The following is a 117,389-nucleotide window of genomic DNA, read 5'->3' as shown; positions in this document are numbered from 1 at the left end:
GTTTTTAACTTAGTTTCCCAAATGAGATTCTGAATTTTTAGATTCCAGAATTAATTTTGTACTATAATATTTTGTGTCTTTATAATGTGTTATATCCAGTCACTCCAAACACCTTCAAAAACATGAAGAACACAGCTTTAAATCTCCGTGAAGTAAGGAATTACCCTTATTCTGGTACAGATGAAAATGAGATCTTGCAAAAATTGCTACACAGGTGCTGCAAAATTCTGTTTTCTTATCTACCTGAGAGTATTGGTCCTATTTTTTTTATTTATGTATTTTACATAGACAAAATAGGATATTTAAAAGTTTTTACATAATTGTGTTCTCTGACGGATTTTCTTCTGCCTAGATTAGTAAATTGCAACCATAATTTCATCAGGCTGAGCCAGATGGGTTGCCACCAGATACACTAGGAAACCTACTCTGGTTCTCCTGCACTATCCATCAGGCACAGTGTGAATGTTAATGTCAGGTCTGCAGTAAAACAGCATTAGTGCTTTTAGCTCAATCCCATTATGAATTAAGCTCACATCATATATATCCACGACTCCTTATAAATCAGTTGAAGCGTCCCGGGTCTCATCATCTTCAAGATGACAAAGGATCTTGCTGTGTGCAAGGTAGCAGTGCCAGCCTCAGGGTTTGCTGAGAAGTAGGGCAGTAGTCCCCTTCCCACTGGACTGTGATATGAAATCCTACATTTCAAGCCATCCTTTATGAATACAGGCTGGTAAGCTATTAAAGAAAGGAGCGATGGTAAATTCTGGAAAATGAAAAGGTTATAATAAAATGAACGGGCTACAATAAATTGCTGGGAACTGCTACATGACTCTCTCTTTTGGGCATCAGAGGAATTAAGGCTGATTGGCAGCACTGTAGTATAGGTGATTTATCTGCTTTTCCAGCCCATAATACAGCTGAAGAACACTTTGATGGGAGCGGGTTCTCTCAGAAAGGACACAGAGATGCACTTCTGCTCCAGCTGGATCAGAAACACCTTTCACACAGAGCTGCAACTTTTGAACAGTCCAGACACAAGCAAGAGTTTTTATTTATTTATTTTAAATAGAATTACTGCTGCATGCTCGCACCAGCTGAGCAAAGGGCAGAAAGCAAAGCCTGTATTCTGCTGCATGTACCATCACCAGAACAGTTAACAAAAAGTTCTGCCCCCCGCAGCTTCCAGGTGACCCTGAGGAAAACCAGGGTGTTTCAGAGTGGGGTAGCACAGGGCAGCACCTGCAGCCAGCTTTGCTATATTTCACCCCTACAGCTCTCACCAAGGTAGGGAAGTATCGGCTGAAACCACCCAAAAAGTCTCTGGAAGAACAGAAAATTACATCTATGCCTCTTACCCTTGATTGGGACTCTTACCTAGTCGTTCTTTCCGTCTCCACAAAGGCAATAGATTAGTGCATAGCTTTTTTATCCCCCTTTTGGCACTGTCCCTTCACAGCAGACATGTAAAGGATTAAGCAGGCAGTGATAATCTTCAAGAGAAGGATGAAGGCATTCATTCATTGCAAGGATGGCTCTTCCCACAGTACTTTCTTTCACAAAGGGATACCAGGCTCCAAAAAAGAGCCTAACATACCTTAGTGGGAGGGAAATGGGAAACGCCAGTTACAAAGACTGCTGTCTTTCATGTAGAATGAGCTTTATATCTTCCAGGTACTGAAAATCCTCCTGAGACACTGCCTATCTGAATACATCACTTAATCTTGTAGAAAGCCCCAGGACTGAGGGGTTCGCACAGTTAGAAATTGCATCAAGTAACCTTATTGAAGACAAATGGCTTTGAACTTTCATGGCAACAATGATGAACTGCTTTAACGTCCATGTCGTGCAGGCTGGAAAAATCAGGGCTTTTAGACAAAGAAATAAACTTATTCAAAGGAAAACGTGAGATGTGGGGCAGAGTCTTAAAAGCACTTTCCTTATTGCCACAGACTGGATGTCTGCTTAGTGAGAGTCATTTCACTGCCAGTCAAGTCCCACTGGCCTGAATTCAAGAGAAACGCAGATATTCTTGCTTTCTCGATTAAGGGAGACCACTTTAAAAAGTCAGCAAATACTGCTAGGCATGAAACAACACTGGAGAGGATCTTGTTTTTCAGACTGGACTGCCTGGCCAGTGGACTGTGGGGACAGTGTTGCATTTCCTACTCATTCAGGATGAAGCCCCAATCTCATTTGGCCTGATACAGAGCTGCAGGCACAACCAATGTAGACATTTCCCTCATGTTATCATCCCTACTTCACCTATAGGAGATAACATCCGTCAGGCAGCTGGCTCGAAGCCTTAGATGATTTTAAGACTGCTCCCTAAAAACCTACTAATATTGACTGAGATGGTTTTAGGGCTTGAGACACCAAGGCTCCACTGAGGCTCTGCTAGACTCATCAGTGTGTGTGCGTGAGAGGGATGCCTCTGCCTTTCATAGCAGGAACACTAAATATAACCACAGGGATCTGTTCGGTTCTCTTCTAATAAACCTTGGCAAAAAGCTGGACCACAGGACTGGATGACACCAGTTTTAGAGATGCTCAGCCCAACAACAGATGAAATCAACGATAGTCCCTCCCTTAGCTTTGAGAATTAAATAGGATCTTGCACAAAAACATTAGGCTGATTCAGATCTCCATGAGAGGGCTCCTATTTTGGGATACAGGTTCCTCTCTGGCTTCCGACAATGACAGCAGGCTACAAAACACGGGAGGTCATACTGTGTCTTCCACAGTGGGGTCCTGATCCTCAGAAAGGTCTCTGGGAACTACAGTAATATAAATAAATAGCAGTATAATACCGCAGCATAAAATAATAATACAGTGAGACCTTTCATGGTTGATAACATCTTTAAAAATAGCAACTGATTCTGAAAGGGATCATTACTCAAAATGAGCTCCAGGTGATGGCTGTGCTTTTGCTTTATTGAGATGTGGAAGAAGATATCCTGAAGAGTGACAGTCTCAGGGCTACCCTGATTACTCAGTGAAATGCTGAAATGAAAAAAAATGAGCTAAGAGAGTCCTGAGTGAAGCAGAAATATAGCGTTGTTGCCTCTGGGCAGTGGTTTCTTGTGACGTGTCCTTGGGAAAGGATTTCCAGCTGCCAGAGAGGGCTGAACTTTGGCTCATGATAGCCCCTGCTCAGCCACTTCTGGAGTATTTTCAAAGAAATATTTAACTGGGACTGCAAAGAGGATAAATATCCACCGAAAGGTGTGACCAATGTGAGAGCTGCCAAGGAGATTTATTCAGCCTCCTTTGGGTAAGCCTCCAAGCGGCCACTCTGCTGGATTGGCAGAAGGCAGGGACAGCCCCGGGTCCGAGGAGGGCTGGCTGGATTCCTGACAGCCTGTAAATTGTGGCTGTTGTACTGCAACTCTGTGTGATACCTCCAGCACTGAAAAACAGTGGGGACGGAGCCTGGGCCCTCCAGCGGTGTGCATTTGTACCAGCTGGTGCTGGCGGGCCACGCTGTGGGTTACAGCAAACTCACCAGCTCTATAGTGTTATGTAGGAGGACCGACACATGTTCATTATTAATTGTGCATACAAGGGGAAATAATGTTAAAAACACATTTCTGCATTTGATCTGTCCTGAGAGTCCTGGGGGTGAGAACTGAGAACTTAACCATGCTGTCTGTGCTGGGCTGCATCACACCCACGTCTCCTGATCGCTCTTCCTCCATCAGCTGAAAACCTGGAGGAACCAGAGCCAAGTCACCACAAGCATCAGAAACCATCCTGCCATTACAGTCCCACCACTTTACTAGGCTATGCCACTTGTTCAGCCCATAGTGGTTCAGCTGTCCATCCTGGAGTTAAGCTAACTCTACAGATCACAGCCATCCGCAAGGCTGATATACTGTCTAGTGTGATAAACCCCATTTTCCTTTCCTGATTGCCTTAAGCAGACACAACAGACACATCTAGAAACAGGTCTGAACCTTCGTGGCCAGGGTAGGAGCTACACTGAAGGTGAACGTTGACAGTGGGACAAAACATCACCCAAAGTCTTGCTCAACTACAAGAAGAGATGGAGTTAATCCACGGCTGAAAACGAGAAGAAATGGGAGAATGTGGATAAGGACAATTATAGCAAAGTGTCTGAAAGCAAACATGAGAAGAAAATACACTCCCAATGCTAAAGGTCAGCATTTTTTTCTGGATCACCCTTTGGTTTTGGTCATAATGCCCTGGCAGAAAGCAGACACAGCTTGGCTTTCGGACCTCTTTGGCTGGGCAGCAGCCAAGAGCAGCATTTACTCATTACATGTAAACTGAGCAAATTGCCTGGGGAAGAGAGGAGTCAATAAACATGGAGCCTCACGGCACCGTTTGCACAGAGTGACCTTTCAAAGTATAATTGTATGTTAAAAGACTCGATGGCAGTCATCTCCTATCAGAGAAGTGCTAATTGAGCTGGCTTGGGCTCTTATTTGTCACGAAACAGGAGTGTGTTGGGACAGAGCTGTGTAGACAGAGGCTGCTTTTGGCCCCCACATGAAGTGCCACGGAGGGCCTGTGGTTCAGGAGAGGCCCTCCTGACTCAGCTACACCAGTGCTTGGTCTCATGTCCTCTGGGGAAAGGCAGAAAAAAGAGTGGTGATGGCGGGAAACATTTTCATTGTCACTAAAATGCCTGTTGCTTACTGCTCTCTGCTCATTTGCATCAGTTCATCCAGGGGGGGGTTTGATTTTGGTCACAGTGATGTGTGATCCTGAGCATGGCCATCGGTCCCTCACACTGCAGCCTTCAGATTAAGCTCTATCTCAAACTGGTGGGTAGGGGGTCACCATCCCTGAGGCAGAAGAGCTGGTCGTCCCCTCATCTTCCCAGCAGGAGGTGGGAGAAAACCACTCAGACGTCAGATCCCATCCCCTGCTCCCCTACTGCTGATGTTGAAGGCTGAGCCCTCTTGCTGGCGCTGCAATCCGACGACCTAAGTCCCACTCACAACACTGGATCCAGTGGTTCCCAGTGGCTGACACTGGAGCTTCAAAGGTGCCTTTCTAGCACTGGAGTCTGAGCCACCTGAACTAGCCCCCTGTGACCATCTCCAGTCCTGAGGCTCCTGAATACCCTGTCATCAGCATCTACTCTGAAGAGCCTTCTTCTAACGCCTTGGGTGCCAAAGATATCCAGTGTACCCACAGCCCTAGAGCAGTCTCCTTCCCTGGCCAGCTGCCTTGCCTCCAGAACAAACACCCAGCCTACAAAAATCTCCTTATTCCTCCACAGACAGCAGCTCTGTCCCCTTGCAGGGCTCAAAGGCACTCAGTTCAGTTCTTTACCGGGTCTTCCTGGATGAGAAAACCTCAAAAGGCTCCTGTCCCCACTGGGACATTAGCCTTAATTAACACAATGTGTATGCTAAGCATGTGTTGTCACTCACTGCAGACAGTGATCGAGGCAATTTCGAGTCACTCGTGGTTAACCCTGGTTTTCGCTGTTGAGACAGAGCCTGTCCGTGCTGGTTTGCAATACTGCACTACTGCAGGTGTGCAGAAAGTCTCAGCAGCTCGGGGCAATATTAAACTGCAGGACAGCTTCCCTCATTTGTCCCTAATGAAACCAGAGCCTGTTCTAGGCTTTTTTATTCATGTGATGCTTTTAGCCCCTGCTCTGCTCTGTGAGGCACTTTTTTTTTTTTTTTTTTTTTTTTAGGGAAAGGTTGCATTTGTCACCATAATTGCACAAGACTTCATACTCCCAAAGGGTTAGGAGATCCTGGCTATCTCTTCAGCCTTGTGCTAGATGCCACATCTCATAACACAATGTCATTTCCCAGGACAGACACATTTAACCCTAAGGCAAACTAGCGCAAGGCATTGCAAAATATGCAGCAGGCAGAAAAACAGCAAGAGAATGTGAGACAGGCTTCCAGTTTCAGTTAGGAAGAAGCATCAAGGACTGTGCAAGGAGTGCTCGGATCTGAGCTCCAACAGGAAAAATGGGCAATCCTGAAGCACACAGAGAAGAGGGGGAGATCTGGAACATGAGGACTCCATGATTTAATTACAGTCCAGGCCAACTAATCCAAATGCTTAATTAACCTCTGAGATGCTGAGGTGTGCCCATCTGTGAGCATCAAAGACTACCTTCAAAAGCACAATTTTTTCCTTTCAAAATTCAAACAGCGTCATCGCCCTGCTAATGTTAATTAGCAAAATTAATCTTCTGAGAAACTGAATCTGCTTCTTTTTTGCATGGGCAGTATATGGCTATGCCACTTGAGAACCTTGTGATGGCAAAACCCCTACGCAGCTGCTTGCTTTAAGGACCAATGCATAGCAGCTCTTTCACAGGACTTCAGCTAGGAGACCCATGCATTATGCTTAAACATTTCAATGAACAGGGAAGGACTAAGCACAGAGCTAGGTATGAGTAACCTGCCTGAGCCCAGGTGAGTTATGCTAGATTGGAATTTAAGTAAAGAAACTGACATAGCAATGGGTAAGGAATTTACTGTACAAATCCTAAGTGATGTTTTCTTCCACACATTTCTGATATATACTTGTATTTGTTGGAGTCCGTATTCCACTGTCCACCCTCAAATTTTTGCCATTGACCTAATATATTGCATTGTATGAAGTGCTTTGCTTTAACATGCAATAAAACCTCAGAAAGAATTGCTTAATCTGTACCGACATACATAATTTTCTATAAATTCTTATGATGATGTACTACATGAAAGAGCAGCAATAAACCCTTCTATTGGTATCTGTAAAACATTTGACAATGTCTGCCACAGAAAAACACCATTAAATCCTAGTTGGTATTCTCAGCTTGTATCACCTACTTGCATTGGAGGGCTACTTTTATGAGGAGGGTAGTGCATCATGAGAGGGTAGAAATGAAATATTAGGAAGAAAAGAACACTGCCTGCAAGAGCCTGCTTTGCAATTTGTTATTGCCTACCTTTAATCTTCTACAGTTGTAAAAAGTTTGAAAAGAAAAGTGTCACCATCACCACTATAGATGATAAAGGTAAAGCCCAGTTTGGGCTGCTCCAGTTGCTCTTGTGAGCTGGATTCAGCACCCTCAGCATTCGGCGTCAGCAGCTTGAAAACCCACACGGAAATCTGAGCTTTGCAGTCTGCTTCTGTGTCTAGCCCAAAGCTGGTCATGGGAGGGAAACAAAGAAAGGGGTTCTTGGCATTTTTTTATCTTCCCGTTGTTTGACTAAATAGAAACAACACCAGGCTGCTCCTCATGGCTTGCAGGCTTTGGGAGCTGTGTTTTATTTGTTCGTTTATTTGTGTGTGTGTGTATTCTTCTGGCACGATTGACAAGGAATAAGTTGTCAAGGACCTTCAGAGACCAACTCTTTAATTTCAGGTTGGCTATCCTCAAGATCAGAATTGGGAAAGATCTCTAACCCTATTGCCTGTCAATTCCTTTTAACATCAATCTTCTTCTTTGCTCTCTTATTGCCAAAACCTGTTTCAGGCTCTCATGAAGCCTGATAGAAATTGCCTTGAAAAGAGCTGAGTGATCAGAACTGACCAGATGTGCAAGATGAATATTCATGGTTTATTGGAACTACCCCCACCCTCTTCCCAGAGTAGGGTACCTCCAGCTGACCTGTTGACTCTCATACAAATTACAGCCTCATTACCATTCATTCCTCCTGGAGCCTGGCTGCAAGGGACATTGAGCTCGTGTTAAATAATTCAGCAAAACAGTAAAAGCAAACTGTACCTGATTCAGACCAGACCCACTTGAAATTTTCTGCCATATGTGCAAATGAAAGGGGACTTGAAAGAACTACAAGAACCAACTTCTGCCCTTGGACATGAAGTGTGGATGTCATCTCCCTTGGTTGTAGACATCTGGAAGGTGAGTGCCTGCATCTGCATGGGTCACCCTTAGTTTTCTTTATAGGGAGTGAGGGGAGGCAAGGAATAAAGTCATTGTATTGCTCACAAAAGAAGATGAGCTGATGGTGGAGGAGGAAGATCGGTCAGGTTTCCTCTACACAAATGGTAGCAGAGCAGTCGCTAGTTTGCAGAGAGGGATGCCGTGCCTTCAAAATTGAAGCAGAAAGGGTCAGAGGGCTTTGGCTTTCTGTGGACTGAGATGATGCTTGGGGAAGGCAGCGTGTCACCTCCTTTAATACAGCCAAACATCACGCGCAGCAAGAAGAGGGGCTAAAAATAGCCTGGGATGCTAATGAGGGCCTGGCACACACCACACGTACAACCAGATTATGATTCTTTTTGAAAATGTAATAATTTAAGGGGTTATTTCATTTTGTTTCTTTCTGCTGCGGCAAAGTGTTCAGAAACATGAGGCTGTTCAGGCCTTGAATTTTTTCCTCCTTAATCTTAGGAAAATGAAATGTTAATGGACGAAGGGGAAAATGACTAGAAGCAGGAGTTGCTTTATTTTTCCTGAAGCTGCACGCACGTGATCAGCAAACAAAGTGGGTCAGAGAGCGCTTTCATAACATTTCAGATGGCTTTCCACACGCTCCCAGATGGGGGACTGAGATATTTCATACGCGGAAGAACTTTGATCTTCCCCAATTTGTAAGTGCTAAGGGCTGAAGCATCTACACCTTTATTCCAGCCCAAAACTTAGGCAAGTGGCTTGTCTGCAGCTTCTCAGCACCCACTTTTCCAAACTCTCCAGCGTCCCCCAGGAGCACACATGATGCATCTTGCCCTCTGTTGCAGACATTGCAGGGAGCTCCATCCCCAGCTTTGTTACCCATTCGCCTGAAGCCCTCCAGATTAACCCAGGACACCCATTTTTATGGGACACCCAATTGCCCAGCTGCCCACGCAGGTCACACGTGGGCTTTCCCTGGAGATAGGGCATTGCATAGCATGGGGCTGCATGAACCACAGCTCAGAGGAAACCAGGCTGAAAATCAGAGCAGAAAGTGTTTATGAAACATATCTTTTTTGCCTGTCAGAGGCAGCCAACTACCTGCCTGTTAGCAGCCTACATCGGTGAACCATAAAACATACAGCAGATCGGGAGCTGTTTTCTGGCACACACACGCTCGTCTCCTATAAATACTACTCCAGGAGGGAGCAAAACAGGTATTGTCTCTTAATGTTCCCATTAAACACAGCCACACAGATGGTAATTAATGCATCATGACATGCCTAAATTGTAAGAAGAAATTGCTGCAAGAAGAAGTCACCGCAAGAACAGCAGGATTCGGATGAGTGTTCATTTTGAGACCAACTCTTTTTTTCCTTTGCTCAAAGAGCTAAGGACCAGCTATTCCACATTATGAAAGATTTATTCATCTGCTTTCCTGAGTTTCAGGTCATAATGGAGCTTTGTTATCTTTAATAGATTCATGTACTCCTTCCCTGGTGCTTTGTCAAATAATAATACTTACAAGGCAATAAAAGCAAAAAGAAAACACAGAAGGAAGAACCACTCCCTGTGCCATAAGTCTGGGGCAGGTGAATACGTGTGTGCATTTTTGTGGGCATGTGTATGGGAGAGGGGTTGTTTATTGCACCAGCCAGTGCAGAATGAAATAATTTATGTACCATCTACATGCAAATGAATCTTTCATTTAGGTAATAAACTGCAGCCTTGTATAATTTAGCCAAACAATGGAGCTGCGAGGACACCGCTACTAATCTTCAGAAATCAACTGTGCCTTTTCAGAAAGGATTTTTGTCTTTCTACGAATTGATCAAACTTGACAAGTAATTTCAACCTAATGTTCACGGCTATCCTCCTCTCTCCTCACCATCTGTAGGTGAGAAATCCTATTTTCTGGAAGTGACAGGGTAATGCAGCAGGCTGCAGACATCTGTAAGAAAAGAAGTGGTTTTCCCAGGGCTACAGGCAAAATGAGGGTGAATTCAGGAAGAATATGAGTAGGGTTTCTTTTCAAACAAATGATAAGTTCTTCATGCCTGAAACTGTCCATATGGAGATAGGATTTTTAAGACACTAAGTTTAATGAGAGCAACAGAGAAATTAAAGCATCTCTGTATTTAAAATACTATGGTAGAAATGCTCCGGTGGAATAGCCTTGTTCTTGTTAACAAACGTAATAAAGACTCTCAGAAGAAATTTGTTCTGCAAACTTATTGCATCAATGAAAACTGCATAATAGACAGAGACTGAACGTAAACTCAATTTGCTTCCAGATCTATTTATAAAAAAAAAAAATCAGCTTTGACTGAAAGCTGCTCAGTCTTACATCAAACAATGCGGAGAAATTAGAAAAAAGCTGGTTATCATCCAGCCAGAATCACTCACATGACTGAGATTAATCCAAAACAATTTGTACAGCTGCAAAAGAGCCTTGTGCAAATTACATTTTTCTTGTAGGAAGTATGATGCCAGCCTCTTTGGACCCTTTTGACTGTATCAGGACACTTCAGGGAATGCAGATCAGCCCCTGTGCACCAATGGATGGAGGTCCTGGTGTCCAAAAGCTTGAGTATCCAACCCTAAACATAAACGCAGCTGTGTGCAATCAACATAAATATCTCAAAAGCTGAGGGAGTCGTTTTTCTATTTTTTTTACTCAGAAAACTTCCTATTCAAGTGCTTTCTCCCTCTTTGGATCACTGCTGCTCTTGAGAAATCACTTGGGGCTATTTCCCTAGCAGACAGGAGGTCCTCATGTGGGACACCAGGTGCCATCACAGCCCCCCCAGGGTAAAATTGTGGTGGTTTCACCACACATACACCTAGATAACTGGACCCAGATCCTGGATCCCACTGCACATCCATGTGCCCTGCCTTAAGGAACCCCAACCAGGCTCTTTTCCCAACCACACACTCTACTTCCCACCAGAGGAAGCCCCTAACTCCTCCGTTCAGCCCTTTTTTGGGGCTGCTTGTTGTCACCTTTGGGACAGACCTGCTACACATAAGCTGAAGTACTCATCCCATGGTGAAGTAAGGTAAGGCTGGGAGGGATAAGTGGAGGGTGGAGGGTGGCGGTTCACTTCGGTGTCACAAGAACCAGAACTCCTGAAATCTACTTTAATTTTCCCACTAGAGGAAATCCCAAAGCTTCTGAAGGTTTTCACTGCAGGGGATTATGTCAAAATGGATTGAAAAGGTCCCTTGGAAGATTGAAAAGGTCAGGTCTTTCTGGTCTTTCCATATTTCTCCCCCTTTGTTTCCCTCCCTCAAATATATAGCCAGACAGTCCACCTCAAATTTCACTAAAGCATAGTGGGAAAATGCAATCAAAACCAATATATGACCGCAAAATATCTTCTTCAAGGGTTCAGAGTCCAACACCAATGAAACCTTCATTTTACTTTGAGAAAAAAAGTAGCAGCCTAAATAACTGCTAATTTCCATGAAGCCATCAAAGCTCGGCAGTGTTGGTAAGATAGGAACCAGTCCATGGATCCTCATTATTCAGAGGGATGGGCAGATACAGAGTCACCAGAGTGACCTGGAGCAGGCAATGAAAGTTGTTGAGGCTCTGCTGATTAAACCTGCAAATCCTACAACCCTGACCCTAATCCCCTGCTGCAGAAAGGGGAGATTAGCTTGGGTCCTGGAAAAGATAACTCTATCTACTGCTCAAGTTACGTGTTAAAATTCAATCTCCTCCCAGGAGACAGCGTGCGTGGATATTGCTTTTTTCTCTCACCCTAATTAGCAAAGTACAAGAAAGTAAACACCGCTGATTGCCTGGTAGCAGGAACAGCAGAGCAGGCTGTCCTTGTGCTTGCTGATTGCTTTATTAGCACGCCCAGCTCACCAGCGTGCCCAAGGAGGCTGAACGAAAGAAGCCTGCTCAAGCCCTTGGGGGTCATGGTGCTTGTCAGGATGCTGAAGCAATCTGTCAGCCCCTCCTCCCGTTCACACCAGTGCAAATCCACAGGGAGATGGTTCGTCTCCTCCCTGCGGAGGTCTCACGCCCTCCTCCCACTGTCTCTCTGGTCATTAGGAGCAAATTTTTAGAATGGGGTTGTTTTGGGCAATGGTTTCGTTGCCCAGCAAGGCACAGACTTGGCAGATTTGGCTCACTTGACTTTTCGAGCCACCGGGTGCAGGAAGGAGGCTCAGGGTGATGTCTGCATAAAGACCTACTGGAGTTCAGCAGGAAAAGGCAAGTTTCAGAGGGTGAGATGGAGAAGAGAAACCTTCCTGATGAAGCAGAACTTCACGGAGGAGCTCCCGAAAGAGGAGCCAGGAGAAGATGACAGAGAAGCAGCTTGCATTAATGTGACACTTCTCTTTTGTCAGCTGGGATCTGTGCTTTGATGGAGACAGTAATAACTTTGTGTCATATTTTTTCCCAAACTAAACATGGGCGAGACCTTTGCAATCAGCTGGAAACCCTGCTGACGTCTTTAAAACACTTCCATGGGAGGAATGCGAAGCATTAGCCATAATATTTGTACGGTGTGGCATAACTGTCTTTTGGGAAGGGGATGCCGTGCTCATTAGCAGCACAAATGTACCAACATGTGTTTTCAAGCTATTAATATGGTGGCTAATGTTGATGAAAACGTAATGGAACGAGATGACTTTAAAAGTGTGGGATTTAGCACAGCCAGAGGAAAAAAAAATTGAAGGAAAAAAAAATTAATGAAAGTTTAATGAGAAAATCAGCTTGCAGTAATTTTACAAGTAATGATTATTTCCTTGATTAGACTAGCCCAAATAGCTTTGTCTTTGGTGGGATGTGCTTGGGAGATGCATGCACTTGAGGACACTGAACTTGAGGCCACATCTGTGCCTGTCCTGGAAAAGAAACACAGTTTGGGGTTTTACCATCTGCCTGGATGAGAAGCAAGAGCCTGACTACCTTCTTTCTGCTGAAGAGAGGGGAAGGCTCTCAGATTTGCTTTGGCCACTGGCTGCTAGTTGCTCATCATCTCACATCTCTCTTGATCTGTCCTTGGAGTCACCCACCCTCCTCCTTTGGAGCTGGACTTAGAGCACCTCGTCCTCCAGAAGCACAGGCACCTAATTAGATCCTCAGTGTAAACTCAGTTATTCATGGGATCTTATTACTGTTCACACATATATACTCATGCACATCTTTTAGACTTTTCCTCTTTGCTAGAAAGCCAAAGCACTCAGCTCCTTTTGTAAGCAGAAATGGCATTTAACATGAGTTCTTTTAGACCTCCGCACTAGGTGATGCCCTGCTCCTCGAAGGTGCCTACTTACCTTCACTGAAGATAAGGTTGACCATGTGGGGAATTGAGACCTACCCTGCAAACATGCTATGTGAGCCCAAACAGACATGGTCAGTCCTCCTAAAATTCTCCTGGGGAAAAATTGGGTGTATCTACCCACATCACGCTTCTCCGCTGATGACATTAGTAAAGCCCAGGGACTCATGTAAAGAGCAAGAAAGCTGCAGTTTTAGGGATGAGTTGGGGTGATTTCCGTACGATACACTGCAGATGAGGCCCTATGAGGCAAGAAGATATCTCCCTAATCCAACAGAGGTATTATCAGTGTGGTCTTCTGCTTGGATCACATCTCCCAAAATCCCACATAAATCTCTGTTTCAGAAGCTGTATCCATGTAGCATAGTGAAATCTGCATGCATCTGAAGGGACATGGCCCCAAAAGTGGCAGTTCTTGCTGTTCCTGAAGTCTGACACCCAGCGTATCTTCTCGCCCTCTCCCAGTCCTGTAACTGGTGTAAAGAGACATCTTCCGATGTTCTCAAATAGTCTCTGGGCCCCCAGAAAAGGCTGGATCGTGGCAGTAAGCCAGCAGAAAAATCCCCCGTGGCAAAGACTTTCTCCCGGATAAAGCTCCTGGTGCCAGCCACTGCTGGTAAAAGAGTCATACATTTTGGGGCCAGAAGTGAGCTAATTGTCTAGTCTGAGCTCCTTGACGGAGTGCAGGGACATTTCATTTCATACACCGAGCTCAGAGCTCCTTGCTGAGCTGGCACATACATTTTGGGAGGACGTCCAAGTGCATTTCTGAGGTCGTCAGTGAGAAAACAAGGGACGTGAGAGTATTCAGGAGCAGTGCTGCTGTGGTGTCCTTTTTTTTAGTACCGGTCACGCTTTGCAGCAAAAGTAAACTTAAGCCCTGTCAGACTTAAATGATTTGTTAATTTTATGTGCTCTCTCCCCCCTCTTTCTGCTCGCTCAGACCAATGGTGAATGAGCCCCAACGTGGGCTGTGTGCTTTGGCAGGCTAAAGCCCAAAGGCATGCCATCACCAGCTCTTTTCTTTTATGATTTTTTTTTTTCCATTCTGGATTGAAAATAAAAATGTTAGAGTGAAAACTGGAAGCCAAACCTTCATGCCCGAACTGCAGTGATTGTAATACACTGAGATAGCTCTGACCAACTGTAATGCCCATGAAATCAAATGGACACCTCCAACATTTGGAAGTCACTGGAGTGACCCTCCATCATTGTGTTTTCCCCAGCAGATTTATTCTCTCATTTGCTTTTGTTTATTTTCTTTCCGGCGTACTATGAAATTTAAAATTAAAGCTCCGCTCTGAGGGGAAAGGAGTGCAGGAGATGTTAAAAATGATCTTCACTGCTAAAGCAGAAGGGGAAAAATGCAGTGAAGATATTGTTTGTCACCTGCCCTTTAAGCTAGAGTATATTACCCTGCGAGGTACACCACCCTGCAAGGAACCTTTATTGCCATTCGCAGTATTGCTTCAAGCTTGGTTGCTTGCAACTTAATTTCTCCAGCAGTGCCTACTTAACAGCAAATTGCATATTAGGAGATAACACGGCAAGCGTGGATCACACAGAAAAACCTTCCTGCGTCAGCAGTAGCATCAGTCACAGAGCCGTACAGAAGTGATGGGCCTTTGCAGGGCTCTTGTTTCCCGACGTAGACATAGCCAAAAGTGATCAAAAAACGTGTCACCGACTCGCCACAGTTCTTTTGTTACCCCTCTTGTAAATTTTATTTCAGTGAAAGGTAATCCCACAGGATTTCATCTTAGTCATTGTCACAGGCAAGGTAAACATGGATAAGTTACTTTGTCTTTTTCCTTTCGTTTCACCAGCTGAATTTTCTATGAACTTGTTTGCTTTAGGTTCTGATTCAGCAGAGTGCTTAAACACGCATTTAATACCCAGTGGGTTATTAGTGTAGATTATTATTAGATTGTAAACATTTTCAGGACAGAAACATATGGCTGATCTAGAGCCCTCTCTTTCTACAGCACTGGGAAACAAGTGGAAACGCGGAACCTCTTCAATTTTTTTTTTTCTGTTGATGCTTTTCTTAAGCAGAAAGTTGGACTTTGAAGCTGCAAATCTTGTCTTTGAGAGGTCTCTCAGACAACTTCATAGTTTACAATGCAAGTGTTTACATCTAAGCCAATTACTGTGGTTTTTGCTACAGCTAAGGAGGAGACCCCCTGCACCCACACCCACGTGGGGACCATGCAGCCCCCATGCTAGAGACCTGTACAGCGGCCACAATGAGTCCCCACATCCTTCAGCAAGGGTGAAAATTATCTCTTCCATAAAACCTGGGGGGAAAAAAAAGCAAACAAATACCCACAAGTTCTCAGCTTTGAGCTCAAGCCATTGATTTCTTTCCTTAGCGAACAGCTGAAGTGGTTTGCTGATAAGGGCAGCGTTTCCTCCTTTGCAATCCGTTTGAAAGAGGCAGGTAGCACTACCAAGTTGTTTTGCTCACATGATTTATTTGTATTTTCAGCACATTACGAAGCTTCAAAGTGCTGTGTAAGTATTATTGGGACTGCGTTCTCAAGACTGCCCATTGCCAGCCGCATGGCTGTATACTTGAGGATATTGCTGTCCTCTGTAAACATCCATGAAATTCATCTTGTGAGGGGTCATTACACAGATACCTTTAAAAGAGCTGGAAAAAATTAGCCAGTGTGTGAGGATTAGCTGCGGGTGAGGGTGCAGTGTGGCATCCCAAGTCCTGGGACCCATTTCTTTAAGGTTGAGCAGACCACATCCTTAAGTCGTTTTCTGAAGACTGTGAAGTTGTCAAGGACCCACATCTCCTGACCATCTCCCAGGGCATGGTGAGCCCTCAGGTAAGACACACCACAGTTAACACACCTGTCACCTTCAGGAGGAAAGACTTTGTAACCCATATGGGATCTCAGTGTACCGATGTTCCTATCACAGACATCGCCCTTTTTAATGGAGAACACAGCTGGGTACAGGCAGCCACAGGGGACTTCAGGCAGACCTGGCTGGGGATGGAAAGCAGCTCTCATAAACATCTGTCCAAAGAAATTGGTGCCGCTCCAGGTCCGAGCGAGTCTGCCTTTCTGAGACATTAAAAAGCAGGTTTAGAAGAAGGCAGGTCCAACTAGCACAGCACAGCCCCTGCCGCCCTGAACCACAGCTACATCGCATCCCACCACTGCAGTGACAGACTTGTGGCAGCACCCAACCCTGTAAATTGACTCCCAGATGCAGAAAACATTTCAAACAAGGTGAGGCTTGGTCCTCCCATTTTCCCAATTACATTTTTCACCTGTGAACTTTGCAACTCTGTGCTTGAGCTTGCAAAACGCTTCTCGGTAGACGTGCACCTTTCCCCATCCTCCTGTACCCCAGCGAAGTGCTGGAGGTGGCATCTTTTTTTTTTTTCTGAGCTTGCATTTTGATCCCAGGTGGAAAGAGCGTGTAAAATGCAACTCTGACCTTCTGGAAATGAGGCCAGGAATTACTCGTCTCCTGCATTTAACTTCTGATTCACCATACGGTAGGAAGATAAATTAGATAGGTTAATTAGGAGGCCCTGGAATTCTGTTCATCACTGCGCCATGCAATCAGGGATACATCTCGCCTTTAGGAATATGCTGACACGCCGTCTTTGCTGCGTGCCAGAGCCTAACGGCATCTCCATCACAATGAGGGAGCGGGAGGGGGAGATGGTTAGAGTAGCCAAGCAAATCAGGAAAAACAACCAGCTAAATTGAGTGCTTTCTAATCTAATGCATTTAAGTCATACTCAATAAAGCTTGCCAGCAATTCCTGGCCTCTCTGCTGCAAAGATCACAGAGGCATCTGATTAGAATAATGCATGTCTTCTAGCAATCCTCTTTTAAAAGGATTTTCATTCAGGATGGGCAACACATAAGCGTTCAGAACCAGCCCTTTGTGAGTGTGGGGTGAAGGGGACAGCCTCACCCTGCCCCAGGAGTCCTACTGCTTTCTCCCTGCCACAAGACAGAAAACCCACCAGCTATGGCAAGTCTTTTCTTCCCGGGCAAAAGTAAGTGAAACAGAAACAGCTCTGATCAGACCTGCATTCAAGTCATTTTCTGAAGCTAGTTTTGGGCTCTGAAATCCAAGCCCAGGTTGTTTGGTGTTTGTTTTTGTTGTTGTTGTTGTCGTTGTTGTTTGCTGAAAATTGTGAAATCCAAGCCCAGTTTTAGATTCTACCAAAAGTGGTGATACATCAAAGGGTCCCCAGGAACCTCATCCATCAGCGAAGCATGGATTTCGTATGTACGTTTTGTGATCCACAATAACTTGTCCCAAATAAGGCTTTTGGAGGCTGGGAGGTGAGAGTGGGCAAGGATTTGAGGAGAGATTAGGCACTTGATGAGGAAATGGGTAAGCGTGGTGTCACATCATGTGCAGAGGGTCAGAGCAAGTGTGTGAGATGGTCTGTCAAGAGGAGAGAGGCATTTTTTTAAAGAGTAATTTAAGTATTGTATCTGACTCTTGTGAAAGCCAGGCCAGATGAAACCTTGGTCACACGTTGTAAGAGACTACAGATCATGCAACATGTGCTTTGTTTGTGGTTGTTTGCTTGCTTGCAGAAGAACAATTCCACAGACTGTGTGCATCCACGATGTGTTTATTCCTAGGAGTCTGAGTTTTCCACTTACAGAATAGCTGGTGTCCATGCCAGAAAACTATTTTCTTGGTCAGTTTTGGTCAGACTAATGCTCCAGCACTGGAAATGTTCTCTATAATGGTGTGAATGAGGGACCTACTCATGCTTTCTTTGGAAAACTGGACAGGAATCAAAATGTAACTTGTCATATTTAATACCTGGAGAACCAGTGGGTTATCTCAGATTTGCAAACAGATTTGAATTGAGCAAAATAAAATAAATAATTTAAAAAAAAAATAAATCTTGAAACTTGGTGCCAGATTCTGCTTTATTTTGTTCTGGAATAAAGGTTTCAGTGCTGCATTAATGCTCACTGGTATTACTGGGAATTAGACTGTCAACTTTAGTGTCCCATATGGTATTTTGTTGTACCAACAATTGGGTATTCACAGACATGCAATTTTATGCCTAAGGCTAGCTTCCGCCAACCAGTAGGCATTTGCACATATGGTGCAGACTGCCTGTAAACAAGGTGCTTGGATGGAATAGCAGAGAACTGGAAGGTACCTTGCAGAACTGCATTTTTGCCCTTGTTTGTTCCACCTCGGAGCCATACAACCATGCATTGCCTCTAACCATTACCTGCAGCATGTCCCACAGCAAATGATTTTTACATCCTGTTTACAGAATTCAATTACTGCACAATTCCTCCTTTAGGATGTTAAAGAATATATAAGGAACCTGTTTCTGATCTCCACCTGACGCAGACACTCAGTCTTATATTTCCAGTATAAATGAAATCTGCTGCACATCCCTAGCTGCTTCTTTGTCAAGTGCTCTTTTGCAGTGTCCGTGAAGACTCTGATTATTTAAAATAGTTAAAAATAGCTGTTGGTTAAGAGCACTTGAATCTTTCATACTCTTAAAATAGTAATGCAGAATACCTGAGGTTCATCATTCTGTTCCTGATCAGTGTAATCTTTTACACTGTTGATGTACCAGCTAGACCCAGGGAAGATGACTACTCACAAGTAAGCTGTTGAAATAAAAAGCCATTAAGAAAAAGGTTTAGGCATCATTCAGTAATGACCTTCATTGGCTGAATTTTTTTATATTTTAAGTGAATTAATGAGTTATAATTATTAGTGATCTCCAAGACAGTGATTAGAGAATGCACTTTGCGTGATGCAAGCAGTACAAACACAAAAGAAGGCACTGAATGTCTCAGGCAATCAGGCAATGTCCTTTTCATTATAATTAAATGTTATCACCTACCTTGCTTCTTAAAACGTGCTTCACACTTCAGACTTTGATGTCCACATGCCACCACCCTGCCACTATTTATGGCACAGTCACATCTGCCATAGCAGTGGTGGTTTCGAAAATGTTTTACCTGACTTTTAGCAGATGGATGTTAATGGGATATTTATTTACAGAATAAAATTAAATCGAAGCTGAATCTTAATGCACAATTTACATAATCAGCTTTGTTCTGAGCTGTTGAGCTGTTTTCTTCAGCACTTGGGACCCTTCAGTCACAGCTGCATCAAAGAAACAGCCACTGAGAATGGATATTAAACAATTTCCTAAAGCTAGAAGTCTTGATGAGAATCTATTATTCCATATTAGAATCCCATAATTTCTCCAGACACTGCCATAACATCAAAGATGTATGTTAGAGCTTCGGCATAGCCCACAATCAAAAGAGAGATGTTCAATTTGTATTTAGAAAATATTTTTGCCAATTACACTTTTCTAAAAATTGAAAGTTCTGTGAGTTTACCTTTCCTAAACAACAATGAAATCCATTAACCCAGAGGCACAGAAAGATTGAAAAAAGCTAAGCTGGGAATATTTCAATGAGTTTGGAGAAATCACCTCAGGTGGCCATGGTCCTAAATTAGTGCTTTCACTTAGGAGCCTCCATTTCAGTGGGATGATACCGCCTTGGAAAATGTGGCACTGTTTTAAAGCCACCTGCCTTAACACCAATGAACTGCCTCTGTAGGTAACAATTCCTTCACGCAGCTCGTCCAAAGAGTTGCTCCCCTGTCCTTTGTATCTCAGTCCATGAATACTGTGAGCAGTCGGCTCAAATTTGAATGTCATAAAAAGATGACTAGCCCCATTTCAGCACAAAGGCTTGAAAAGTATGGCCATGGCTAATTCTGTCAACTGGGACCTCCATTGGGAAGATCACACCAGGATGCTGAGAACCCGGACGGCCTCCAACACCACAGAGCATGGGCTTTGGCAAGTGCCACAGCTTCTGGAGGACATCCCTGACCATGAATTCACAAACAAAACTCTGGGAAACCTGTCTTCAGTGGTAAGCCAGAGCTCAAAAAAAAAAAAAAAAACTCAAAACTCTTTAGACTACCTAAGAAGAATCAAGAACAGAAAAGTCAGCACTTGCACAGAGCCCAGCTACAGGCTATAATCCAATTTACAGGAAAGCAAGAGGCTGATGGTGACCTTGCAAAAAAAAAAAAAAAAAAAGAACAGTTTTCCAAAAATAGTCCTGACAAATGACTAGTGTAAAAATAAGGAGATAATCAGCAACAGTAAGGAGAGAGGGACGGAAAGTTTGTCTCTCTGCAAAAGGTAAATTATGCAGCATTAGAATGACATCCATCCATATCAAACCAGAATAGCTACCAGTTTCCAGAAACACGCAAATCAACCAAAAGGCAAGGAAAAAAAAAAAAGGGGGGGGGGGGGGGAAGAAGAAGCCTACCCCATTTTTTTCCAACTCTGCCTAAATGTTATGATAATCAGCAAGTTGTCCCTGTAAACACCTACTGCTGCATTTTCCCTCCATATTTACCTTAAATAAGCTGCAGGAGCACTGTGCACAGCCCACCTCACCAGCACCCGCCCTGAAAGGCGAGGCAGGACGGAGACCTGTGGGACACTGCGGTAAGGAAAAGTGTTTAATGTTTAAAAGTGTTTAATAAGGAAAAATGTTTAATCTCCTGGGGTGTGGAGCAAAGCAGAGAGTGGGGAGCACTTAGGGCTGTCCCCAAGCAGTCCTGTGACACTCCACAGGCAACCTGGCCAAGTCTCACCATCCGTGCTCTTGACATTGAGCAACTCGCATAGAACAAGCAATACTTAGGGTCATCTGCTTTCTCCCATCGGCTAGAAGCGATCCGCCACAGCTGCCGCCAACTCATTCCAGTCTGTAAGCAAACAAATGCAGAGTAGAGATGTGGCGCATTGTGGGATTGTGAGAGTTTGCTTATCGCAGACCTATACAAAGTTAGGTGCTGTAATTACTGCCCAGCACAGGCGCTGTTACCTCAGCGCACGACAGACTTGAGAAACTTTTAGTCGACGAATCGAAGCAGAAACGGCCAGCTGGCGACCCGGCCCATCCTAAAGCTGACATATAGGAGAGGTGAGGTGAATCACGTTCTGAAGGCGCATGTTTCATCCTACAGACTAGAAAGGGAGCCCAGAGTGGCGAGGTGAGATCTGGACGTCCTGTCCTGGACACCCCGTGTCAGCGGAGATGTCTCCTCCCAGCCAGCCGGTGGAGAGCTGCAGTTTGTGCGTCCTTCCTGCCCACCTACAGGGACACGGCATGAGTCAGTGCCCCGATCACTGCCAAAGGGGAACTGTATTTCCAAGGGGACACAAATCACTTTGTTAAAATACTAAAATACAACCGAAGCTTGCCACTACCCCTACTCCCCACTTGAGCTCAGCTTTAGGGTCCCTGTAGACCGCCCCCCCCCACCTCTTTTAACAGATATTACGTCCAAACAGTGAGGGATACAGCTAGGAGGAAAGATGAAGGCACAGAAGCACGAGCGTATTCCCCACCATGGGACTGGGGCATTTATCTATATATATTTATAACCCTGTCTTTAAGCAGGAGGAATTTTTCTTCTACACATCCTCCCGCTAATGGCCATCCTTCCAGGTCCTCTTCGTCTCGCCTGGTTCCTACACACAGCCCTCCTGCCCCCTGCATCACTGAGAGCCAGCCCTTCCCCTTTTTACTCTGAGAGATTTGCCTCAGCATCTTGAAATCCTGACAGCAGAAGAAAATGCTCTGCGCTTTAAGCCTCTGAAATAAACAGTCATTACTGGTATTTGGCCTGGTGTTGTCTGAGTGAAATACAAGGTGAAAGATAATTCATCCTTTAAGTAATTTGGTGCCAAATCACTTAGAGACCTATAAACTGTAGTGACAAGATGTTTCTTGGGTCCTGTTGCGAAAGGTAAACCTCACCATAACCTTTCCTTTGCTTTGAAATAACGCTTGCACAATTACACTGCAGAGGTCTCCTTGTGCCTGTCTCGTTCGATTACCCAAAGACTCCGGTGTTCTGCCTGAAAGATTGAGACAATTTGCACTGTATCAGGGATGTCCAAAACAGAGAGAAAAATGCATTTCCAGATGCACTGGCCACACAATTGAGTCTAGACTCGATTTTTAAACATGAGAATATCGATAGGCTCTCTGTCTCCTTGTGACAGGGGATCACTCTTCATTGTGTGAGCGTATACACGTCCAAGTACCAACCTAAGCCACGGAACAGCCTCCAAAAGGCTGAATTTGACAACATACTTGTCTGTTATGGACCAGCTGAAAACCTGCCTCATTTGGCCATTCAAGAAATTAAGAGAGACCTCACCGCGCTGTGCAGGAGAGGTGGTCCTGCTGCCTGCTCCATCCACTCCTGTGACTCCACCATGACGTCTGGAGGAGGGATTCTCCTTCATTCACCAGCACTTTGTAATCGAGTATGCCCTTGGGATGCACTTTTCTTGCTGTGATTTTCTTGCCCCCCCTCCCAGGCTACAATTGTATACAACAGTTCAGCAGTTCACACCAGAAGTGGAGTCCCCCACAGCCTGAGCCCCCCCACATGAGGGGGGCACCTCTTTCCTTTCTCTCTCCTCCCACCACAGGTAAGCTATCCATCAATGGGCCAGTTCTGCTGAAAGTAGCTAATGATTAGTAGCAAGATTTCTGAACGACAGCTCAGGCTCACATTTCCCAGGGGCTTCTGTTGCACGGGGGCAGAGCATTGCCCTTTCCCTTGCCCTGTGATACCACTAAAAATATCAGTGCTCTTCCAGGCTTGAATGCTGTTAGCTCCATAACTACGCATGATTATTTACAAAGACATGCTTAATTCCTGGCCTCAAAGAAGAGGCTGTTCCAGACCACCACCAAAGTCTACAGGAATTTTCCTTTTTAGTAGCAAGCTGTAAATAAGACAAAAAACAGCCCTTCCTATATACCCTGCAACCTAAAAGTGCCATTTATCAGCAAATAATAATCTCACTTGAAATCAGTAGGATTATTCAAGTGTACCAAAACAAGGCCGTTTGAGAAGAATTAAGCCTAATTAAGGTACAAAATGATGAAAGCAATTTACAAATAACTGAGGCGGAAGGGGACATGCTGTTCTGGTGGGTGATGTTTGCTTTATGGTCCTGTTACGCTCTGAGGCAAGAGATGGATTCTTTCCTGAGGAAGAGCTTTAAACAAGGGAAAATGACAACAAAATAAGTGGGGACGTGGTACTGGGAAAAGGCAACAAGAAGAATATGGTAAGGGCCAATTTTAATGGAGATAGGTATCTACTTTCCATTATCCATTATCTATTTATCTGTCTGTCTGTCTATTTATTTATCCACAAGAAGTGCAGAAGACAGATCTGTCTTAGCTGGTATCTACAGAACGGGTAATATTTCCATTCTAAAAAAAAAAAAAAAAAGGGAAGTTTTTAGACAAAACCCTAATGTCATGTAGTTGCGCTATTTCCCCTTAAAGAAAATATAAAGTATTTACCATGGTTGCACTAGCATACAGTGCCTCACGGGACATAGAGTTCATTTTTCTGTGTTCCATTGTCTTTCATGGTCCTGTCTCTTCCTGGAGGCTATATTTTCCCTGAAAGAGGGAAGGTTGGTGCATGACAGAAGACACAGTTCAGCCATTGAACGTGGCCAACCATAACAGCAGGGACCACTGGGAACCCAAACTCAACTCCCACCTGGGTTCCTTGTTTTAGGGAAGTGCTCACCCTTTGTGGTGGTCTGAAAAGTATGGCTAACCTAAGGTACCTCACGTGAAGTGTGAAAAGCATGAATTATGTTTTTACTTTGTAGGCCTTATTATCAAAAACTTTGGAAAAAAAACGCTGAAAAACTTGTTTTCCTAACACTAGGCAAATTCATAAGTCACCCACACCATGTTACCAGAAGGTGAAATATACCTAAATAATATAAGAAAATTTCAGAATAAAAAAATAACACAATGTTCCCCAGATTTTTTTTTTTTTGCTTTTTCCCTCAGGCTGTACTGAGATTTTATTAAGTTCCCTGAAACGAGGAGAGATCTTTTCCAGGAAACTGAACCAGCAGGTTGGTCACCAAGCTTCACATGTCTCCAAGCTGACACTTATTTGCCAGGTTCTGTCCTGCTTCTTCGTACATTGGGAAAGTGAAGGCAATGAGCTCTTTTTCCAGCATTTCCATTTGAGCCGTAATGTCTGACACGGTGTTTTTCACAGCATTCAGCTGTAGTTTCAATTTCTTGTACTCTTCCTGGTAGAATCTCCCCTCGTCGTGGAGAGGATGAGGTCTCTCTCTGTCCCCAGGGAGGCGGTTCTCTCTCAGGAAGACCTGGAGGATCTGGTGTAGGTTGTGGAGAGCCTGGAGGATCTCATGGTCATCCTGCGTGCTCAGGGCAGCCTTGCTCTCACTCTGGGTTGAAGTGATGCTCTCTGCTTTAGCTTCGTGTTCCCGCTGGGGCGCTGGGCCAAGGTTGCCTTCTTCTACAGCGTCTTTCCGAGCTGAGCTGGCATCTTTGCTCTCTTCATGAACCACAATGACTTTTTGGTCTTTCCAGATGCTGGGAAGAGTTTTATTCTCCTGCTGGAAAACCTCTAAGACTCTGTTCTTTTCCCTGACCACCTGTAGAGCTTTGCTGCTCGGGCTAACCTGGAAGCCTAAGTTCCTCTCCTGAAAGAACGGGAAGAGCTTCTCCTTCTGGAGGCTTTGCTGGATGGTATCATTGTAAATAACCTGGACAGTTTTGTTCTGGGACTGGAGACATTGTAGAGCCTGGTTCTCTTCCCAGAGCATCCTGTTCTCGATCCGGAGGACTTGGTTTTCCTCCCAGAGTGCTCTGTTCTCCTCCCAGATGCTCCACTCATTCTGTGCCTTCTTGCCAAAGAGTTTCTGATGGGGAGCAAAAGGTGGCTGGCAGTACGTCTCGTTCACCCACTTACCATCGATAAAGACAAACGTCTCATCCCTCAGCTTCATCCGTGGGATGGCATAATCCGCCTCAGGCCTTGTACACTGCATGCTCTGGTTTGTCAGATCGAAAGCAGACATGGCCTCCCTTTAGTAAGCTGAGGAAGACTGAAAAGGTTTCTCCCAGGACTTCTGCAAGAGGCCACAGATCGCTAGCGAGGAGCAGATGACAGAAGCTGGAGATGACACAGAAGCTGGAGAAGCTTGATTGGGACTGAAAGAACAGGGAACATAAATAAATGCACAGAATTACGTCACAAACTGGGATCAGAATTAAATTACATTACATGACAGGAACAAACAAATAACTCTGTTCCCACAGCTGGATGTGTTGGCTTTTGACACTGGAAAGTAAGGAATACACCAGAAATGGTGTCTCAGTGAAAAAAAAAAACAACTTTGAAACTGTCCCTAACAGCATCTTTTTCTCGTTGGTGCTCAGTAGCCTTTGTTAACAGGATACCACAAAATCATGGCAGCATTTGTGCTCTTTAATCTTAAAATCTACAGAACTATGAACAGGGAGAGCACCGAGTGATACAAAATGCACAAATAATTAAAAATCCAAACCAAAGCACCAGGACCAGGAGAGCTTTATTGCTCTCCACATGTTTTTTTCTGACAAGTTCCCATCATCGTGTTCTAAAAACTGTCACAACCCATAGATAAGTCTCCATCTTTCTTCTCCTTTCTCCCCAGTAACTCTGTTTTCGATATCCTCTGATAGCTCTATTATTTTTCTTGCTCTCTAGACTTGCAACAGTGCTTGCTCATCTTTTTCCTACAGTCCTTCTGCCTCTTCTTCACATCGCCAGAAAGCCCTCTCTTTAAAATCCATACTGCTGGGTCATACTGCCAGTGCTTCATATCCCAGCCCCAGAAACCTTAGACTCATCTGCTCGGCACACGTCCTTCCTTCTGCCCAAAATGTTGCTGCTTAAATCACCTTCTGGTCATAAGCGAGCCTGAGCAAATGAAGGATTTCAGTCTTCTGGCATGAATTAAAAAGGAACATTTTGTGCCAGAAAGGTCTTATTTTCTGCAGTACTTACAAAAATTACATCAGTTCGATTTTCACAATGAAGTCATACGAAACAAGGTTGAACTATTTGTCATACGAAACAAGGTTGAACTATTTTTTAAAACCAAATTGTTGGTACTCTTGAAGTTTCCGTTGTCAGCCCCAGGATGGGGAGCTAAATCAGCCACAGGGGGATCTAATTCCTAAACATCCAGATGAGAGGAGGAAAATAACCAGTATCATACGCCAAGCCCTACCTGTCACTGAGTTTCGTGGGGGAGGAAGCAAGATTTGCTAAAGCCACTTATATTTAATGTGTTTATATGGCATGTTTTCAGGATAAACAGAGAGTGTATAATATATATATATCATCGAAGGATGTTCTCCTGGGGACAATTGAACTTGACAGCATCTCTGTCAGCTCTTTTTTGCACTGCAGGGGAGATGTCAACCCAGGCTTCCATGGTGGCAGGGGAGCGTTTCAAGTTCTGCCACCTCCCTCACCCTATTCCCAAATTAAAAACACCTGCAAAAGGATGGGGAAGTGGGATGTGCAGGCAGGGCTGGGGGAAGCCACGCGGAATCAAGTAGAACAGGGTATTTTGGCAGCACCCCATCACGTACCTGCACGCGCTCACCTGCTGGTTGGAGGCGATGACCTTCCCGCTCCCCTGCCAGGCAGCCTGGTCCCCACTTGGTTTTTCAGCCTGAGATCGTGCTCCGGGACAAGCAGGCGGCCAGCTGGGGCATCCTGGGGACACTGTGGTGACAGGGAACAAAGGGAACCGACTGTGATGCGAGCACCGCGCCCCAGAGCCAGCCCCCACCCCAGCTGGGGCCGGCCGCTCCCTACAGACATCGCGCTTTTCCCAAGGGTCGCCTTTGATTTTTCCCAGTGTTGTGCTTTTGGGTCATTTCTCATGGAAATGACCTTTCTGGTAGCTCAGCTCTCATGCCCTTTCTTGAACCCAAAGGCTTCCCTCTGCCTTTGATGCTCATAACTTGAGAGCAGCTGAGATGGCTTCTCTCTCCGTCACACTCTTCTAAAACAGATTTTATTTTTACTCTGAACCTTCAAATTAAGTCACTTGCTGAGCTGATGCTGATACAGTCAAAAATCACTTCCTCATATGCTCTATGACAGCAGACGTTATTTTCCAAGGACATTGTAGCTTTGGAGTTTGTCTATAAGTTAAGGGACAGACTATCACTGAACCTTATTAAGAAGAAAACAGAATATGCAAGGCATCCATGCATTATGATATTTAGATATTATTTGAAGCAGCTATTCCCACTTCCATATCTTTATGTTTCTAATAATCTTATTCTGTTTCTTATTTGCTGCATCTTAGATGTGGATTTTTTTAATTAGGGTTCCTGAATAATAAATACAGCAATTAATTTCCTTTCCAGTGAAAATTACCAGCTTGACATCAGCCCCAAGGTGACTGTTATTGCTTTAGGAAGCTGAAGGTATAGTTCAGTTTTGGTGTTAGGCAAAGTTAATAAACTCAGGTATAAAGTTCTTCTCTGTAATTTCTTCCTTGTTTCTATTTCATCTGAGACAACAACAAAAAATAAATTTAAAAAAAAACATCAGGGGTTACTATGGCAACTCCCCAGGGAGCAGCATCCTCCTTTGTTCGAGTTCCAGGATCCTGCAAAGGAAAGCAGGAAAATATCCCCTAAAGAGAAAGGAAAAGACGACATCCTGGGGTACTCGTGCTTGGCCTTCTATCAGACAGTAATTTCAGGATGTTCTCCAGGTGCAGCAGCTCCCAGGAGAGGTGCTGAACTTTTGAAGACCTGAGGCTTTGGACCACTGAAGCAGACCTTAGATGAAAAGTTTTAAGGTCCAAGAGCTGGCTGGAAACTGAGTTAGCAGAGACAAGCGCAGCATAGGACTGGTCAGCAGGTAAAGCCTGCTTAATCCAGAGGTATTGAGAGCTAAGTTAGCAGTGTACCTTCACCTTTTCTTGTTTTCCTGAAAGCTGGACAAAGTGCTTCTGGCAAGTCATTTCTTTGCTGAAAACCATGGCTTCAAATACTAGTAAATTGGGATCAAAATTAGTGAGTATCATCAGATGTGCATACACGTATGTGGAGACATACATCAGAATTGGAAAAGCTGCAACAGTTCACAGCAGAATTTTTCATAGCAGCTACACTGATTTCTGAGCTGGACTCTCCAAAGGACACAGATGTCATTCGCTAAACTGCAAGGGCAGAAATAATGCTGAGTGTGTTCCCCTCCCTGCCAAGAGATGAGTAACCCCTGCTCTGTAGGAAGGGTTTGAACCAACTTCCCAGCTGAGTGCTTTTTCCACTCCTTCAGACTATTTGTTTCCTCCAGGTGAAGCTGTTTCATAATACAAAGAACCCAAAATCAATTGGAAACGAAGGCATATTCCCCTTCTCTCCTGCACACCCTACACCAGGCTTCTTCTCAGAGCTCACCCAGTTCTGGAAATGATCCAGTGGGAGCATGTGGATGATCACCCCACACACGCATACACATAATACTCTCCAGTTTGGAAACCCAGCTCCACGCTGGGCTGTAAGAGATCACCAGCAGGCGCTGGGCTGGAAAAGGAGGGAGGTGGAGGTCTAAACTGATGCTGTGAAGATTTAGCAGGAAGGACCCTGGAGACCCCATCTCACCCCCTTCCCATTGAGAATAGTGGCATGTACCTAAAGCAAAGTTCAGATCTTGCTTTCCTTTGCTTTAGGGCTTAAAAACCCTGCTAAAGTGCCTGTAATCAAAACAATCTGCTTTTTAATAAAAGCATAATGTTTCTATTCTCTTCTTCTTTTTTTTTTTTTAATAAATGTTTTAAAATCCTAAAACTTTGTTTAATAAAGCCAAAGGAATCTGCTTGCACTTTTTATCACCCCAAACACATTTGTGCTTCTGAAATTCCTGCCTCAGTTCATGTCAGCACAGGCTGCTGACCCCACGCTGATCCCCTGTCCTCCGGGGCATTATGCCTTCATGCAGATCCCACCGAGTCACTAAAAAGATTCTTGCATATTTGAGTGATCTCGAATCCTCTCCTGACCTGAATAACTGGGTAGGGAGTAAAAATGATGTTTTGTCAGCTTTCGCGGTAGTGATGTGCCTGGAGTGATGTGTCAGCGCTGTATTCTGCCTGGGATGAGCTGAGTGCACTTGGTCAGCAGTGTGAAATCAGTAATGAAAGCCTCCAGAGCAGGGTTTTTTTTCACACTGATAAATGGCTCGAGGGGCGCACCTATGTCATGATGTATTCGGACTAATTGCCCTTCCAGGGACTGCACCACAGCACTGCTGTCAGTGTGCCTAAGTAACCCTCAAACGTACAATGTCCTGCAAAAAAAATCTCTGCGTGCCCATGCCAGCACTGTCCAGGATAGCTAGGTCAGCTGAGAGCTGGGTCCTTCTATACCTTGCCTCTCTACAAAGAATATATAAAAGAAAGAAAAAGTTTCTTTTGGGACATTGAGCAAGCCATCTGTTTCCTTAGCCCTGTTTCCTCAAGCATGCAGTGAGTTTGGGATGCTGACTTTTTGATGTACGCTGTCAAGAGAAGTTAATTCTTGTTTGTACAGCGCTTTGAGCGTGAAGAGCACTTTGGTGAAGCAGCCCCATGCACCAGCCTTGTTTATCTCCATGACTCTAATACACACGGTGTTTACAAGTTGAAAAAAAAATAAAATAAAATTGATGTTTGCCAGTAAGTGGCATCTTACGGAGATGTCAGGCTTTGAGTTGTTCCATCACAGATCTCATTCCCACTTTGCCTTTCAGCCTCTTTCAGCTGTGAATATTTCCTGTGCGCAGTCTGTTGGTCAACTCTAAGCCATTGCTTGTCAGTGCTACTCCTTTGCACTCTGTCTCTGTGGTATATGACTCGTGATCCTTGCCAACAAAATGCTCGCAGCCCAAAAGTCGGCGGCTCCATTTTTGATTGACAGCGAGAAAATTGAGGATTCAGGCTTATTAAGAAAGCGCTAATAGTGATTTATGGGGTCCTGTACATTTTAATCTAGAAAAAAAAAATGAAAATCATCTAATTAGCTAAGTGTGTAATCCTGTATATTAATTGTCTATTAGCCACTTCTTAATTATAATGGAATGCTTATCAAATAACATGTGATGGCCACGTAGTACCAATTTAAGTCATTATCAGGCTAGCTCCTGCTTTAATAAGGAGCTGGTTTATAGAAATCCAACCACTGCATCTTGTTTTAAAAGCTGTAAGGAAGAGGGGGTTAAGATCTTTAAAAATTAGTATCCCACTAGGATTTACCAGACAGTATACTATAAACAATGCTACACGAGGAATGATGAAAGCCACATAAAAAATCCGTTCAGATGCTAACCCAGATGATTAAACAGCAGAGCATGGTGGGAACCTACAAGGGAAGAAAGATGTCCCTCATTTAGAAACACTGCCAATCTCAGGCATTTCCTGCCTCTTGACTCTTTGACTTTACAGCCTTAATGCTCAGCTGACCTGTGTTTGTGCATGGGCAATTTCTGACACTGTTAATTAGAAGAATGGAGAAAAATTGATTTGATACAACAGTGTTGCTATTCACACCTCACCTGCAGGATGTTAGCATCTCCACAATTTGAGATAAGCAGGGTGTATTTCTGCAAGAGTAATAATAATAGCTATTATTTTATACATCAAGCTATGCTACGTGGCACATATGCACCTGTACACCACAAGGTCACGTCTATGGGTTTCATGGGTACATACTGATGCCCAAGAAACCTGAAGACCCCCAAATTCCAGTTTTGGATCATGGTTTCCTAGCGTTTCGCCACAGCCCAGCTCCATCAGCTACTTTGCACCTCTTCTTGTGTGTCTTCCCATCACTGCTGCCCCAGGTTTCTTTCTCCTTTTCCTGTATAGCTCATCCTACAGATGCCATTGTCAAAGAGGATGAATACATAGGGTGCCAGTCTGCCTCCTCTGATTTTAGAAAGCCTCTTCCCTCCCTGCCTCATGAACCAGCTTGTTCTGCTCTTAACTCCATGTGCCACCCCTTGCTGCTTGTCTCCCTCAAATTTCATACAACAGATAACCTCCGTTCATCCTTCAAGAAATCACAAAAGTGCTTACTTTGAGTTACACTCATGTTCTAATGAGCAAACGCTCTTCTGTACAACTCGCCTGCTGTTTACAGGCATTCAAGATTTGTTCTCTCTTTTTTTTTTCACCAGGTCTTTAGGGGCACAGGAACTGTTTGGTAATCTCACTACAATCAAAACCACTCTCTACCCAGCAGGTTTCTGTAGCGGTAGCTTCATCGCCTGAATTTAGCAAGGAGCTCAGCACCCAGCTCCAAGGACTGTCCTTCCACAACATTTTTTTTTTTGCCTATGATTGCACCCAGGTTTTGACAAGCATCTTACTAATAATATAAATAATAATAATAATAATAATACAAAAGCTTGAAGGGTCTTTCAAGCTGACTGCTGAACAGAGTAGGCTTACCAAAAATATGTAAAAAGCATAGGAAAAAAAAAGAAAAAAGAATGCAGGATTATAATAAAACTTCTGACATGGAGTGGTGCTGAAATTAGACAGTTTCAAGCTCTTTGGAGCCACTGGTTTAGCTGTCTAGCATGTATCATGTTTTGATGGGCCACAGCACACTTTTCTCAGAGGAATGTGATTTTAACACCTGTTCATCTCAGGGTTTAAATTGCTGCTGGAGTACCTTTTTAATGGTTTGCCAGAAGTAGAGAGATCTCAGCAATAAAAGAAGAGAATAAACAGTTAGATCTCAGGTACTATTGTTAAATACACCTAGGAACAGTTAAAATGCAATTTTAGAAATGTTACGTAACCCCTTGGAAGGATTTTATGCCAGAGAAACAGCCCTTTTTATCCATTTCCCTCTACTTTCAATCTGCCAAGTTTTTCCCAGGGTGATTGGAGGTCGCAAAAGTTGCCTGTTGTTATAAAGCTACCTGCACGCATCTGTGCAAATCTGGGGTCACTGTCTGTCCACGCCCTCTGTGGTGACACTGGGAAAATAACCAGAGCCAGAACACGCACCCAGTCAGAGAAATGCAATGAGAAAGAAATAGGTTAAACTGTCTTCATACGTGTCCGGAGGATATCGTTAACATTAATGTAGTCATAAAGCAGCACCTGCTGGCTCGACGCAGCAAATCTTTGCCTACTCCCAATTAACTCTTCAAAAAATAATAGAGAACGGTTTTCCCCCATCTGGCCCCAAGCACAATAAGTTGTTTCCTGCTAAGCATTATTAATTATGATGTCCCGGTTTCTTTGCCTCGCTCAAATGAGCAGTCCCATCAGTGACATCAGCTTCATAGTAAGGTGTAGCTCAGCAGGAGCTCTCATCCATCGCTGTCTTCTACTACATAAAGCATCAGGGCCAAAGTTGTTGCCTGGTCCCAGCTGCCAGCCACCTCAGACACCAGCAGGCATCGCTCCTGGCCTGAAGAGCACTGGCTGTGCAAGAAGTGAGCCTCTTCTGCTTGAGGAAAAGACAGTTTTTCTCTTTTTCTGTAAGCATGGAAAAGATGGCAGAAATACACAAGATCCATGCAAATATTTTGCGTGGTAATTCTTAACATTTAACGTGGGAACGTGGGCATTGGCGTAGAAATTATCAGCCACCTGGACTTTTAGCACAAGGTGCACAGACTGTGTGTGGCAGTCGCCCCATTAACTGAAACTCCATTTTGCATAAGACAAACATTGAGGTTACACAGCATGCTGACGGTACACCTCCCATCTCATCAAAGTTGCCTTCTGCATAGACAGAATCAGGATAAAATCAGAAATATGATTTACTGCGTATATTTGTTAATGTTTTCCAACTTATTATGGACCAAGTACACTGGTGCCTCACTGCTGAATAGACGAACACACAAGACACCGCCTCTCATAGCAGAAAGACAGTAATAGGACAATAGATCCCATCTAAAGTCATCCTGACATTAGTTTGTAGCTCGTGGAAAGCTGCACAACTGCTCCTGTAAACGTGTGCCAGCTTGCATGTTTATTCACAGGTTTGAACTGCATGCGAAAGAACAGTTGTCCTGGCTCGAAAATCTCTACAAAACCTTTTTTTTATACATTTTTTTTTATTATTATTATTTTTTATGAGATTGTAAAGTCCTTCCTGAGCCGTAAAATGTTTTGTATTATTTGCTGCTGTGATTGTCACATCTTCTCTATCTAACAAGGCACCTGGAGACCGTCCTCCTATCTCTAGCTAAGATTTCTACCTGACACTAATAAGAAGCGAGCGGCTCGACACCACCTTTTTGAGGCAGAAAGGGGCACTCAGGTGACCTGGGAAGCCTCATCTGAATGACTGAACCAAAGCCTGTCAGAAGCTCACAGACAAGGTACATGTCATCAGCCCGTATCTCCCTCACCTTCCACCCCAATGCTGATTAATTTCTACAAGTCTCATCGCAAGAACTGATGAATGACAGAAAGGAAAGATATTTCTGTGGCTCTTGGACCAATTTTTTTGCGGCACATCTTTATCTTCTTTGCCTGATTGATCAAAGATGCTGTTATCTGCTGGACTTTACAGTCTCATTGACTAGGCTTTCCCTTGCAAACCCCAAGCCTTCAAAAATGATAAAACTGGCTAAAAACAGAGACTGATTAAAAAAATGAGAAAGTGGGGTCTTTTTGCTTGACATCTGGATTCTGGATCTTTTTAGAGGTTAAATTTCCCTTGCACCCCAGGGAGTCAGAAGGTCATTTTCTCTCTTTTCTTTCTTGCTACAACCCCATTGATGGAGCTGAGCTTGGAAGGGACGTGCCAGCTGCTGGGAGGCCCATGGTGAGCCGTGAGGCTGTAATGGAAGCACCCATCCAGCGAGGGGAATTTATGATTTCTGTGCTAAACGATGAGTCAACTGTCTAATCATTTGTCTTCGCTTTATCATATCCTCTTTTGCTCCGCAATTTTCTTCCCAGAATGTGCTTTCTTGTCACAGGCAGGCTGAAAGACCACACTATGAGCATCTATGTCGTTCAGCTCTGCCTCGGAAGAGAAAGACAGATAAATGACTAGCCAATGCAACTGTTAGCAGCCTTTACAGTCTTATAATTTCTGTTACCTGCCACTATCTGTGTCCTTCTTTTTGCACCAGCTCCACCCCACCAAACGACGAGCCCTTAGAAACCATCTCCAGCCATCTCCACTTACACCTACATGTAACCCTCATGTTTCCCTTTCTGAGGAAGCCCCAGGCGGTTCTGTTCAGAGGCAAAAATTTGCATGCAAGAAACATGCTTGAGCAAATGAGACCAGAAATTGCTTTTCCTGTCACTGCAATGTGCCAATTCTGATGTGCAACTGCCACCAAAGCATACCTATGGGTGATGGTTAGGGCTGAGCTGCAGATCTCTGGGGAGGCCTCCTAAAGAAACTGCTTCTGAGATATAGCTGAATGTCAATATTGAGTGAAATTGTCTCTTTCTGTACGATATCTTACTTTTTTTTTTCCATACAACAGAATCACTGAGAAACTTCCTAAGTGAAAAAAAAAGATGCGGTAATAAGAACTGAACTAAAATCTGGTCTCAACATGAAGTTTACTAAAAAGATACTTGTTTTAAATGCCTTGTCACTTGCATGTGCATTTAAAATAAATTATAGAGATAGTTCCTCTTCATTACGCTGACATCTCCTTGTAGTGTGTCTTAGAAAACAACAGGTACAAGATCACACACATGTCACTGGGCAGAGTGCTTGTGGTAATCATTTTCATGTGGAAAAATAAGCCCTTGCAGGATCGTATATTTGATGTCATAACTTCTGTTAATGCCCACATCAATCAGAATGTCAAAGCTGTTTACAGCCCATGCCTGGATATTTCCAGCTTTTGACATGTTATGTCAAGGAGAACCAGAATCCTTGAAACATAATTTTGTCACTCTCTCTCTCTACTTACTGGTTTGGGGGGTTGGTTTTTGTTTTGTGGGTTATTTTTGTTGTGGTTTCTTGTTTGTTTGGTGGTTTTTTTTTTTGTAAACTCTTCATCTCTTTACTACATTTTCAGCTGCTTCAGGGTCCCACAGGCATCTGCTCATTAGTAACGTCAAGATCACATTGTTCCTTTTCTGAGAGAGTGCTCCGCATTTCCCATAAAACTTACCATACTTCTTCCTTCTTTTTCTTCATTTTTTCCCTTTCGCATTTAACACCTCTATGAGCAAGTAGTCATTTGCCAATTATGATTTGTGCCTCTTTGGGGTTTTGGCCAAAGTTTAGGACTAACTTAAGATATAATAGTCCAGGAGGAGGGTGTGAGAAGGAGGAAGGGCTGCAGGATCTATAAGTCTGGAATTATAAATGACCCTTTCTTCTATATTTTTGCCCAGAATAAAATCATGGCCAAATCCAAAGATTTATCCCCATGCATACCAGGTACCACATAACAGGGACTCTGGAGTCAGGTATTTCAGCCTACAAAGACATGGCTCTCATTAAGCGAGTAAGTACCAGCACAGAAAATTTCTAGGAGCATCTACTGAGAAGAGACAAGCCCAGATGCGCTTTACAGCATCACCAAATGAGGTTAACTCAGCCTGACGGAATGGCCTTAGGAGAACTGACAAGGATCCTGTGAAAAATGAATAGGTGCACTTCTATTCAAAGGACAGAATATCTCAGAAACGGGCAGGGGAGGAGGGAGGAAAGTACAGGAGGGTATGAGAGGGGTCAAAAGCAGTCCAAAACTTGTGCAGACAGCCAAAGCGTTAAAAACAAACCAGTACTACTCCGAGACCTTGGTCATAAAGTTTAATGGCTTGTTATCTTTACGAAGCCTTCAGCAATGTAGAAAGAAGTGTCTGTTTCCCCTCACTTTACATCTTTACTGATGGACACTTTCTTTTCTCTCTCTCTTTCTCTCTCTCTGTTTTAGTCTAAACAATATATCTGGTGTGAATGTGACCATAAAGCAGACTGCTAACAGGAACAGAGGTGTGTGCTGACTGGAAACAGCCCAGCTCCCGTCCCTTCCCAAGGTCATTCCTCTTTAGCCACATCTGAGGACACCGAGCCCAGTGGGAAACCTCAGACAAGGACAGAAAAGGGACGATGCGACCCAGAAATTTGCTGTGATGCGTGCCTGAGTACAGCGAGATCCCAGGCCTTTCAGGTGTTGTCAAACACTGTCTTCCTTCACAAAGTCCGGGGCCAGGCCAGGGGCAGTGGGCACCAAGGGGCAGGCAGGAGGCTCCCTCTGAGCACCAGGCAGCACTTGTGTGCTGGGCGGGCGGCTGAGCGCTGGCCCAGGCTGCCCAGAGAGGCTGCGGGGTCTCCTCCTGGGAGAGCGGCACGAGTGAAACACTGGATTTTAAAATCTCCTGATACTTTTGCATGAAGGGCACTGTGAGCCTGACTGACAGACTGACGGGATAAAGACATCAGGAAAACATCGAAAATTTAGTTTCACTAAAAGTCAAGAGAAAGAACTGCAAAGCCCTCCAAATCTTGCTGCAGGTAGGCTTTCCCACGGATTTAATGGAGGGAAAATGTGCAAATTCCAATAGATCCAATTTTAAGTCACATTAGAGATTTGAGATGCTTCATCATTCTTTATACCATATGAGCTGCAGACTTTTTATTTCCCAGAATCTACTAATAGCAAGCCCTATAATTAGGTATCTGTCCTTCGCAATCAGCACTACAGCTTTCTGTTCATAGGAGAAAAATTATAGGGTGGCAGAACCACTCAAGAGCATAGGAAAAAGCTGTCACTGGTGTAGTGTGGCTGGTTAATGGTTTCAAAAACGTCATTAGGAGAGAACAGTTCCCTACTTTTGTGATGGAGCACGCTAATAAGTACGCTCTTGTTCATTTGTCTGTCTGATTGAACCCGACTCAGGTTTGGGGTTCAAACTCGTTCTCTCAGCCTGCAGTAGTTGAAGAACACATTTCTTCTGATTTCTTCCTCTTCCATATCCATGAGCCAAATGACTGGCCACGGACACTTCCTACTCATTAGCACTGGTCAAGATTGGCTTTTGAAGTCTGATAGAGCAATGTGGCACAGAAAGACAAGCAGGAGAGATGCTGCCCAGGTTTCTACCCCTCTATTTTGCCCCAGTTTAGGAGTGAGAATCAGGCCGATATACATACAGTTTGCTGGCTTCTGTTCTTTGATTTGCAATTGGAGAGCCCAATTGTCAGCAGGTGAGAGCCAGGCTGTCATCTGAGCATCTTGGAAAGCTCTGCGTAACAGCAGGAGGAGGCTTCAGCGTAAAATGTTGGCCCATTGAAGTCACAACGTCATCAACAAAATCAGGGATTTTACATTCAAAGGCAGACACATTTTGCCAGTTTTATTAAAGCTATGAGAAGCAACAGAGTAAAAAATAATCTGATTACATTGCCCCCCTCCCAGGCAAAAGTCTGCTCTTTGCTACACTGTGCTGTGAGCCCAAACAACCCCGTGAACCATTCTGCTGGGGTTCCTCCAGACCATCTTTTGAGGCTTGAAAAGTAAATTTCCCCACCAAGCTGAATTGGACTGCATTTTTAAAATTAATTTCATGCCAGCACAGCATCCTGTTCTTCCCTCCAGGAAAACTGCCTCCGGAGTAAGGAAGGAGACAGCTCTCGGAGATAATCTTCTGCCCAGCATTTACCCAATAGTCTTTTCATCTCCGAGGTTTCCAGAGCCAGGAGGGTTATTTTCAGGGCCACACATATTCAAATTAATGCTAAATCAAAAGGACTGCCTGCTGCGGAGCTTGATTAGATTTGGACAAAGAATATCGCTTTCTGAAGTCAGCACCAGTGTAGAGCTTTTTTTTTTTCCACCACCTAATCACGACGGTGAGGACGTAAATCACGCAAATTGCCACGAGAGGGATTGATGAATGTGCACTGCAGGAACTCCAGCTTCAATCCACCTCGAGGTCACCACTGAAGAAGGTCCCTTCCTAGGGCTGGTATCCTACTGCCTGACACATCCAGTCCTTAACCACACTTTTTTGGGTGAGATGAGGCATATACCACCTTTCCTTCTGTTTTGTCTGTGACCTATCCTGTTAACTGCAAAACGAAGCCTGCTAAGTGTCTTTGCTTTAGAGCCTTCCTGTGATTTTTTTTTTTTATTCACTTACAACCATGCGCTCAATAATTGGATGTAAAGCAAAATTCTCAGGAGCACCAGCAAAGTCTGCAAGTGCATGGGAATTCAGCCCTCTCAATATTTATGTTTAGCATTAAATACTTCATGCAAAAATAATGACTTTGACTCCCGAGGCCTTCCCTCTCTTATCTCAGAAATTGTTCGTACACATGCTCCGGGATCTCTATGCAAATTTTAAAAAGGGATTAAGTTGTATGCGTAGTAAATCCTGCTTTTATATTAAATGGGTAAGGACTAGCGGAGGACCTTTGGATTAAAAACAGGTCCCTGTTTGCTGAGCAGACTAAAGTGCTCAGTCCTCTGGATACCGTGCCATGCAGAACCGACTTTTTCCTTGCAAAATCTGAGTCAGTTATAAAATCTATAGTATATCAGAGGTATATACTATACAATATATGATTTTGCTGTAAATTTCTGTATTTCGGGGAACCCCACCTACCCCACAGAACCACTCCCCAGACCCCATTAGCAGCTCCATTGCATGCAACTGGTTCTTCCATCTGGGTGCCCTGAGGGCACCTCATTTTGGGGACACAAGGTGAAATTCTCAATCACATCTGCCTAGCAGAGGGGAGGAGCAGTGCCCCTGGCCACAGACATGAAGAAAAGCTCCTCCAGCCTCCCCTTATCCATTTTATCTTCTTAGACTGCATGCAAAGGTCAAACCCACTGACATTTCAGTGCAGTTTTTACCGCTGTCCCACCAAAGAGGAAGACCAGGCTGTGCCGTCAAGCTGAAGGGCACGTAAAGCTCCACAGGCAGCCTGCCTTCATGGTCACTGACCTTGTCACATTTTGTTTGGTTTCACCTGTTGTCATTTTTTTTTCCCGGAAAACAAAATTGGCTGCAAAGAACAAAACACAGCAGAGACACGGCTACACACATCACGTTGTGAGATGGCACATCGCACAGCTGGATTTCAGCAAGCCCTCCCTCACCACGCGGCTTTCCTTCCAAGGAACCTCTGAATGAAATGAAGAAGCAATTTGTGCCTGAGTCATTGACCTTTGCGGCTTCATGAGGACACCAAGCCCTTTCAGCTCAGACACTCGGCTGCCAGAAGAATAAGTAACCTTACTTCACCCCCAGCCCTGCTGAAATATCTGGGGCGGGTTGCAAGCTGGCAGGATCCACCATACCCTCACCTACTGGGATGTACTGGGCTAGCAATGGAGGGGTGTCCAGCAAGGGGGGAGCATCGTTGCTATGGCCCCAAGGGACCATGACGGAACAAGGGGACAATCGGACAAGGAGACAACAAGAGGCCGAAGACCACAAACCCTCAGGGCCACCAGGGGCCAGAAGGGTGTCCTGGACATCTCCCCACCGCTGGGTCTCTGCCTGCCCCTGGTTGGCCTGGAGCGGGGTGGTTTCCACTCCTGCTCTCCTGGATGCTCCTGCCCAGAGAGGTAAACCCGTCCCCTGGGGTTTTACTTGGGGGGAAATTTTACAGCTTGCCCAGCCGTGACTGTCAGATGCTGCTTTACAGCTTCTTACCTGTTTCCTTGTTGATCCTGTTTTTCTTGCTCTTCCCCCGTTTTCCCTTTCCCATAGGTGATGAGAACTAAACCCCTGCAGGCAGGTTTGGAGGTGGGATGGGAGAGGGGAGATGTACAGAGCCAACCATCCTCTCTGGAATCAGAGTTGAAATTAGGAACAACTGTGGGCCAGACCCTACTATAACGTACCTTAAAAGCAAACAAACCCCCAAAAATCCCTGTCTTCCACCCAGATCTGGACCTGGTGAGAGCTGGAGGCAAGTAAGACCCAGGGGCTGGCAGACCCTAAAAACAGCTCATGGGGACATCACAGTCTTGCAGGTGGCCTTTTCCCAAGGCATCTGCTGGTAGCGTGCAGGCTGTTTAGAACAGTGGGTGGATTTTAGGGGATTTGGTATGACTGTCCCAGATGGGTCAAGAAGCTCCTGGCTTCTTTCTGATTCTCTGCTATCTCTACATAAACAAGTTTCTCATTCATTTGTCGCTTTCCCTTTGTAGGTTTGTTTTTGTTTTTGTTTTTGTTTTTAGGTTATGCTTTCATAAATTTCTGCTTCAGAACTTGTAAAATAAATAGTCAGTTTTGTGAATATATGTGTTTTTTTCCTGAGATTCACCATAGCATTTGTATTTCCTGATGCATACTTTGGGGGCCACAGCATAAAAAAGAGGCTCAGTTGAATAGCATAAGTATAGTTTATTCTGTCAGGGGAGGGAGGAGGCATCAGATAGCTTCTTAGCTCTTTCACAGCATGACTGCCTGCGTATCTGTGATTTATTCTGCTCTAAACCTGGAGTAACTTCAGCTATTCAATATTGCTGCAAATTTACACCATTGGCGTTTCACTGGCTGTGTCATGACTACAACCTCTAGCTTGATGCTTAGCGACCAATGGATTAATTATGTATGATTTGGCACCTGTAAGAAGTGTGTTGTGATCTCTCCTAAAATACTTGGCTTCTGCCAAGGGCAGGGCAACAGGCAGTGCTGCTTGGGCTTCCCTCTCGCATTGCTCAGTGTGAAGCAGGCGGGACTCTGCTAAAACCACCACCAGCAGAAGACCTTCGTGTGGATGAGAGGGTCAGGTCCTGCGTGCAGAAACCAGCACAAAACATCTCTGCCCGCAACTTGCTGCAGTGCTAGAAATCAAAACTGCAGATAGCAGTAACTTCAGCTCCACGCTGCCTCGAGCCCAGCACAGCAAATCTCCCGTGGCACTGTCGGACAAGTCCTTGCCCTTGGAGAGAAGCATTATTGAAGGATTTCTGTGCATTCACTCTCATTTCAGCTGGCTTCTTGCATCGCTTGTGACACAGACCCCAGAATACACACTAATGACCACGATTTACGACACGAGCCGTTACGTTTTACTGTGTCGTGTAATTGCTATCCCATTGAAGAGGGATGCTTGCTGAAAAATATTCATGAGCTGTAGCTCCTCAGCTGTACAGCAGGTGCCCTATCTGTTCCGTGGCCCAGATGATGGGATCTGATAAAATCAGATTTATTTCAAAATACCAGTAGTTGATAGCCTGATTCTGCATGTCCCTCCTAAGCAGGGTTGCTGTTTGCACCTAGAGATTACAAATGAAAAGGAAGAGAAGTTTCTTTTCCAGTTTACCAGAATAAATGACTTTAACTCTTAATTTGCAGGTGGTGAGTGCTGGTCAACTGGTTCTCATCTGTGCTCCTGCAGAAGTAGTCTAGTCTTTATAACCTTGGGGCTGAGAGACCGGAGGGCACTGCTGTGATGAGCACGGCCGGCTCTGCACCACTGGCACTCCTGGATGTATAGGGTGCCATAGGTGCCAGGGCTGCACAACAGGATCCCACTCCAGATTTTTCTCTGTGATTTACAGCAAACGATTACTCTCCAAGTGTCTTTGAAAGTGCAAGATGGAGTTATTTTAGGAGATTGTTTTCTCTGCAAGGGTAGTGGTTATAACATGGAATTTGGAGATCTAGTCTGGACACAACTGCAGTGGCAGAAATGCATTCTGCTTTCTTTTCATGGGCTTATTCTCTAATTAAAGCCTATGAATACTTAAATATATATGTGTGTATCTTTTAAATGTGTGTTTATATTATGCACTGTATTAGGAAAGTAGTCAGGAAGATTCCCTCTGCAAGCACAAACACCCTGAGATACCGAAGAAAGCAGAGGCTGACCAAGCTCATATGTACACAGTATTCTCTCCAGACCCACTGCAGAGTGGAAATCCCCCCGTAACGTTTGTGCATGAAAGTCTCTCTGGCCTTGTGTACATAGCAGCCCTTTTGGGACATGCACTGGGAGCTTACGACTGAAATTAATTTAGTTGACATTTCTTGGTACGGCACTGAGTTTAATCCTCATTTGATGGCATTGTGCTCTGTGCTTTCTGCAGCTGTCTGGGGAGCTACAGCAGTACAAATAATACCTTTTCCCTAGGGATGGTCTGGTGGGGAAGGCATCATCTCTGACCACGTGTTTGCAGCACCTGGCCAGGGATGCTGGGTCTCATCAAGAAAATTGCTGGGCAATGTTTTCCTGGTCCTTGCACTCAAACCCAGGAGGACCATGACCCAACGGCCATGGTCACAGGGCTGTGGTTGAGGTGGGGCACGAAAGCAAGAGCGAATTAAATATGGGGGCAACTGTGCCAGCAAGGCAATTTGGCTTTTATTAACAGGAACAAAATCATCACTCTCCCTTTGTCTCCTGATGAATCGGAGGAAATTGCCTCCCAAGCCCTTAGCCTTCCAGCTACTTCAGCTGTGTTTTGTTTCTCCAAGATTCAAATATTCTGACTAGATTTCAGCATATTATTATGAGAACAGAAGAGATATACAGAAAGTGAGGCTTCAGAGAGGAAATAGCCAATAAATGTGGCTTTAAATTCACTTGCTTTTTATGGAGAGCTCTGATGTCATGGACAGATACGGCTTTGGAGGAGATGCATTGCTCTGCTGCAGATGTGTTTGTGAATGCTTACTGGACGATCTCCTGTGGCATTGTAATGGGCAGCTTACCGTTATCTATTAGATTTTAAGCCTGTCATTCTGATGTGACTGATTTTTCTATTTAATACATGAACTCTGAGCTTACAGAAGCAAGAGCACTCTTCTTTGTGTGGTGGTAGTATTTGGTCAGACTGGGGAAATGTTTATTTGCATTTTGCAAAAAAAAAAAGGCTAGGTTTTGTAAGGAAAGCACGTATCAGGTCAAGTGAAAAATTTGATGGCTTAATATCAAAATCCCAGAATGGTTCATGATAGAGAGAGGGAGGCAAAGTTCCAAAGCAGAAATTTTTAATTTTGGCACTCTCAAAATATGGCATGTCATCCCTCTAATTTGCCATGGGCTTTTTGTTTCGAACATTTCTTTTGATGAAAGCAAGCATGCACACATGCACAAAAAACAACCCTCTTTAGAATTCAATAAAATGCTTCATTTGATCCTCTTCAATTTCCTGGAAAAGTTCAACATGAGCATTACAAGTACCGCATTTCTACCAATGGTGGTGAAACTGCTGATCCATTAGCTACAAAGCTTTGATGAGCCAAAAATGAGGAGAGGGTCTTCTAGAAACTACTGTAATGCATATTACTCAGCAGGACCATCCCAAGCAGAGTGAAAGCTCAGCCTAGTAGGTACGGCATGAGCACAGAGACAGAGGTTGTCTGGTCTGAAGGTTTAGATATAAGATTATCAAAGGGTTAGCTGTCTAGTTTAGTGCAGAGCAACACAGGGAGAAAAAGTCCATTTCAATGGACACGGGGCGATCACTCAACAATTATCACAGGCAAAACAGACTCAGCACAGGGAGATTAATAAAATGTATCACCTATTACTAACAACCTAGAACAGTGAGAAACACACACACAAAATAAATAAATAAATAAATAAATAAATAAACAAAAACACCTTTCCCCCATCCACCCTCTTCTACGCCCTCCCTCCCCGGGGCCTGCTCCTGGGCCACAGCCTCCTCCAGGCCACCTCCACCTGCTCCACCGGGGGCTCCTCCACGGGCTGCAGCGTGGAGATCTGCTCCGTGTGGGACCCGTGGGCTGCAGGGGGACAGCCTGCTCCACCAGGGGCCTCTCCACAGGCCGCAGGGGAACTGCTGCTGTGTGCCTGGGGCACCTCCTGCCCTCCTGCTGCACTGACCTGGGGGCTGCAGGTCTGGTTCCCACTCCTTGCTCTCCCAGCTCCTGTTGTGCAGCAGATTTTTTTGTTTCCCCCTTTCTTTAATCTGCTCTCATAGTGGCACAAACAACATTGCTTTTTGGCTTGGCTCTGACCAGTGGCAGGTCCCTTTGGAGCCGGCTGAAACTGGCTCTGATCTGACATGGGGCAGCTTCTGGATTCTTCTCACAAAGGCCACCCCTGCAGGCTGCCACTACCAAACCCTTGCCACGTAAACCCAATACAAGGTCTCTGCTTGAGCAGGGCTTGGGGCAGGTGACCTCCAGAGCGCCCTTCCAGCCTCAGCCACATGCTGTGATCCTGTGACTTGACTTCCAAACTCCAGGTGGAGGGATATTATTATCATCACTGTTTGCTTGGCACTGGTGGGGCACATCTGGAGTGCTGTGTCCAGTTCTGGGCTCCCCAGTACAAGAGACATGGGCATACTGGAGAAAGTGCAGCAAAGAGCCACCAAGACATGTTAGGTACTGCAGTCAGAAAGGCTGTAGGATCCCCGTCTTAGGAGATATTCACGATTTGACTGAGAAAGTCCCCGAGCCTCCTGATCTAGTGGACTTGCTTTGAGGAGGGGTCTGGACCACACCATTTCCAGAGGCACCTTCCAACCTGACTTGTTCTGTGAGTTTATGATCATGAAAACTTGACAAAAGAAGGAAAAGGACAGTAGTACAATGATCAGTAGTGTTACAGACATCAGAAATGCTTTAAAGTATGGTTAAGAAGCAAAGGAATATAAAAACTTTCTTACAAGAGAAATATATAGTATTATATATATAATATATAATGATATTTAATATATAATATATGCATGATAGTATTGGTCATAAAATGCAGAAATAACAGACTTTTCCAAAAAGCTGGTTCTCTGAGAAGTTGAAAATCAAGCAGTGTAATTAGACAGTATGATAATATTTCCTGTCCCAGCAATGAAGGATAAAGTGTTAGTCTGCCACTAATAAAGCTAGATGCTTTAAAATCAGCAGATGTAGACAGGCAGTCCGGATCAAATAGTACTAAAAGAAAAACCTGGGTGGTCTCCCTGCACCACTGGTATTGCTTTTCAGATGTCCTTTATTGGAAGGAAGGTTCTAGACAACTGATAAAATATATCCTGAGAGAAGGATAAGTGGAGAATTAAGAAAAAAAAAAAACCTTAATGTGAACCAATACACAGTTAGAGAATATATCTTTTGTCCAACCAGCTCATTGATTTCTTCTATTGATACTTTATATGTGTGCCTCTTTATAGTATTTGACTTGATTCTGCTAGGAACTTTAATAAAAAAAACTGAACTAGGTCAGCCCTGTGGATTGAGACCTACTAACCAACACGTCTCAGTCTTTAGTACTTGATAAATCCTATCGTCAACAGAGTAGAATCATAGAATCACAGAATGGTTTGGTATGGAAGGGACCTTAAAGATCACAGAATCACAGAATCGTCTAGGTTGGAAGAGACCTCCAAGATCATCTAGTCCAACCTCTGTCCTAACACTAACAAGTCCTACACTAAACCATATCACTAAGGGCTACATCTAAATGTCTTTTAAAGACCTCCAGGGATGGCGACTCAACCACCTCCCTGGGCAGTCCATTCCAATGCCTAACAACCCTTTCAATAAAGAAGTTCTTCCTAACATCCAACCTAAACCTCCCCTGGCGCAACTTTAGCCCATTCCCCCTCGTCCTGTCACCAGGCACGTGGGAGAATAGACCAACCCCCACCTCTTTACAGCCTCCTTTAAGGTACCTATAGAGAGCAAAGAAGTCTTCCCTGAGCCTCCTCTTCTCGAGGCTAAACAACCCCAGCTCCCTCAGCCGCTCCTCGTAAGACTTGTTCTCCAGACCCCTCACCAGCTTCATTGCCTGGACTCTCTCAAGCACCTCCATGTCCCTCTTGTAGCGAGGGGCCCAAAACTGAACTCAGTACTCGAGGTGCGGCCTCACCAGAGCCGAGTACAGGGGGACAATCACCTCCCTAGACCTGCTGGCCGCACTGCTTCTTATGCAAGCCAGGATGCTGTTGGCCTTCTTGGCCACCTGGGCACACTGCTGGCTCATATTCAGCTGCCTATCACCCAGTTCCAACCCCCTGCCATGGGCAGGGACACCTCCCACCAGACCAGGTTGCCCAAAGCCCCATCCAGCCTGGCCTTGAACACCTCCAGGGATGGGGCAGCCACAGCTTCTCTGGGCAGCCTGTGCCAGGGCCTCACCACCCTCACAGTGAAGAATTTCTTCTCAAAAACAGAGCTGACTGTGACCCTGCCTCATCAATGTCTGCACTGTGGATGGTGCTGTACTGTTTTCCTTGGCATTTGTCTAGTGTCTTCTCAGAAATTTCCAATAACACAGACTCCCCAGCCTTCCCAGACAGGCACCCCTCCACGTGGTGCTGCTCTTTGAAAGGCAAATGCAGAGGACTCGAGTTAGTGATCTTCACCAGGTGCCCACATAGTGAGATGTACCTCCTGGTGTGACTCCCACCAGAGAAGCCCAGCCAAGGGGCAAGATTCTGGTCCAACTGAAGGGTCCCCTGACCACTCTTCCCACATGGATGTAGAGGGCTGCATAGTCTGGAGTTGACCCAGATGGGAGCCCCAAAGCTGACACCCAGGCCACAGGAAGGCTGTGGGCCTCCTGCATCTGTAAAACAGCTGGAAACAGCTGTCTTAGTTTGCAGTCATTGCGAGCAGAGGAGCATCATGCCCAACGGGAAATGGAAGGGAGAAGTGGGCAGGGGAAGGGGAGGTTGAGAAGCACTAGTGCCGCCAAACTAACCTTATTATTTTTCCCTCCTTTCTCTTTTGACATTAAACAGGCCGAGTGGATGAAGGGAAGATGCAGACACAATTAACCAGATATTGCGAACAGCAGGGCTAGTCGCTTTTTATAACTAGTTTATGTCTCAGACACACACAACTATACAGAATAATGCAATAACAAAAATCATGTGGCATTTACCCTGGGTTTATTCACTGCAAGTCCTTTGAGAGTTGCTCTTGTTTGCCTTTATTTAATTGGCATGGTCAGATGGCCACCAGCAGGTCCAAATAAACAGATTCAATAGATTCCATTGTATGTTTTTGTTTGTGTTTGTTTTGTTTTGTTTTTTGTTTGTTTTCTTCATCAGTGTGTAGCGTAAAATATCCAAAACAATTTGTCTGATAACAGGTAATGAGTATTAAATGTGCTCCATTCCAGCCTGCCTACGGTAAGTTTCAGCCATAGAGCATTTTACAGGCAAAGCAAACTGGGTTAATAACAAAATCACTGATGCAATCTTTAGTGCAGCCTTAGTGGGGACGAGGGTACCACTGAGTGTTACGACACAAGGTGTCTGGTTGCTCACCGTTGGGTCTCTCTGAGCAGAGGCAGGCATTCTGGTCTGTTTAGGCTTTTTAAAGTGTCTTAAGTTTCGGTGTTTAAGTGGTATGTGGAATCTGTTTAACAAAATTCCACCAATGGGACTTCAGCCTGCCCTTAATACCAGGTATTCGCTTAAGTGCTTTGTTGAATTGTAGCCTAGTAGATCCTCTTGAAAAGAAAGTGATTTTCAATCTAATAAGGTTATCTTAGTGTGAACATTTTAACTACATCAATCAATACGCCCGTCAGGAGTAAATGACTAATGGGATTTCTCTCTTCTTTCTTTCTTTGTTACCAGAATGATGAATTGACTTTGCCTGTTGCTGAAGAGTCTCATCTCCTTAATGCATTGCAGATATGTCTAATGGACGCAAGCTGTCACGGCCTGGCAGTAACCAGTCCCCACCAAAAATATTTCCCCCTGGGACCATTTCATCAGATTCCAGCTCTGCTCTCACAGTGGAAAATGTAAAAAGGCTGGAAAAGGAGTATGCAACTTCTAAAGAAGCCTTCAATAACAAGAAAATACGAGATTATATTAAGCAGAGTAATCTTGCTCTCTCCAGCGAAGAGAAAAGTAGGAAAACCAGCACAGATCTTGTCTGGGAAGAAGAGCCTGAAGGAGCCTCATCATCCTTTCCAGAAAAATGGAGAGAAAATAACAAAGATGTTTGCTGGAAGACTTCTGCAGTAATTTCAAAGAAAGGTAAACTGTTAACAGGTATTGTTAAAAGCAGCCTGTTAGAAGGAAGGCAGCTGTCCTTGATCTTTTCTCAGTTTCTGTTTATATATGGTAAATGTGAGTGCCACGCAGGGGCTGGTTTGTCTGGGGCAATGGCAGTGAGCTGTGAGGGCAAGGCAAGGAGCACAGCACCCAGCCCTGAGCCCCAGCGACAGAGCCTTGGGACAGCTCATCACAAATGGAAAACACTGGTCTAGGTGCAACTGAAAAACCCACACATCCATTTTAGTAAACAATGTGTTCAGAGTGTCTGAGGTGTTCAAAACACCATGGTTTAGGCTTGCCTGGAGCAGTCACGGTTGCTGTGTTGCATGCATATGCCAGCAAATGTGTATTAGACAACTGTCTCTCACTAGATATTTCAAGCTATGTTTACAGTTTGTTGGTTTTTTTTCCATACGCCATGCCTTTAATAATATTTTACAGCTCATTAAGTAATCTAACTAGTGTTTGGAGGCAGATAAGAGAGACGGAAATGTGGTTAATCCATGGAAAGGAAAAAAAAAAAAAAAACCCTTAAATTATAGGGAAAAAAAAAGATTGTTTAAGGATGGGAAGAATTTGTCCTATTTTGACTGCAATGACACAGCCCATCTCTGCTTGCAAGCCAGGAGGTGTCTTGTGGCTGTGTGCAGGACAGGGTCACAGCTGTCCCCAGGGAGTGGGTGAGCAAGGGACGCGTGACAAAGACAGACCCAGTGGGGAGGGACCCACAGCATCCGTGGGGAACGGCAACTGCTTCCTTACTTAGGGCAAGTCCGGCTTTCTGAGAGAGAGTGGGTGCCAAAATGTGGACCCAAGCCAGGCAGCTTGGCCTCATCCTAAGCAAGGTTATTAGAGGAAAGGTTGGCCTTTTTCCCATATTTCCCATGGTCATTTCTATGACCATGCATTCCGCCTACTTGTGGGACAGCGCCTCGCACAGCCAGAAATGCACAGCTGGCATGAAAGAGCCGGGCTAACCCTTCATGTAAAGGGTCAGCAGTTTCCTAGAGAATTCACGCATCGTTCCTCCTTGGGGGTTGGCCAACGGAAATGTTTTCTGCTCACTTCTGCATATTTTTTTTTTCAATGCAAATTTTCCTGCCCCCGAGAATGAGAACAACTGACTGCTTGCACACGTAAGGTTTATTTCTTTTGAAGAGCTTTCCGCACGGAAACCAAGTGTTCTTAGCGGGCATGCACGTGAGCAGCATCCTGGAGGGTAAACCTGCTCCTGCAAAAGTCAAAGGATCTGAAATAGCAGCCACGAGCGACCGGTAGGGGATAGGTGCAGAAACTTCTCTCGGGGCTCTCCCAGGAAACCTCTTGTTGGATTTCCACAGTTTTTAAATGTGGAATTTAAAATTCAGGTGAAATAGGATGTTTCTCTCAGCCTGTTTTGGTAAAGGACCACTATTTAGAAATGCATACCAAGGAAAACCCAATGTAGCTGGGAATGCCTTAATAGGGATGTAGAATGAACAGTTAATTTGTCTTCAAGAATTTGTGTACTGCAGCAATTCAGAGGCTTCTTTGGCCCTTTTCAATCCCTTTTCATTGTTTTTCATCTTTCATAAGAATAGCTTATCTAGTCCTAGCAGTGCAGCCTCATTTTGATGCTTTTTCTGGCTCCCTGTCACAGCCATGCCTCTCTTTTTCCCACATCCTTTATTTCTCCACATTTTCTTCTCCACCACCTCTTCTGCCACCCCACTGCACAGCATCGATACCTCTCACCCTCCCCAAATGCCTCCATGTCCATGTCCTTTCCCCAACCTCCATATGCCAAAGGGGGGGTTCTCTTCCCCCACCACCTTCTGCAAATGCCTGCCCCAAATCTCTCCCTCAGGCCTTCCTGATTTTTTGGAAATAATGCCACTTGGGGTTTTGGCACTGAGGTTGCATGCAGTTGTTTGCAGGATGAAACCTGCAGGGGAAGGTGAAGTGAATTAGCTTGTAACTCTTGCCTCTTCCTCTGCAAAGCCTGCCCTCAGTCGCCAGCCACTTTTTAAGGCTCATTCTTCGGGAGCTTTTTCTTGGCTCGCCTGCAATTTATTATACCACTAAAAGCAATAGGGAAAAAATGTTCCTCGTTAAGGTGGGGGAGGTTTTATCTGAAATACAAAATAATGAAATGGCAAGAAATCTCAAGAAAAAAAAAAAAGAAAGGAAAAAAAAAAAAGAAAGAAAATCCCTGCTGTTCTACACAAAAAGATGATTTCTTTTTAAGATAAACCATTTTCTCTCCCCTCCAGCACCGGCGACAGATTCCCCGTCAGCTCGTCTCACTGGCTCTAAGCCAAGGGAATCCAAGTAAGGAGAGTAATTGGTAGCAATTTTTCTGTATCGCGCAGCCAGGTGAGGCTGTATTTATGCTGTACGTGGGCTGGCAGCAGGAGCACCAAACAGCTGGAGATTTACAGGATGCCTGAGACACCCACAGCCCTGCAGCCGCTGCTCTGCCTCTGCTGTTAATAAACTGGAAGCGATGCCTGTCCTGGTGGCTGTCTGTGGGCCCGTCAGTGTCTGGTGTATTCAAAGGGACGCTGATGGCATCTCTGGAGTTTTTGGTAATGTTACCAATGAACTGGGTGCCATTGATAATGTTATTTTTATTACTATTTGATGTTTTGGCTTTTTTCCTTAATGACATTACCACATGTGCTTGGCACTATGGGAAAAGGGATATAAGCGGCTGTCTAAGGGAAGGCTTGTCATATTGCTGCATGAGCACACAGCTAGGTTTTGTCATTACAAGGTCATAAATTCCCCACTGCAACATGAAGGAGAATCAGTCCCAAGGTTTCCAAGACTGCCAGTGGCCCTCTGCCCCTCGCATGTAAGGAGGAAGTGAGGGCACTTCAGGGAGGGGACAGTGATGGAAGCACCAGAGCATTGCTGCTCTCCCAAAAACCCTCAGGTTTTCACCCACAGATGTTGTGCCCAAAAACCTTTAAAATATGTAGGTCATTAATAAAAAAAGCAGCAGTCTTTACTGGCTTCCTTGAGTTACTAATGCAGGTAAACAAAATTATCAAAAGCCCTTCCCTCCTTCCCTGATTCAGTCTGAGTCAGGCCCCAATCACAGGTTGTTCAGCATCCTTTATTTTTTCCCATGCTTTTTTTTTCCATTTTTTGAGGCCACAGGCATCTTTGAATTAGTAGATCAGAGGCAATCACAAAATTCTCCCTGCATTGGACAGACACCTTGATAGCTCTTTGTCATAAGCTCAGACTGGTTTCATGCAGGCATTTCTGGCATTTTCATGCCAGACAACTTCAGGAAAAAGAAAAAAAAAAAAAAAAAAAAAAAAAGAGGGAGTGGGAAGGTTTCTGGAAAGCACCATTTGTGCTGGACGTGCTGTGACAGGGGAGAAGTCCTGCTTCCCATGCCCCAGGTGGCCCAAAAACCATGCTGCACGGTGGACCATGCCAGCCTAATGCTGTTTGCAGAGCCGTGCAAGGCAAAATGAGCAAAGCAGGGGCTCCAGGACTGGTGTTACATGATGCCACCGTGAGTCACTGCTGGGAAACCTTGCCTAAACCCCAAAGCCCTCTTCCCCTGTGGCCATGAACTGCCCACAAGCATCCCACACGGTGTCACCTCTTTGCAGGGGCGATAGCAGAAGGCACGAGATGGAGGACGAGATGACCCAGACGGAGTGGAGCTACTCAGATGAGCCGCTGGCTGCCGGGGAGGACAGTGAGTTCGTTTGAAGTGACCCTGCCCAACATCCCGAGTACTCAAGAACTGTGGGTTTGCTTTGGAAAGCAGCTTTTTGGCATCAGCTTACTTTAAAAACAATATTATTCAGAAATAAGTTTTGTTCAGCGGAAATTCTGATGCAGTTGGAGCACTTTGACAAGGATAAATGCCTCTCATTACCGATATCCTAAGTTCTGCTCCCTTCCTGTCATTAAGGCTCAAAATGCCCTGCGGCATTTTTCCTTAGATCCAGCTTTGCTTGGCTTTCCACATTATTAGGGGTTTCACGTAGACACCAGTGAGCACCCAGCGGTAAACCACACTCAGCACCTCAGCTGGTGGCACCGCGGCTGATGAGCATCAGCAAGAGCGCGCTGAGCCCCTCCATCCCCATCCCACTCTGCCGAGGCACAGGGAAAAGCTGGCGTGGTGGTGAGCTGAGGAAATCCCCCAAAGGAGATGGTGCTGGTGCTAAGGTCTGGGACGGCCCTGATGCTGGGTTTGTCCTCTGTCACCACCACAAGCTGGAGCTGAAGGGTGCTGATGTGGGAGGACACCCAGGGGTGCTCAGCTTCTCCAGCCCATGCTGTGCCCACGTAAGTTGGTTAAGTCGACAGGGATATTCCTGACCCAGAATGGGGCAATATTCCAGTTTTCAGCCTCTTGTTCCTCACAGACCTCCTCAGGCTGATGAATCAATCCTCTCTCTTTGCCCCAAGAAAGGGGTTGAACTGAGCTTCGCTTGAAGTGAAGCTGAGAGGTTGCTGCCGTTGTGGGCTAAAGCAGCAAAAGCCGTCCCTCTCGTCCATGCCTTCTGCAGCCAGAGGTTGCTCGTACCCTGCTCACCACCAGCCGTACACCTTCTCCAGCAGCCCAAGGTCACTTTTCAAAGGCAGCATCCCCTTTTGGGCTAATGCAACTCCTCCATCTCCAGCCATCCGAATTCAGAAGGATGCTCAAGAGCTGAGGTTGCTTCAATTTCCAGGGTCACGCCAGGCACCTAAATGTTTCAGGGGCTCCTCGTTTAAGTGCTTATCCATGAGAGAAGCCCTGCATTGTCACCAGGCTGCCTCAGCCCGTGAGGGCTTGTTAATGCTTAGCTAGCAAAACAAAAGGCATTCGCTTCTTGGCTACAGCTTGCTGCCAAGAGATAGGCAGGTCGTGCTTCAATGCAGATGTCTCAGGGAAAAAAAAAAAATGTGCAGTGCATTAGAGAGCTGTGACTCATAGAATAATTATCCTCATTTCTCATAGTTTATTAATAATTTAAACCCAATCTTGGTGTTATTGATCTATCATTGAATCGGAGATTTATTTCAGATCTGTAGTCACAGAAGCAGTAAATTTAATCCCCCTTCCCCTCCCACCCTTCCACCCACTAAACTCACTTTATAACTAAAACATGATGTTTAGGCTGTTTCAGTAATAGGAGAAGAGAGCTCTGGGGCTGTCAGTGGCAGGAGCAGCCCCAAGTCCACAGAAGATGCAGGTTCTGGTTTTTACACCATTTTTAGACCGTACCTCTGCCTGCGCATGGTCCCAGGGATGCTAAAGGCCCACTGAGAGAAGCAAATGCTACTTGCTGGCGTGTGCATCCTGACCTAATCTTACTTAAACTGGCAAAAACCTGAAGCAGCTGCCCCTGCGTCCCGGGAGGACCATGACCATAAAATCAATTTAAGTGCATGGAGGATCAAGCCTAGAAAACTACGATGTGAAGACTCCTACAGCAGTGCTCACTTGGCTGTAACATGTGTCGTGCATTCACTCGTACAGGCAGCAAGAGCTGTCCTTTTACAGGAGGCCAGGAATAGCAAACAGCGTGCTTTACTGCTATCAAGTGCCCAGAACAGTGATTTTTTTTTTTTTTTTTGTAGGCAAATGAAATTCATTTTTATTAGACCAATTGTAGTATACAGCTGGGGTGGAAAATGTGGTTTTGGCTGCAACAGCTCTTTCTCAGATCTGAAAGAAAGCAGCAAATATGCCCAAATGCTCATCTGTTCCTTTCCATATATATTAACGGATGCAATTAAAAGTATTACCCGCCCAACCTCACCACAGCAAGTGGGATATTTAATGTATTCAGGTCTTGTTACACCCTGGCGAGGTGAGGAAGTGCATTTTCCAGACACTTTATAAGTGAACAAGTACTTGTGTCCCCATCTCATTCCCCCTTTAGTTGCCTCCTCTCAGGACCTCCAAGGGTCACTTTGCTTTGCCATTTCCCTGCCAAGCAGAGTCATCAGCAAGGGAAGCTGCAGCCCGTGCTCATGGCCAGGAAATAGTTCGGGGCACAGTGCAGTGGGGTGCGAGTGACATCTGGGCAGCTGACAGTCACAGAAATGCAGCAGAATTTGGAGATACGTGGTCCGTACTCCACATGGCTCCCCTCAGAAGTCACGACGACGTTGTGTCCTCGTGCTTTGGGAATTTCTGCTCTTCCCTCCAGGTGTGGTGGTGCTCCTCAGGGACACCGAGATGTTCTCCGAGGCAGAAGAGAGCAAGGAGCCAGCTGAAACCGAGGAAGAGGCAGGAGCTGAGGAAGGAGAGGAAGATAACCAAGCAGAGATGTGTGAGCAAGGTACAGTGAGACCTTCACTTAATCACAGCAACCACGAGATAAATCTGAGCTTTCAAGATGCCCATCTGCCATTGATGATGGCCCTTTGAAAAGCCTAAACTAAACTAGAAATTGTTTTGCTCATGAGGATGGCCAAACCGCTGAAGTCCTGCTTTTGCCACCATGGATCAGGGATTAGCAATGTTTGGTGGTAATGGAGGACCAGCGATGCTGGATGCAGCCGTAATAAAAACGAGGAGGGAAATGTAAATTGGGGTATTTTTGTCAGAATACTAGAGGTAGCCTCTAGGAAAGGGTCGGGCAAATGCCTGGCAGCACCAGCCTTAGACCGGAGGGTCTCAGTCCTCTTCCTCACATGGCCTTCCTCCCCAGTTTCAATGGGTTCCAGTTCTGACCCCCCTCGGATGGTGGGGCAAGGGGCGTCACAGACCACAAGAAGCAAGAAAAACACATGTTTTGGAGGAAGAAAACAGCTGGGAAATGGGATGAAAAAAAAAAAAGAAAAGTGGGAATCTGAGAAAGAGAACAAGAAATATGGAATAAGAGAAGTAAAACAATATCAATATCTGTGGAGGAATTAATGGAAAACTCAGGAGGAAAGACCCCGGGAGCAGAGGAAAACAAGAACAGGGGTTAGGAGAGAAGTGGGGAAGGAAGGTGGAAAAGCAGAAGGAGAGACATTGAAGGGGGAGGTGGGTATAAACTAAAGAAGCAAAGCCAAGCAGAGAAGAAATTTATCTGGAAAGCCAAGTGGAAGCTGCAAAGCAGAGAGACTGATGCCAGAGAGCCGGGGGGGATAGACTCAGCAAGATGATTTTGCTTGTTGTTCATTGAAAGTTCAGTGGCAAAATGTAGCAGAAAACGTAACTCCTCTTTTCTTCTTCTGTCTGGGTATCTGCAGTCCTCAGAGGCTGCGAAAGAAAGGGCTGGGACAGCAAAGCACTTCCTTTCTGTTCTGGATAAAAAGCACTTGCACTGCGGAGAAAAGGGGAAAGGGCAGAAAGAGGAGAATCTTGCTTGTCTGTTTTCCTTTTTTTTTTTTTTAATTTATTTGGAGGTTTTCATTTTCACAACAGTCCCACTGGCTTTGGCACACGTTTCCGCGCTCGGCGTGAGGTCTGCTCCAGCGCTGGGTGCTGAGCAAACCACGAGGCACCACAGCAGAGCTGCTGCCTGGGCTCCCCCCCTTTGCCCACCCCTAGCCTCTCCATCTCCTATCAGTGGGGTGCAGCAGCTTGAAATCTGCAGGAGGATGCCTGGCAGATTTCCCCCACCCCGCAGCTCATCCCCCCATCCCTGCGGTTGCTTGTCAGCCGTTCATATAAATAGGATTAACATCCGCAGTTACACTGAGCTAGGTTGCAAATTACGCGGGCTATCAAGCCTCGTGCTTCAGGGCATACGCTGATTACCATCGGAGGGGCAAAAATGAGTTTTTCCAATAACAGAATATTGCATGATTGACTGGGGACATTACAGGGCAGAGCGGATTAGCCTCTGCCATCAGTATCAGTTACGTGTCATTACTGCATCAAAGCACCAGACGTAGGCGAGCCACTTCCACCCGGGCCGCGCTGCAGGTGGCTGGGTCTGGAGGAGCAGGGTCAATTGTTAAAGCCACTGCTGGCTTCTAAGCCTGCTATAAAAAGTGCCTCCAGCAAGCTGCACCCCCTTGCTTCTGCTGCTTGCCTCCCGGGCAGTACGCCGCATGTCTTTGGCTCGCTAGAGGAGTTCGCCCTCCTTCCCTTGCCCTCTTAGGGCCAGATTCAGCCCTGCAGGATCCAGCTATCCCCAGCCCATCGCCCTTTGTTTTTTTTTTTTTTCCTCTAACCCAAATGATATTCCTCTGGCACTGGTTTCTGCGGCTCGGAGCCAAGGGCTGAATCCTGCAGTACAATATAGAGGCCGTGGCCGTAAAACGTCATCCTATACCTTCATTTTATACAAGTCCAAATCACACGTGGGTTCCTGGGGCTCATGGGTCTGTGGCTTTGCAGCCACAGAAAAGACCAGTTCCTGCAAAACCCTGGAGCATCTCTTGGCGTCTCCCAACTCTGATGGGACTGAGAGGTACCGGAGGAGCTGCTGCAGCTGGTGGGCTGGGTGGTATCGAAGTGCTGGGGCATCTGACTGCTGGTGCTACACCTGGGCATGGAAGATAAGACCACCCAGGCTGGCTCCAGCTGGTTTTCCCCACCCTGCTGAGATGACACGGGGTCAGAAGCTGCTATGGGCAAAGAGCAATGAGGTTGGCCATGGGGGATGTCCTCCTCAGGAGTGTTTCTGATGGTCGGTGCCCCAGGAAGGGATGCTCCTGACTGAAGGGTCTGCTGACCCTACCCTTATGGTGCTTCCAGGGGCTTGTGAGAGGGACTGCAGTCCCCCCTTAGCTCTCTGCTATGGACGAACAGCTTTGCCCACGCTCCACTTTCAGACCATCTCATTTCCTTCGTCTTGGCAGCAAATGATTGTCTCATTTGAATGGAAGAGCTAGAATTGACAGAAAATCCAAAATAAGAAACATAATTAGCAGCAAAACTTTTAATTCCCCTTTCTAAGCTATTTCTAAGTGTGTTAGCTCTTATTTATTGAACGGGCTTGACATTTAGACAGTTCCTTTTAATGCTAATAGTGTTGATTACCAGGTTGAATCCTACTGCTTTGAGGAAACTGCTGCTCAGTATTCAGAGCTGCCGAGTTGCCCCTGCACAGAAATGCTTGCTTTTTCTTCACGAGAAATATGTATTATTCAGCACAACCACATTAAAATAAGGCAGTCAAGGGAGTTAGGAACCTGAGCCAGCAAGGGCAGCCTAGGCACAAGGTGTATGGCTGTGGGGTGCCCAGCTTTTATTTATTCATTATATTTTTATAATGATATATAAATAAAAAATATTTATAATTTGAAAATATATCATATAATACATAATGCACATAAATAAATAAATAGACAAATATTATTTATGTTTTAGCCTTTCCATGGCTAAACAATCTCTCTAGCACCAGTGGGATGGGGCCAGCGCACTGAGGAGGAGGAGGGGGTGGTAGGGGTAGTCAGAACAGGGAAGGGAGAGAGAGAGGAAGGGGAAGGGAAGGGGAAGGGGAAGGGGAAGAGGAGGAGGAGGAGGAGGAGGAGGAGGAGGAGGAGGAGGAGGAGGAGGAGGAGGAGGAAGGGGAGGAAGAGGTTTTCTACTCTTGCCCACTTGCAGTTTGCACTCTTGTTTCAGGACTCTGCTGCCTCCATCTCCATACAGAGCCAAACACAGCAGGAACTCCTTCCTAATGGAAATCTAGGGGCAAGATTTTTTTTTCCCCCATAACAATCACTATCAGATTATTTTCTTCGGTGTGTGTAATAGAGCTTTTTGTGCTCCCTCTCCTGCAGATCAATCGAACAGACAGGTGTCTGATTGCCCTCCTGTTTCAATGTATATCATCATTACTCCTTTCGGAGCTGCTGCAAAATAGCACAAGTGTCAATACGAACAGAATTCAGCCTTACATCTGCTTTAGATAAGGCTTTATAGGTAAAAATGGTAGTTTTTCAGAAAATAAGCCTCTCCTCCACATTACGGAGCGCACAATGTCAACACGAGGCTGCTCGGGAGATGCGGCCGCCTCCAGAAATCGGGCAGGCCGGCAAATGCTGAGAGTGACAAGCCAGCCTGCTCTGACAAGCTTTGCCAAGGGCTAGCTGAGTGCGAGGAGATTACCATGGTCTGGGGAGCAGAGATACTTGAGCTCAGTAATTTCCCCCGGGGCGCGATTACCTTGTAATAGCCACTATCCCTCATCCTCATTTCTCGCTGGAGACGAGGTGCAGAGTTAGGCTCCTGGCTCGTATCCATCAGCTGGTAAAGAGCCAAGGCAGGAGTTTTAAGGCAACCTTGGAAAGGTGCACAGGGACAGAAATGTATATGAGGTCCTGTCATTAACATCCTGAGCTTTCAGCCAGAAGAAGCTCTTATATATTGTGCAACTGAAGTGTTCCAATGTTTTTAGTGTGTTTTTTATTTATTTATTTATTTATTTATTTACTAGGGGAAAGTCTGAGTGAATCAAATCTGGACATTCAAGACAATGTGTATCTGCTTTTTGTTGCTCTCCCTTCATTTGTAACCATGCATAATGAGCAGAAGAGGAGGTGTTTTCTTTGGGTGCTGCTTTGGAACAAAAGAAAAACCAAGATGACCCAGGTCACGCCAGAGGAAAGTGAGCTGAGTGCCACCAAATGTCTTGTTCTGAGACACAGCCACTTGATGTCCCTGAAGGCCAGAAGGACTGGACAGGCTTCCCCAGGTCCCAGAGCTGGCCATGGGAGGAGATGGTGCGGGTCCGGTGTCTGCAGGTGTCCCTTTTGCTATGGGACACACATACCCATAGAGGACAGCCAGCACACGGGTGGGGTGGTGCTGGCCCTCGGTCACTACGGCCTGCTTCAGGGCTCCCAGTGATGGTCACAGAGGTCACTGCTTCATCTTCCACAGCGGAGATATCTCCCCAGAAGAGGTCCGTGCTCTGAAGTGGTTGGCCTACGGGGGCTTTCTCTTTGGGAGCTAAAGGAAGAGGGGATGCAGCTGCCCTTGGGTCTTGGTGGTAGTGCTTTTAAGCTGAAAATCATGCCTGGTGTGTTCAGCCTGGAAAGCCACCAAGCTGGTGTATCTCTGTGATGCAGGGGCTGTGTCAGAAGCTACGTCGGGCAGCAAAGACACCTCAGGCTATATGCAAGCTGCTTTGCCTTAGTGGCCAGGCATGAACGTAAGAATGGCTGCAAGGGGTGAGCCCACAATTGCTCCTGGCCCAGCATCCTGCCCTGGACAGGAGCCAGCAGATGCTCAGGAAGAAATACAAAAATAGAGCCAAAATTTGTTAGTATGCTTCCCAGAATACCCTCTCATCCCCTGGTGATCTGAGACTCAGGAGCTCCTTGCACTGTAGACACCACCTCTGCGTTTAATAGCCCTTGATGGATCCTTCTCCCATCGATTAGCTAACACCCTATTGAACCAGTGCAGACTTTAAACAGCCACCGTACCCCGTGGCAAGGAGGACCGCAGCTAAAAAGAACCTCTTCTGTTTATTTTGAGCTTGCCACTTGATAGTTTTCTCTGGCGATCATCCTTTTCTTTTGAAGAGCACTGAATGATGTGAACAGCTGTTCCCCAGTCACGCCACTCTTCCCATCTCAAAACTCGGTCATATTTCTTCTTCAGTCGTTTTTCTTCCAAGATAAAAAAAGTTTTAATCTATTCAGTCATTCCCTGAATGGAGGCCCTTTTATGCCTTTGATCATCTTCAATTGCCTTTCTCTGTAGCTTTTCTATTTCTTCTGTATCATATTTGAGATTGGTAAATCAGGACTGCACAATAGCATTCAAGAGATGGGAGCCCATGGATTTATACGGCAGCATAATGATTTCCTCTGTTTTGCTCTCTACCCCTAATAATTCCTAGCTTTCTGTTTGCTTTTTTGATTGCTGCTGAGCATTGAGCTGACATTTGCATAGAGCTATCTATTATAACCCGAAAATTCCATTCCCAGGTGGAAATAGCCACCTCAGAGCCCATTATTTTGTATGTAAAGCTAGGATTGTCTTTTCCCATGCGCATCACTTTACATTTATCTACATCAGATTTTACCTGTGATTTTATTATCCTTCTATTCAGTGCCAGGGGGGTCTTTCTGTGACTCTTCGCAGTCAGCTCGTTGCCTGAGCCGCCCTGAATATCATCAGCAAAATTCTCCTCTCTCTGCTCACCTCTATTTGAGATTACTTTTGAACACTTTGAAAACACATGGGACAGCATTTAGGCTAAGAGAGCAGCTTCCTCTCCGAAATTTGAAGTGCCAGGTCCCAAGAAGAGGGTAGAAACGCAGCCTCCCAAACTTTCTGGATGTCACTGGAGGTTAGTTGGTGCTTCTGGGAGTGGATGGCGATGTGCCTAACTAGCACGTCTCCCTCTCCCCACTGCACAAAGAGATGGGGGGGTGATGTTACTTGCTGGATTATGCATCTGCCCCCTCCTCCAGACTGTACGGGACCAACAGGAGACCCGACGGTGGCCCTTTTTCCTGGGCCCTGGCACAAACAGGCATACAAATGCCCTGGGGCCCCAGGAGAGGAGGCAGAAGGGAAGCGTTGGATGGTGAAGCCTTTATCTGAGAAAAGTGCTTCACACAAATCTGTGGGCTGTGGGTGCTGATGAATAACAGCTAACCAGCAGCTCTTCCCTGCAAAAAGCTGCGTGTGAGCCTGTCGCGCTTGCCCAGGGAAGTCCAAGGGCAGAGTCAGAGGAGGAACCACTGTCTGGTGGAGAAGAGCACGAGGATGACGGGACAGCAGCTCTCCTCCATACAGATGAGGTGAGGTTAGCACAAGGACCAAGAATTACTGTGAGAAGCACTTTTTTGGTGTGGTTTGTTTTGTTTTTTTGTTGCTGTTGTTCTGAGGAGCAGTGCCCAGCTGGAATGGGTGCTGGGTGACCTCTAGGATAACAACAAGGGGCACCTCTTTCTCCTAAAGGTGTCTTTGTTAAGGGGAAGAGGGTGGATAATTGCCACTGCTATTTGTAGGCAAAAGGAGTCGGGCTGAGCATCACTCCAGCAATGGAAAAGAGCACAAAATTATTTCACCCAAGGGAAAAAAAAAATAAACATCTTTAGTGGAGGGTTCGTCATCCCTGTCTGGCAGTGCACATCTGAGACACAGGGTCACATGGAGTGTGCCTCCACCTGGCCATCAGAGACTTTCAGATGGGCTTGTTTCCCTCTCCTGCCAACCCTGGTGATTTCTCGTGGCTGTATCTGGAGCCAAAACGTGCAGGATTGGTCCGCTCTGGTGAGATGTCTTTCAGAAAGCTGAATGGACACTCCTCAAGCTGCAAGTGGTTTTCAAGGGAGAAGGAAAGATAATGTTTTTTTCTCTAAGAACTTACCTGAGAGTAAAAATTGCTCAAAAGGGCAGCAGCTCCTCCCTTTAAGAGACTTAGGCTTGACCATTCTAAAGATTGACAAAGAAAGAAAAGAACAAGCAGCGGTGGCTGGGGAACAAAGTGTCTCGGGCTGTGCTAAGACCTGTGTCTCCAGCCAAAGGGCAAAGGGCTTCATCCCTGGTTTGTTCAAGGTTAAATCTGGGGGGGCTTGAATTCTCGTGTGGGGTACCCGATACCAACCAGCTGCTGGAGAACCAGGCAAGCTTGGTGTGCCCTGCAGCAAGATGGGTTATAGAAACCATCCCTTCGGTTGATGTTAAAAATGTCCCATTTCATTCGGTCAGAGCTGGAGGGTCTTTGCTTTCCTCTTGCAAGGGGAAGCTTTGAGGAGGAGCAAGTAAAAAATAATAACTCTTCTCACCACCAGACAGAGAGATGTGGATTGTAGTCAGAGCATGTCTCTTGTACAAGCAGCAGTGGCTGCAGCCAATATAGCTGGGCAAGCAAAAACCCTCAGTGCATGGAAAGCAACCTAGGGCAAGATGGTGTGTCTTCGGGTGACACCACTGCTCAGAGCAGAAGACATCAGGACAAGTACTATAAATACATCAGAGAGGGAAAAGGCCCTTAAAGCTAGACTTAAGCCACTTCTGAGCAATTATCAAGAAGGAGAAGAGCTGATCACAAACGTTTCCACCACAAACAATTTGCAAACAGTTGTTTTTTTCTTTCCAAAATGCAAACATCCCCACTTTCCTTGAAGTTTGCCTAAAGAACTGAGCACGTCTAGTGTTTTATTTAATGTATCCTCTCTGGGTTTTGTTTTTAAAGAAGAAACAGGAGTTGCTTTTTAAAACTCATTTGAGCTTTATTTTGCTCTCTTTTTTTTTTTCCCTTTCTCAGTGCTTCACAGCATCTTAAAGGCAAATTAAGTTGTTCCCATTTTCACATGAAAAGCAATTAATACTTTTCCATTGAGATCTTAGGAAGGAAGAGTGCACATAACAACTGCACTTATTTGGGAGCATACATAAATAAATATAGCCTGAGTTTCCTGACTATTTATATATATGTATATATGCACAAAAATGAGAGATTTGGTGTTACACTGAATGCAGTGGGTTTGGTTGCTTTTATGGGAGCAGTCTAGATTCAATCCCAATTCACTTTAAAAAATAAAAATAAATAACGACCCTGATACTGAATTTCCTTTGTCTTCTGAGGAAACTACTGTAACTGAAGAGCCTCCTGCAAGGTGCACCTTTTGCAGCACACCTGAGAAGCCAATCCCAACAGTGGCTGACCTGAAGGAGCAACCTCAAGAAAAAGTGAGTCTACCACTATGGTGTGAGGATGCCTTCCATATAAATAGTTCTTTTTTTTCTTTTTTCATGGCAAAAGGGAGAGCAACCACCTCATGGCAGAGGCAGAGAGGAAGGGATGAAGCCGGTGGGTGGAGGGAGCTGAAGGGTGAGGGGGTTCCTGGTCCTCCCAGGAGCCTGTTCCCAGCCCCACGGCTCCTGACAGGTGCTGCACCCCACAGCTCTTTTGCTGCCGGAGCTACAGGAAGGTATTTGACACTGCCATCCAAGACCTGATGAGCGAAGACGAAGCAGAGGAAGAGACGGATGCTGCTCCCCACGCCAACCCTTTGCAGGCTGAGCTGCGGAGTAGCATCAAGGAGAAGCTGCTGCAACAGTAAGGAAATCGGAGAGACTGGCTGGGGCACACTCACCTCACCACGGAGGGCATGGACCAGGCCACATCACTTGAGTTATCTGTCCTTCGTTGCTGTTTTCCCTTTTCTCCCACCGTTTTGGTCCTCTGGGGTCTGACTTATAAGTGTCAGCAGATCTTCATGGGAGCAGCAGCGCATGCCAAAATTCCCCTCAGGTGCAGAAGGACAATGCGAGGTCTGAATGCCGCACAGGGCACCTCTGGGTGGGATTTGATTTGAGCCTTTTGGGCTGTCTGTGGGGTCTGTAGGGTGCAGCAGTGTAAGTGGCATGCAGCACTTGGTCCTGCCAGCCAAATTTCCCCCTGAATTACAAAAGTAATTCAGTCAGGGGCACAACATGTAGGTGAAGCCAGGCCTGGGGACCAGCTAAATGTGTGTTGAGCTGTGTGAGCAGGAGGTCCTCAGGGCTGGGACTCACCCCTGCAAGCCCACAGCCATGCCCTCACCCATCACCTGCAGCTTCCCTGCACAATGGGCAGGAAAACGGGCATTTCTACTGCACTGCTCATCAGACATGCAATGAGATGGGTGCCCATCTCTCTTCTTTGTCTACAAAAGCCATCTGTGGTGACAATCTCACATGCAGCCATCCTCATTGCTTCAGGTGAATCCTCCTGAAATAACATCGCAAGATACTTTTTTTTCCCCTTAGATTTTGTGGGTAGTAACATCAGCCAACAATCTGATCGTATTTTCAACCTCCGTTGTTATTTTTTGTTTGTTTGTTTGCTTTTAATCTTAGGTTGGATAAGGGAGGCTTTGAGAGCTACAGGGAACTACTTCAGCAGTACCTGAGGTTTGTTGCCTGTAAGTACCTTTGCTAGCGAGCTGCTGCGACCACTGGCCTTGATTTGGAGCCAGAAGCACACAGCAGCTTCAGGGCACCCAGAGAAGAAGCAGGGATTGCAGCCCTTCGTGTAGGAAAAGGTGCCCTAATCCTAATGAGGGTGGTCAGGGACCTTTATAGTTACACAAAACATGGGTCCACGTAATTCCCTGCCTGTGAGGCCTGTCAGCTACATGCTGTACGTATGAGAGGAGCAGGGGAGGGTGCAGAAGAAACTTGCTAGCTCGTGTCTAGTCCAGCCTTCGCTATAAGCAATTCTCAGCTGGATGGTTCATTGTTTCTAGCAAGGAGATCCCTCACATCTCTTAGGAACACCATCCTACAGCATTACAGAGCCTACCGCACCCTATTTAGGCTAGATTTTCCCTTCCCACTTGTTTCTTCTCAAACAAAGCAAAAAGATGCAAAAACTCCCTAACCCCTCCCTCAGTTCCTTCGCCTTTCCAAATAATCCAATACAAAAAGCTTGGAGAAACAGACCTACATCGTTTTCCTCAACACCAACCTTCTAATTTTATTTTTTTTTCAGGGACCAGAATCTCTTTCAGACTCTCAAAACCAAATGAATACACTGCCAGACCAAAGACTGTCCGTTCCAAAAAGCACCAAGCAACATCAGCACCTCCAGAAGACCTTTTCGAGATGGACAGTAATTGTGCTGCAGAGCACCTGAAGGTGGGTGTAGCCTGTTGGAGCTCTTCTCGTTGCTTTTCAGGCAGGGATTATAGAGAGCTGTATGGTGTTTAGTGTGCTCGTATCCCGTAAGAGTCATGTTTTTTCCAGTAAAGTGCATTTAGACACCACTTACAGCGCATTTAGATACCACTTACGAGATATGGAGAAGGTGCTGATTCAGCAAAATGTTGAAATGTTTGTCAGTGAGTGCACCACGTCGATGGGACACACCTGCCTGTGGCTGTTGAAGGATGAACTTAGTCAGGTGTTTGTGGATGGGGTGGAAAGTTGAGCCTGGCATCCCTGGGGGTTTACAAGGATGATGTCCACGTGTAAATGTTTTACTTCAGGACCATCCTGTGCAGCTTGAAGGCTGAAAGCCACCAGTCAGCCATCTCCGTGCCAACTGAAACCTCGGCCCTGCTCTGCTCACTTCCATACCATCCATCCTTCTCACTCTCCGAGCCACGCTGCCCTGTCCCAACCTCCTGGCAGGGATGGATGCGGGCTCCTGAGCTAGGAACCCCTCGGAAAGCTGCTGGTCCCAGGCCAAGTCCAACAATTTGGCAGCCAGAGGGTGGCTGCCCGGCCCCCCACCACCTCAGCCCCCCAGCATGGCCCTTCTCTTCTCCCCCTTCCTCTGCCTCCCCAAACCAGAAAACATTTCTGCAGTTTCCTCAGGCATACAAGAAAACCGCCGGTGATTTATCACACAATCAGCGATGTTGTTGGCTTTTTTATTTTCGACATAGAAGTGCATTATACTGCTCTCCCCTCCTGAAATATAGGGGCAGCAAATCCTCCTGCCTGGGACTGCCTGTCTTTTTAGCCTCATAAAAAGACTGAAAAATGAAAGCAGGCACAAGATTGTCAGTTTGTAGCTTTTCTGTTCCCCTCCATCCCTTACAACCAAGGAGTAATCTTTAGCTAGTTTGCAGAGCCAAAATGTGCACCTTTGGGTTATTAACGAGTGCCGCAGCTCGGGCTGAAATCAGTCACTGCTCAGGTACCTGGGAGCTGCCATGGACGCGTCCCTCAAATCCCCGTGAGAGGCAAAACCCGAGCAAGGCCCTGTTCTGCACCCGATAATCAGCTGCTGCTCTTAATGATGATGTTAAAGGGGAGAAGCAAACTCGCTGCGCTTCCCCCGGCTCAAGCAAAACAAGCTGCTCTCCTTTTTTCCGGGAGAAGCAAGCAGTAATGCTTCTTATTCCTATTAGAAAGCACCAAAGCTCCTTTGCAATGCTTGGAGCTAAGCCCTCAGCAAAGAAATGTTTCTATTTCACTTGTCAGGACGTTGCTGGATAAATTACTCGTGTGTCTGATGGAAAGAGGGCTCCTGGCAAATTATATCATCGGAGAGCAGCTAATAACATAAAATAAAAGGAGCCGAGCTTTGTACATGAAATGTGAAAACACAGGACTGAAGGATGAGCTTCCCTCGGTAATTTAAAAGGCTTTAATTAAAAAGGAAGCAAACGGAAATATCAAGGCCAGGTGGAGAGCGCAGGGCGCGATGTTTTGGGGTTGGTACAGGCATGGAGAGAGGAAGGTGTGGTGTCGGGCACCCGCACCCCGTGCACCCAGGCAGGTGTCCCCACGACGCTCCCCTGCACCCCCACCTGCCTCTCACCACCGTGGTTTTCCTCCTGCAGCTCTGCCGTTCTCCCGGCCCCGTGAGAAGATGCTATTCCGATGGACGGACGTTTTTTCTCCTTTTCCCAGATGGAAGTGGTCAGGTTTAGCATCCAGCAGCAACGTAGCTCATGTAGAGGGGGGGCAATCATGGGAAAGTCGTGCCTCTGGGTGGACCACCGTGGCTCTCCTCCTCCCTGGGGGTAATCTGCCTCTGCATTTTGGGCTGGCTGCACCACTGCTGTGCTCAGCACTGCTCTTCAGAGGAAGTACAGCCTACAGAGCCGATAGCCTTCAGGTTGACTGCTTGAAGGGTGGTGGAGGACATGGGTTAATTTATTTCCCCTAGGCTGTGTCCCACATTGTGTTTCTTGCAACGCGTGCTTTCTGTGGGCTTTTGATGGGCTTGTCTTTCCCTAACCGCTTCCCAGCTACCCGTCAGGCAACGTGGCCCTTCTGATCACGTTCACCGAGGAAGCCCGGTTCACCTACGTCATCCTGGAGGACAGCAGGTACCTGGGCGTTAGGGCTGCCTTCGGGAGCCACGGCCACGGGGTCTGCTTCCACCCTGATGGACAGATCTGGTAGGTGCAGGCCCGGTGGGCCACACGTCCTTGGAGGTGTCTCGGTCCCATCACAGCACAGGGATACATAAGGATGTGTCTTCTCTCCTGGAGCGCCAGGTCACCACACCAGCAAAGCATGGGCTTATAATTTGCATGCAAGGGGACACTGCGATACCTGAGGTTGTCGAGCTTGATGTCACATTGCCTTTGGTTGGTTTCTCATATCCAGGTCGTGCTCCTCGCCGTAAAGAATGACTTAGGTGGCTGATTTCATGCAGTCTGAGTGGTAACGTGAGGTGACTGACAGCTCTCAGGAAAAGCTGCTGCTGTTTGAGCCTTCGAATTCAAATTTTTGCCGCCCCTCCCCAAGTCTCCAAAGTTTCCCCCTTGAAAGCCAGGAACTGGGGGAAATCATTAAATCCCATCTCAGTTTTACAAGTCCTCCCCGTGTCGAGACTAATGAATGGACGCATTAAATGTCTAACCGGCTATTACAAATCGCTTTGAATAGCTGTTGTAATAACACTGCCATCAGACTACTGCAGGTCCCACCGCCCGCCTGCAGACACGTTGGTCTCTCATCCATCACGCAGCAGCCAGGCTTTCGCGGCTCGACACCGCCGTGATCCCCAGCAGCACGAAGCATCACCCGCCCCGCAGCCTAGCCCCGTCCTTCACCCCAGGGCGCTCCTGACCCCGCTGGACCATGCTTTTCAGACTGCTTCCCATCAGCACGAGCCCCAGGCTCGATTACAGCTCTCCCAATACCTCCCAGCAGCCATAAATTAAGGGCAACATCGAGCCAGTGACCACTCATACATTTATAAAAAGCTTTCTTGTTTATTCCTGCTGTTTCTTCCAAGCTGCAGCACAAGTTAACGCTGGGCTTTTGCTGCGGTGGTGAGAATCAACTTCTTTAACACGCCAGCAGGAAAAACGCAACGTGAATGATAAAATGGCCCCGCGTGCCACGTCTGGGGGGCTGCTCCAGCTCCTGGAGCCACCTCCTCGGGCTGTCGTGAGATGGGGAGCATTGATTTGTATTTGTGTGCTGTAAATGAGGGCTGTTCCCCCATACACAGAGTTTCCCTCTCCTTTGTTCTGCATCAAGGCCGTTCCCCACACCCTGCCGTGCACACAAACATGCGTGACCGTGTGTGGGACACCTACTCTTAGTACAAATGTTTACAAATAGAAACGACCGTGGCCAGTAACTCTCACATGCAGAAGAGCAATGGGAAGAGGGGCAGCCCGTGCTACACGCAAATATTTTCTTTGCCCTCCGAGGGCAGGAGGGTTTTGTAGGATAACCGTTATGAAAATATCATCCCTGATCTGGTGGATCAGCTCCAGGCCCTGACTCGTGGAAGGCAATAATAATTACTTTTGTCACAGCGCAGATAAGAGGTAGCATTTAGGACGGGGAAGCTGTTTGCTCTGGATTCACCCCATGTTTGTCCCCAGGACCATCCTGACCCCTTGCACCGGAACCTGCTTTGACCAGGCAGGGGCGAGCCAGAAGCGCTGGAGCTGGCACGACCTCAGCCACCACGTCCACAGCCCCCCTTTCCAGCCCATCACCATGAAACTGAACGGCCACCTTACCCTTAAAATTGTGTCCCAGGATCAGATTCACCTGTGGTTCACGAGCCGCAGCAACTGCATCCACTTCAACGTGGGGGCCCGGCTCAAGGTGAGCATTTTCTGTGCCTGGAGCAGCCCACCTGAGTAAAGCCGTTTCCCTGGGGCTGCTGCATGGGTCTGGTCACAGATTTTCAGGTGAAAAAGTCACCATTTCGTTCAAAAGCAAATTTCCTGCCTGTGTGAGTCTTAATGAAATTCCCCTTCAGGAAAGCATTTAGCCGAGACTGAAACACTGCCACTGAAGGGTGAGGACAGCATGTCTCAAATTCATTTTGAAACACTATTCCTTCTCAAAACATTTAATATAAATGTCAATACAAACACAATGCTCCTGATTTTATCTAAACACCATTTCACTTAACGTGAAACAAGCATTTGGGGACAGGAACAACCGAAAATCCTTTGGCATTTGTTGCCACTCGGGTTTCCCTCCTCTGACCCTCCTGGGATGAGGGCAAGCATGAAAGGTTGGGTTGGAAGCGATGCTCTTCCACAAAGCCTGCCTCCAGGGGTTTCAGCATTAATGCCCTTCTTTTTGCTCGGGCTCTCTTTGCAGTTGAAAGACCCCAAGACAAGTCACCTGCTAAAAGGGCTAGAAAGCGAAGAGGAGCTCTTCCTGCAGTCCAAAAAGATTCAGCTCAGGAGCCTGCTCTCCAAAATAGAGGCAGTTTTGCAGTAGCTTTGGCAGTGCCCCAGCTATATCACTCCTTGTGTTCCATCATCTTGTACCTGCATGAAATACGGAAACAAAGACCTCAAGACACGCAGCAAACGGTTACACGAGCACTTCAGATCTGCTTTTCCTTCATCACGGTGAAAACAGTCACTTGGCAATGAAAAATAAAGCTCCTTTTTCCAAGCCCACCATGCCTACCTTCCTGTACGTTGAGTCCTTGTAACACCAGGCCCACCTCAGTTGAAAACACTTGTTGGATTGCAGTTCCATCGGGGGGATTTCACTGAATGTTACCACACCGATCACTGAAGGAGGAGATGGTTTCCCTCCTTCGGCTGATGCGCTGGACGTGGGGAGCTCGTCGCACTAACAGCCACGCTGCCTGAGCGGGGATGAGCAGGGGCAGTCCAAGGCAGAGCGAAGATGAGGAGCCTCTGGGTACGCAGCTCCAGCTTGGTGGCATGGCCACAAGCCACTAGTTTCACGACTGAAAGGGACTGATTCTTTCCCACGTACTAGAAGTTTCCCCTCGTGTTTCAAGCAGCAAAGAAAACAAGTCTGTAGCACAGTCCCAACAAAACTAGGAAGAAGCCATAGCAAGCCAAGCTTTCTTACAAGAGCCGTTCGGGTGCCAATACCAGGATTTACACAGAGATGACCAACATGGGGGACCACACCACAGCGGAGCCTGCAGCGATGCTTCCCCCACGAGACCAGTCAGCACGTTTTTGCTCCTCCCGGAGCAAAAAGCAATGCTGCCTAGAGGTGACACCTCACACGAGCACTCCACCTGCCACCCAACAGCCCAAATGTCCCTGTGCCACTGCATCGCTTTAAGCATGCCCTGGAAATGCCCAATTAAAAAGGCACCCAGTGATGTTATCAAAGCATTTTACCCTTTAAATATCTAGATGTTTATTTCAAACACCATGCATTTTAACAGATGGTCCCAACTCCTTACTTCTTGACCATGCTTTTATCTTCACCGGGACATTTTATTGGCTAAGTTTTCTACAGGCAGTGCTGAAAGACTCCTTTCACTGGACTTACCATCAGATCATTTGAAGGAATGGAGACCTCCGTATGCCCTGAATCCACTTGGTGCATCGGGGAGCTTTTATTGTATTCTGAGACCTTCATATCCAAGACCTGATTTGCTGTAGGGTCTTGGCTTGGTTTTAGGGTTCAGTAAGACTGAAAAAATACGTGAGGGTAGGAGAAAGCAGCATTCACAGACACAAGGCTGGGTTTTGCTGCAATGACCACAAAGTCTGTTAGTGGCAAAAACTTTCTTCCTTTTCCTACCCACATCACTTTGCCAACACCAAACAGGCACAGTTCGAGGAAGAGACTGTTGTTTTTGCTTGGAGAACACCCAGCACAGTATAAGCTATGGTGCAGGTGTCATTGTTGTACAAAGAAAGAGAAAAAAGAACGAGTAAATGCCTGGCCAACTGCCTTGGCATTCACTGCATTTCCCAAGACAGACAACCCAAAGGGCCAAACCTTTTTAGCAGGCTCCAAGCGTCCAGGCAGCAATGGTCACACGCTGCTGCCTGCGCCAGTCAGAGAGCAGATAAATTCCACAAGAAAGCAGTGTTTGTCCTGAGATGAATTCATTCAGATGACACTGCCAAAGCCAGAGAGTAAAGGGATGCCTCACACTGACATTACAGTGAACAAACCACGAGCCTTTGAATGATGCGTTCCTACAATACCAAGGGCCAGAAAAACAGTTGTGGTAGTAAGAAATGATGGGTAGATAAGCCTGCAAGCAACAGGCAACAAGAACAGCTATCAAATAAAATAATCATTGTGCTTTCAGCCACCACGTCCCAAGTTTACTCCTAGTAAGGGCCAACTAGATAAAATACGTTCTTGTTACAGTCACGGTTTCTTCCCCCTAATAAAATTGCAAGCAAAGAGACCGTTTAGTCACGCAAGACCACTTGTCAGTAAAGAAAATACCAATTTGTCAGTAAAGAAAATACAAATTTACTTTATTATAACCATAAAGAGGGATTATTTCAACAATTAGCTGTACGCTCAGCACTCAGGTATACATCTGTGCCAAATAAAGTCATTTCTCTTACTGCCAAAGAAGAACACTTCTTTTTAACAATGTACTCACTGCCTGTGCTTACAGGGTGTTTATCGTCTCTGTATTACAGTTATCTTGACAGACAAGCCTCGGGATACAGAATAAAGCTTTACTCTTTGACCAAAATAGGAGGCAACATTTTTATTTAAAAAAATTAAAAACGGCAAGTTTCTAGTCAGATAATATAAAGCATCTTAAATTAATCTTTTGAAAGTATTTACACTATTTGTAAACGTAAATATCTGAAACTGTACATGTTTAAACAAATGGTCATTTAGCAAACAGGCTGTATAAACTGATTGCTCTGCTAATCTTCCAGCCAGCTGACCTAGAGCTGTCTAGGTATTCTAGGAGAGAAAAGACCCAAATCACAAGAGTGACTACTGCAAGGGTTTACCCTTCACATCTCTTCTGTACAATGTATTGAGTCCGTCACAGCTTTGTACAGTGACCATGCAATCCTTCTGTAAAACTTTGTAAAAAAAACAAATATACATATATTACAATGCACTGGACAGTATTTTACAGCCTGCGTTTCTACATACGTTAAAAAAAAAAAAAGGGCAGGTTTTCTTCCTTGTTAGTTCCTTTAGTTAATTTTAAAGAGTCATGTAAGGTCCTACGAGTACCACTTACGTACCTCAGCACCACTGCTGCAACACTTCTCTTGGTAGCTTTAAATCCTGCTGTTTTAGTCTCCAGCCACGTGATTCATAACAGGAAAAACATTAAATCAAAACACCACTGATGTGCATGGAAGTGTCTCCGTAATTAAAATTTCAGAAGAGTTTTTACGAGTGAGTTGAAAGTCTGCCATGTACTTCACCATGTTTTTCTTCCGCAGTGCTGCACGATAAAGATTTACACACCGAGATACTCTAAAGCTGCTCTTAGTGTTTCATTCAATTAATGGCAGAGTGGTTAGCATTCAGCTTTCCGAAATAAGGATCAACTAATGCCTACTGATCACATCACAACGTTTACCAGTATCTGTATGCTTAACCCCTGCTAACAGCGATGATTTGACAGTGCTTACACATTCATTTCTGGCATCCCCTCCATGCCCCCACTAGCATTTGCTCCAGCACACAGCGGCTGTATAAATTCTAGTCCCAGCACCCACTTTCACTAATCCAACACCACCAGTTGATCTTGGGTATGGCAAAAAATACACAAAAAAAAGAAAACACCTCTAACCTAAAACTCTAAGTACCTGAGAATCTCAATGCTACGCTTTGCTGTAAAGCATCTGAAAACATGCAGTTCCCTCAGAAACAACAGAAATTATATTGCACAGCTTTCCATTGCAAATCCCAAGAATCCGAGATTCTTTACATGGAGTAAGGCTAGAGCATAAAACTTCAGGTCAGGCCTCGCAGCTCTTAATCACAAGAGTACAAGAAAAAACAGCACATCCAGTGTTTCAAGAAACGCTTCAGATGTAGAAAATAAAGTTTTCCCAGCTAAAAACCTCTGAATTATGTTCACGCACTTGGTAAATTATCAGGATTCTCAGGGGTGTTAAAAAATTGGAGCATGCCTGCTTAAGTCAAACGGTCGTATCAACGCGCTTATCTCCAAGCCTTGCAAATACCTACCACCGCTCCCATTTTATTCCCTGCACTTTACTTCCAGTGTGGTTTTGAAAGCGCTTCTCTTCACTCCATTCATCAGCTTAAAGTATGAAAGGATTTTACATAAAAAAACAGGACTTCAAGAATATCTGGAGAAGGCAGTAACTGAGCTTCCATAAGAGTGATCAGCAAAAGGTTTGTTTTGTTTTCTTTCTCCCCCCCTTCTCAAGCCAGCAAATAGGAAGACCTTTAACAAATCAATAAAACTGATTTTTTTTTTAAAACTTTTTCCTAAAACAGGGTTAAACAGCCTGGAGGGTTTTAATGCAGGCTGGACTGCACAGGGGGATCCTTCATTTATTTCAAGCAAATGTCTTCACGTCCCCTTCACTGTCTGACATTCAGCTGAAGTTTGTTTGAAGCAGCCTCACTGGCTACTTGGACATCGACAAAAGTAAGTTCACCTGGAAGACAAAGCGAAAGCCTACATTAGACAGAACAGCTAAGTTCAGGATCTGATGTCTCATATTTTAACCTTTAAACAAGAATTCATGGAAGCACACAGAGACTTATACGGAGCAGAACAGAGATGCAAGTGGTCAAAACTTCCAGTCAAATCCCAACTCACAGGCTTTGTAAAATGCAAACGTCTTTTCAGCGGTCACAACGTATTGTTTTAGAATTTCTAGAATGATTTCTGGCATTGTCAAGGAACTCCATAAAAATCTGTGCACTGGAAAGAATGTCAACATCTATCTTAGATATCTGAAACACGTTTGGGATCCTTTGCAATCCTTGTTTCCCACAAATTGCAATATTGCTTCCGACACACTTCAGTTCGTAGAAATGATCCTCAGGATCAACAGATAAACAACATTAGAAGAAGCCAACTCCTCTAGGACAACCCCACCTTCCAGTGCATCACTTCTGCTCCACGCTCCAGGATAGTTAGCATACAAACCTGTGGCCACGTTCATTGCGGGCAAACTCCTCTAACGCATAAGCTTGATTATCAGTTTAAATACTGGCAGCCCATGATATTGATATCAAGATTCTATCCACACTCCCTGGACCCCTAAGGTCAAAGACAGGTTTTTGAAAACCTACTTGTTTTTGTCAGAGCGTCCTAATACAAAGAATTTTCAATCGCAATCATCTCTGAGACTAAAGTTCTTAATGTGAGGGTTCCATTTCCATAAAAAAATGGACATTTTCCCAATACAATTTACTTCAAAAGAGCCCTTAAAACTCTTTCCCCTACTTCCTGAATGTAAAAGGTGCTGCTTCTTGTATTTGTCAAAAGCAAGACCAACTTCACGTGCAGACTTTTTTAAGCTTGTTCACTATCTGTGGTATCTCTTCAAAAAGACAATGCCCAAAAATGGTAAGACTCTGCCATGATGTTGTACAAACCAACCCACAAAAACATCAGTCACTGCCTTCAATTTAAAAAAAATTCTACTGGATATTCATAAAAAACAAACGAGCAAAACCTTTTTATTTGAGACCCTGGAGTTCAGAGAAAGTCCTGAGTTTAATCAGCCAGCATTAAGGAGGATTTAAAAAAAATTTGAACACTAAAAGTAGTAAAAATGAAAAGTTAATGTTTAAAAAAAAAGACAGTCACATAAAACGGAGCTTCAATATATTCGGTACATACCTGTTCCATTGAAGGACATGCTATGATCTGGAGATCTTCATTACTAAATTCTTCCTTTAACAGAGCATGGAGTTTCTGAAACATTTGCTGAATGTTATTCTTTTAAAGGAAAGAAGGAAAAAAAAGTCATTATTAAAAAAAAACAAATACACACAGAACTAACCTCAAACATTGACCAGAACAAGTACCAGAACCCACCTCCATCCCTGCACTGTATACTATGCAGGCTGAATATAAGAGAAAACATGACAATTTTTTTTTAGGCTAAAAGATACCATTAGATTTTTGGATTTCACAGGTCTTCTTGATAGGTTTTACACCCACAGAAAAACACGCTGATGTACATACAGCAGTACTCACCCTAACTGGCTTGAACAAAATGAATTCCGTATCTTTATTGGACAAGTATAAGGACATGCTTCGTAACGTTGATGGCAGCTTTGTTTTTATTGTCTTGTAAGTGGAAGAGACCATGTCGTTGATCTTTGCTGAAAATAAAAGTAAACATCCTTAATGAAGTAGAACATCATTCTGCAATTGGAAATCCACATTCCTGAACAGCATCTCCACTTTACTAGGACTGATCATAACCATGGGGTGGACTGAAGGGGAAACGGGGGGAGACTGGGCAGCACAGCATCATTCCATCATACGACCACACACCAGACAAGGCTCGCCTCTCAGGACCTACTTAAGGCATCAGCCTCTCTTACTCTGCAGAAAAAAGCCCCAAACCCATTTCTGCCAGCGAACACAGACTCCTCATGTTCCTGGAGTTGCAGCCTTCCAACTGAAGAAGTAGGAAAGTTTTACACAGGCTACCCCCATGTAAAACTGTCCTGGAAAAGGAACTGCCAGAAATAAATACTGCTAGTAAACAGAACAGCATATCACCAATTCTCCTTACTGTCCACATGCTGTGTCTGGAAGAAGAAAGGCTGCACGGTCATCTGGATTTTGAATCAACCAGACAGGAATCCTCTCTCAGACAAGACCTTCCTTCTTTATTGCTAGGTACTTTAATGGCTTTACAAGATCTTTGCTTAAAGGGCAGGGGAAACATACATTTTGTTGCTTTAAATCCCCGAAGTTAGTATACTACGTTTGTTTTTCCTCTCCTTCTACAGTACCTAAATTTTCTCCTACTTACTCCTGCTTCCCACACAAATGACTCCAAGAAACAACAGAAGATCTGCTTAGATCTGCCTCTACACACATAATTATCTCCAGACAAACATTAAAAATACCCCTGAAGAAGCAGGAAATATTAAGTAGAAGCTCAAGTTAGCCCTTGAGAGTGTCTGACCATGGAGCAGCACTGAATTATGAATGAATACGGCTGGCTTTGCATTTTAAGAACATGATGCAGCAACAGAAGGTTTCAATGTATGAATTGGAATAAACAGATTTCTCAGTGTCATCGAGAAGCTCAACTTGGTAATGCGAACAGCAAAGCAACCCAGGAACATCTGAACTATTCCAAATGTTCCTACGAAGCATTCGCATTTGAGTTCTGAAAAGGAAGCACTTACAACAGCTACAGACAACAAAAGCTTCAATACAGACTCGGATTTTTTTCTACAAAAGCAAAAGCTCCATCTCAATGTGATCAAGTAATTTCGTAAGCACATTCTGCATCCGTTTGTGAAAATGCTGTTTTCATGCAAGAGCACTCACAGCTTGAGAAGCACTCAATTCATTCAGCTATTGTTCCAATTAAATGCATATTCTTAAGTTTGTCAGCTTTTGATTTAGAAGTATCTTAAGACATTTAAACTGGCATACAAGTAAAAACGTAAGCCAGGACTTTGAAGAGAAAGGTTGAGTTTTTAGGCATTTAGAATTTTTCCAAATCAGTCACGGTCTCACAAACCAAATTAATCTGCCCAAGTTTTCACGTTGTTATGTTTTAGAAGTCATGCATGTATGACAAATGACGCTCTGAAACACTCCAGCCCCATAAAATGCAGCTTATGTTGCTCTACCAAAATGGTGAATGGAAAGACCCTTTTTCTTCTCCATTTGATGAGTTTCCTGTGGGTGTCTTGAACAAGTAAATGATCACGGCTTTATCAGCCTATAAGGATCTCTGAAGCAGTATGAAAGTAAAACAAAGCAAATACCTGGTTGTGCCCAAGGTTGCTGTGAAAGGCTGTATTTGGGACCTCCTTGAGTAGCCATTGTTTTTAAAGCAGCCACCTAAAACAATTACAATCAACAAAATGATGTTTGTTTCTTTCAGATGAAGTCACAACATACTGACCAAGTAACAATTGCACAAGTCTCCTAGATACTGTAGTTACTGAATCTCCCCGCTCTTTTTTTCTATGCACTGACTTAACAATACACAGGGGAAGACGCTTGACAGAAATGCAGTTCAAAATTGCAATCATAAACACTTCTTGAAAAAAAAATTCAAAACGGGATTAAATTTACAAAGATGCTTCAGCACCTAAGGACACAAAGAAACCTCAAAAGGGATTTATACTTCTTCAAGTTAGTCAAACTCCCCAAACTGGAATAACTTCAACAATCTAGCAATCTCAGTTAACCATCTGTATTTGAGGCATGTTACTGGCCCCTCGCCCCATTATCACAGGCATCAGTAAATTTAACATTGTAATCTTCTAAACTCTCAGAAAGCCAGCATCTGGGATATTTTTGATGTCAGCAATGCTGTAGGACCCAGTTTCTGAGTTGTTGTGCTATAAAAACACATCTTCTTAGTGCAACATGGATCCGCATCACGCTTCATTTTCTAGAAATAACAGATCACGCTGCGTGCTTTTCTCAAGATGTCTTGAATCCTGCGCCCTAGGATAGGTTCTATAAAAAAAGTGTACTGTAACAAGACAGCTTTTGTTCCTGTCCTCTAGGATGCCCGATCTTCCTGCCTCAGTTTGTGACAGAAATTCCTGACAAAACAAGACTTGGAAGGAAAGTCCTGCTCAGCAAGCACTTCACTGATGTAAAAGATGCTGAAAATAAAAACCTTCAGCAAACTTAGCTGGCTGCTAAGAGTATACTAGAGTATGGCTGTCATACTAAGATTTCTCTGAGATTTTTATTGAAGGGTTACATATTCAGTCAAGGTCGGATGGATAGTGCTTTTCCTGCAAACAGAAAAGCTCCTGCTGACTTTCATAGACCTATTTCAACTCACTGAAACAGGTAAAACTTCTGAATAAAAGAGTGTAAGAGTTGCTTTTAAAAACAAACTATGCCTTGTTCCTTTAATCTATTAGTTCCAAAAATGCCTTGACAGTTCCTTGTTGAAACTTAAAAGGAATCACAGTCTTAAAATGGGAAATGCCAACACCTTCAGCTAATCAGAGAGATCTAGCAGCTTCTCCTGTACGAATTTAAATACTAACTGCATTGGCCTATCAGTGTTTCAGTTAAATTAACAAATATACAACATGCTTGTACCTTTGTCATGAACTCCTCCAGCTGTTCTATAAACTGTTTGGTTTGCTGCTGAATAAACTGCTCACAAGCTGATTTCAGATGACGATCTACATCTTTCTTAGAGTCGATATAATGTTCTCTGATTTCTGGAGTACCCTTGAACAAAAGACAACAAATCTCACCTTTTTATTTGCCAAAGATCACCACCCGCTTTATGACCAATTTTTTCTTAATGAAACGAGACTCCGTATTACCTCCAGCAAGAACTGTATCAAGGCATTGTTGCTGTTCAGTCTAAAAAATCTTGAAACTGTTTTAGGGTTCAGGATTTTAAACGCTGCATCTGTGAATCAGAAAATCACTCACACTGTAAGTAAATGGGATTCAGCTCCAGGAACACAAAGCCTTATTTACTTATTTACTCATTAAAATGGCCAAGCCTCATTAGCATTGTTGTAACACGACAGATCCCCCTATCAGTAGCTGTGCATGCATGTGCACACACACATGCATAATGCACAGAAACATTTATAGTATGCCTGGATCTAACAGTTACGCAGTTCAAACAGATAAATACATTATAGCAAACTAAAAAATGACCGATACCAACTGTAGTGCTATCAGCACACAAAGTGTGTGAACTCTTTTCCTCTTGTAACTGCATCTACAAGTGAAAGACTTTTACATAAGCAATGTAGTTAAGCAGTTAAACTGGGAAAACCAAGCATGGTTGCACAAAGCGACTCAGAACTGGCACTCTTTTCCTCTGTGCTTATTTTTTTTAGTTAAAACTAAACAAAAACCACCAACATATTGATATACATTCATATTTATGGTACCAAGAAAGAAAACCATCAATGCCTGCAATTAACACACCATCCTGAAATTATTCCTATTGAATTAAGGGAATGTTGTCAACCTGAAATCTAATCAAATTGGGGAAAAGAAAATCATCAATACAGTTTCCACATAGCTTGTTGCCCCAGTGTCATTCATTTACCATCCTACACCTCCATCTGCTTTCTTTCGTATCAAAAGTAATTCCATGCCTCTGTTGCTGTATAAAACAATGGGAGGGAAAGAAGATGTGTGAGTTCAAGAAGAGCTGTCAAAGTGCATTAAACAAAGAGGGAATGCCAGGCACTTAAATGCCAAACTAAGAATCTGCACTCCTATGCAGTTAAAGCAGAGAAAGATTCATTCTGTTCTCTGAATTACTTCTGATTCCAAAAAGAGAGCCTAAATTCTTCCTCAGATGCCTACAAGCCAGTGAGTGTGAAAACCACCTCTCCCTGCTATATTTTCCAGTTGCAATAACCTTAGCATTATACTACTTTAAAAAAAAACTGGAAGCATGACTTTTACATTAAGCAGTGTTTCTTTCAGATATAAATCCCAAAGTAAAATCCATGTGCAGAAAGCTTGGCTAGAAGACAATAAAACTCTTATTAGCCATGCTATCTTTCTACTACAAGTCATCCCAAATATAACAGCCTCGCTGGCCTATGCCACGCTACATTAAGAATTAAGCTCAGTCTACATTTTCAACAGCCTCCATCCCCCCAACATAAAGAAAGCATTTTCCATTACTTACCACTACCGTGTGCGACGCACTGGCTGGCACCAAAATTTATTCAGTTAATTAAAGATGGAGAACAAACTTGTGTGTCAGCCAGGACAAGACACCAAAAGGACGTATTTACCCTTTAACCTCCAGTCAACTAGAAACTACTCAACAGGTACGTGGTTTCATTGATGTTCAAATGCAACAGGTGAAATGGTTAGTGTGAGAATTGCTCGCTTCACAGTTAGAAGAGCAGCGTATTAGATGGCAGGCAAGAAAAGTTATTTCTTCAGCTTTCTGTTCCAGAATGGAAGAGGAGAAACCTGACACGCTTCCCATTACTTTTTGCCCCGTTATCTTTATAAACCTGAGAATTCCGTGACTGTTCACTTCTATTTTCATAGGGCTTTTTTTCCTGCATTTTACAAAGGAACCAAAGCACAATTTTAAAAAACATGTAGTCTCTATTATTCCTAAAAACAGACACGAAAGTATACAACAATACTGCTTATTGGACTTGCAATATAAAAAAAAAATCTTTCCTAAACAAAATAAAACAGAAAAGTTCAGGAAATCTTAATTTGTTCCAGGCAAGTCAACTATGTATTTTTTAAGTTAGCCTGTTAAACAGCAATAACAACAGATATTCATTTAAAAGATCAGAAGAGGGAAGAGACATTTCTGTGCAGCAGAATTATTTAGCTGTTCTTAAAAAGGAATGGATAAAGAAGTTAGGTGAGCAGCACAAGGCAGTCAAATGCATTCCATACAAAAATAAAGAACTTGTTAGATACATCTTGAATTGCCCTTAATAAATGAACATTTGTTTTTTTTCTCTCAGAGAAGATAAGAACAAAGCAAGAGATTAGAACAAGCATACAGGTCATTGCAGGTGAACATAAAATAAACCCAGAACTTTTGCTAGCACATGAAGGGAGGCCACTGCCATCCCGTTCTGTAGCCAGCAACTGTTTAGTACCTCTAGTTTTCTTAAGGTCCAGGGAAATTTCCTTAATGGTGAAATCAGTGTGGAAAGGAGCAATTTGTTCACGAAGAATCAAAAGGTGTTTTATTAAGAAAAGCTGTCCATCAACCTGGGTCTACAGCACAAGGAAAAAAAAATACTCATTACATGTCAAAAGCAACCATTAGAAGAACAGCACAATTTCAACACCTTCACTTTTATTTGTTAACGTCCTGTAACAAAATTAATACCCATAATTTTACAGGCAAGCTTTTTGCATTAGTCTGTAGCGCCATCAACGACATTCTCGGATCAACAAGACCCACTTCGGTACTGCTCTGAATAGATTGCCCTACAGAAGCTGACTTTATTCCTATTTCTCAGGAGACCTGGATTATATACAGCTCTATTTCTAAATGTCCACATTAGGTACAGGTATCCATTATTGGAAAGACACAAACTTATTCTTCATAAAAGCCAGGAATTATTTCATGTAATTCGTATGATTTAGGTTGAAAAATATGAAATTGTAAGGTGTTTTTTTTTTGCCATCATTAAGATGATTTTAAAAAGCCAGAAAGACAGATAATCAAGGTTATTACAGAAACATTAACTTTGCTACTGTGCAAAGGTCTTACGAGGCATTTTTCTCATATCATTAAACACAAAGCTTAGTTAATTTCTATACTGTATGGCAAAGATATAAAGAATAAACCAAGGCCAAGTTCACACCACCGAGATGATCAGTTTTGCACTGCTTGTTATTTCAGCTATGCTTTATACCGCAAGCAGTTTTTAATCTTCCAAGTTCATGGCTCATTGAGGTAAATGAAGGAGGATTCAAGAAGTTGTATTTGCCTTTACAAGCTGGAAAAGAACTTTCCTTGATATAATGTTAAATGAAAGAGTAAAGAAAATAGGTTTAAATCTACAGTTTTAACAAACGGAAGTGTTCACTAAAAATACATGGTGCACTGGTTTCTTGAGGCTTTTTTTTCTTATATGCAGAATTTCATCAGATAATGTTATATTATCATGCATCAACAGCAAACTGGTACAGATCCCAGTCCCGGGCCAGTCTATTCCGGGCTCACTGTGGGATCAGTTTCATGCTCTGACCTGATATACAATGCTGGAATGGATCTGTATAAATCTGAATCATTTACATAAGAAATAGTTACATGCTCAAGCCAGAGGAAAGTGTGACTTGAATTTTTTTTTAGAGGTGCTACATGTAACAGATATTTTTCATGAGACACTCAAAACAAATACTTCAAAATAATTCTTCATTTCTAATAGCAGCTATTTTTTTCATTACTAAGTATTTACTGCTTATACAAATCCACCAGGTTTATCCTATCAAGAGTTCTTTCTTTTTTTTTTTTTTTTTAATAAATTTCACTTCCTGGCTGCTAGAAATTAGTAAATACTACAGTATTTGCATTAAAGAAACTGCAAGAGAAAAAAACCCACACAGGTTTACTCCAATTAAAGTAGCACATAAGGTAAAAATGACTTGATGAAACTGCATCAAATTCTGAACAACACACACGAGATCAAAGCTTTTGATTAATAGATAGTTCTGAGCACAAAATACTTATCAAATCTTGCCAGTGAAGTTAATACTTGGAAAGATTTTTGAAAACTCCAAGAAAAGAAGCAGAAAAAAAGAGAAAATAGTAACAGGCAAATTGGTAGCAGAATAGACTTCCAGCATTATTTTTATTCAGGCATCACTTGACTGAATTCATATGAGTTACAGCAGCCTGTAAACATGATTGGTGTGATTTGTATTTTACCTTTTCAGATAGGCTTGCATGTTTTAGAATACATTAATCAGCTAGTAATTCCATCGAGTCTCTAGGGTTAGAGCCACATGATTTCACTAAGATTTCAGTGGAATTTGGAACAACTACTTCATGGCTTTACACGTACATGGGGAAAGAAAAAAAGGAGAAAAAAAAACACCCTATCCCCAAAGCACAGACTCTGACCTTGTTTTTGCTGATAGAATCGGCAGCTCCCAGCAGTGAGTGGATGCAGGCAGATAAGGCCTCTTGCGATAATCCCTGAAACACTGCCCTCTGCAGGGAAGAAGAAATCAGATCGAAAAAAAAGCGTTAGCAAAGCTTAAGCAGAATTTAGAGTTGTGGCTTGTGAAGGTTATGCTTACCAGCACACAAAACTCTAGATTAGTTAGTTACAAACATACTGACAAATGAAATACAATAGAATAAAGCCTTGATACATAGAAGTTTGTTACAGCACTTACACTGGATACATGTCTACACTAAAAGTATGCCTGTGTCCACCACCCTCCAGCTCTGAATCTGTACCTGGGTCAGTGACACCCAGTGTCAGGGTAACTACCTGGGTGTGCAACTTCAACTCGCAACAGACATGAGATGATCTGAGTGAGGTGTTTCAAAGCAAAGTCAAATTACTTTGTGTTTGGGACAGATCAGCAAGCAAATGTGACAGCTGCCATGGCCCAGATGACACACAAGAACTCGTCGAGCTGCAGGAGTGAGATCCCATGGTTGAGCCAGCCCTAAGAACACAGGCAGCCTCTCTCAGCACTCCCACGCAGTACGTGACAGCCCTGACTGCCCCGGGACCTGCCAGTACCATTTCATTTATTTCTTATCGTATTTAGAGGATGCTGGCAAGGCATATCAACTCTGCTAGTGTGCGGACACGCGATTCGTGAGCTATGCAAGCAATTCAAAAGTGACCTCTTCTCCAAGGGTCTAGCCGGAAACAATGACAAATAATCACTTAAGTTTAATGAGATTAATATGTTAAGAGATAAAAGTATTAACATTCTCCAGTTTCTTTTGAAGTAAATAGCATCTCGGTAGCTGTTGCACTTAAAGATATGTTGAAATGCATTAAGCACGTATTAAGTAAGATAGAACACATACTGAGAAGCAAAACCACTCATATTATGTTTCTCAGAGACTTACTAGCTGTTAGGTGACAGACAAAAGTCAGACTTTAAAGTGCAAATCTCTAAATACTTGTGAAGTAAATAACACATTTGTTTCTCTTAGACAGGAGGATTCCTACTGTCTTAAACTCTGGATAATTTAAACATTGTTTGGTATGTCAGTTTCCTACTTTTTCAAAGATGTGCAACACAAAAAATTTGGGAACATGTTCAAAATGTAGAAGTAGTAGAGCCAGAATTTTTAAGACCAGAAACATCACCCTGTCTGACGTGCTGAAAAGTACATAGCAAAAATCACATTCACCCAGTGATTTCAGCAGTAAGATCGTTCTGTATAATTAAGCCTGAGTTTTCCATCCTTTCCTGTCTTGTTCACTCCTCAGTTTTGGTGTGGTAAATAACTTAAGCATCAGATACTGAAATATCTCCATAATAGCAAAAGGAATGGATGTACAAACCAGCAATTTTTTTTTTCTAATTCTACAAAATTCCAAAATTGTCTGGGAAACAATGACCAAAATTTGTCAATTCATGTTTTACATAAAGATATCAGCAAAAAGCCTAATAAGAGATAAGAGGGACCAGTAACTGTCCATTCCTCTTAGATTAAAATATTCAGAACCGGTGCTATAAACTTCATAACTTCCCTTAAAATACTAGATAAAGAAACTTTTGCATACGTCTATACATCTGTACAGTTTGGAGAGACACACTAGAGTCCTTCTGACGGTGGGATACCACATTCCATGCAGATCTGCTGGTGAAATCGTGGACTGGTGTCTGGGATTAAGGGATTCCGCTGAACCTATTTAAAAGTAAAATGCACACATGAAAAACTTACCCATCTTTCCTTTCAACTGCATTATCAACTCACTTCATACCGGCACCACAGTAACACGACATACTGCACCCAAACAGGTTAGCTTTTCTCTTTCTGAACAGGTCAGAACTAGTTTACTGATGTGTATAGAGCACACGGCTGTGAAAGACACAATTTTGCTTTCAGCAATGGCCCAGCTCAATCTTTTTTAATGAATTAGTTTTACAGGCATGTCTCTAGTGGCTCCCCCTCCTTAACTCAACAGCTGAAATGGTCAAACAATTACTGAGAGGTGTAGAAGGAAAAAACAAATAGTTAGTGATCATGAAACCACAAGAGACACCCAGAAAAAAAAAAAAGAAAAAAAAACATTCCATAAATTTTACTTCTTCATGCTTTCTTTTCTGCTGGGGATGATCCTACATGGATTAAAGAGCTGTAGGAAGCGTAGGGTTTGAACATCATGTTAATAACCTCAAAAATAATGGCAAAAACATTTCAGGGAGGTGGGCAGGGGTAGGATTGTAAAAATAAGAAAGCCCTCCTCCTGGGTAACCTCTGTAATACCTCTGTATGCTCAAGATGGATTTTCACAACACCTGACAGACAGAAGCCTTGTATTATTTTTGTTTTCTCCTAAAGTCTTGGGAAATAGCTAAATCAATAGCATCGTAACTCAGACTGCCATCAGCAACCATTCAAAAAAGTAAACATTTTGAAGTTTTTCCATAATGATGGAATAAGCACTTGTGTGGTGCTTATTTGTAAGTGCAGGAATTGTCTAAATTAAATCAGCAATATCCTTCTTCCTTTTGCAACAATATATTTATTGTCACAGTAATTAGAAGGCTTGTAAGACCTTAGCTATCAGGTTGAGGATCCTAGGCTACTTTTTAGTCACTTCAGCTACTCCTGCAGGCACTGAAGTGGGAGTAAGGAATTCTGAAGGGCAAATAATCCCAGTTATCTCAGGCACTTATCTTGTAATGGGACGAATTGCACCACACAGGTTCCTTCCTTCTCCTGACCGCAGGTGGGGTTTACAGGGCTTGTTAATGCCACACACTTGGCATGAAGCAAGAGGGACTCTGCTGTTAATAGCATTTGTGGAGTCCAGCTAGAAGCAGCCAGAAAGAGCTTCTGGAAAACATATGGGACTATGGGAAACATAACACTACAGCATTCTGAACAGTGATAAAATAAAGAAATCCTTCACGGACCTTAGGCAAAAATTTAAAGGGTCATAACACTTATCGCTGGCATTAGAAGAACTGGGTTTCACGGAATACGCTTCCAGTTCACTGTAATTTACAGGCACAGAGCTCGCGTTTACAAAGTCAAGGACTATACCACGAATTATTGTAACAGCTAAAATTACTGACTGATTTCAGTAAGTGGAAAAGCATTCAAAGAGAGAACTTGCCTTCCCAGTTAAAGGCACACACAAAAACACTCCTGAATGTAAAAAGCATTCATTTAAGAGACATGCCTGACACCAAAACCACCTTTTTCATCTTAGCACAGCTAACAAACATCACCCTTTAAGCATACATCTTGGTGGCAGGGCTACTTTGCAGTAAAGAATGCTGAAGCTCCATTTTATTCAAAAAACAATAATTATATACAACTACAAAAATAATTGCTTCAAAAAATGGATTGAGTTGAGAGCACAAGGAAACACCACAGCCACTGAAGGAACAAGAATAAGTTGTTCCTCTTTCAAAAAAAAAAAAAATAACGTTAAGAACTCCAAGACAAAGCTCTCCCCTCAAAATCTTTAGGGAAATAGCCCTTTAAGGCGTATGCAAGTTTCTCACTGATGGTTCAAGTTAATGCTCACTCTCTGTGAGCTTTATGCGTTCATTTGACAACACAAGATATATTTTGTACCAGATTTCACTAAACTGCAGGACTCAGGATCCTCCAGCCGGACATCTGAAAATGAAGCTTCAGATGGCAGCTTCTTCTGTTCATCTTTTAAGCTCTGTGCAATTTGCTGCAGAGGAAGACACACCACAAAAAAATTATATGTATAAAATATATATATTATTTAAGCAGCATTATGCTTTGATTACAATAGAGTAAAGAGTACTAAATTGCGAAAGGAGTCAGCTATACTGACTGTCACCAATATTTCAAAGAAATGAAAACAAATAAAGACAGCTGTTTCCAAAACAGTAAATGAAATATTACACACAGTACAAATAGTACAAACTTCAGATTCACAAGCACTGAACCGGTCTCTGTAAAGCACTGTTCTTTCCATTTTGCCTGTTTTTACTGATCTCTGAAGATTAACCAGTCAAGACACCTAGAAAGAGAAGTTCAAAACAGGGGAACCCAATTCAACACTTAATTGGGTTTCATACAGATAATGTCTATGATGGCTTTATTCCTACAAATGTTACGTGCAGATGGTCCTGAAGTGCTCTCTAGCTTATTCCCTGCAGGAGTTCAAGAAAAAGCTTTCCGCTAACATTACTCAACACTTGCACGCTTCGACCTTTTTCCACCGCTTGGTCTGCTTCACAGCAACTACAGGCAGCAAGAACGGGCAGAGAACTGCATTAATATTTGAGCACAGCAGCGCAAGAAATACTTCTGCCCCATGCTTTTAACATTTTAATAATTAATTTACTCAGACAGAAGGTCTCTCTAAATAGTAAGGTTTTGAGGTTTAAAAGCAATCAAACAACAAAATGAGTCCCAAACCAGGTAAAAAACAGTGTTATGAGGACAAATGAAGAAGAGCATACTTGCTCTCTGTAGAACGAACTGTAAACCATACTTTCTTTCTCTTCCTAACTGAATGGCCAGAGAACTCGTTAGAAAATTGCAAAAGCACTGGTTGATAGAGGAAGAGCAACTGACGTCATTTGTCTGCACTTGCGCAAAGCATTTGATCCTTGACACTGTCCCGCACGATATCCTTGTCTCCAAGTTGGAGGGACATGGATTTGACAGATGGATCACTTGGTGGGTAAGGAATCGGCTGGATGGTCATGCTCAAAGAGTTGCGGTCAATGGCTCAATGTCCAGGCGGAGATCAGTGACGAGTGGTGTTCCTCGGGGGCCACTATTGGGACCGGCGCTGTTGAACATCTTTGTTGGTGACACAGACGGTAGGATCGAGTGCACCCTCAGCATGTTTGCCAATGGCACCAAGCTGAGTGGTGAGGTTGACACGCTGGAGGGAAGGGATGCCATCCAGAGGGACCTGGGCCTGTGCGAACCCCATGAGATTCAACAAGCCAATGTGCAAGGTCCTGCATCTGGGCTGGGACAATCCCAAGCACAAGTCCAGTCTGGGTGGAGAATGGATTGCGAGCAGCCCTGAGAAGGACCTGAGGGTGTTGGCTGAGCTCGACGCTAGCCAGCAATGTGTGCTTGCAGCCCAGAAAGCCACCTGTATACTGGGCTGCACCAAAAGCAGCGTGGCCAGCAGGGTGAGGGAGGGGACTGTCCCCCTCTGCTCTGCTCTTGTGAGACCCCACCTGGAGTGCTGCGTTCAGCTCTGGGGCCCTCAATATAAGAAGCACGCAGACCTACTAGAACAAGTCCAGAGGAGGGCCACAAAGATGATCAAGGGGCTGGAGCACCTCTCCTATGAAGACAGGCTGAGGGAGCTGGGGTTGTTCAGCCTGGAGAAAAGAAGGCTCCAAGAGGACCTTACAGTGACCTTCCAGTGCCAGAAGGGGGCCTACAGGAAAGGTGGGAAGGGACTCCTGGTCAGGGAGTGTGGGGATAAGACAAGGGGGAATGGCTTTAAACTAAAAAAGGGCAGATTTAGATTAGATGTTAGGAAGAAATTCTTCCCTCAGAGGGTGGTGAGGCCCTGGCACAGGTTGCCCACAGAAGCTGTAGATGCCCCATCCCTGGAGGTGTTCAAGGCCAGGCTGGATGGGGCTTTGGGCAACCTGGTCTGGTGGGAGGTGTCCCTGCCCATGGCAGGGGGTTGTAACTGGGTGGTCTTTAAGGTCCCTTCCAACCCAAACCATTCTGAGATTCTATGAAAATAAGGCCTTATGTAAGCAAACAATGCAGAAACCCAGCCTAAGGAAGGTATAGCTAACATTAGAAAATTATCACAATCATTTTTGCATTCAGTTATATTCACTCAGATTTAGTAAAAATACTGCACTCCAAACAGTCATACTGGTAAAACTTCTGATCATTAGCTACCCTGAACGTAGGGATCCCACTTAGCTACATTTTGTGTGGTGGGCTTCTCAATTACTAGTTTTGCCTTTTCTTCGAAAACCTTTTGGTCATTAAACTTTCAGCATAAAGGGCAAGGATTCTACAAAATTAACTACCTTCAGGATTTGTAAATCCTTTCTTAAAAACTTATGAGTGTCATTTATAATCAAAGACATAAACTGTAACATAGCTAAAGTTTTAAACACATATAACAACAAGACTATAGCAATGCAAATTCAGCACTAAGAGGTTTCTCACTGTGTTTGCCTGTTTAGAGGCAAAAATTGAACACAATAAGATAGAGTTCTACAACGTTAAATGTCTTCCGGCCCTAAGAAATACACACATCTACGCACATATATACGTAAAACACAGAAGCTTTAGAGCTAAGTAATGATCTGATTCCAAAGTGAAACAACAGTTTCTCTACTGACACATCAGCTGCAATTAAGTCCTATGATTTTCTAAGGACCACCAGCTGTTCTGGTAGATAATGAAAAGCAGAATGGACCAGTGAAATCTGCATCTTGCCAATCCATGCTGGAATTATCATTCTTTGCCAGCTCCATCCTTTGACAGCTAGGAAGCCTCATTATGAAATGAATGGCAACAGTTATTTTGGGGGATTTTTGTTATGCCTAATCCCTTCCAAGTAATGCTACCTTCCAGCTGCATATCAAATACAGATTCCTCTAGCCAAAAAAAAACAATTTGAAGTCTTTCATTGGACACATTTTTAATTTAGCGAGTACTCTCATTCTGAATATTTCATCAACATAGTATTGACCTCTTAAACTAAGTAGAGTTAGCCTGATTCCTTTCACTAGGAACATTGAGTCAAAGGGCTTGGAATGACTGCTAAAATGGCTAATACTGGTAAGAACTTCAAAAAGGCAACTGGAAACCATTGATGACATGTTAAATTATATAAAGGCAAAACCAAGTCTCCCCTCATATCATCTGTGTGCAGTGTACCCACGTTCATACCAAACACTAATTGACCAGTAGTTCTGAAAACAAACCTGGAGCTAACTGCGCCTGTCTAAAGCTTCTCTTCAACTCCAGCTCAACTGAAGAACACCAAGTAACACCTACTACTTTTGAAAGTAAATAAAAATTTACTGTTATGAGGGAAAATTTAGAAGCTTCAAGTTTAGATAAAACCGTTAACTGTGAGAACTATCACCAGTTTTATTGAGCGTGACATGAAGTGCTTCCTGACATCCAGTTTAGGGTCATAATTTAATCAGCAGGTGCCTCTTTGATAGTGCCAGTAATACTAAATACACCTAAAAAACAGAAAATCCCATCTGCAAAGCACTATACCATACAAATGTACATACTGCGTATAAAAAGAAAACCAAATCAAGGACAATAAAAGCTGATCGTATACCTCCATCATTTCCAACTTGTCAGGATATGCAAGATCCCCCGGAGCAGGTTTGTAGCCTATGATATCAGTCTGAATGTAGATGTGTGTCCTATAGACAAGACGCTCTTGTACATCTTCTAACATCTGCTTGACACCAGCAGCAAACGCACCCAATTGTTCAGCTTATAAAGAAAAAAAAATTGTTAATTTAATTACATAACAAGTTTATAGATGCACGAGTTTAAGTATCACATACAGAACTGTTACCAAACTGACTTGCTGCAGAAGGCAGACCATTTTTGGACTAGTGGCATGCAGACAAATTTGTGACAAACGAGGAATTGCTGAACTCCATATTGCAGTCATTGTAGCTCTCCAAATTTGTATCACGTGTGAAAACGTGAACTCCCGCTCACAACATCAGACACCACGTCAGAGTTAAGAGCTGTGCTTACTTAAGGCTGGTCAGAGGGGCATTTCTGCCTGGATACCAGACCTATGTGCTTTGGTTTTATCACAGCCAATGCCTGCAGTATGACTACTGAGAGCTGACAAGCTAACTCACCTACCTACCCAACACAGCAGATGACCCAAAGCAGCTCAAGTCCAGCTTCACAACTATTGTATCAGCCTGAGTTTAATAGTAGTCATTCACTTCTTAAGATTAGCCTAAAGTCTATGTTACAATTTTTTTCCTTGTTCCCAATAGTGTTACAATCTTGCTTCCAGGAAAATGACCAATCCTTCATGATATAGGCACAGTTCAGAGACAAAGAGCTACCCTGTTATATACCAGCTACCAAGTATGATCTCTGTTTATCACTTGGTGCAAGGCTAAGACTGTGAAATTATTCCATCACATGCTGGTAATGAGAAAGGAAATGAGTTACCAGGTATTTTTGATGGTCAGCCCACTTCTAATAGAACATGGACACTGAACACTTAAAACTGCAAAACCTGCCAACTCCACTGCTGAAGGTACAATTTCTAACCAGGGAACCACTATGTCCAGGAAAATGAACAAAAATCAGGTACACATGTTGATAAAAGAAAAGGAATACAGAAAGCTGTATGGATGCTGCATCAGCAGAGCCAAATGAAGCACTTTATTCATTTGAAAAGACTCATTTATATCAGTCTTGGAGTCTGCCATTCGCTGGGTGAATGGTTGTTTGTATTTGTACAATCTACAGAAAATGGGACTCGATAACATCGGGATATTAATTTAAGTGAAGATAAAACACAGACCCATAAAATACAAACCTTGCTATTATAAACAAAAAAAGCCATATTTTATTTAAAATAACCTTACCTCATCTTTGACATGTTTAAGACCCATTAGAGAAGAAAAAAAAAATCTAGGGAGTTTGTTGCCTGTGCTCTTGAATAATTTTATCAATTAGACAGACAGTTAAAAACAATTAGATCCCATCTCTGAGTTACCATTGTTCTGTACATGATCTTCAAGCATCTCATTTTTAAGGATCCCACAGAGTTCAGACAGTGTCTCTAAGTGGATAACGTGAATGATCATTGGCCGCAGGACATCATATAGTGAAAGACACAACTTCTCCAAGAGCTCGCTATGAAGAAAAAATGAAGCACAGCAAAACATTTCAGGATCCCTCAATAATCAACCTAAAATCTTATCGCAAATACTGGTTATTTTATGGCAAGGATTTTTTAAATGAGTGTGAGAAAACAATGCAAAATACTATCACAAAAATAATAAAGGACTGTTTAAAAAACAAGCCCAAGTTCCTATCAAGGAAAATCTTGGTAAGCTCTACTATAACTGTTTCCAACATTGCAGGACACACTTCCCAGTCTAGCTGAAGTTATGAAATCAGTGCAGTATCAAACACCAAAAATTCCATTTCCATTTGTTAAAATATTTCTTTACTGCTCACATAGATGTGTGTCTTGGTTAAGATACAAATGGCATTCATTCTAGGCATTTTTGCCACTCAATGACCCCTTTATTAGTCACAGATTATTTGAATGTTCAGATCATGTCAGCAGCTAATCTCCCAGTTAGACTAGGAAATACAAACACTAAGAATATGTAAGCATTTACAGTATACTGCAGTTAATGAGTTTACTGTGCTGTACACATTTTTTAATTCAATAAGAATCTCTGACAACAGAAAAAGGACACTTCAAGTTCCTTTCAGGGCTTGAAAAACAAAAGGTGAACGCTCACAGAAAAAAACATTTTCAATGTCTCTCTTCTAGAATTCTATAGCTTTACAAGCCACTTGATAAAAGAGTATCCCCCTTTATGCTAAAAGCAGAAACAAAGAAGAAAGTTTCATCAGCCTTATTAAACAGAACACTCAATTTCACATCTCTACTCTTGCATCTGTATACAGACACCTTACTATTATTTCCTCTCAGTATCTCAGCACTTTAGAAAAAATGAGGTTATTTATTATGCACTTAAGAAAAACCCAAAAAGGTACTTTTGTACCAAAGGTCCAATGTTTCAAATGTATTTGAAACATTTTCCTCAAAACACCTTACTTAGGTATAAGCAAGAAAGGGAAACAGTTTCTTATGACAGGGGATAACTACATGCCATTGATTCAAAAATAACCAGAGGTCCGCTCTCATTCTTGGCGTGTAATGCAACAGCGAGGAAATTTCTGTCTGAACAATATTCTGTACTAATTTCAAGGAAGGACATTTACTTCAGGATTTGGACTAAATTGGCTCTTAAGTCAACTGAGTTAGGTCACCTCAAATCCTGAGCACATCTCACATGAGACCTCAGTTTCTCAGAGAACAGTTCCTTCTCAGGGAAGGAAAAAGAAAAGAGTAGCATCACAGCTACTGCAACTCTTTACTCAAACTTCCAACAAAGGAACGAGAGAGTTGGGAGAAGAACTTTATCTTCCCGAGATATATATTTTAAAAGTAACCATGACCCCTTATCTATGACCCCTTCTCCCATGCTCCTGCTCAGAGGAATACACCTCCACGCTTTGATGAATTTCTTAGGCTTTGGAGTCCATCCGTAAGGTTCAGACATCTTTCAGAACTCTGCAACATGGAGGATTTTTAGCCAGGCTTTGTGTGTCTTTATCAGCCTAATACAAAAACAGTTATGGGCTGCAGAATTGAAAACTTCTATACCTACTTCCAAAGCAACTGTGTGTCACTATCTCTCTGACCATTTACATTACTCAGATTACTTACAAAGAATGTAAATGATCAGCTTCACTTGAAGGAAAAAAAACAAGAGCATCAAATTCTGATGCATAAAAGAACCTAAGATTTTTTTTTCATGCTGGCTATTACCAAACCACTTCACCACCCTATCTGCCATATATATTGTTGACTGCGATACCACAACACCGTAAATACTATATGCAGTAAAACAAAAACAGCATGTACCACCTACTCCAGTTTTGGTGTTGGTTTTGTGAAGAACTCATTGTAAAGCTGGTGTTCATCCTGGCATACATGGACCATAAAGGCACAACCACTTCGTACCTGTGTGCAGAGAAATACAAATACTTGATTATTAAATGATTTTCCTTGCATCGGTGCCAAAGGACATGTATTATATAACTACAGATATGATTAAATGGAAGCTTTATGAAATTGAAAATTGAGATCAACTACAACCCTAAAAAGATTTTACCAGCGAAATAAAAGCTCATTGTGCAACTACTGTCCCTTTTTGTTTCTTATGAAATTTAAGTAACCACATTTCATGCTTCTGTAAACAACCCTTTCTGAGGTTTGTCGCAGAGCAAAGTTTTTACAGAAGAATCTTTCGCAAAACACATTAACTGAAAAAATCACTAAAAACTTCATATGATTCAAAACCACAAACAAAATCTCATAATTCTGTGTGTAAAGGGTCAAATTAAATAAATGAGTTTTACTGAGAGAAGGGGAAAAATGAAAATATATTAAAAAAAAAAAAAAACACAACACATGACCACTCTCTGCTTACCAAAGCACAATGATCTCTGTTGTTCTGACTGGTTAATTCTGTAACAGTGCTGGCGATACTCGGACCAAGCAAAAGCTCCCTCTGATCGAGGTAACATTGATGGATTTCATTGAGAACTTGTTGATACCTAGGTCAAACAATCAAGAAATTAGAACACTGACAACATCCTAATGCTTATTTTCTGGTAAACATAAAATTAATTTTAATATCTTCTTTCAAGTCTATATAATTTCAATTTTTAGTTTAACACTTTATTTGTTTAAAAGAAAGTTTTATTAAAATAGAAGTAAAGATTTTTAAAACTTAAAATAGCCAAAAATAAATTCCATAGATATACTCACTCTGGCATTTTTTCAGATCTTTGCTCTACTTGCTCAATAAGAGTCTAATAAATAAAAAGAAAAAAGTTATTAGCAGCAAACGAGTTTTTCTTATCATTGGACAATAGTTGAGAATTATCTTCTCCCTGGACAGTTAATATGCAATCCTTGTATTCACACTACCAATAAATTTAAAACCCATTTTCAAAGCTTTATGTTCAACAGTTAACTACCAGTCTACTTACTCTGACTTTGGGAGCAGCTGCTCTGAATTTTACATAAAACAGTGTGAAGGCATTGTCAGAATTTGGCACAGATGAAGGATCCTGAAAGAAGATGTGGATAATTGGTTAAAATGGAAAATATTGTATTTGACTTCTAGCATTAACCATCTGAGAAAATCAGGCTCTAAAACAGGGAACTGGATTTTTACAGTCTTTGACAATTTCCACCTAGAAAGGCGTGCTTGTTTCAGAACTCAGATAAGGCAGATAGAAGAACAAAAGCCACGATGAAAGCTTCAAAGAACAGTCTCTACAGCAAAAGTAACTTCCAGTAATTACGACACTCTCCATTTGAGATAACAATTTCCTCTGGACCTGCCACAGTACTACTGAGTATTGCTCTTTTATCCATGGTACTACAATGGAACAAAATTTCCCTTGCAGGTCTTGTCCCAGACCTGAGAAGATAAATTTCAACGCACATTTGAGCTTCAACTAGAAGGTCAAGTTTTCAGGCACTTGCTCCTGTGGCTCCTTAGATTATCTGGATGGACTCTAGCACTAACGCAGCAAAGTAGAAACCCTGGTTAGCAACCAGCTTTCTTCACCTCATCCCTACTGATGACATCAAAAGAAGCACATGCCCTTCTCCTGAAGCACAGTGAGGGCAGGAAAACTATCCTGTCTTCCCCATCTCCTCTTCATTTCCCCCCTGTGAGCAACCTGACCATCCTTCAAACACAGATTGCGATGCCCAGACACTTGCGCGTGAGGTGTAACACAGAAGAATGTCTTGTTCTCATCAGCCCTTTAACAGTCCTCACAAGACCTCTGTTATGCCACAACAGGAAAACTCAACACTTGACCACAGCTAAAGATCACTTGGCACTTCTAGCAGATACGAACATAAGGTATCTTGGAGAAATATGCAAAACACACACACACACAAAAACATGCAGATGGGAAGAAGGTCATCTGTCTCCTGGTAGAGGTTTTCTCCCTGACTTATGACTGCTAAGCAGCAGTTCAAATCTGGGAAAGAGGTTTCACTTTGTTCTGCAGACATGCTTATTAACAGGAATGTCCAATTCTGCCTGGATTCTCCTAAGTCATGGAAATCCGCTGGCATCAAACCAAGCTATACCAAGTTTTTATCTTGATTTTTTAAATAAAATGTCATTTTATACCAGACGTGGAACACGTTCAATGCCATTTAACCAAGATCTTTACTCTGAGAGTATCCTTTAGCAATAGTTTCCACAAAAAATGCCTAAAATCCCTTTATTTGTATCAGTTCTCAATTCCAGCATCTTTCAGTTTCACTGGTTATCCCTCAAGACACCAAGTCTGACTATAAGAGGACTGAGCAAAGCATTTAACAATTAATCAGAGAAAGAAATAAAACAGGCAGAAAAGGACATCTGCCTCTCCTTTCTCCTCTGCTAAAATACTGCATCATGAGATTATTGATGTCTTAATACCAGAAAACCTCCCTACTCACCTTTATGCCTAAACTCTGGAGTTTAGGCTGGAGTGAGTGGGAATGAAGCACCTAACTGTTCCCTGTGACTCCTGAACATCGTTGTTAACGTTTTAAAACTGACCAAAAGAGAGTAGCAAAACCAAGAGGAACCTGTCAGTTATTCTGCAGCTACGCTAACCACCACGGACTCATCAAAGAAGAATTATTTAGATGACCAAAAGCACCCCAAAATTCTTTCTGCCTAGCATAGTAGTGGCAGACTCACGTCAGGAACTCAGAGCTGTTGTGCTTTAAAACAGGTTTTATCCCGATTCCTGCCTCTTGCGTCCACCCTTCAAGTATTCCCCTCAACCTCTCTACATCTCTAACAATTCATCTCCAGAGCTAATCCCCACAGTACCGTATTTCTCTTGTGCACCTCCCCATTTGTCAACACAGATAGCAGCACGTGCTGTGGCTGATTCAGAGCTGCTGTGCACGACCCAGTTCAGGGAAGCATGCCGTCTGGCCAGCTGCTTGCTGCCCCTCAGCAGTTTTAACTCAGCTACTTAGCCATTCCTGGCCTTTGGCAACTTCATCTGCTTAGTCTCCAACTTCCCTCTTTTCTTTTTTTTTTTCCTTTTAGATCACCAAGTCTCTGCCAGATTTTGGCTGAAACTTGGCCAGTCCACCCAAACATTGTGGTACCCATGATAGGACTGACCTATTTTCACAGACAATTGCTGACGCCTTCCACCCACAAAATAAAACCAACAACATAATAAAACCGTATAGCATTACAACACACATTTCAGTACAGCTTGAGATACCACTTACTGATCCCCCTTACCCTTTTCATCAACTGGCTTGTGAGGTTCTGTAGTGTGTTCACAGTGTACGTCTTGATAAGGTGCATAGCTTTAGAAAGGCATTGTTTAAACTTGGTCAAATATACAGGATAGTCTTTAAAATTTGGCTGGAAAAAACAAGAAACCCATTTTAAATAAGAACAAGAAGAGTCAAAAGGTTATCAAAACTTAAGATACTTCTACTAGCCAGAAATGCTAATTTACACAAACTAAAAGCAAAAGTCTATAAAAACATTAAGTATATTCAATAAAAAAAAATATTCTTAAGTATATAAACTGTCATCATTGCTTTCTGACTGTATTTGACAGACAGGATATTGTAGAGGAAAAAAAAATAGTTTGAATACATAGTTTTGAAACCTAAGACTTAACTAGAAACAATTCAGAACTACTTACATGTGATGAAATATATGCAATACAATCATCAAGCTTAGCCAGCATGGGAATGAATCCTTCACTGTTCACAGACAATGTGGGGGAATTCAGTTTCTTTGGAAAACAAGACAAAGCATCATTGCTATAACCAATGTAACCTAATTTTAGTGATGTAGTTCAGAAGATTAGTACATTTTCATTTGCTAAAATTATTAACAGTGAAATAATATACTTACTGTGTTGATGTTTTCCAGCTCATTAAAATAAGAAAGTTTCTGCTGGATGTTTTCAGCCAGGTCAACAAGTTCTGACTATTAAAAAAAGCAATAAATTACAGAAAACCAATAACTCAGCAAGTAATTTAAATACGGGAAAAAAAAATCAGCCTCCCTTTCCCCAAAATTGAGACGTAAAACACTCTCAGCATCTCAACACACACTAGTGTTAACTATCTTCAAATAACATGCACCTGAACAAATACAACGAAACACGCAGAATATAGCAGTGCATGCTCTCTCTCTGCCTCTCTCTCAAAGATACATTCCTCTCAGAAGTGTCTTTAAAAAGTCTATTCTACAGGTTTGTCAGCATTCCACAGATAGTCCTGCATACAAACACCGGCGCTGACATCAGTATTTCAGAGAACTCCAAGTCTTGTATTTCAGGACTGGAGCCTTTAAAAGTTCTCCCTTTTCCAGTTTGGAACATCTCAGATCATCCACAAAAATGGAGAACTCTTAAAAGTCAGCATAGAGATGCAGAGACAGTAACTTGGAAGCTGCTTTCTCTTTGAACTTGTTAATCCTGCTTCTCTGTACACTGAAACAGCCCATGCTATCCAGCAAGCATGGAGAAGGTCAAAAGTTTTTGGAACTGTATTTTAGTCTGTAATTTATTTTCAACACCGTAAACAGTATTTCTAATTCTCATCTATGTATTTAAGAACTTTATTCTATCGATTCATCTGAAATTGATATTGTTTCTTCCACAAAGATGTACAACTACTACAGCAGGTGGGGATGAGGATGGCAGACACCAACAAAAAATTGCTTAAAAGTTTTTGTTTTCAAAAGAGACAAATACATGTTCTCTACCATCCCTCTCTTACAAGGTACTTCTTTCTTTAACCATTCCTTTAAACAAATTCCGATTACACCACGAGTATGTGTTATGTTTCTGCTGTTTATGAAAGATATTCATGCCATATTTAAAACGAGGCAATAGTTTATGAGTAAAAGCAAAGACAAAGAGTTCATGATTCGTCCTTCCCTCTCCTCCCCCTGAAAAGCAGAATAAAAATAAGACTAATTTTGGACCAGGATATTTTATAATTACAAGTTACATGCAACATCATGCCTCAACAACCTTGGATCACTGAAGTTCTGAGGGCTAAGAAAGCATGTCTGCTTTTATCCCTGCTGGAAAGGGAAAGAGAATATCTGGGAACTAAGCTAATAACTGGAGAAAAAGATCCACTTTTCTTCTTCAAATAACCAGCTCAAAATATTTCTGACACAAATTACTGATCTCAATAAGATTTGTACTTGTCAGGCATCGATTACCAAAGCTCCTATCAACCAGCCTCCCTTCTTGATTGAAGCATGTATCAACACATGCTAAACATCCCACTACACAGAGCCTTACACCCTGAACTGCAGGTGAAACACTGGAAAGGTGCTCCAAAGGAAAGGGAGGGATTGTCACCACAGCTCACAAGTTTCCTCAGCCTAAGAAACTTTATGGTACTTTGGAAGCTTCCAGTAATCCTCCCACCGAAGCTTACCTGCTCTTTCAGAAGCTGTTCACAGGCCTCGTGCAGCGTTCCTGTCTTCGTGGACACAAAGAGATACTGTTTCTGCAGTGACTCCAGGTGCTGCAGGGCACTATTCACGTCGTTCAGTATAGTGTCACACTGCTCCTCAAACCCAGACAAGTAATCCCTCATCTGCCTAGAGAGAAAAAAAAAAGGGGGGGGGGTGGGGGGGAATCAACAGAAAACAAGCACAATTTCACTTTTCGTATTTACAAATTCAGCTGCCTACTGGGACACTGGCAGTACCTTTCCCTGAGACAAATTAACTCTAGGAATAAGAGACTGGCACCAAGCTCACGTGCACAGTCAGCACGTGTTTCATGACCTGCAGAAATAACAAAGCTATAGGATTTGGAATAGCAGCCTGTCTAGAGCATGCAAATAATGCCTGAACGGACAGAACGAACGTAGCAATTCCTGCAGGCTACCGCTAGCAGCCAAATTCTACCTGCCTTGTGTCCAACAGGGGCAATATTAATTTGGGTCTCCTTTTCTACACAATTTTCAGTTTCCTTTTAGAACCCTCCCAAAGTTGTTGCAGTTCACCAGAGGGTGAACCATTCACCATCAATGTACATCAATGTACAACAGGCAAAGAACCAACTCCTTTTCCCTGCTCCTCTGGCCTCCTACATATAATTACTCCTCCTGGCCATCCTACAAACCGCCCTGCGTTCATGACGCACACACGTGTCTGTGTGCAGTAATAAGAACATGCCAACTACCAAAGCGCAAGGCTGCCGCTCTTTACAGGTCGCTAATGATCTGAGCGTGGGCTTTAGCATATGCCTCAATCTCTGCTTTTAGGAAACGCCACGTCCTCAAATGTCAGAGCAAGAGCAGAAGAGACAGACCAAAGATATATAGAAAAAAGAGAAGAAATTCAGCACAATCTCTTCATAGCCAAGGGCAGGTTTGTAAAGTTTCAAAACACGGGCCAGTTTCCACAGAAGCCACAGCAGGTTTGGCTACGCCGTTCAGCCCTGCTACAGACTCTCACGAAAGTCAGCGGAAAGGGGTTCTTCTGAGCCTGATGGAAAAGTCAGGCAGACAAAAATAGATGAGAATGCCATGTCTCAAAAGCGGAGCCAAACAAAGTGTCGAGGAACGCTGGCAATGCAGCTACACCCTCACAGATAGAGGCCCTGGTGAACTGAATGATGACAGCAGAATACCGCCCGCACCTGCTTGCCCAGCGTCGCCCTCAGAGCACGCCACTACAGCGGCAGTGGCAGCTGAAAAGGCTCTCAGATAGCTCTCAGGCTGCCTTTGTCTACAGCTCAGCCTATAAGCCAAAAGTAATTCCAAACTGTCTTAATATACTAGGCAGTCCGGAAGGAAATCTGCATCTCTAACTGCTCTGTCACAAGGGCAACAGCCTTCAAGAAGGGCTTTCAGCCTCAGAAAGCTTCCGCTGTTCCAACACATTCCCCGCCAGGTGACCCCAAGCGCATGCTAAGATTATAGGGACAAGATAAAAGTACTTCAGGATTTAAAATAATTAAAATTAAAGAAATTGAGGAAGAACACTTACCTATACTTGGCACTTTCATCTTGATCCATCTGTGTCTGTAGCTGAGCGAACCACGAGAAGAACTAGAAGAGATTTTATAGTGTGAACAACACACCTCACACACAATGCAATTAATTTTAAAAAAAAAGCCACCCTCCCTCTCACCCCCCAAAACAACAGATCAATTAAGTAGAAATTCAGAAGATGAGCTTTTGTTAAAAACAGAGAGGTTTAAGAACTTAGTTACTAATCAAAAAAAAATAAAAATACACCACCATCAGTAGTAAAATAGGAAATAAGGAATTTCATCTGTTCTTATTTGCGCAAGAACAAGCAAGGTTTTCACAATAAAAAAGGGGGAGATCTGTCATTCCTCTATATTGGGAGCCACACCACCTTACTCTCACATAAGACTCCACTCAAAATGGAGAAAGTATCTGTTACTCAAGAGCTCAGACTCGAATGATTTTTTCCACAGTTTCTTCATGCATCTTAAAGACTGACAAAAAAAATAATGAAACCACCAAAAGCTGAGCAGGAGACAAAAAAAAAAATCGAAGAACCCTCTGAAGAAGATTACTGCACCTTGGAGATTATCCGGAATCGTTTACCTGCTGTGCTGTTTCAATTCTTTCATTCTCCATCCCCAGCATGGCAAATCCTTTCAGGAGAACATCCTCTGTGGATTCTGGCACCGCAGCCGTCAACGTAACGCTTAGAGACTGGGATGTTAGGCTGCACAAATCTTCGATTGGAAGCTGCTCACAAAAACACACAAACTTTAGTCAGTTTATTAAAAATGAGTATGTTCAGCTCAACTACAGTAACAGAATCCAAAGCATCAATTTAAGAAAATTATACTAGCATTTATTTTTGAAGTAATCAGTGCAATGGACGTTTTATTAATCAATATGATAATACACCAAGCACCAGCACAGCTATATATATTCAGAAACACCCAACAAATGTATTTATTTAAAGTCGGAAAATGTAAGTATTTATATAAGTGTAAGTATTTATATATTTGTGTAGGAACTGAAACTGAATATGCATGTACTTGACATACCAATGCATTAATTTCCAATTTAGCTGATTACATACTTCAAGAAATGTACTAGAAAAGTATCTGAGAACATAAGAACTCAGAATTATGTAGAAGCAAAAATAAATACCACTACTGTCGATGCTACACAGCAAGACCACAGTACAGGAATTGTCAAATTTCCTTGCCAGAAGTCCTTGGAAAATTTATGATTTTACGCTCCCAGAACTTATTTGGGAAATACAATTTCAGATTCTTTCAAAGACTTTTTAAGTGAAGAAGTCAAGCTGAATTTTTTTTTTAGAAGTCAAGGAATGGTTCCTGCTGAATAGGAATTATCAGCCGCAATGACTTTTTAAGCAATAAAAATATGGAAAGAAGTAACTTGAGAGAAATGTTATTTAAACATGACTGGAGATGAAAATCAGCTCATATGGTGAAAATAATTCAAAAAGAAACAAACATTGTTATATGATCTTAATTAGCATAACACCCCTTTTGATTCACTTCACAGAAGTTCTATTGCTAAGAAAACGAGTAACAAAAAAACAGAAAACACTACTTAAAAACAACCTGGTATCTCTCTAGAAAGTCACTTGCTTAGTAAAATTTTGATTTTCTGATCATATTACTCTGTCAAAGAAGGAACAACCAAGATTTCATGCGTGGGAAAACACTGAGCGACAGATCTTGTTCGCTTCCTATACATCCCCCACCCTCCCCTACCCCTCTGGAGGAAACCGGGCAGGTTCCTGGCTGCGGGGCTGGGGATATTCTTGTGAAAATTACTGAGGAAAAGAAGAGCCCATCAGAGCCTGCTTGTTCACAGCAGCTGAGGAGCTGCTGTCCCAGTCCACGTCACCAGGTGCCAGGAACATTTAGCTGAAGCCCTCAGTGCCCTGCCACAAAACTGCGCCCGCGGCAGAGGTTTCTGAGAGCCTTACGACCCCGCTCCAGGAGCAGGACATCCTCCTGCGATCCTTCTGGACACCTGCCAGCGGTTACGTGTGCGGGCACCTACGTGAAAAGCAGGAAGCACGGAATTAGACAGAAAGGGATTGAGGCAGGGGTGGGTCTGCTCCCCCCCCGGGTCGCTTCCACCTTCCCGACACCTGTTGAGAGCCAAAGGTGGGAGTGAGGAGTCAGGAGGGTCAGGGGAGGGGGCTCGCCCTGAGCACCAGGCAGCACTTGTGTGCTGGGCGGGCGGCTGAGCACTGGCCCAGGCTGCCCAGAGAGGCTGTGGGGTCTCCTCCTGGGAGAGCGGCACAAGGCGCCTGGACGGGGTCCTGGGCACCCTGCGCTGGGGGCAGGCCGCGGGCCCCCTCCTCCCCCCCGGCCTCACCTCGGGCGGCACGGGCAGGTCCTCGGCGGCCGCCTTCAGCTCGAGCACGGAGTCCGTCTGGCGGTCGCTGAGCGGGGCGCGGGGCTGCGGGCGGCGGTCCCAGAGGCCCAGGCGGTCCCGCGGCTCCCTCCCCGCCGGCTCGGCGGGCGGCGGCGGCGGCGGCTCCGCCATGGCGGCGGGCGGAACGCGGAGGGGGGCGGAACGGAGGGAGCGCGGAGCGAGCTTCCGGGGGGACGCGCCGGGAGGACGCGTGGCGGCCGGGGGGGGGGGGACGTGCGTCATGGGGGGGGCGGGGGAGGAGGGGGGGGGGAGAGCGCCCCCTAGCGGTGGGAGGTCGCCGCCGCCTCGGGGGGGACGGGGGGAATGGGGGAAATTGGGGGAGATCATGGGGAAGTGGGGGAGATAGTGGGGAACTGGGGAGACTGAGGAATGGGGTAAACGGGGAGATGGGTGAAATGGGGAATTGGGGGAGATGGGGAATTGGGGAGATGGGGGAAATGGGGAAGTGGGATACATGGGGAAATAGGGGAGATGGGGTAATGGGGGACATGGGAAATCGGGGGAGATGGGGAATTGGGGGACATGGGGAATTGGGGGAGATGGGGGAATGGGGGAGATGGGGAAGTTGGGGAGATGGGGAAATGGGGGAGATGGAGGCATGGGAGAAATGGGGAATTGGGTGAAATGGCAGAGACGGGGAAATGGGGGAGATAATGGGGAAATAGGGGAGATGGGGAAATTGGAGATGGGGAAATGGGGGAGATGGGGAATTGGGTGAGATGGGAGATGATGAACTGGGGACATGGGGAAGATGGGGGAGTTGGGGAGATGGGGAAAATGGGGGAGATGAGGGAATGGGGGAGATCGGGAAGTGGAGGAGATGGAGGCATGGGGGAAATGGGGAATTGGGGAAAATGGGAGAGATGGGGGAAATTGGGAGGTGGGGGAGACAAGCAAATGGGGATGATGGGGAAGTGGGGGAGATGGGGAAATGGGGAAGATAATGGGGAAATAGGGGAGATAGGGAAATGGGGAATTGGTGAATTGGGGGAGATGAGGAAATGGGGGAGATGGGCATGGCCAGCTGAACGTGGTGGCCAACAGCCTGAGTGAACTGGGGTCGTTGAGCATGGAGAGGAGAAGGCTGAGGGCAGGCCTCATGGCCCCCTCCCGCTATTTGTAAGGGGGCTTTAACAGGGAGGGCATCAGTCTGTCCTCGGAGTGCGAGGAAATGGCCCCCTGTCATGCCAGGGGAGGAATTTCTGCACGGAGAGCGGGGTCAGGCATCGGAAGGGGCTGCCCAGGGAAGCGGTGGGGTCCCCGTCCCCGGGAGTACTTGAGGGAGGTGTGGATGCGGTGCCTAGGGACGTGGTGTAGTGATGGGTGCACGGTGGTTACACTCGGCGATCTGTGGGGTCTTTCCGAACCCAAGTGATTCTGTGGTTCTGCTGATACCCCGGGCAGCCTTGGATCTTCCCCAGAGGCACTCACGCCCAACTTGGTGTTGTGTGTGAACTTACTGAGGGTGCACTCGATCCCCTCATCCAGATCATCGATAAAGATATTAAAGAGGACCGGCCCCAGTACTGAGCCCTGGGGGACTCCACTAGTGACCGGCCTCCAACTGGATTTGACTCCACTCACCACGACTCTTTGGGCCCAGCCACCCAGCCAGTTTTTAACCCAACAAAGCCTACACCTACCCAGGCCTTGAGCAGCCAGCTTCTTCAGGAGAATGCTGTGGGGAATGGTGTCAAAAGCCTTACTGAAGTCAAGGCAGACCACATCCACAGCCTTTCCCTCGTCCACTGAGCGTGTCACCTTGTTGTCCTGGGTCCTCCTTCCAGCCCTGCTTGTAGATGGGCGTCACGTTTGCCAGCCACCAGTTACCTGGGACCTCCCCTGATAGCCAGGACTGCTGATACATGATGGAGAGCGGCTTGGCCAGCTCCTCCGCCAGCTCCTCAGTACCCTCGGGTGGATCCCAACCGGCCCCATCGACCTGCGTACATCCAAGTGGAGTAGCAGCTCGCCAACCATTTCCTCGTGGATTGTGAGGGCTTCATTCTGCTCCCTGTCCCTATCTACCAGCTCAGGGGGCTGAGTACCTGGAGAACAACTAAAGGCTGAGGCAAAGAAGGCATTAAGTACCTCAGCCCCTTCCTCATCGTATCACTGTTTCCCCCCACACCCAATAAAGGACAGACTCTCCTCAGTCCTCCTTTTCTTGTTTATTTATTTATAAAAACATTTTATTGTCTTTAACAGCAGTAGCCAGATGGAGCTCCAGTTGGGCTTCGGCCCTTCTAATTTTGTCCCTGCACAGCCTCACGACATCTTTGCAGTCCTCCTGAGTGACCCACCCCTTCTCCCAAAGGTCGCAGACCCTCTTTTTCTTCCTGAGCTCTCTGTTCAGACAGGCCGGTCATCTCCCAAGACAGCTCATCTTTCAGCACATGGGGACAAACCCTAAAGGCACGGGAGCAGGCTTTCTTGAAGAGCGTCCAGCCTTCCTGGCCTCCTTTGCCCGTCATTCAGGACTCCGCCAACCAGGCTCCTTAACAGGCCAAAATCTGCCCTCCAGAAGTTTTGATAACCCCCCTCCTTACTTCTCCAAGAGTCGAAAGCTCTATTAAGTCAAGATCACTGTGCCCAAGACGGCCTCCAACCTTCCCATCACCAAGTCCTTCTCTATTTATGAGCAAAAAGGCATCGCTGCCTACCTTAATCGCTGCCTACCCGAAAAATCTATATTGGGGTAATAATCCAAGAGCCAATTATTTTATTTTTTTTCCCCAGGGGCTCTTTTTGGAAAGGGTGCTCTTTTGGGGTCCTGTTGTTTTTAAGAGGCTCTTTTTGGTAGGGGATGTGCCTTTTTTGGGTCCTTTTATTTTTTTGAGGGGCTGCCCTATTTTGGTTGGATTCTACCTATTTTTGAGGGGTTCTTTTTTGAGTGCTGCCCTTTGTTGGAAAGATTTTTTCCCTTTTTTGGGGGGAGGGCTCTTTTTTTGGGGGACTGCCCTTTTTGGGTCTTTTTTTTTTTTTCCTGAGAAGGAGCTCTTTCTGCATGGCCGCCTTTTTGTTCTTTTTTTTAATTCTTTTTTATTTTTAAGCGGGTCTTTTGGAGGGGTGCCCTTTTTTTCAGTTGGGTGCCAGCCTTTTGGGGCATTTTTTTTTTAAGGAGTCTTTTTTGGGAGGCAGCCCTTTTAGGTTGTTTTTTTTTGTTGTTGTTGTAGTTTTTGAGGGGTCTTTTTTGGGGGGGGGCAGTCTTGATTTTTGATTTTTATTTGGGCTGGGCTTTTTTCTTACGTTAGGTTAGGTTTCTGGATTTTTATTTATTTATTTATTTGTGATTGTTTATGGTGGTCCAGCCTTTTGGAGGTTAGGGTTTGGGGAGATTTTGTTGGCCCTTCCATTTTTCAGGTGGGATGTTTTTGGGGGTCTTCATCAGGGTCCCAGCCTTCTGGAGGTTGGGTATTTTGGAGAAGTTGTTTGGAGGGGGTTGGCCTTCTGTGGGGTTGAGTTTTTTTGAGGAGAACTATTCTGGTCTGGCCAGTCATTTTTTGGTGGATTTGGGGGATTTTTAGTGGATATTTGGGGGATTCATTCTTGACGAACAGTCTTATACAAGCTGTTTGTTTTTGTATGCCTGTTTTGTGGTGCAATGATTTTGTTGTTTCAATTTTTTGTTGCTTTTTTTTCCTGCGGGGGAACCAGCCTTTTTGTTTTTAAGATTTTTTCGCAGGGCTTTTTGGGGGAACCAGTCTTTTGGGGGTTGGAGGTTTTGGGGGTGGAGCATTTTGAGGTGGTGGCTTTTTTGAGGTTGGGAGTTTTCTGGGTCAGATTTTGGGTTTGGTCTACTTCATTTTTTGGGGGGGACGGGACAGTTCCTTTGGGGTTGGGAGCTTTTGGGTGATCCTTTTTGGGATGTGTTCCCCAAAAAAAGTCCTTTTCTGTGTGTGTCTATGTGTCAGGGGTCTGGTGGGTTCTTGTTTTCATTTTCTATCTGAGGTTTGGGGGATTTCTTGTTTCTCTGTGTCGGGTCAGGGAGCTAGGGATTTCTTTTATTTATTTTTTGTTCAGTCAGGGGCTTTGGGGATGTTGCTTGGAATTTCTTTTTGGGTCTGAGGATTTAGGGGTTGCTTGGGGTTTATTTTGAGGGCAGGAGTGGGTTTTTTTTTCAGGATGGGTCAAAAGTAGTGGTTTTTTGTTAGTTTTTTGTTTTGTTTTTTTACTTCTTTAAGAAATGAAAGCAGTCTTTCTTGGACTTACCTTTGTTCTTTTCGCATTGGCACCTATGTTAATTGGCCTGAACTGCTCAATGCAGAACTTTCTCTTTTTTTTTTTTTCCCCATCTTTGTAACTGCCCATAGCAGTCATACATCAACACCAGTCCTCCCAATACCAGAAATGTCGTTCCAGGACAGGCAGATGAGCAAGGGCTTGTCTGAACTTCATACCTAATTCAAATTTACATACGAATACGTTCAGAAACCACTTACTCTGAAAACCAAGAATGATACAGTGGAAAAAGCTCTCCTCATGCCACTCACAACCGAGAGCTGTGTCAACCCCAACCTGCCAGTGAAGTTGGTTTATTCCCAGCAAGTTCAGCAGAACTTGCAGCACAGGTAATCTATAAAATCAGAAGCAGATTTTGTATTGCAGCAGGTAAAACAAAAGGCTGTAAAGACATCTCATGGCACTTCCAGTTAAATAGGAACTGAACTATTGCAGTCAAATATTGTACTCTTCTGAAAACAGTAAAAGCCCAATGCTTTGGTAGTACCTATCTTCCTTTAGAAAAATAAAAATTGTTCTTAACCTCTGACATTTATAAAACACTGTGCATCTGGGTCTCGACAGCGTAAGTCACATTAGGGATCTTCACATTCAGGAATACTTCAAGAGCTGAAAAGGAATACCATCCCATTTGGCTCAGTCTAGAAAATAGTGCACATCATCCACTTCATCATGTGAGCAAACCAATGGTACAGGAGCCTTGACATCACTTCTGGGTGACTGACCGCAGTCTTGTGATGACCTCTTCCTTTGGTCATGATCTCAGGCAGGAAGAAGAGAAGATACTCGAGATAACTTACAAGTTGCTCTACATTCAAACAGCGTGGTAGAAGAATTCAGTATAGGCGTCAGTACATCACAAGTCTAATTTCTTCAACTGTTCGTACGTCAGAAAGAACTGAACCCATTATTAAGGAAAAAGTTCCTGTTCACTCAGTGCAAAATGGTTATTTCACTACTAAAGGATAGCAGCATGTGTACTGAAATATGGGAACTTCCAAATTAAGGAAATGGACAGATAGGAAATTGAGGGAGCAACTGAAAAGTGGTTTTCAGGATCTTATGAGAAGATTCACTGTGTAACACATCACATAGGCAATCTGACTGGAAGCAGTTGACTAAGGAAATGGGCAACTGACAAGGTTCCATTAATAAAAAATTATGTTGACATGACGCCTTTCATATAGAGCTCTGGAACTGTCTGTCAATACTTGCTGTTGTATGACTTGTTTCATCTCTTTTGCACACCTTTTAAAAGGATACAATGATATTCCAAGGACCAAGTCTTAGCCAGTTTGGCCAAAACCCTTTATAAAGAGCAAAAAAGCCTTCATTCTTCCAGGTCTGGAAAAAAAATAAAAATAAATAAAGCAACATACACAACAAGAACACATTTACGGAACTCTATTAGTGAGAAATCCAGACATCATGTCAGCAACAGGGAATCTACAATACTGAACGATGGCTTAGTGCTGTAATCTTGATTTGCATCCATTTCTAGGGAAATTTAGAACAATTTCAACTTCCATACCAGAATTATTGCCTGGGCGCCAGCTTCTACTTAGTTGATACACGAGCTACTTACTTGTAACAAGCAATCCAGAGTACCCTTGTAGTTTGAGTGTGCCCCGTTTTGTTGGCTTCTCTCATTCATCATGCGTGTTCTCACAACATCAACTGGGTTGGATGCAAGGGCTCCAGCTAGCCCGCACGTAAAACTGGAGCTAATAAAAGAAAGTTTTAACAAGGGTTCACCTACCACATTTAAAGAAGCACAAGAATCACTCCATGCCCCCCAAAGAAAAACAAGCAGCAATGAGTGTTTTTAGTGCTTAAAAATTACATCAGTTAATAGAAGTGGAAAGCACTTTTCATTTACTGTAATACAGAATTTTGAACCTTTGAGAAAGGTTAAATCCAAATCCTAAATAAAATTAGCTTCCACGTTACGGGCTATTTGAAGAGCTATTGCACTAAAGCGTACAAATATGCCAGAACTATATTTACATCTTAACTGATAAAATAGAAGTGGATAGGTGAATACCTATCTTCTCAGAAGAAAAAAATCTGAAGATGCACTCCACATAACGACAACTAACCAAAGGAGAGTGATGCAAGCAGCTTTCATTATAAAAACTTACAGGAAGTGAGTATATACTGTGTCTCCCATATATCCAGACATGATTAGGTGCTTCTTGGTAAGGTCATACACTGGCAGTTCCACTCCAACAACAATAGCAGCTCTCTGTGCTGTCAGGGACACCCCCTAGAGGAGGGGGAAAAAAAAAAGTATAACTCACTTTCGTGCACCAGCAGACAAGCCTAGCTTCTCTACTACAAGCTTCTCTGCAGCACACCATGAATGGATTTAGAACACTGTATGCTCACACAGCACTAAGTAGTGCAAGTCTTAGACATATATGCTCAAAAAATACAGATTCAAATTAATAGCGAAATCACTTGCCCACACTGAATGTTAATTTCAGTTCCTTTATGCTACTCCATCTCTCTGCTTAACCTCCAAATTTGTACATCAATTGTCAGCTAAGACCACAACAGCCAGGTGACAGCAGCTCCTCTTAACACTAACTGAAAAACTGACAGGGTGATGAACGTGAAGAGAAGCAGAATGGAGATGATGAAACTTTTGGAAAATCTTTTCTATTTTCCAGCGGTTTCACAATTGTCCATTCTTACAGCCTTCACTTACTGTAGTCACTGACAGTAATCAGTATAACAGACAACCTACAAGACTAAGTACATGAATTCCTGAGCTCGAGTAAATGTTCATTAGTATCTTCACTTCCAAATATTCCAAATGTTTGTGTTTTTTGTTTGTTTTGGCTTTTTGTTGTGTTGTTGTTTTCATTTTTTCTTCAAAAAAAGAGCAGAGCATGCAGATTGAGATGCGTTTTACAGAGCGTTCTTTAACTAATACCAGAGACAGTCAACCTAACTTAAACCTTTTTTTTTTTTTTTAATAAGACCGGACTAATGCTTGGGTACAATACTTGCAGCAACACTTTCTTAAAATGCACTGAGACGCCAGCAGTGAAGTAGTCATCACAAACTACACACTTCTTAGCTACTGACTTATCCACATTTTGGTTGAGAATACTGTAGAAGCAGATAAAATTCACCTCAGCAAGATAAAAAGTAGCTCAAAAAACTTGCCTTCCATAATCCTTTAGTGCCTTCAGTTTGGTAGATCTGTATAAAGTTGCCCATCATTCCTCCTTGAATCACACTACCTTGGGCTTGCATTCTGATCTGAGATTATTTGAAGATCAAAAGAGAAAAGAAATACTTTTCAAGCAGAAGACCAGTAATAGTTTAATACAATTTTAAAAACATGGTAAGTTATAATCTTTGAAATAGTAAAGTCAACTTCTCTGCATACAAGGTAATAGCTGACATTACCATTACCATGATGCAATCTCTGTAAGTACCTTAACCATCTAAATGCAGCTGCTAATTTTGAATCACTACGGGGTACAGTTTTTAGCTGCATTAAGTCACTTCTATTTCTGTACTTGCACACTACGCCATTTAGATTAGACTGACAGATGGGTTCTGCGAGATATCCTTTACAGTGTTCTCACAAGAGCACCTTAAAATGAAAGGTTAAAAAGATTAAGATTTCAGCTACTCGGAGCCATGTTCTTCAGCCCTGTGGATTTCTGAGAATGTCCTTTGGACACCAGCACGGTTAACAACCAAATACAGGTTTGGTGACAACCAAGTTCTTGTATCATAGAACATTCTGAGCCGGAAGGAACCCACAAGGATAATCATGTCCAACACTTGGCTCCACACAGAACCACCCAAAAATCAAACGTGTAGAGTCTGTGCCCAACCACCCTCTGGGTGCAGAACCTTTTCCTAACCCCCAGCCTGACCCTCCCCTGTCCCAGCTCCATGCCGTTCCCTCGGGTCCTGTTGCTGTCCCCAGAGAGCAGAGCTCAGCGCCTGCCCCTCCGCTCCCCTCGTGAGGGAGCTGCAGGCCGCCATGAGGCCTCCCCTCAGCCTGCTCTGCTCTGGGCTGAACAAACCAAGGGGCCTCAGCTGCTCCGCATACTTCCTGCCCTCCAGACCCTTCACCACATTCATAGCCTTCCTTGGATACTCTCTAACAGCTCTGCCTCATTTAGGATCATCCACAAACTTGCTTAGTGCGCATTCGACTCCTGCGTCCAGCTCGTTTATAAAAACATTAAAGAGAACTGGCCCTAGCTGAGTCCTGGAGAACCCCATGAAATGTCTGCTGCCCTGATGTAACCCCGTTTGCCATAACCCTTTGCTCCTGACCCATCACCCATCGCATTATGCACTTGTCTAGCTGTGTGCTGGACATTTTGTTCAGAAGGATGCTGCAAGAGACAGTTATCAAAAGTTTTGCTAAAATCCAAAGAGAGCCAACTATGGATGTAACTTTGGGAAATAACGTATGGAAGCCACACTTAAAATAGAAACTTACATTAGAAATGCATCTAAATAGCCACACTAGCCCTACGAAGGATTTAGTTTAGTGAAGTTTCTAGTGGTTTTAGAAGAGCATCTTCAAAACTACTACTTGAAGAATTGTGTTAATTTTTCATTAGAGGCATCCATTATAGCTTTGTAATTTAAATGCCATCAGCCCTTTAAGGTACATGGAAAAGAAGTCCTCGACCACCTACCATTAAGTTACCAGGTTCTAAAGAGGTGATGGCTTCACAAATTCACTTCTGAGTGACTCATGTTGGAGCACTATTTCCACAGGACACTGGATTGCAAAGCCTCTAAGAGAAACAACTTCTCCTATAGGATAACTTCAGGAGTAATACAGTACAACAGCACTCACATGCTGAAACTCTTGCCTCTGAATTGATCCTTACCTATTTTGCACTCCAGAAACTTTTTTTTTTAATAAATGTTACCAAGCATCAACCAATAAAGATAAAAGACACAGGAGAGCTTCCACACAAACACTACAGCATGAAAATTAGTCATCTTATAGGATTCTCTCCCTACCCCACTCCCGAGAAAAAATATGCATTGAGATTCTGTATTTCCTCAATTAAAGACAAAAGAAACTAAGGGCAAACTCTACAGAATGCATAATTACCTTTAAGACATCTGTAGGGTTGGCAATAGATGATGAAATTACTCCCGAAAGAATGCCACACAGAACATTTATCATCAGGGTTTCATCTATTCCATAAACAAGAAAGAGAGATTAGCTGCAGATTTACAAAGTTTAAAATGCATCCAGGCAGGATGATGCCACCTCTGCTTTAACCAGAAAGAGCACTGACTACAAAAGCCTTAAAATCAGCACTGAGGCTTCCTTGCTGGCTCACTTTGTTCTAAATAATACAAAGAATGTCTTCTTAGAAGACCTGTTCAAACTGCTACAATAAAATAGCAAGTGGCAAACACCCAGCTTCAAGCAAACCAGTCCTCAATTAAACTGGAAGAAAAAAGCACTCACCTTCTGGATGCTCAACAAACATTCTTTTTAAGCTCTGGTAAGTGCCTATTTTTATAGTTCCGTATGAAGCTTGCCGTAGCATTGCAGGTGCAATCCTGTAAAAATAGGTAATGATAATACTTATGTTCAAAATTGAAAAAAGACTGATTAGCAAACACTTTTTTTTTAAAGCAGGAGACTGAACACAGGACTTCTATTAGTAAAAGGTTTGTTCATTTAAATCTATACTTTAAACTCACTGTAGACAAACAAGGGGTTTTGTTTTATTTTGTTTTTTAAATAAAGACTGTAAGAACATAAATGAACTCTGGGAGGATTGCTTTTAGAGCATACCTCAGCCTGGGATCTCTAAAATAGCTGGCAAACCTGTCCCAGATAGCTGCAAACTACATCTTTCCCCCACCATCTTCTAAAGAAAAGCATGCACACTGATATACGTGCAAAGTAGAAAAAAGTAAATTAACAAAGGTTAAGGCCATTTTTCTCCAGCTGAATGACTGAACCACTATAGTAGCGTTGTACAGATGGAAAAACTGTGGCATTATTTGTACAGACTAACTTTATGTTTCATTATATTATTTCCGAAGTAGGTTGTTTTCTTTAGAAACATGAAGTGCTATTGCAGAGTACAAAGCCTGAAGTAATCTAGGCTTGGGCTTTCAGCTTGCAGACTGAGGAGAACATTACATTTTCTCTAAATACCTATCAATCTGAAACCCATAAGCTTAACCACTACGGGTTCATAATCAGCAATAAACCGTCCAGAAGCTACTACTGCTCATCAGTTTGTTTTACCCAGAGTATAAGGCTTTCAGTCCTTCTTCTCTGCATATTCTGACCAGTGCATGCATCATTCCACGGTAGCGGATCTCTTTATATTTAGCATCATTAACTTGACCTTGAACCTGCAGGCGTGTTTTAGTCAGATCAATTGGGAAAGTACCTTAAAGAAAAAAATTCAGAGAAAGTTAAGCAGGGACTTATCTAACATGTCCTAAGAAACTGCAGCTTTTATTAAATACCACAATATATAAAAATGCTCCTGAAAAGAAATGCATACAGTCTCTTACCAAGACTTAGTTAAAGCGGTTCATTCTATGTCACCCTGTTTCTTCTAGACAGCTTGTCAGAGGCCATGCCTGCTTCCTATCCAATTGTTGTGTTCACTATGTTTACAGGCAACGTGACAAGCTTAACTTATCTACTCTAGCAAAACAAAAGTTGTGCATACTTATGACCAAATCAGTACACACCAAATAACAGAATCCAAAGACAAAGGTCATATTAAAATGAGACAAGTATATGAATTTACAGACAGAAGTTTTAAAACTCTAACGAAGTTCTGAGCAACTTACCGCACAGCATTAAAGAAACACTCCTACGTTGTACCCTAAAGAAGACCATATAATACTGTGTCATTAATAGCCTGGGAACCAAGCTTGCACTAAAAGCACCCATCTCAGTTAAGGAAATCATGTAAACAGCTCCAGAAATGCTTACCGCATTCTGCAGTGATTGATGCTAAACCTCCATAGAGAAAGGGCTTCCAGTTCAGCGCTGACATTATTGAATCTTCTTTCTGTGAAAGAAAGCAAGGATTTAAAGCTTCTACAAACAGAACTAGTATTACATAAATATATATGCTAACATTTAATAACATGTTGTGCCTTGTCCTCTTAAGATGGACCTTCCAAACATGCTAAGGGTAGAAATGTTTAATTAATACCTTTGACAGTCACAAGACAATAACACTTAACAAAGGCATCTGAGTTCAAATCTGTGTCTCCACTGCATATTTGGACAACCATTACCCTTGTCATAAAGGAGGAAAGCAGTTTGTCCCTCAGGCAGGATTTCAAGGAGCACTGCAGCGAAGAACCTCCAGTGATTCTCACCAAGCCAAACTAGTATGACTACATCCTGACATCAAATGCAATTTGTACACAGACACTGCTAAACTTCTCTCACCTTTTTCCTGGCGCTATCAACATTAACATGACCTGGTACACTTAGACAGAAGATATGTATGCATTTTGCTTCTGTTAAGGCCTGTTCTGTTACCAGTTTACAAGGTTCCTTCTTGCTAATGTTATGCGGAAGCAGTGCAAAACCAGGCAGAAAGATGAACTTGCTTTGGCCACTTCTTCCCTCTAGACATGCTACTAATCCAGTGTGTAAATGGAGTTAGCACAAGTTGCAGGTACCAAACATGCCCGATGAGCAGTTACTGCAGCCCTAGTTTTACTTTTCTCATCTTTCCTTCATGAGGAAGTTACCTGGGTGTTCGGTCTTCTGACACGACACAACAAAAGAGGAACAAAGGAACTCAAACCACACAAATCCAAACAAATACTCTGCCACCAAGCCCAGGGAAATCCAGCTTACTCCTCAGGCCTCTGCAATGCACACCCCTGATGTAAGAACGAAATAAAAGCAAGGAAGGGCACCCACTATTTTGTCAGAAACAGTGCAGTTCAGAGATGAACCGCCAGCATCTCAGCATGAAAACGCCACAGCCACAGGAATGCACGGCACGGTGCCAGAGAGAGAGCAAATCCAGCTCCAAGTTCCTCACAGACCCCTGTCCTGCCATTGGGATCAGAGGATCTTAGCTTCATTAGCAGGGACAAGACCAAGTTCTGCTTCCCCACTACCAGCCACAGATACAACCTTTGCTTTTAAGGCTGCATTGCCAAAATTAAAGATAGCAGTCAACACATCAAGACAAGTTTTTACTTACAGCAAATATAATTTCACTGATACAAAGCCAAAACATAGCCCGAGTTCTGTCTGCATTGTATTTCAATCTGCCCAAGCAGCGAAGACTACTCGGTTTCTGTCTCAGTCCACTGGAATTACACAACGCAGAAGCGTGCAAGCACCGCCAAGTAAAATTTAAATTATACACAGACTTACTAACGCTGGCTTTAGTCCTGATACATACATAGGATACCCTACCCCAGAAACCTCACAGCGTGCTGCTCCCTTGACAGAGCCCTGAGCCGAGACCCTACAGACTGTGTCAAGGTCTGTGCCCCTCAGGGGCTCGCCACACTACTCTCCTCTCCTGCAATTTCGGAGTCGTCCTCGTTATTTCAGCCTCCCAGATGTATGGGAAGTAACTAAAGCAGAGGGCAGAGCTTATCTCAAGACACACGACCGAACCAACACACATCGCCGAGCCCTATTGCCGCAGCTCTCTTATTTTCCCAATTCTTGCTCGCTTCTTAGTCAGAATTTCTTCCCAGCACTGCTCAGAAACATACTAGGCCTCTCCAAAATATCCACGTCGGTTGCATCAACGGCGAAGTACCTAAACGTCCACTCCAGCCTCCAAACGCAGCGGTGCCTTCAGTTTTTCCCCCAAAAACGCGTGGATCAAGGAGGCACTTCTAGCCCCCCGCGGGAGAACTGAGGGGCCGAGGGCGCTGTTACCGTCCCCAGCAGGCTGTGAACGGGGAGATTCCCCCACACAGCCTCTGCCAAAGCCGCCGGGCCGGTGGCTAAAGCACCCGAAGGAAAAGAAAAACCAGAGCCCGTGCTCCGGCCGCCCTCACGCCGCGGCGCTCCCCCGCCGCCGGGCGGCCTCTGGAGGCCGCCGTCCTCCCCAAGCCGCCCTCCCTTCCCCGCCTCCCCGCGGCCAGCAGGAGGGGGACATTAAAGGGGCCGTGTGGGGAGGCTGCCCTGTGGAAGCCCTGTCCCCCCACCCCCAAGGCCTCCAGATGAGGATCCGCCCGGGAGGATCCCCCCCGTGTTGGGGTGGCCCTGCTGGAGCTGGGGTCGGGGGGTAGCACACGGAGCGAGGTGGCTGCTGAGGAGCTTTGTTGGAGCGTCCCGCCTGAGGGGAAATGGTTTTAAACTAAGGGGGTGGATATAGGTTAGAGGCTAGGAGGAAACTCTTCACTGTGAGGGTGGTGAGGCCCTGGCACAGGCTGCCCAGAGAAGCTGTGGCTGCCCCATCCCTGGAGGTGTTCAAGGCCAGGCTGGATGGGGCTTTGGGCAACCTGGTCTGGTGGGAGGTGTCCCTGCCCATGGCAGGGGGTTGGAACTAGGTGATCTTTAACGTCCCTTCCAACCCAAACCTTTCTATGGTTCTATGGCACGGGCTGCCCACAGAGCTCTTGTTCCAATTGTGCTTCAAAGTTGTCTTTGCAGATGGGCTTCTGACGAGGAAGGCACAAACTCAAACCTCAGAATCAGCTCTCGTGTTCACACCCCCTTCAGCAGCTGGCTAGTACCGTCCAGCTTTCCTATCTACTTTCCTATCTACTACAGCTTTCCTATCTACTATCTATCTGCCCTACTGCAGGGCAGATCCTACTTGGGGTTAACTTCGAACAGCTCCCCTCTTTCTTTTTGCAAAGGTCATTTTCACTGATTCTAACACCGGCTGCTTTTGCAGGACAGCCAGTTCTGTTTTCAGACTTCCCAGGCTGCTGCCTCCTTTTAAGAAAGGCTTCGTTTCCAGTTTGACCTTAACTTGTCCCTGGAGTTTCAGTCAGCTCATTCTGCAGGCAGCCGGTTTTTATTATCTCTAATATGTGAAACGGTGCCTGCTCAGGCATTGCAGCTTGCACCTGACCACATTTCTTAAGTTCCTGTTAGTACTTGACCACATAATTCCAAATAAAAGGGAATTCAGGCTGCCTCATGTTGCTTTTCACTGACTTTTGGATGGGTCCTCTGAATAACCTCTTTTCCTGCCTTTTCAACCCAGTTCGTACTACGAAATACGTAATACCTTTATCAACCGCCAATAGAACGATCTTGGCAAGCTGCCTCGAGCCTGACATCAGGGCCATATCAGCAGTTGACTTTGGTGCTCAGCATCTTTTCACATGTCTCTGCACGATCCCTGTGTGCCACTGGTCACCTGCTTTTACAGTGTTTTTGTCCAAAAGCCAGCTCTTTTCTGCAGGACTGCGTAGGTATTACGGTTTGACTGACTGGTTCCCAGGCCCCTAGCCTTACTGCTCCCAATTTTCCTCACACATTTTTATCTTTCTTTTTTAATCAAAACAGAGCCCCACCCTCCAACAATTCTACCAAAGGGCTGGTTTTTTTTTGTGCACT

At 44.0% G+C, this 117,389-nt stretch overlaps 4 protein-coding genes across 7 annotated transcripts; 1 reads left to right on the top strand and 3 right to left on the bottom strand.

Annotated features, from left to right (window-relative positions):
* Positions 1-24,041: 24,041 nt before the first annotated feature.
* Positions 24,042-26,981, bottom strand: CBY2 (chibby family member 2). 2 transcript variants are annotated; one of them, XM_083812649.1, is made up of 2 exons: positions 26,679-26,981; positions 24,042-25,247 (listed from the first exon to the last, which is right to left on the bottom strand). In XM_083812649.1, exon 2 carries the CDS (start codon positions 25,112-25,114, stop codon positions 24,152-24,154), a length of 963 nt encoding a protein of 320 aa, XP_083668775.1. In that variant the 5' UTR covers positions 25,115-25,247; positions 26,679-26,981; the 3' UTR covers positions 24,042-24,151. The 2 variants fall into 2 exon arrangements, with proteins under 2 accessions (XP_083668775.1, XP_083668774.1); XM_083812648.1 differs by having other exon boundaries at positions 26,693-26,981.
* A 20,370-nt stretch (positions 26,982-47,351) lies between these two features.
* Positions 47,352-72,969, top strand: ERICH6B (glutamate rich 6B). The gene is made up of 9 exons (XM_083799023.1): positions 47,352-47,982; positions 54,159-54,370; positions 62,767-62,921; positions 63,704-63,768; positions 64,338-64,483; positions 66,139-66,227; positions 66,550-66,702; positions 68,113-68,377; positions 68,885-72,969. Exons 1-9 carry the CDS (start codon positions 47,634-47,636, stop codon positions 69,005-69,007), a joined length of 1,557 nt encoding a protein of 518 aa, XP_083655149.1. The 5' UTR covers positions 47,352-47,633; the 3' UTR covers positions 69,008-72,969.
* On the bottom strand, positions 70,976-102,768 carry COG3 (component of oligomeric golgi complex 3). Of its 2 annotated transcripts, none has more exons than XM_083849258.1 (23): positions 102,542-102,768; positions 100,769-100,915; positions 100,179-100,240; positions 98,615-98,780; positions 97,068-97,142; positions 96,853-96,945; positions 96,438-96,563; positions 94,147-94,227; positions 93,923-93,966; positions 93,582-93,708; positions 93,021-93,112; positions 91,061-91,200; positions 89,639-89,799; positions 85,936-86,041; positions 83,906-84,030; positions 82,270-82,359; positions 80,291-80,411; positions 78,002-78,090; positions 77,769-77,903; positions 76,463-76,538; positions 74,700-74,827; positions 74,340-74,438; positions 70,976-73,143 (listed from the first exon to the last, which is right to left on the bottom strand). In XM_083849258.1, the coding sequence occupies exons 1-23, from the start codon at positions 102,710-102,712 to the stop codon at positions 73,114-73,116; spliced, it is 2,484 nt and encodes an 827-aa protein (XP_083705384.1). In that variant the 5' UTR covers positions 102,713-102,768; the 3' UTR covers positions 70,976-73,113. The 2 variants fall into 2 exon arrangements, with proteins under 2 accessions (XP_083705384.1, XP_083705385.1); XM_083849259.1 differs by lacking the exon at positions 102,542-102,768 and adding an exon at positions 102,144-102,195.
* A 4,355-nt stretch (positions 102,769-107,123) lies between these two features.
* Positions 107,124-116,594, bottom strand: SLC25A30 (solute carrier family 25 member 30). Of its 2 annotated transcripts, none has more exons than XM_083849278.1 (10): positions 115,630-116,590; positions 113,817-113,895; positions 113,112-113,259; positions 112,317-112,411; positions 111,951-112,036; positions 110,018-110,113; positions 108,985-109,109; positions 108,429-108,567; positions 108,107-108,187; positions 107,124-107,741 (listed from the first exon to the last, which is right to left on the bottom strand). In XM_083849278.1, the coding sequence occupies exons 2-10, from the start codon at positions 113,878-113,880 to the stop codon at positions 107,700-107,702; spliced, it is 876 nt and encodes a 291-aa protein (XP_083705404.1). In that variant the 5' UTR covers positions 113,881-113,895; positions 115,630-116,590; the 3' UTR covers positions 107,124-107,699. The 2 variants fall into 2 exon arrangements, with proteins under 2 accessions (XP_083705404.1, XP_083705403.1); XM_083849277.1 differs by having other exon boundaries at positions 107,186-107,741; positions 115,583-116,594.
* Between the last annotated feature and the right edge of the window lie 795 nt (positions 116,595-117,389).

Source organism: Anser anser (assembly GCF_964211835.1).
Source record: "Anser anser genome assembly, chromosome: 1".
Classification (NCBI taxonomy): domain Eukaryota; kingdom Metazoa; phylum Chordata; class Aves; order Anseriformes; family Anatidae; genus Anser; species Anser anser.
The sequence above is the reverse complement of the archived record's forward strand: the minus strand, read 5'-3'. Positions and strand labels throughout refer to the sequence as shown.

Coding starts and splice junctions, on each gene's coding strand:
- COG3 (XM_083849258.1), bottom strand. CDS start 102,712: ATGGCGGAGCCGCCGCCGCCGCCGCCCGCCGAGCCGGCGGGGAGGGAG. Junction 86,042..89,638: donor ACAAGTTGGAAATGATGGAG/GTATACGATCAG, acceptor CTTCCTCTGCAG/CAAATTGCACAGAGCTTAAA. Junction 78,091..80,290: donor GGACCTTAAGAAAACTAGAG/GTACTAAACAGT, acceptor TCTGATTCACAG/ATGCAGCGTTTAAAATCCTG.
- ERICH6B (XM_083799023.1), top strand. CDS start 47,634: ATGTCTAATGGACGCAAGCTGTCACGGCCTGGCAGTAACCAGTCCCCA. Junction 62,922..63,703: donor AAGGAGAAGCTGCTGCAACA/GTAAGGAAATCG, acceptor TTTTAATCTTAG/GTTGGATAAGGGAGGCTTTG. Junction 66,228..66,549: donor GATGGAAGTGGTCAGGTTTA/GCATCCAGCAGC, acceptor ACCGCTTCCCAG/CTACCCGTCAGGCAACGTGG.
- CBY2 (XM_083812649.1), bottom strand. CDS start 25,114: ATGTCTGCTTTCGATCTGACAAACCAGAGCATGCAGTGTACAAGGCCT.
- SLC25A30 (XM_083849277.1), bottom strand. CDS start 115,615: ATGCAACCGACGTGGATATTTTGGAGAGGCCTA. Junction 108,568..108,984: donor ACAGTATATACTCACTTCCT/GTAAGTTTTTAT, acceptor TTCTTTTATTAG/CTCCAGTTTTACGTGCGGGC. Junction 107,742..108,106: donor TTGGTCCTTGGAATATCATT/GTATCCTTTTAA, acceptor TAATGGGTTCAG/TTCTTTCTGACGTACGAACA.